General features: G+C 43.3%; 5 protein-coding genes and 1 long non-coding RNA gene across 18 annotated transcripts in view; 3 read left to right on the top strand and 3 right to left on the bottom strand.

Annotated features, from left to right (window-relative positions):
• The first annotated feature begins 24,043 nt into the window (after window positions 1-24,043).
• Window positions 24,044-50,860, top strand: Ptgr2 (prostaglandin reductase 2). 10 transcript variants are annotated; one of them, XM_038336595.2, is made up of 10 exons: window positions 24,044-24,188; window positions 29,551-29,635; window positions 31,975-32,093; window positions 36,257-36,448; window positions 36,889-37,059; window positions 40,394-40,567; window positions 42,624-42,745; window positions 43,547-43,634; window positions 46,196-46,235; window positions 48,789-50,860. In XM_038336595.2, exons 2-10 carry the CDS (start codon window positions 29,599-29,601, stop codon window positions 48,863-48,865), a joined length of 1,020 nt encoding a protein of 339 aa, XP_038192523.1. In that variant the 5' UTR covers window positions 24,044-24,188; window positions 29,551-29,598; the 3' UTR covers window positions 48,866-50,860. The 10 variants fall into 10 exon arrangements, with proteins under 10 accessions (XP_038192523.1, XP_038192522.1, XP_038192516.1 ...); XM_038336594.2 differs by having other exon boundaries at window positions 40,394-40,591; XM_038336588.2 differs by having other exon boundaries at window positions 40,394-40,603.
• A 1,201-nt stretch (window positions 50,861-52,061) lies between these two features.
• On the top strand, window positions 52,062-81,080 carry Znf410 (zinc finger protein 410). Its single transcript, XM_038336587.1, has 12 exons — window positions 52,062-52,213; window positions 57,532-57,715; window positions 58,748-58,883; window positions 61,014-61,232; window positions 62,420-62,611; window positions 66,480-66,630; window positions 67,694-67,875; window positions 69,009-69,098; window positions 72,378-72,503; window positions 73,763-73,903; window positions 75,322-75,449; window positions 80,414-81,080. The coding sequence occupies exons 2-12, from the start codon at window positions 57,683-57,685 to the stop codon at window positions 80,450-80,452; spliced, it is 1,437 nt and encodes a 478-aa protein (XP_038192515.1). The 5' UTR covers window positions 52,062-52,213; window positions 57,532-57,682; the 3' UTR covers window positions 80,453-81,080.
• A 760-nt stretch (window positions 81,081-81,840) lies between these two features.
• Window positions 81,841-96,123, bottom strand: Fam161b (FAM161 centrosomal protein B). Of its 2 annotated transcripts, XM_038338257.1 has the most exons (9): window positions 95,396-96,123; window positions 92,419-92,738; window positions 90,866-91,416; window positions 89,773-90,122; window positions 88,154-88,281; window positions 85,623-85,787; window positions 85,300-85,399; window positions 83,589-83,731; window positions 81,841-83,209 (listed from the first exon to the last, which is right to left on the bottom strand). In XM_038338257.1, the coding sequence occupies exons 1-9, from the start codon at window positions 95,594-95,596 to the stop codon at window positions 83,137-83,139; spliced, it is 2,031 nt and encodes a 676-aa protein (XP_038194185.1). In that variant the 5' UTR covers window positions 95,597-96,123; the 3' UTR covers window positions 81,841-83,136. The 2 variants fall into 2 exon arrangements, with proteins under 2 accessions (XP_038194185.1, XP_038194186.1); XM_038338258.1 differs by lacking the exon at window positions 85,623-85,787.
• Window positions 95,680-109,076, top strand: Coq6 (coenzyme Q6, monooxygenase). Its single transcript, XM_038338262.2, has 12 exons — window positions 95,680-95,925; window positions 99,789-99,923; window positions 101,156-101,214; window positions 101,980-102,103; window positions 105,095-105,225; window positions 105,828-105,935; window positions 106,014-106,076; window positions 106,354-106,461; window positions 107,101-107,303; window positions 107,378-107,493; window positions 107,647-107,813; window positions 108,468-109,076. Exons 1-12 carry the CDS (start codon window positions 95,739-95,741, stop codon window positions 108,495-108,497), a joined length of 1,431 nt encoding a protein of 476 aa, XP_038194190.1. The 5' UTR covers window positions 95,680-95,738; the 3' UTR covers window positions 108,498-109,076.
• Window positions 108,694-138,478, bottom strand: Entpd5 (ectonucleoside triphosphate diphosphohydrolase 5 (inactive)). Of its 2 annotated transcripts, none has more exons than XM_038338263.1 (15): window positions 138,392-138,478; window positions 136,891-136,961; window positions 132,171-132,453; window positions 131,072-131,151; window positions 129,755-129,898; window positions 127,115-127,190; window positions 126,857-126,892; window positions 126,064-126,152; window positions 125,749-125,828; window positions 122,389-122,450; window positions 121,450-121,551; window positions 119,462-119,602; window positions 117,684-117,740; window positions 116,093-116,208; window positions 108,694-113,175 (listed from the first exon to the last, which is right to left on the bottom strand). In XM_038338263.1, exons 3-15 carry the CDS (start codon window positions 132,385-132,387, stop codon window positions 113,089-113,091), a joined length of 1,287 nt encoding a protein of 428 aa, XP_038194191.1. In that variant the 5' UTR covers window positions 132,388-132,453; window positions 136,891-136,961; window positions 138,392-138,478; the 3' UTR covers window positions 108,694-113,088. The 2 variants fall into 2 exon arrangements, with proteins under 2 accessions (XP_038194191.1, XP_038194192.1); XM_038338264.1 differs by lacking the exon at window positions 108,694-113,175 and adding an exon at window positions 116,467-116,576 and having other exon boundaries at window positions 116,091-116,208.
• A 2,425-nt stretch (window positions 138,479-140,903) lies between these two features.
• LOC119820020 overlaps window positions 140,904-141,789 on the bottom strand; it is a 9,202-nt gene continuing 8,316 nt past the window's right edge. For both annotated transcript variants that reach the window (XR_005286324.1, XR_005286323.1), the window contains exon 3: window positions 140,904-141,789. This exon is cut by the window's right edge and continues 70 nt beyond it. This is a non-coding gene — a long non-coding RNA (uncharacterized LOC119820020).

Raw genomic sequence — 141,789 nt, 5'->3', positions numbered from 1 at the left:
ATGAAACAAACTTTTTCTTTTCCAGGTTACTTATGAATATGGTTTTATTGTGTTTTACCACAGCAAAAGAAACCCAAAGATGCTGGGCCGTTGTGGCACACACCTTTAATCCCAGCACTCAGGAGGCAGAGGCAGGTGGATCTCTATGAGTTTGAGATCAGCCTGGTCTACAGAGCAAGTACCAGGACAGCCAATGACACACAAAGAAATCCTGTCTTAAGAAAACAAAACAAAACAAAACCAACAAATAACAACAAAACCCCAAAACAAAAAATCAAACAAGTCTTGTTTTGCAAATAAGCACAAAAGTTCCTCTGAAATTAGTCAAAGAGGCAAGACATGTGAGGCTTATGTAATTATCTTCAGCTACAGAAGAAGCAGGAGTCTGGGGCTTCTGGGAGTTGCTGGAGAGAAATTTGGGGAAGCAACGGGAGGAAATGAACAGTGAGCAAAGGTCACACATCACACCTGCGGAAGGCTCTCCGGTGAAGATGCTGCCTCCCAGTAACCCTCTCTGTTGTGCAGCTACCTTGGCTCGTAGGATGTCCATTTCCTCCAGAAAAGGAAAGCAATCCAGGGAGTTGAACGGGAGGTAATGAGCTTTTCCTAAATTGACTGGTTGTTTCTCAGTTTTCTTGAGCTCGAAATAATCAATATTCCAAAGTAGTCTATTTGTGGGTGGCATATTCTGAATCCCTTCTTGAGCATTTCTTGATTCAGTTATTTTTTCCTTGTAAGCAATTATGGGCACCATTCTGAGGAGGCATTTAAGTCATAATTTGAGTATAATCTTCAACTATTTTTAGATATTTTCTTATTTTCACTATTTTATGTGTATGGGTGTTCTGCCTGCTCGTATGGCTGTGTACCACGTGAGTGTCTTGTGCCCACAGAGGACAAAAGATAGAACTGGGTTACCGAGAACTGGAGTTACAGACTGTTGTGAGCTGCCATGTGGGTGCTAGGAATGAAACCCAGGCCATGTGGAGGAGCAGCCAATACTCTTAACTGCTAAGCCTCTCTTCACTCCCAATCTTCGACTGTTTTTGTACCTATGTATAATCTCTACATCTTTTGTAAAACTATCACTTGTTGTAATAGACACTGAAACAGAATGTGAAATTATTGGTCATGATGTATAATTGTTATTCTGTTCTTCACAAAGTTAAGTATCATCATACATTGTTAAGTCAATTATTAGTTGGTTATTATAAATTCTATATCACATGGTTAGTCAAAAAATAATTTACTAATCAAGTTGATTTTAGTTTTTCAAAAAAAAATTTGTTGTGTGTTGGTGAATACCTTTAAATTCAGCATTCAGGAGGCAGAGGCAGGCAGATCTCTGTGAGTTTGAGGCCAGCCTAGTTTACATTTTGAATTCCAGGCCAGTCAGGCTACATAGGGAGACTCTGTCTCCAAAAACAAACAAAAATGATCTGCCTGGTTTTTTAATGTTGTTTTTTTATTTACGTCTCTATGTGTCTGCTTGCATTTATATGTATCACGTGTGTTCAGGTGGCCCATTGAGGCTAGAGGGTGTTGGATCCCTGGAACTGGGGTTACAGGTGTTTGTGAGCCACCTAGTGTAGGTGCTGGGAACTGAACTCCAGACCCCTGCAAGAAAAGTGTGTGCTCTTTGACCGTTGAGCCATCTCTCCTGCTGCCAAAACTTCTTTTGAAAGATCAATATCTATCTTTGCACTCTCCCACTGCATATTGGGTTTATTTGGGTTTTATTTTAGAATGGGATTTTTGTTTGTTGCCCTGGCTAGTCCTGGACTTCTGGGCTCAGGTGAGCTTCTTGCCTTAGCCCTCCCAGGAGGGGGGACGGTAGGTAGGTAGGTAGGTAGGTAGGTAGGTAGGTGCTGGTGAGTTCCCCAGAGGGACTAACTTTTCATTACCTAAGCACAGTTGAGTAGACACTGAACATCTTGAGTAACTCAGTCTCTGGTTTCCTCCAGTTCTTGGAGATCATACTGGTTCAGAGCTCCAAACCCCTAATCTCGTGGTTGGTAAGGACAACCAGCTCCCCATGGAGAGAGCCCTCATCGTTTTAGCATAAACTCAGGGCTGATTCAAGGGACTAATGAATACGAATGCCTAGTATCCCCGCATTCAGGAAGCCGAGGCAGAAGGCTTTAGGTCAAGGCCAGCCTGAGTTACCTAGCTAAATCTTGTCTTACACATATCCCCAGATAATAATTAGCAACAAGAGTAGCAACAAAGACAGCTCCTTTATTGGGAAAGTACAGAAGTTTGTGTGCTTCCTCCTAGAAATCAGATACAAATTCACAATTCTCCTGCCTCAGAGACCTGATTAGGATTTTACAAGTAAGCACCTTATACTCATCCCAATTTCATTATATATACTTTGTTTTCCTTTTTTTGTTGTGTTTGTTTCTTGGCTTTTGTTTTGGTTTTCTGAAACAGGGTTTCTCTATAGCTCTGGAGCCTGTCATGTAGATCAGGGCTGGCCTCAAATTCACAGAATCCACCAGCCTCTATCTCCCGAGTGCTGGGGGTTAAAGGTGTGTGCCAACACTGCCTGGCTTATTTATGTTTTTTTTGAGACAGGGTTTCTCTGTGTAGCCCTGGCTGTCCTGGAACTCGATCTGTAGACCAGGCTGGCCTCGGATCACAAAGATCCTCCACCTCTGCACCACACATTCGTTCATTTGTAAATGGGTAGCATTCATTTACCGCAGTATAGAGTTAAGTTTTATGATTCTTTTACAGTAGATATAGTAGCAAAAATAACAAAGTATGACCAAAAAGTAGAAAAAATAATAAGTAAACATGGTAAAATATGCTTTTGAAAAGTAAAATATAATAATTTGGAAGAGTTCTGCAAAATATTTCCTGGCAGAGACGGTGGCTGCCTTGGGAGCACACTCCGAAGTACACAGCAGGCATTTTTTCTTTGTTATGGCAATGACCTGAGATTAAGAGTTTAAGGGAAAAGACTGGTTTAGGCTCCTGGACTCCGGGGTTCCCTTCACTACCACTCAACCCTGCTGCTTCCGGCCTGTGGGGAAGCTGAACAGGTGGTTAAGCAGGTTCAGCTCATGATAGACAGAAAGCAGGAAGAGAAAGACAAGAAGCACCCAGGGATAAGACCCTCTTCAAAGCCCCCATGCTCTCAACCCACTACCTCTAACCAGGCCCTTCCTCCTAATCTTTCCCAAATCTAAAATAGTGCACCAGCTGAGCCTGTAGGGACATTTCATATATACCAGGTGCAAGCTGACAGCTTACTTGAATCACAAGCCCTTGACTACTGGTTCTTCCGTGACACCAGGGAAAGGCAGATGCTGGAGTCACATATCTGGAAGTCTTTTCTGGGTACCAAAGGAGCAGTGGAGGAGCCCAAAGCATCACTGACTAGCTAAGGGAGAGAAGAAGCTGTTTTAAACAAGTGTCTGCCGCGCACCACGCCCCCGTGTCTGCATTCGGTGCGCTGGCATCCTGTTACCGAGCTTCGGGTAAGGGGCTGGAGGTTAAAATACATAGACACACACAGACAGAGAGACAACGACACAGGTCATCCTTGAATTCCCCAAGAATGCCCCCTTTATTGTGTTCAGGAGCAGATTATATAGAGATAGCCACGCCCCAGCCAAACCCACCAGAAACCACTCTGCCATCAGGAACTCCTGAAGGTCTCCTGCTCAGAGCAGCTGTAGGCACTCAGATCGGGGATTACAAGAAATTCAGGATCTGGGGTCTCACTGCTCCCAACAAGTGTCTAAGCCTTTTCTCCTGGATTCGCACAATCTGAATCTGGGAATGGAAAAGGGGAATTGTAAGTTATGATGCCCCTGCTTTTTCCCTAAAAAGCAATCACCCCTGTTTTTTTGTGTTTTTGTTTTGTTTTGTTTTTTGTTTTTCGAGACTGGGTTTCTCTGTGGCTTTGGAGCCTGTCCTGGAACTAGCTCTTGTAGACCAGGATGGCCTCGAACTTACAGAGATCCGTCTGCCTCTGCCTCTGCCTCCCGAGTGCTGGGATTAAAGGCGTGCGCCACCACCGCCCGGCTTCAACCCGTTTTAAGATTCTTGTGGAGAGATGGCTCAGGGGTTAAGCATACTGGCTGCCCTTCCAGAGGACCAGAGTTCAATTCTCAGCACCCACACGGCAGCTCACAAATGACTCTAACTCCAGCACCAAGGGATTAAACGCCCTCTTCTGGCTTCTGAAGGAAGGTATCAAGAATATACATGGTGCACAGATATTCATGCACACAAAACACCCATAGCACATAGAATAAAAAATTAAAACATTTTAAAAACAATATTTGTGAAATGACAAGTGAAGGTATTAGTACTATAATAATGTATACTCCAGTTTTTCCATTACTGAAGGAAAAAAAGTCTTTGGGGAGTAAAATCCAACACTCAGTTTAACAGTAGTGCTTCATACCAAATCACGTTGAAATGAAAAACTAACTCAGTGGAGAAAACAGTTAAATACAATGAAACAGGCCATGATAGTGATATGATCGTTCAGTTAAGGAGCTCATGTTGTGAGGGTCACAAATTGTTCCCTGAAATGAAGGTTCTCACCAGTCTGATGCTACTGGATATGATTTCACTCATGTGTAATCCCAACGCTCAGGAAGCAGAAGCAAAAGCACTGTGAGTTTGAAACCAACACCGTCTCAAAAAAGAACATCTAGAAGCTGGCAAGATGTTTTAATATTTCAAATTATTTTATTTTGCTGGATGGTGGTGGCACACACCCTTAATCCCAGCACTCCGGAGGCAGAGGCAGGTGGATCTCTGTGAGTTTGAAGCCCATCTATCTGGTCTACAGAGTGAGTTTCAAGACAGCCAGGGTTACATAAAAAAAAAAAACCTTATCTCAAAATATAAAACAAAAAATTATTTTATTTTATTTTTTATTTTGTGTGTGTAACTGTTTTGCCTGCATGTATGTATGTGCACTACCTGCATGCCTAGTGACCAGGGAAGTCAGAAAAAGGTGTGGGAACACCTGGAGCTGGAATTATAAAGGATGGGGAGATGCTCCATGGGTACTGGGAACCGAACCCCGATCCTCTGTAAGAGCAACAAGTGTTCTTACCTGCCATGACACCCTCCAGCCTCTGGCAAGATGGTTTAGCAGGTAAAGGCATTTGCTGCTAAGCCCAATGGCTCGAGTTTGATCTCTAGAGCCCACTTGGTAGAAGGAGAGAACCAATTACCATAAGGTATTCTCTGACTTCCACCTGTGTGCTATGGTGTGTACTCAGCCTTGTGTGTGCCTGTGTGGATGCGCTGTGGGCACACACACACACACACACACCCCACCCATTGAATAATTGTAAAACAGTTTTTAGGAAGATCTCTAGACACTTCACTAAATTCACAAATATAAGCTGTGCTTTGTTGTTGTTTTGTGACAGGGCCCAGGCTGCCCTGCTGCCCTTGAACTCCAAACAATCCTCCTACTGCAGTGCTCGCCTCCAAGCTGGGGGATGCCCTAAACCATCACACATAGGGACCCACCCTATAATCTTGACTGATTTGGAATTTACTGGGTAGACCAGGAGGGTCTTGAACTCACAGAGTCCCACCTGTCTCTACCTCCCAGAGCACTAAGTTAAAGGCACGCGTTGCCACACCCAGCTATTTTGCATTTCGTAGAAGCTGTCAAAGACTACCCACAACTAGGGCTCTAAAAATGAATGAGATACATTCTCTAGGCTCAAACCAGCGGTGAGAGAATATATGCAAAGAGTTGTTAAAAAGGACAAGAGTAAAATTATATAGGTAAAAGGGGCAAACTATCTGGTACTCTAGCTAATAAAATGGGAATACAGCATTTTGCGTTACTACAGCAACACTGTTCACCGTGCGTCAGGAGCACAACAAATCTCTGTTCTGAGCATGCTCGGATCTCTGTTCTGTATACTCCAGAGGATGCTCTAGAGCAGTGGTCCTCATACCTGCAGGGTTGAAGGGGAGAAGCAGTCAGTGGGAGCTCCTGACCGAGGTTTCTCCACAATGGGTTCTTGGCCCCTCATTCTCTCCACAGACACTTTATACTGTGTGACAAGCAACAGTAGCCTTCATTCACAATGATTTCTCCCTTGGGCTGTCCTCAAGGGCATGGGTCTCGGGCTATTCTTCTGTTCCTCTTTCTCCTTGTCACTGGGCCAGGGGGCCAGCCCATCCCTCAATAACGGGTGGGGATGGGGATACTTTGAGGCAAACATGTTTGGATCCAGAGAGGCTAGGGAGGCTGAAACAACGCGTGACTCTCTACCAATAATAAAGTCTCCAATAACCTCCCGTGGTTAACTATCAAAGTCTAACTCCTCAGGCTCATCTTCCTTGACCTCTCTGCAGCCTTGGGCAATGTTAACTTTGTTCTCTTTTCTACCGTTTTTTTGTTCTTTTGGGGGAATTAGGGTTGGAATTCACCTTGTGAATTAGCCTTGTGCATGTTAAGGCTAACATTCCACCAGTGAACTGTACTTGAAGCTCATGCTGTGTGTGTGTGTCCTCGTGTGTCTGCATGTGTGTGTGTGTGTGTGTGTGTGTGTGTGTGTGTGAGAGAGAGAGAGAGAGAGAGAGAGAGAGAGATGCTATCTGTGTGTGTGTGTGTGTGTGTGTGTGTGTGTGTGTGTGTGTGTGTGCCGGACGCACTCATTTGTACATGCATGTGCGGAGGCCGGAAGTTAACATCATGTGTCTTATTCAATTCTTCTCTTATTTTTTGAGATAGGGTCCTTTATTGAATCTGTGTGCATTAGGCTGGCTGACCAGTGAGACCGCCCCCCCCCCCCCAGGATCCTCCTACCCCTGCCCCTTCCCGTCTCTGTCTACCCCCTAGCAAACCTGGGGGTAGAGCCATGCCTGGATTTCTACATGGGTGACAGAGAGCTGAACTCAGGGCCTCATGCTTGTGCATAACTTTCTGAAAGGACCGGGCAGACACCATAGCAGGCTGCTCTGTCTTCTCTCAGACATCAGGCCTCAGTTTCAATTTCCTGAGGCTGAGCAGGCTGTTTCTGAAAAAGCCACGATCAAAGGGAAATTCCCAACACCCCCAAGAACAAGGAGGAGACCTGAGCCATAATCTGCAGCTCCAGGATAAGGCCTGGTCCCGGGCCTGCCCCAAAATGAAAAACTGTAGCCCTGACCAGTCCCTGACTAGCCCTGGCCAATTAAAATGCAATAATATGATTGTCACTTGCTTAAGCCAATCATATTTAAATGACCTAACTTCCTTAGACACTCCCCTTTGTAAAGTTTTAAAAAAGTATCCACCTCCTTCTGGGGTCATCATCTTGCCTTTGTGTAGGATGGTCGACCTCAGCATTCTGGAATAATACAAAAGACTCTTTGCTTTTGCATAGGATCTGGTCTCTTGGTGGTCTTTGAGGGTCCCAACTCTGGGCATGACTCTTTCCCCATTGAGTTCTCTCTCCTCTCTGCATCAGTCCCTTCCCTGGACCTCCCTCGTGTTCTGCTGCTGAGTTCTTCCCACATCCCTGCTCATTCTCTCCTTGTTTCTTTGAGGACTCTTTTTTTCTAATTTTCTGTATTAGTTATGTTTGCCAGCACTGTTCCAAAATACCCAACAGGGTCAATTGGAGGAAGGAAGGGTTTGTTTTGGCTCATGGTTTGAGGGGGCAGTCTATCACAGCAGGGAAGGCATGTCAGCAGAGCCTGAGGCAGCTGGTCTATAGTCAGGAAGCAATGAGATGAACTGGGGACCGCCAAACAAGGGGGACTGCCACGTGTTTGCTCCTTTGGCCCTTGCAAGGATGCTGCCTGGGATCTTCTGGCCTCAGTTAACTCCCTCATAGACACACCCAGAGGTTTGTGTCCATGGTTATTTTAAATTCCTTCAAGTTGACAATCAAGACTAAACATCGCACTGTCCCCAAAGTTTGGGGTTCTCACCATGTGTGGCCTAATGGGTGTCTTTTCTTGAATGTCTCTTCCTGAGTGATCTCATCTTGTCCCACAGATCCCGACTTGCATGTCTGTCTATCCAGTCCAGCTGTCTGTCTTGAGCTCTATGCCCATGTGTGCTCTCTCCCAGTTGGCTAGCCCACTCCCAGCTGGATATCCTCAAGTGCCATTGCATCTGACTCCTAAATGTCCACATCTGCGCTTTCCTTTCCGTTCCCTCTATTGGTGACTTCATTCAGGTCATTGTTAACTTTTGCTCAGATTTCCTGCTTGCAGAACACAGCATTTAAAACTAATTTTATTTATTTTAGCCAAATACCTTGATATCTTTTTTGTTCTTTCCTGTGAGTGTGTGCATGCGTGCGTGCGTGCGGGTGTGTGTGTGTGTGTGTGTGTGTGTGTGTGTGTGTTTACAGTCTCTCTCTGTGTAGCCTTGGCTATCCTGGAGCTTGCAGACCAGTCTGACCTCAAACTCAGTCTGTGCTACAGAGAAAACCCTATCTCAAAAACCAAACAACCAACCAAGAGCATGACAGGTATAATCAAACTCAGTTTCTTTAAAAAGAAAACACTAAAGCCAGGTGGTGGTGATGCATGCTTTTAATCCCAGCAGAGGCAGGTGGATTTCTGAGTTTGAGGCCAGCCTGGTCTACAAGGTGAATTCCAGGGCAGCCAGGACTGTTAACACAGAGAAATCCTGTCTCGATAGATAGATAGATAGATAGATAGATAGATAGATAGATAGATAGATAGATAGATAGATAGGTAGGTAGGTAGATAGATAGATAAAAACACTAAGTGTTTAATAGTTCTTTCATTGTTCTTAGGATAATCTCCTCCTCTCCCCTGATGACACCCCTTGTTGAATGTTAGACAAGCACTCTGCCAGTGAGCTACACCCCAGTCCTAAGCCTGAAATCTCTTACATAGTTTACAAAGTTCTATGTGACCTGGTTTTTGTAGGCAAGGGGTGTAATAAAGACATGACTGACATGACCACTCTGTTGTTTGGTTAAAGTTTTTATTGTGGCTATGAGAAAGAGAATAGTCAGAGGCATCTGGAGGAGTCCAGAAAAAAGAGAGAAAGAAGAGAGAACATGGACTAGTCAGGGCCAGCGCTACCTGTGAGAGAGGGGAGCAGAGCTGGGGATAGAGGCTAGAGAGAGCAAGCATAGTGAGATTAGCAGGATTGGGGGAAACTTGCTTTACAAAGAACACAGATGGGTATTTGGGAGGGAAGCCTGAGGAGGTGAGAAGCCAGCCTGTTAGGACTGGAGGTTTGAGATGTATAACAAGTACTTGTATGTAGGGATTGGAGGCCAGCATGGACTTCATATGCAGCCGCAGGTACATGTCAATGGAGCCCTACATGCCTACTGCCAGGGGTCAGGGAAATGACTCTTTTTTGAACTGACTTCAGAAGCTCCTGAGGAACTCTGGCTTTTATCTACCTGCCAGAAATCCTCCTAGATTCCCGGTTGAGCCCGTTTCGGGATATTTGGACTACCCGAGAGACCTAACATTTTCACCTTTGCCTCAAGACTCTCTACCCAAATTCCTTGTTTCCGTGTTTTGTATTTGTTGGCTTGTTTTATGTATACACGTGTGTACCGGGGAGTGCTTGAAGGTCAGGGAACAAGCTGCAAGACTCAACTCTCTCCTTCTACCACACGGGCTCCAGGGATCAAACTCAGGTCGTCAGTTTTAGTGACAAGTGCCTGAGACCGAATTCCTTGTTTCAAACTTTATTTCAGTTTCCAGAACACGCTCTGTTTTCTTTTATCTCCAGACTTGCATATGCAATGTTCTCATAGTCTAGGTCAGCTTTTGTTGTTTTTCAGACAGGTTCTCACTGTAGCCTACGATGGCTAGAATTCATTATGAGGACTAGGTTGACCTCAAACTAGCAGCTGTCCTTGATACCCAGCTTTAGCCAACACCCATCTGCAACCCGTTCCTCCGGCTTTCTGTAACTGCTAATCCAATTTGCCCTAATGTCTTTCATATTTAGTCTGACACCATTTCCTCTGAGAGCTCTTTGTGCCCTCATATCCTCTCCTCCATCAGTGCCTGCCTTGGCAGGGTCAGTTCTCTTCTGATGTGTTCCCATAATATCCTGTGCATTGTAGTGAGCCGCTGAGCTATGGTTATGTCATATTCTGAAAGTATTCCTAAAATACTTTAATTGCTAAGACTATCTTGGGTCAACTGGTCTCTGGTCACTTAGACCAGCCATAAATTCCTAGAGCAAACTGGTCACTGGACCAGCCATAAATTCCTAAACAAGGCCAGAGCCAGAGACCTCTACAGGTCCAGACCTAAGCCAGGAACCTCTGCAGGTGCAGGCCCAGGCCAGGGACATCTGCAGAAACAGGTCTGAGGCAGCGACCTCTGTCAGAGCAAGCCTGAGACAGCAAACGCCACAGGAGCAGGTACAAGGGAGTGACCAGTGAGGGAGTAGGCTAGACCATATAGACCATATGTGGGTCCAGGAGCAAGTTTGGGACCTCCAAGGGAGTAGGCCTTAACCAGAGTCCACTGCGGGACCAGGCCCAAGCCAGGGACATCTGTGGGAACAGGCCTGAGCCAGCTACCTCAGCTGGAACAGGCCCTAGGTAGTGACCTCCACAGGAGCAGGCTTGAGCCAGTGACCCCCACTGGAGAACCAGATTTAACCAATACCTAGCCATAAACACAGCCCTACACAAAGTACTAGAAGGAAAACGCCAACCCAAGGAAGTTGGCTACACCAACAAAAACACAGACAATTGATGATCTCATTACAGCAAATCCCGAAGAAGGGAAAAACGCACACAATAACATCATCACAATAAAAACTAAAATAATAGGAGCTAGCGATCACTGGTCATTAATATCCCTTAATATAAATGGATTCAATTCACCTATAAAAAGGCACAGGCTAGCCAGGCAGTGGTGGCGCACGCCTTTAATCCCAGCACTCGGGAGGCAGAGGCAGGCGGATCTCTGTGAGTTCGAGACCAGCCTGGTCTACAAGAGCTAGTTCCAGAACAGGCTCCAAAGCCACAGAGAAACCCTGTCTCGAAAAAACCAAAAAAAAAAAAAAAAAAAAAAAAAGACACAGGCTAACAGATTGGATACAAAAACAGAATTCATCTTTCTGTTGCATACAAGAAACACACCTCAGTCTCAAAGACAGACTTTGCCTCAGTGTAAAGGGTTGGGAAAAAAAACCTTTTCAATCAAATGAACCTAAGAAACAAGCTGGTATAGCTATATATAGCTATACCATATATATATATGGTATAGCTATATATCTAACAAGACAGACTTCAAACTAAAATCAATCAAAAGAGACAAAAAAGGACATTTCATATTAGTCACAGGAAAAATCAATCAAGAGGAAATCTCAATACTGAACATCTATACCCCAAATACAAGGGCACCCTCATATGTAAAAGAAATGCTTCTAAAACTTAAATCACACATTAAAGTAAACACACTAATAGTGGGAGACTTCACCATCGGACAGAGAAATAAGGGAACTAACTATGTTGTGACTCAAATGGACTTAACAGATATCTATAGAATATTCCATCCAAACATAAAAGAATATACCTTCCTCTCAGCACCTCATGGATCCTTCTCTAAAATTGACCACATACTCAATAACAAAGCAAACCTCAACAGATACAAAAAAAACTAGAATAACCCCATGTATCTTATCGGATCACCGTGGCTTAAAATTAGAATTCAAAAGCAACACTAATTCCAGAAAGCCCACAAACACATGGAAACTATACAATGCTCACCTGAAGCATCAATGGATCAAGGAAGAAATGAAAGACTTCCTAAAATTCAATGAAGATGACCACACAACATACCCAAATTTATGAAAACAATGAGAAAAGTTCATTGTTGGGGGGGACACGCTTGTTCTTCCCGGCTACCCAGCTAGCTTACACCCGAAATAATCACACAGAAACTGTATTAATTAAATTACTGCTTGGCCCATTAGCTCTAACTTCTTATTAGCTAACTCTTACATATTAATTTAACCCATCTCCATTAATCTGTATATCACCACGAGGTTGTGGCCTACCAGCAAAGTTTCAGCATAACTATCTCTATGACGGATCAATGGCATCTCTCTCTGACTCTGCCTTCTTCTTCTTCCCAGAATTCTGTTTAGTTTTCTTCGCCTAGCTGTGTTCCCCTACAGCTCTGCTATAGGCCCAAAGCAGTTCCTTTATTAACCAATTTGAAGGCAACATATAGACAGAAGGACCTCCTACACCAGTTCATAGCACTAAACGCCTACATAAAGAAGCTGGAAAAATCCCACACTAGTGAGTTAACAGAACATTTGGAAACTCAAGAACAAAAAGAAGCAAACTCGCCCAGGAAGAAGGCAGGAAATAATCAAAGTGAGAGCTAAAATCAACAAAATAGAAACAAAGAAAACAATACAAAGAATCAACGAGACAAAGAGTTGGTTCTTCCAGAAAATCAACAAAATAGACAAACCATTATCCAAACTAACCAAAGGGCAGAGAGAGAATGTCCAAATTAAGAAAATCAGAAATGAAAAGGGAGACATAACAACAGACACAGATGAAATACAGAGAATCATCAGGTCATATTTTGAAAACCTATACTCCACAAAATTGGAAAACTTAAAAGAAATGGACAACTTTCTGGATAAACATCACTCACCAAAATTAAATCAAGAGCAGATAAGCAAATTAAATACACTTATAACTGCTAAAGAAATAGAGTCATCAAAAGTCTCCAAAAAAAAAAAAAAAAAAAACCCAGGACCAGATGGTTTCAGCTCAGAAGTCTACAAGATTTTCAAAGAACTAATACCAATACTCCTCAAATTGTTCCACACAATAGAAACAGAAGGAACATTGCCAAACTCTTTTTATGAGGCTACAATTACCCTGATACCCAAACCACATAAAAACATTACTAAGAAAGAGAATTACAAACCAGTCTCACCCATGAACATTGATGTAGAAATACTAAATAAAACACTGGCAAATTGATTCCAAGAACATATCAGAAAAATCATTCCCCATGATCAAGTCGGCTTCATCCCAGAGACGCAGGGATAGTTCAAGATACAAAAATCTGTCAATGTAATACATCATATAAACAAACTGAAAAATAAAAACCACACGATCATCTCATTAGATGCTGAAAAAGCCTTTGACAAAATACAACAGCTCTTCATGATAAACATCTTGGAGAGAGCAGGGATACAAGGAACATACCTAAACATAATAAAGGCAACATACAGTAAGTCAACAGCCAACATCAAACTAAATGGAGGAAAAACTCACAGTGATCCCACTGAAATCAGGAATAAGACAAGGCTGTCCACTCTCTCCATATCTATTCAATATAGTTCTTGAGGTCCTAGCTAGAGCAATAAGACACCAAAAGGAGATCAAGGGGACACAAATTGGAAAAGAAGTCAAACTCTCACTATGCGATTATATGATAGTTTATATAAGTGATCCCAAAAATTCTACCAAGGAACTTCTACAACTCATAAACACTTTACATTACACAGTAATGTAGCAGGATGCAAGATTAACTCAAAAAAATCAGTGGCCCTCCTTTACACAAATGATAAATGGGCCAAGAAAGAAATCAGAGAAACATTACCCTTCACAATAGCCACAAATAGCATAAAATATCTCAGAGTAACTCTAACCAAACAAGTGGAAGACCTGTAAAATCGGAACATTAAATCTTCGAAGAAAGAAATTGAAGAGGATGCCAGAAAATGGAAAGATCTCCCATGCTCTTGGGTAGGTAGAATTAACATAGCAAAAATGGCAATCTTACCAAAAGCAATCTACAGATTCAATGCAATACTCAATGCAAAACTCTACTACAGAGATACAGTACTGAAAACAGCCTGGTATTGGCATAAAAACAGACATTGGATCAATGGAACTGAAGAGAAGACCCAGATATTAATTCACACACCTACAAACACCTGATTTTTGACAAAGAAGCAAAAAAATATCAAATGGAAAAAAGAAAACATGTTCAACAATTGGTGCTGGCATAACTGGATATCAACATGTAGAAGAATGAAAATAGATCCATATCTACCATCATGCACAAAACTCAAGTTCAAATGGGATCAAAGACCTCAACATAAAGACAACCTCATAGAAGAGAAAGTGGGAAGTACACTTGAACACACTGGCACAGAAGACCACTTCCTAAATATAATCCCAGTAGCACAGACACTGAGAGAAACAACTAATAAATGGGACCTCCTGAAACTGAGAAGCTTCTGTAAAGAAAAGGACATGGTCAACAAGACAAAACAGCAGCCTACAGAATGTGAAAAAGATCTTTACCCACCCCACATCAGGCAGAGGTCTGATCTCCAAAATATACAAAGAACTCAAGAAATTGGTCATGAAAAGAACAAATAATTCAATTTAAAAATTGGGGTAAAGACCTAAACAGAACTCTCAACAGAGGAATCTAAAATGGCTGAAAGAAACTTGATGAAATGCTATCCTTAACCATCAGAAAAATGCAAATCAAAACAACCCTTAGATTTTATCTTATACTTGTAAGAGTGGCCAAGATCAAAAACACTGATGACAACTTATGCTGGAGAGGTTGTGGGGAAAAGGGAACACTTCTGCATTGCTGGTGGTTATGCAAGCTGGTACAACCCCTTTGGATGTCAGTGTGGTGATTTCTCAGAAAATTAGGAAACAACCTTCCTCAAGACCCAGCAATACCACTTTTGGTTATATATCCAAAGGATGCTCAATCATGTCGCAAGGACATGTGCTCAACTATGTTCATAGCAGCTTTGTTTGTCATAGCCAGAACCTGGAAACAACCTAAATGCCCCTTGACCGAATAATGGATAAGGAAAATATGGTATATTTACACCATGGAGTACTACACAGCAGAAAAAAATAACAACATCTTGAGATTTGCAGACAAATGGATGGATCTAGAAAACATCATATTGAGTGAGGTAACCCAGACCCAGAAAGACAAATATCATATGTGCTCACTCATAAGTGGCTTTTAGACATAAAGCAAAGAAAAACCAGCCTACAATTCACAATCCCAGAGAACCTAGACAACAATGAGGACCCTAAGAGAGACATATGTGGATCTAATCTACATGAGAAGTAAAAAAAGACAAGATCTCCTGAGTAAATTGGGAGCATGGGGACCATGGAAGAGGGTTGAAGGGGAGAGGACAGGAAGGGAGGGGAGCAGAGAAAAATACATAGCTCTACAAAATCAATAAAAAATTCCTAAACAATGTGTCCCTGACCTAAAAGTTCTGAGAGCCATCCGACCACTTACCTGTTGTCTCTCTGCTTCTGTAAACAAGGCTTGCTTACATCAGATGCCCTAAGTAACTTTTCTGTATATGCCTTAATCGCAGTTTTTGCCTTTTAAAAACAAGAACAAGGGGGCTGGAGAGATGGCTCAAAGGTTAAGAGCACTGACTGCTCTTCTAGAGGTCCTGAGTTCAATTCCCAGCAACCACAAGGTGGTTCACAACCATCAGTAATGAGATTTGGTGCCCTCTTCTGGCCTGAAGGCATACATGCAGGCAGAACCCTGTATACATAATTAATAAATAAGTCTTAAAAAAAAAAGAACAAGAGCAAGAGTAGGATGGAGGACAGGTTGGGGGGGTTCGGGAAAGGGGGAAGGAGGGAGAACTGGGGTTGGTATGGTTGTGAGACACCATGTGGGTGTTGGGAACCAAACCTGGGTCCTCTGCAAGAGTAGTCAATATACAAGGCAGTAGCAGTGCCCGTCTTTAATCCCAGCAGAGGCAGAGGCAGGAGGATCTGTCTGAGCTCGAGACCAGCTCTGGTCTACAGAGCTAGTTCCGGAACAGCTAGGGCTGTTACACAGAGAAACCCTGCCTTGAAAACCCAAAAAATAAAAAAATAAAAAGAAAGAAAGAAAAGAGCAGCCAGTGCTCTTAATTATTGAGCCATTTCCCAGCCCCTGTAATTTGCCTTTTCTATTCAACATGCTTTTGATATTTTAGATCTGGTGTCATGTTTATTACTAAACAATGGTGAGTGAGTAGGAGGTGGATTGAGGTGCAGAGAGCTTGCCTGGCATGTGCAAGGCCCTAGGTTCCTCCCTAGGATGACTCAGAATAGTGAATAAGCTCTTTGCTTTGCCTTTCTGTGCTGCTGTAATGGGACATCCTGGCTGATGCTGTCATACTCTCAAGAGCATGAGCAATGCCAAGCAGAAAGGCAAATGTCAGACTTATTGGACCGCGCTCCAAAGTCACATCAGACACTGTGATGATGAGGTACAGTCATGCTGGTGGATCTGAGATCATCGATGCTCACAGAGTTGGGGAAATTGCAGTGAACCTTGCAGCAATGCTAAATAAATATGGACTGATTCAGCTCAGATTTAATGCACAGCTCAAATCCCTGGGAAAACGGCAGGGAAAATAATCCATTCTCATCCATCAGTTTGGCTGCATTGTATTGACAACCTCAGCTGGCATTATGGAGCACAAAGAAAGAAGGGAGACACCAGGGAGGAATCCTGGGATTCATTGTTTAGGAATATAAAACAAATATTCAGATAAAACTCTTCCGTGTAAAGGAATGGAAGAGGGAAGAGGAGGTGGGGGAAGAAAAGATAGGAGGGATAAGCGTTTGGTTGATAATAAGAATAGGGATCAGTTATATGAGTACGGTCCATTATTAATTATTATAAAAGTCCCAGTTGTCTATCCATAGAAACCACACACACATTCAAGCTCAGAGGTGATCAATACTTGACAGCAAATTTAATAATTTAGAAAAAAACTCCTAAGAAAGGTAATTTTATTTAAGTAAATAAAAGGATTATTTCTGACAATCTACAAAAATGAAGTCATCACCTGTCTTGGGAGTTTAAGACTAGTCTAAAAAACATTGAGAGTTCCAGGCCAGCCAAGGTGACAGCGATACACTGTCAAACAAAACAAAACAACAGCAACAACAACAACAACAACAACAACAACAAAACAAACCAACCAAACAAACTAGCAAAACATAGGATCTCATTATGTAATCCAGGCTGCCCTCAAACTCATAGCCTCCTGCCTTAGCCTCCCAAGTGCTTAAGATTATAGCCGAGGCAGAAAAGTGAAAGTTTAGCTCTCTGGGACTGTGCTTGGTTGGATTATATACAACGTACTTGGCAACGTAGCTCCTTTACCTGCACATGCTATTCACACACACACACACACACACACACACACACACACACACACACACACGCAGCAAGTGCATGCCCCCCCCCGAACAATGCACCTAGAATCTCACACCTACCCGCATCAGACTACAATCTTCCTGAACAACAGTCTTTTTGCCCCTAATGACAACTAAAGTTACACTGTTTCTATTCAGATATATTCCCAGCATATCCTGGTACATGGTATATGTCGGGGGAGTGATCTAACCTGATCTGGTTTGGGATACACGTACAGTAAGTGAACTTTTAGGGAAAATATTCTATTCAATATCTTAAGTCTATGAATAAAATATGATGCATCATGGCTAAGGCCATGCACAGTAGAAAAATGATTTTAAGACCTATATAATCTATCAGTCAAAACAGAGAACTGCACTCACTATACCCATTAGCAACTAAACTCCTTTCTCTTGGCGTTTATAAAAGGATGCCCTTGAGTATCTGCTGCCCCTTGTGGTGCTTCCTGATATTAATTATTCTGTTGCTTTAGATAAATTTCCCATTCTACTTGGCAATCTGTGTGGGATTTATTTCAGTTCTTTGAATGAGAGTCCAAGAATCTGGAAACACCCCCTGCCCTGCTCAGCCCTGAGCCACCACATCCAACTTCTCTTTTCAATTTTTAAAAAATTTTATTTTGCAGACATTCTCTTGGGATATACTTTTGTTTGTTTGTTTGTTTGTTTTAAGACATATTCTTATTGTATCACCTTGACTAAACTGGAACTCACTATATAGGCCAGGTTGGCCTCAAGCTCATAGAGATTCATCTTCCTCTACCTCTCAGCAAAAGGTGTGCACCATTAAACCCAGCTTGAGTACACCCCAAAATTTCAATTTTTTGTCTAGATTATTTGAGATCCAAAAATAAATGTATTAATCTTGTGATTATGGCCAACTGAAGAGATCAGCAAGTCCAAGCCCTTAAAAAATCAAAACTATAAAGATGTACAAGTTTCTCCTAAACAGTAATCTGTCCTCTGAAAATGGACCACAAGCATGCATGATCTGAGAAGGCTTTATGCCTGAAGAACTGCTGGGTCCTGCTAAGAATCTGAGAGCGTGGGATGTTCTGGCCTGGGTCTATTCCCATTCTACTTCCCCACAGCTCAGTTTGTAAAGGTTCTGCCAGGGTAGGGCAGGCCATAGCATAGGTAACCTGCTGGGCAGTGGTGGCATATGCCTTTAACCCCAGGACTCGGAAAACAGAGGTAAGTGAATTTCTGAATTCGAGGCCAGCCTGGTCTACACAATGAATTCTGGGCCAGCCAGAGCTACACAAAGAAACCTTGTGTCAAAAACAAAAACAAAAACAATAGGCAGCTCTTCTGCAGTTGAAGGAAGTACAACTTAGAAATAAGGGCAATGTCCATACTCGGTAACTGTCAGCCAAAGTGACTTCTCACAGGCAGGCCAGCAAAAAGGAGGTCAAGGTGCTGGATCTACTGCCCTGAGGCTACAGTGGGAGTGGGTCTGCACGCTGCTGAGGGTGAACGCTTGTAAAGAAAGCCCAAGTCCTGTTGACGCCGTGGCTACACTTATATGATGTTGATCCTAAAAGGTCTTTATTTGAGGTCCAATTTAAGAAATTAAATGGGGGAAATGGAACATCAAACATTATAAAATTCCTTTAAAGTCAGAAGAAAGACTGGCGAAGTAGTTCAGAAACAGAGGACATGCGTGCGCAGGCAATGGCTTGGGTTCAGTCCTCAGCACATAGGTGTGCTCACACAAGACTGAGGCATCCATCTTGCCGTGTTCTCCCTTCCCGCACCACCCTCCCACTTGATGTGGGGAAGCAGCAGGTACATGCATGGTTTTAGTCAGTGGCTGGCTCGCTCGTTAGCCTCACAGTCTTATGGAGAAGGTGCATGTGGAACTGAGAGAGGATGCCCGTCACCAGGAAACTGGACCTTCAGTTAATCTAACAGCTCCTGAATAGAAGTCCAGGGAAGAAAGCCTGGGAGCAGATCTTTTCACGAGACCACAGCCTAGTTGGCAGTTTGACTGCAGAGACCTTTAATGGAGGTATCCAGCTAACAATGCTCCTGGATTCCTGACCCAATTCTGAGTAATAAAAGTTGATTTGTTTTGTTTTTGTTTTTTGAGATAGGGTTTGGTGTGAGAAGTCCTTCTGTATATGTGTTGCTTTTATTGGTCAATGAATAAAGAAGCTGTGTTGGCCTATGATAGGACAGAGTAGAGATAAGCAGGGTGTGTGGGTGGGGGGGAATAAACTGAATGCTGGGAAAAAGAAGGCAGAGTCGAGAGACACCATGGATCTACCAGAGAGGAAAGACGCGAGCTGCCAGCTAGAACCTTGCCAGTAGGCCACAAGCCTCATGGTAAAATATATTTTAAAAAAAGAAAATGAAAGCCGGGCGATGGTGGCGCACGCCTTTAATCCCAGCACTCGGGAGGCAGAGGCAGGCGGATCTCTGTGAGTTCGAGACCAGCCTGGTCTACAAGAGCTAGTTCCAGGACAGGCTCTAAAGCCACAGAGAAACCCTGTCTCGAAAAACCAAAAAAAACAAAAAAAAAAAAGAAAATGAAAATGGGTTTTTTTTGTTTGCTTTTTTGATACAGGGTTTCTCTGTGGCTTTGGAGCCTGTCCTGGCACTAGCGCTTGTAGACCAGACTGGCCTCAAACTCACAGAGATCCACCTGACTCTGCCTCCCAAGTACTGGGATTAAAGGCGTGTGCCACCACCGCCCAGCATATACTCTTTTATAATAATAATTTATGATAATGTATAAAGCAAATCCATGCAGACAAAAAGGAGATTGGTGGTTGCCAGGAGCTGGAAAAGGTACTTGTTAATAGATAGTGATAAAAAATATTATACGATCAGAAAATGTGGATAGTGACACACATTTTGAATATTCTAAAAACTGCTAGATTGTATAATAAGCAAATTTTGGTTTTTGTCTTTTTTGATTTGCTTTGTTTTTCGAGACAGGGTTTCTCTGTGTTGCTTTGGAGCCTGTCCTGGATCTTGTTCCATAGACCAGGCTGGCCTCATAGAGATCACAGAGGTCTGCCTGCCTCTGCCTCCCAAGTGCTGGGAATAAAGGCATATGCTACTATTGCCTGAATGAAAATTTGTGCTGGAGAGATGCTTAGCAGTAAAAAGCACCTGTTACTCTTGTAGAAGACCTGGGTTTGTTTCTCAGCACCCACATGGTGGTTCATAATCATTCATAACTCTATTTTCAGGGAATCCAATACCTTCTTCTGACATCCAAGGGCATCATGTATGCATTTGGTGTACATACATACAAGCAAGCATGACACTCAAACATATAAAATAATGTTAGATTTTGATATGTGAATCGATGTAGGATGCCCTTCTGTATATGTGTTGCTTTTATTGGTTGATGAATAAAGCTGTTTTGGTCAATGGCTTAGCAGAGTAAAGCCAGGCAGGAAATCCGAACAGAGACATAGAGAGAGAGCAAGTGGAGTCAAAGAGATGCCATGTAGTTGGCAAAGGGGACAAATGCTGGAACTTTACCCAGGCACAGCCTCATAATAATAGAAATGGGTTAATTAAAGATGTACGAGCTAGCTAGGAATATGCATAAGGAGTGTTGTAATTAATATATTTTCTGTGTGGTTATTTGGGCCTGGCCAGATGAGAAATGAATGAGCAGTCTCAGCCTACAGTGAATTACATGTTCATTAAAAAAATTTAAATATATTATTTTAGTATTCTCTATTCTTAGGGACAGGGTCTCATTTGACAGCTCTCAATTGTTTCAAACTTGCAGTTGTCCATGCTTAGCTCTCTAGCACACACACACACACACACACGTATTCCCCCCCCCCCTTATTTTTTCTTTTGGTGTGGGCACATATGTGTGTTGGTGGCCCAAGGTTGATGCTAGGAATTGTTCTAAAATGCTTTTTAACCTGACTCATTGAGAGAGGGTCTCTCAACCAAACTTAAAAGTTTTCATAGCCACTTTGCTCCGGGGATCCTCTGTCTTTGCCTGCGGGCCTATTTGGCATTTCTGTGAGTTCTGGGGATCTGAACGCTGGCCCTCCCATTTACATGCAAAGTACTTTAACCACTGAACCATTTCCTACCAGCTAGAAGCATGTGCTTTTTGGACAAGATCTATGAATATTCTAAATCTGACATCTATCAAGCACCTTCTAGACCAGGACTAATCAAAAGGTGCTGGGAGACAGAGAAAAGCAAAGCCAGCAACAACATAGACCTTCACTGTATTAGAGACTGAGAGAGAGAGACAGGTGTGGTTTGTCCCTACATGATTGTGCTATTGCTTTAGAACATATGTTTGGGTTTGCATTTGTGTCATTATGAACAATTACCACTTCCATGAAAATGTATTTATTTAGCATGAAATTATGTCTGATGTATGGAGTGCTATGTATTAAGCAGGTTAGGCACACTTGATTCTTTCTTCCGGGTAATTTGCAATCTGAAGGAGATGACTACACAGGAAGTCAAATGAAGTCATTTTAATTTAGTGGATGAATATATAAACACATCAGATTAAATGTTTATGTTTATTAGCAATGCTTGAGGGACACCGTAGACACCAGTTGTTTTTCAGTAGGTTGAGTGAGAAATGCTGACGCCTCCTTTAGTCTGGAAAACGTTTATCTCTGGAACTGGTTAAATGAAGAGAGAAGCAGCACAAAGATACACAGAGAAGGAAGAAAGGGAATTCCCAACTTTCAGCAAACATAGAAAAAAGAATTAGGTATTTGGTCTCGTTCAGGGACTTACTTGTTCCTCCACTTATTAGTTACTTGGTGCTTAACTGATACCTTCATTTTCCGCATTAATAAAATGGGCATGACAGGAACCCAGTTACATTGAAAATAAAACCAAAGCCAGTGGTGGTGGCCCACACCTTTAATCTCAGCACTCAGAAGGAAGAGGCAGGGGGATCTCTATGTGTTCAAGGCCAGCCTGGTTTATACAATGAGTTCCAGGACAGCCAGGTCTATATAGGGCATCCTGATGCAAAACAAAACAAGCATAAAAATTAAGTCTGGTAAAGAAAAAAGTCATGGTATAATTCAAGTTAAACGTCACACAGATGAAAGCAATCCTTGGTGTTAAGAGACAGGAGGACAGCAAGTGAAAACATACCTGCACTCCTCCATTCACCTTTTGAACTTAGGAGACCCGAATTCACTCGAGGAGAAAAGGGGTCTTCACATCAAGACAGCCCCACCCAAGTTTCTTCTCCTGGAATTTTAGACATAAGCGATAGACTACCTCTGTTCTCTCCCATCAGTTTTATCCTATCGGAGCATCTCCTTTTCCTCGGGTTCGCTCATCTGACCACTAAGAGAGCAGTTCCTGCCGGAAGATGTTTCCACAGTGATATCATCCTCCTAGTCCTTTCCTGAGGTTTTTCAAAGGAGGTGAAAATGTTCGGATGCGCTGCTACCAGGGGTTCTAGTTCGTTTGGTAGCTGCCCAGTTGCTGTAGGCATTCATTTTTCAGCTACTCTTTTTCTGTTTTGTTTTGTTTTTGTTTTTCGAGACAGACTTCTCTGTGTCGCCTTGGCTTTTCTGGAACTCTCTCTGTAGACCAGACTGGCCTCAAGCTCACAGAGATCCACCTGCCTTTATCTCTCGAATGCTGGGATTAAAGGTGTTTGCCACTACTGCCAGGCTTCAGCTACTCTATACCAGAGTTAGTGCTGAGCCATTAGCTCTTGCGGGGATACCATGTTAACAGCGATTCCTACTGCCGCCTCATTCAGAATGATCTGTTAGGGTCTGCAGCTCCTGGAGATCCGAAGTTATCCTAGAAACAAGCCTTGCTCAGGTCAGCCCAGTGGAGGGAAGGAGGGAGAGAGGGAAGGAGGGAGGGAAAGAGGGAGAGAGAGGGGGGGGGGGAGGGAGGGAAGGAAAGAGGGAGGGAGGGAGAAAGGGGGGGGAGAGAGAGAGAGGGAGAGAGAGGGAGAGAGAGAGGGAGGGAGAGAGAGAGGGAGGGAGAGAGAGAGGGAGAGAGAGGGAGAGAGAGAGGGAGGGAGAGAGAGAGGGAGGGAGAGAGAGGAGAGTACGAAAAGACTAAAGGTCTCTGGGCAGCACTGTCCTTAACTGGCTTAAAGGTAGATGATCCAACCACATTCTCTAGGGACTAATCCAGTATTTATCAACCTTGTGACTACTTTGGGGTTCAACAACCCTAAGGGTCACCTAAGACCATCGGAAAACAGATATTTACATCACAATTCATAACAGTAGTAAAATTACAGTTATGAAGTATCAACGAAATAATTTTATGGTTAGGGGTCACCACAACATGAGGAACTGCATGACAGGGTCGCAGCATTAGGAAGGGTGAGAGCCACTGTTCCAGTCCTCTAGGCCTCAGTTTCCCCACCCACATAACAAGGGTCAGGCTTGATGGCACCTGCCTCACTGTAAGTTCCCAACCTAAGTCTCAGCGAGTCCACAAGTAAAATTCCTTCTAGAGGCTGGGGCTGTGAGTGTCAGAGCGCCTGTCTAGGAGGTGCCAGGACGTGGGTTCCCGTCCGGGGGAGCCGAGGACACCCGGGGCTTGACGTGAACTCGCTGGCTGTGCCATCGCAGGTCAAGGTTAAACACTTGCTCTCCGGGTCCAGAGCGGCCGCGGAACACCAACGGGCGTTAATTTATGCATACTCCTGCCTAGACTAGAACACACCAGGTGTCCCTTCCACCTCTCCCCGACCCTGGGGACCCGGGATTCCGTCTAAACGCCAGGCCCCACCCCGGGAGGGAGCGCGGAGCCAGCTTAGCCCTGCGCTTGCGTAGTGTAGTTCTAGGGCAAGGGTCGTCCCGCCAGCGGGCGCCTTGCTGGTCACCAAATCTCGCGAGATCTCAAGCAGACAGTCGCGCAAGGGGCGGGGGGGTCACTGCATCCGCACGCCGGAAGCCGGATGAAACCCGCAGAGGAGGAGAAAGCTCCGATCCGGGGTGACCTGCGGGCGTCCTCACTGAGCTCCCGACGACACCGGCGGTATAGCCTGGGACACTAGACTAGGGAATGCCCGATAAGCAGGTGTTTAAGAGTTGTCAGGGTAGATAGCGTGAAGGTTGGGCATAATTGTCTGAGGGGCCTCAGATTTGAGCATCTATTGAGCACCTACTGTGTGCATAGGGAAATACTTAAATCGTGTCAAAAGCTCTTGGTGCTGAGGTCCTAGGCAGTCGGCTTAAAATTCTGGTCAGTTTCTGTGAAAGTGGTTGGTAGTAGGAGCAACAGAGGAAGGTTGGGTTTCCGAGGGAAGGAAGAACCATGTAAGACTCTCACATGATGGCAGAGCGCGCAGAGGAAAGGCCCGCTGAATGCTCTGGGGCAGAATGGTAGAACAAGATAGGGCTAAACACAAGGCGTCTTTTATAAAAAGGTGTCAGGCCTGGATTCGATTCCGCAGCATCGTGTTAGGAAGCTGATGTTGTAAAATGGTGTGTTAGAATGGGTTCAAGTGTGAGTGCCAAGTTGTGCGACCTTGGGCAAGTCATTCACCTCCCCCCATAACTTCTGAGAAGAGGAGACATTTTTAACTTCATCTTGGTGGTGTTTGAGGAGGAAGTTGAATTTAAGCAAACTAATTAATAATTTATTTATTTTTTCTCTACTGGGAATTGAATCTAGGACACCCCCGCATGCATGTTAAACACATTTTTTTTTTTTTTTTTTTTTTTTTACTACTGGACTGTATCTCCAGTTCGTTTTTCATTTTTAATTTGAGACAGGTTTTCACGAATTTGCTCAGACTGGCCTTGAACTTGCCATCCCAGTTCTGCCCAATAATTGGGATTACGAATGTACACTATACTATATCATGCCTAGGGGAAGCAAAACTCACTCACCCAGTTTTTGGGCACCAGAAAACATTAGGAACTAAACCAAAAGGTCCCACCTGGCTAGAAACATAACATGTTCTCTGCTCAGTGAGCTTTTCCTTACATGGGCACTCAAGAATTTTTTTTTTTAATGACTAAGCAGATCTTTCGGTGGTATTATTTTAGAACAGTAAAACCAGTTACAAACCCACTTAATTTAACAGGCAAATGGGATTGCTGAGGCTTACCCCCACCCACCTCCACTGGCTCTGCATGGCTCTTCCCCCACTGCCCTTCAGATCTTGAATTTGGCCTGTCGTATTCTAGGTGGAAGTTTTGTGAGTAAATCAAGGTTGATTGTTACGCTGTTGAGAGTTTGGCTGTCCTTCACTAATCAGTTGTATTTGGCTGGTGAAGATTTCTGATTTAAAACAGAAGGACCTGCAGTGGCACCTGTCGTGATGATGAGCTGTGTTTAGGCAGGCCTGTCATATCATAGTCATGTCTTTGAATGCTTTGCGTGTGTTCAGGGAGACTTCACCACTGAGTTACATGTGTAGCCAAGCCATAGATTTTTCTTTTTTCTTTTGTATATAGGATCTCTCCTGTAATCTAGGTGGCCTTCAACTTGAGATCCTCAGGCCTCAGCCTCTGGAGTCCTGGTATTATAGGCATATAGTATCCTGCTAGCCATATTATGTTTTTTGAGACAAGGTCTCTTGTAGCCCAGGATGGCCTCGAATTTTGTTATGTAGCGGAGGCTGACTTAGAACTCAGTTCCCTAGCCTCTACTTTCTTGGGATCACAAGTGGTAGGCATCACTGTTGGCTCTATTTATTTTAGGGAAATAAAACAAGGCTGAAAGTAAACAAATACGAAACTTCACTGTCTGATGGTTAACACTGATCGTTGGGATCAGAGCCACTGAGGAGACAAGCTTCAGGGCACACCTGCGAGGATTTAGCTTGAGTTTAGGTTAATTGAGGGAGGTCGACTCACCCTCAGATTGGCACTGTTTCCTCTGGTTGGGTCCTGGATTGAATAAAAAGAACAAAGCTAGTTGGACACCAGCATCCACTGTGTCTGGTTCTTGGGGTGTCTTGTGACCCTGCCTCCATCCTCTGCTGTGGACTGCACCCTTGAACCGTGAGTCAGAACAAACCTGTTCTCCCTGAAGTTGCCTCTGTCAGGGTATTTCCTCACAGCCACAGGAAAAGAGACTGAGACAATTGGAACTGCTCCTTTGACAATTCAGCCATCACAGGACAATTAATAACCACAGAAGGACAGTCTGACCAACTGTATTGGAATAAACTTGCTTTTTAATTTTTATGTGACTTCTATACATGGCAGTTCCAAAGAAAATGTGACTGGCAGGATGTGATGAAATGTACTTGTGGTCGCAGCCAGTTAAGGGGATGAGGCCAGGGAAGCCCTGAACTCCAACTCGGGAATGTGAACACCTAGCAGCCCCATCTCAAAAAGAAAAGTTTCCCACGGACTAAATGACATGGTGACATAAGATAGACAGCACCGCGTAGATTCCTGTCCTATGCTGGGCAGTGGTGGCGCACACCTTTAATCCCGGCACTTGGGAGGCAGAGGCAGGAGGATCTCTGAGTTCGAGGCCAGCCTGGGCTACAAGAGCTAGTTCCAGGACAGGCTCCAAAGTTACAGAGAAACCCTGTCTGGAAAAACAAAACAACAAAAGATTCCTGCCCCCCCCCCCCCAAAGAATCTGGAGCACTCGCCTCCTGCCTGCCAGGATCCCTAGTGGGGAGTAGGTGGAGAAAGAGAAATTGAATCTCATTATCCTCTAAATCTACCTAATCTACCTATCACTCTCAAATTGGAGAAGAAGAAGAAAAGTCACGGTGAGGAACAGTCAGGACTTCACAGACAAAAGTGACGGAACAAAGCGACGGCCTGGACTAGGAAGGAGGAGAGCCCCAAACGCAGGGTGCGAGCCTGGACTAGGAAGGAGAGCCCCAAACGCAGGGTGCGAGCCTGGACTAGGAAGGAGGAGAGCCCCAAACGCAGGGTGCGAGCCTGGACTAGGAAGGGGGAGAGCCCCAAACGCAGGGTGCGAGCCTGGACTAGGAAGGGGGAGAGCCCCAAACGCAGGGTGCGAGCCTGGACTAGGAAGGAGGAGAGCCCCAAACGCAGGGTGCGAGCCTGGACTAGGAAGGAGGAGAGCCCCAAACGCAGGGTGCGAGCCTGGACTAGGAAGGGGGAGAGCCCCAAACGCAGGGTGCGAGCCTGGACTAGGAAGGGGGAGAGCCCCAAACGCAGGGTGCGAGCCTGGACTAGGAAGGGGGAGAGCCCCAAACGCAGGGTGCGAGCCTGGACTAGGAAGGGGGAGAGCCCCAAACGCAGGGTGCGAGCCTGGACTAGGAAGGAAGGAGAGCCCCAAACGCAGTGTGCGAGCCTGGGTCCCGAGGCAGGCCATCCGCTGCCGTGTCTGGGCTGTTCGAGCACTAGATGTTAGGGGGCAGGAGGCTGCCTGTGCTGCTGATTCTGTCACTAATGGCACAGGATTTATGTTGTACAGAAACTTAACTGAAGGGTTTTTGAGTGAAACAGCATAATGGGATTTGCTTTAAGGGAAAGCCGGAAAGTATTTTATTCTTTTTATACTCTGATGAAGAGTATCCCAAAGGAAAGAATGAGTTTGAGATCAACTAGTTATTTCTGCCATCACTAGTGAGATTATCAGTATGTACATTAGAGAGTTTAAAGGAGTAGGATGTGTTTCTGCATTCATCATCCAACCTTACTGAATGTTACCAACACCAGACATTTAGTTTTTTCCCTTTGGGTCCTAGGTTTCAAGCCTAGGACCTCATACATGCCAGGCAAGTGCTCTACCACTAAGCTGTATCTCCAGTCCTAAACATGTCTTTTTTTACATGTATTATATGTATGAGTGTTTGCCTACATGTATGTGCATCAAGTGCATGTCTAGTGCCCAAGGAGGCCAGAAGAGGGTACTGGGTGCTCTGGAACTGGAGTTAGAAATAGTTGTGCGGCATCGTGTGGGTGTTCAGAAGGAAACCCATGTCCTGCGCAAGAGCAGCAAGTGCTCTTCACAGCCGAGCCATCTCTCCAGTCCTCACGCTCTGGCAGAAGGAGAGAACTGACTCTTGCAGATGGTCATTAACCAGCACATACATGTACACCACAGTTTATGTGAACCACCACATACATGTACACCACAGTCTACGTGCCCCACCCCACTAAGAACAAAAATGTAAAACAACAAAATAACCTCAAACCCGTGAGGAAAAGAAAGCTTGTTAGTAATTCAGTCACTGAGAAGGTGCATCTCTGGGGCACCCTGGCACACACACTCAGAACACAAACACGAAAGAACCTTTGAAAAATTGGTTGTATTACAATTGAAGAGGTTTTTTTTGTTGTTGTTGTTGTTTTTGGCTTTTTGAGACAGTTTCTCTGTGTAGCCCTGGCTGTCTTGTCCTACAGAACTCACTCTGTAGACCAGGCTGGTCTCGAATCCAGAGATCCACCTGCCTCTCTGCCTCCCGAGTACTGGGATTAAAGTTGTACACCATCGTGCCCAGCTAAACAGTTGTTTAAAACTTTTAAATTTATTTTGCGTGGGTGTCAGGGCTGTGTGTATGCCACGGCACACGTGGAGATCAAAGGGTAACTTCTGGAAGTCATGTGGGTCCTGGAGATAAACTCAGGTCAATAAACTTGGCATCAGAAGCCTTTACCGGTACATGGAGGCATCTTGCTGGTCCAAGCGGTTAAGTTTTTAGTCTGTTCTGTGATTTTTGGGATCCCATCCTGGTTGTACATGTTGGACAAGTGCTTTACTGCTGAGCTGTTTGTCCGGTCCTGGGCTAGTGTTTTTCATTTATAGCTTGGTTAACTGCCTGATTCTGGAGGAGCGTGAATTGGGGTTGTTGTTGTCTGTTTGTTTTTAATCAAGCCTTAGTAGAATGCTTAATCCTGATGGTGTGAAGACACATGTCTCAGAATTATCCATGACAAAGGATGAACTTGATCCTATTAGCTAAGAATTCTAATTGGACTTAGTTACTATTTTTCTCCATATGTTTACACGAGGAAGCAAACTGACAGGAGAGTATTATATGGTATTTTTAGATTCTGTTCCTTTTAGTTCATGGGTATTGGTGTTTTGCCTTTGTATGTCTGTACACCACATGCATGTAGTGCCTGAGAGAGAAGAGGGTGTCAGATCCCCAGTACTGGAGTTGTGAGCTGCCCTGTGGGTGCTGGAAACTGAAAGCAGCCAATGCTCTTAACCACTGTGCAATCTCTCTAGCTCTTTTTAGATTCTAAATATGACTTTTTCTCTCCATTCAGAAGCACAAATGGAGTTTTAAATTTTTCTTTCCTTGGTTTTCTGAGACAGGGTTTCTCTGTGTAACAGCCCTAGCTATCCTGGAACGTGCTTTATGGACTAGGCTGACTTTGAACTCAAGAGTTTAAAAATTTTTTAATTGAATACTTCATATTTTTCTAATTTTTTTTAATAATTACAGGATTTATTTCCTACAGAAGTCTTGTGAGGCTCCTGCACAGATAGAGCGATGATTATACAGAGAGTAGTATTGAACTCCCGACCTGGTATGTATCGTCTGTGACAAATGAGCAGTCCTGGTCTCTGTGATCATTCCTGGAAATAGAAGAATAAAAATTGACATGATATCTGTGTGATAAACTAAGGTAGTAAAGTAAATTAAGATTAGTAAATTTCAGATCTTTAAGTTTGAGGCTAGAATGAGTTCTAGGATAGCCAGTCCTACACAGAGAAACCCTATCTCAAAAAAATAAATAAATAAATAAAAAAGAAAAGAAAGAAAAAGACTAGTAAATGTGTTAGATAAAACCTTTTAGACAATGTCATATTCAGTTTTCAGATGTTAACTTTTCTCCTTTTTTAAATATTTATTTAACTTTATTTTATATGCATTTGGTATGAAGTTGTCAGATTCCCTGGAACTGGAGTCACAGACAGTGGTCAGCTGCCATGTGGGTGCTGGGAATTGAACCTGGGTCCTCTGGAAGAGGAGTTAGCACTCTCAATCTCTGAGCCATCTCTCCAGCCCCAGATGTTAACTTTTCAAGGCCATCTGAATCATGGAAAGTTATATTGAAAGTGTCTAATTTTGGATTTTTCCTTGTGGTTGGTGTGACTGATTATTTACATTGGCTTTTCTGTTTTACGTGACATACACCATCTTCTGTCAATACTGATATCTCCCTTGGTCATAGAAACTTAGGTGTAGCAGTAATCCAAGTGTGGGCCCACTCTTTTGTGGTTCTGTCTTATTGCCTACTTACCATATTTTCTGCCCTCGGTTTTAGTGTAGTGAATAGTTAGCCTGAGACCTTTACATTGGATCCCACCTTGGAAATCCAATGGTTCTTGAGAAGAAGTTTGCTATTATTAAACATAATTCAAGATGAATACACTTCAGTGATGTTAGCGTCTGCTTAAACATTTTATTTATTTATTTGTTTGTTTTGGTCGGTTAGTTTTTTGAGACAGGGTTTCTCTGTGTAACAGTCCTGGCTGTCTTGGAACTCACTCTGTAGACCAGGCTGGCCTTGAATTCACAGGGATTCTGCCTCTGCCTCCCTGAATGCTGGGATTAAAGGTGTGTGCCACCACTGCCCGACTTTAAGCATTTTTCTTATACCTCAAGTTTTCTAATTACCTTATCTTTAAGACTTTAAAAAGCAAAATAGTAAATGCTCATGTAAGCCTCTGTTTGTGTCTTAAAATGAGGATGGAAAGATTACCTAACTTTTTTTGGCTTTTCTATTACTTTATAAATTTTAACTCCATAATTAAAGGTTGAGTTCAATTTTTTGAGGATTTATTTTTTTTTTTTTTTTTTTTTTTTTTTTTTTTTTTTTTTTTTTTTTTTTGGTTTTTCGAGACAGGGTTTCTCTGCGGCTTTGGAGCCTGTCCTGGAACTAGCTCTTGTAGACCAGGCTGGTCTCGAACTCACAGAGATCCAGGGTTTTGCTCCCATATGTATCTATGCACCCTGTGCATGCAGTGCCCATGGAGGCCAGAAGAGGGCATTGGAAACCCTGGGACTGGAGTTCCAGATGCATGTTAGCAACTGTGTGGGTGTTGGGAATCGGACCCCAGACCTCTGGAAGATCAGCAGATGCTCTTAACCACTGAGCCATCTCTCCAAGTCATCCTGTGTCCCACCCTTAGCTCCCAGCTTCCTGTCCTAACTTCCTCCCATTTTTTTTTTTTTTTTTTTTTTTGGTTTTTCGAGACAGGGTTTCTCTGTGGCTTTGGAGCCTGTCCTGGAACTAGCTCTTGTAGACCAGGCTGGTCTCGAACTCACAGAGATCCGCCTGCCTCTGCCTCCCTAGTGCTGGGATTAAAGGCGTGCGCCACCGCTGCCCGGCCTTCCTCCCATTTTTTAAAGAGAAGGTCTCACTGTGTAGCCCTGGATGGCCTGGAACTCACCAGGCTGGCCTCAGATTCAGAATCCACAGCCTCTGTCTTCTGAGTGCTGAGATTAAAAGTGTGCACCACCACCCAGCTACACAAGAGAATGGGATTTTTCATTTTCAGAGTCTTCCTACTTTGAAACAGAACACATTATATACCTATAATCATTTTTTAAAAACAAAATTAGTTTACAAGAGTATTTCTGAACTTAAATTCAAGAGTGATGGGAACTATTTGAAAATTTATGCTGAGCTACCCTTGTTTGAATTAGAAGGGAGTACTTTAAATCCTAGGGTAACATTTAGAAAATGTTATGAGAAAGTAACTTTTCCTAGGCATGGTGCTGTGCACCTTTAGTCCCAGCATGGGATGCAGAGGCAAGTGGATCTCTCTGAGCTGGAGAACTCAGCCAAGGCTACGTAGTGAGACTATCTAGGGGAGAAAAAGCAATGTTTTAACTTCGTATTTTTGCTTGAAAATATAGGGAAAAATGGAAATCCAGTGGCAGAGAACTTCAGGATGGAAGAAGTCAGTTTAGCAGATAATATCAGTGAAGGACAAGTTCAGGTTAGAACTCTCTACCTCTCTGTGGATCCTTACATGGTAAGAAGCGGGGTGTTGTAACTGATGAAAATAATTCTGGTCTTATGTTTTAGTGTTGTTGCATCAGAATTTTATTGTGCTTATTTGAGAAATGATGTGTTTTTTTCTGGTCTCTTGAAACAGCGTTTCTCAGTGTAGTCTTCTAGTTCTCTTGAACTCAGAGATCCACCTGCTTCTGCCTCCCGTTTGCTGGGAGTAAAGGCGCCACCACCGCCCGTCTTACCACTCATTAACACTATGGACATAAACTTGGCGTGAAGAAGTATCTCATTGTGGGTTATTTCCATTTTTCTTAATGATTAATTTTGAGCATATTTCCATGTGATTATTGGCCACTTCTATGTCTTTGAAGAAATATCTACCTAGAATACACGAACATCTTAAACTTGAATTATTTGGGGCTGAAGAGATGGTTCAGAGCAATTACTGTTCTCGCAGAGGACCCAGGTTCTACATGGTATCTCACAGCTGTCTGTAACTTTAATTATAGGGGGTCCAAGTCCCTCTTCTGACAGGAAAAATATTCATTCACATTAAAAAGTAACAATAAATTTGATTAAAAATACAGAAAAATGTCTCGTTTCATGGAAAATTTAAAAATGATCTGTATTATTGAGTTATAGTCTTTGTTTTCTAAATATAAACCCTGGTACCCCATACTGTTCTGTAAGAAATATCTCCTAGCCAGGACAACCAGGACTGTTACACAAAGAAACGCTGTTCTGAAAAACAAATAAAAAATAATATCTCCTGTTTTATGGATTCTTTACACTCTGTTGCAATGACAATATACTTCTTGTATGTTGTTCATTTTGATAAAGTATAGTTTACTACTTTTTCTTTTTGTCATATACGTTTGATCTCATATTTAAGGCATTGCTTCACCCAACACTATGAAGATTTAACCCTAACTTTTCTTCTAAGAGGTCTATAGTTTTAGCTGTAAAATTATATGTGTGGTCCATTTTGAGTTAATATTTGTATGTGTTATGAGAAAGAGGTCTGTATTATAGTTCTCTGAGGAGACAGAAACTGTGGGAGACAGATGCAGTTATAGAGGCATAGATAGAGGAGAGGGGATTTGTTAGGCAATTAGCTAACACAATTATGGAGACTGAAAAGTCCACTACAAAAGCAGGGAGGCCTTGGCTCAGTCCAAGTCTGAAGGAGACTTGAAAACCAGGGAAACATATAATGAAAGTCTTACTCCGAGGCCAAAGGCCTGGGAGCCTGCTGCACTTGTCCCTTGGAAATGTGAATCCCAGAGACCAAAGGCCAAAGAACAGCTCTGAAGTCTAAGGGCAGAGGAAAGACGTCCACTCCAGAGAAGGAGTGGATTCTTCCATATTCTAGGTGGTTTTGTTTCTTTCACGCAGCCCCTGACTAGATGGTGCCTTGTGGGCAGATATGGTCCACTGAGCCCACCAGTTCATATGTAGGCCTCAGAAAACATCCTTACAGATATCAGATATGCTCAAAGACATCGCTTAAGTTAAGTAAGCATCTCAGTCTAGTAAGACAGACATCTAAAATCAATTCTCTTTCTTCCCCTTCCTTCCTTCCTTCTTCTCTTCTTTTCTTTTTTGTAGTATTGGGAATGAGCCTATGTCTTTGATGTTAGGCAAGTATATTGAACTACAACCCCACTGACACCCCAGATGAATGAATCATCACAGGGTCCAGCTTCAGTTACACAGTTATGTAGCATGGACAATAAAAATACCCAGAGGTAGATATTGGGGTTCATCCTGAAGATCAGAAAATCAACACAGCCAAGCCACTAGAGAGCTCTTAACACTATGAAATCTTCAGACTGAAAGAGAGTTCTTGTCTCATCCTACTTTATACTCCTCTCTACTGCTGGGATTAAAGGTGTGACTACCACTGCCTGGCCTGTATGGCTGACTAGTGTGGCTGCTTTGCACTGATCTTCAGGCAGCCTTTATTTATTAAAACACAAATAATAAACTGGGCAGTGGTGGCGCACACCTTTAGTCCCAGCACTTGGGAGGCAGAGACGGGGATCTCTGAGTTTGAGGCCAGCCTGGTCTACAAGAGCTAGTTCCAGGACAGACTCCAAAGCCACAGAGAAACTCTGTCTCAAAAACACAAAAACAAATAATATCGCACTATACAGTTATGTAGGTGTCATTTGTTGAAAAGACTGCACTTTGCTACTGATACTTTGTTGAAAATCTGCTGTGAGCTGGGGGGGGGGGGGTTCTCACACCTGCACCCCAGCACTGGGAAAGCTGACTGTGAGCTGGGGGGTGTCTCACACCTGCACCCCAGCACTGGGAAAGCTGACCATGAGCTGGGGGATGTCTCACACCTGAACCCCAACACTGGGAAAGCTGACTGTGAGCTGAGGGGGTGTCTCACACCTGCACCCCAGCACTGCGAAAGCTGTGAGCTGAGGGGGTGTCTCACACCTGCACCCCAGCACTGCGAAAGCTGACTGTGAGCTGGGAGGGGTGTCTCACACCTGCACCCCAGCACTGGGAAAGCTGACTGTGAGCTGGGGGGTGTCTCACACCTGAACCCCAGCACTGGGAAAGCTGAGGCAGGAAGGTCACTGCAAGTTTGATGCTAGCCTGAATTACAGTGAGACTAAAAAATAAATAAATCGTAAATCAGTTAACTATTAGAGCATTTACTTCTAGATTCAAACCTTATTCCATTAATATGTGTGTTTATTCAAATGTGCCTTGTTACCTTGATTATTATGACTACAGTGAGTTTGGAAAATAGCAAGCATGAATATTCCAATTCTGTTTTTGTTTGTTTTTGTTGTAGTTGAAAGGTTTGTTTGTTTGGTACTTTTTTGTCAGTTTTGTTTTTGTTTTTGGTTTGGTTTTTCAAGACAGGATTTTACTCTTTAGCTCTGGTTGTCCTGGAACTCACTTTGTAGACCAGGCTAGCCTTGAACTCGCAGATCTCCACCTGCCTCTGCCTCCTGAGTGCTGGGACTAAAGGCGTGTGCTACCACTGCCTGGCTTAAAATGTTTTATTATATTATTTGTGTATGTATGTATGAGTTGGCCAGAAGACAACTTGAAAGAGTCTATTCTCTCCTTTTACCATTTGAGTCCTGGGAACCAATCTTAGGTTGCTAGACTTCGTAGCAAGCACCTTCACCTGCTGAGCCATCCCACCAGCCTTATAAAATAAATGGGTCATCTCCCCTTCCATCTTTGAGTCTGTAAACAATTGTATTAATTATACCCACTGAACCGTCTCTCCAGCCACCCTATGTGCTCTGTTTACGTGTGGGGACCAGAGCACAGCTGTGCAGCTAGTTCTCTCCTCCCACCTTCATGTAGGTTCAGGGATCAAACTCGGAGTGACTGGCTGATAAGCAAGCCTCCAGGATTTGCCCCTAGCTCCCCCCCCCCCAACAAGTGCTGAGGTTGCAAAGACACACTGCTGCATCCAACAATGAATCTTTAAAACTTCCAAAAGGAAAAGATGGGCCCTAGGTGGTTCCCTTAATGAATTCTACTCATTTAAAAAATTTTAAAGGGCTGGAGAGATGGCTCAGAGGTTAAGAGCATTGCCTGCTCTTCCAAAGGCCCTGAGTTCAATTCCCAACAACCACATGGTGGCTCACAACCATCTGTAATGGGGTCTGGTGCCCTCTTCTGGCCTGCAGGCAGACACATAGACAGAATATTGTATACACAATAAATAAATAAATAAATATTTAAAAAAAATTTTTAAAGATGACATTTATGTGTTTGTATTTTTGTGCACACTTGCATGTGCACATACATGACTGCCATGGCTCACAGGTGGAGGACAGAGGACAACTGTGAGTTGGTTCTTTCCTTCTGTCACGTGGGTCCTGGAGACTGAACTCAGGCTGTCAGACCGGCTTGGTGGCAGGTGCCTTTACCTGCTAACTGTCTCAAAGGTCTTACTGATGTGCCTTTTTTATGCCAGTACCACACTGTTTTGATTTCCATACTCTAATTTAGAACAGATCTAAATTTATTTATTTATTTTCAGTTGTGCTTCTTTACTGGTAAGAGCTAGTAGGTATATGGTTTCCCCAATTTTTGCAGATTAAAAAAAAAGAGGGGTATAGCGCAAGAGAGACTTAACCTGCTTTTCTTTCATTGGGTAAATTGAACGTCCCTTAATGAAGGCTTTCTTCTCCCCAGCGCTGTAAGATGAATGAGGACACTGGCACTGATTACTTAGCGCCCTGGCAGCTGTCTCAGGTGGTTGATGGTGGAGGTATTGGAATTGTAGAAGAGAGCAAGCACATACATTTGGCTAAAGGCGATTTTGTGACTTCTTTTTATTGGCCCTGGCAAACCAAAGCCATTCTAGATGGGAATGGCCTTGAAAAGGTGACGTATAATATAAAACTTTCTGAGTTTTCTTCCTTTATTCTCATGTCTACACTCATATACACTCATATTACTTTGTTAGGGAGGGCTAACATTGGATTAGGTCCCCAACTCTCTGACCTCACTTAGTATCACCTTAAAGGTGCAGTATACGTACAGGGATGGGCATAGAGATCTGACAGAGGAAGCTGGGTGTGGACACTAGTCAGTTTTTAGCTCTGACTTCTTGGCTTAAAACTGTGATTTCAGTATTGCTTAAAATGGACTTTTTTTTGGGGGGGGGGGGTTTCGAGACAGGGTTTCTCTGTAGCTTTGAAGCCTGTCCTGTAGACCAGGCTGGCCTTGAACTCACAGAGATCCACCTGCCTCTGCCTCCCAAGTGCTGGGATTAAAGGTGTGTGTCACCATCGTCTGGCTAAAATGTACATCTTTTATTTTAGGTAGACCCACAACTTGTGGATGGACATCTTTCATATTTTCTTGGAGCTATAGGTATGCCTGGTCTGACTTCCTTGATTGGGGTACAGGAGAAAGGTCACATATCTGCTGGATCCAATCAGACAATGGTTGTCAGTGGAGCAGCAGGTGCCTGTGGATCTTTGGCTGGGCAGGTAAAGTCTCCAAAAATTACTTGACTTTTCTAAGATAGAAGGCATAAGCAGATCACAGAATCCATGTGTATAATATATAAAACTGAGGGCTGGTGGAGGGAGGGGAGAGACAGGGAGGGGAGCAGAGAAAAATGTAGAGCTCAATAAAAATCAATAAAAAAAAAACTGAGGGCTGATGACATACATCAATTGGTAGAGTGCTTGTCTACCATGCTTGTAGCTCTGGGTTTGATCCCTAGCACTACATAAAACAGGTATGGTGACACCTGTAATCTCAGCACTTACAAAGCAGAGGAAGAAGATCAGAAGTTCAAGGCTATCCTCTGTTACTTAGTGAGTTCAAGCCCAGCCTGGACTACATAAAAGTTTGTCACAAAAAGTAACTAATTTTAGAGTTAGCCATTTGTAAGTTCCTGTGATACGGCAAATAACCGCATACCTAAGCACATGCAACCAACACTGATTAAACTTAATTAAAGACAAAGTGGGAGGGGCCTGTTATGGTGAAGGAAGAATTCAGAGGAACGAGAAAGGTGAGAGAGGGAATGTGGCCGACTGTAACCAAACTATAGGATACACATATATGAACTTGTCAAGGATAAAAATGATCTTAACTAAAAAGATTTGTTATTTTTTGATGTGTTTGTGCGAGCACATGCATGTATGTTCGAGTGTCAGATCCCTTGGGACTAGAGTTACAAGTGGTTGTGAGCCTCCTGATATTGCTGTTTCAAACCAAACCCAGGTCTTCTATAAGAGTAGTAAGTGCTTTTAGCCACTGAGCCATCTCTCCAGACTTCTTTAAAATTTTGATTATGTCATTATTTTGTACATTGTTGGCAGAAATGGTATTATTACCTGTTTAGATTCTGTTAATAACAATATGAAAAAAGGGGGCTGGAGAGATAGCTCAGTGGTTAAGAGCATTGCCTGCTCTTCCAAAGGTCCTGAGTTCAATTCCTGGCAACCACATGGTGGCTCATGACCATCTGTAAAGAGGTCTGGTGCCCTCTTCTGGCCTTCAGACATACATGCAGACAGAATATTGTATACATAATAAATAAATAAATATTAAGAAAGTATGAAAAAAACAGGTTTTTGTGTCTCTTTCTCTTAACTAAAATAGATGTGGCAAATGTTAGAGTAGTTCTGTCATCTACATAGGGATGGAAATCATACAAATCTGTAATTCCTTGAAATAAAAGACAAGCAGGGAGTACAGAGATGGCCCAGTGACTAAGAGTACTCACTGTACTTGCAGAAAACCCAGGTCAGTTCTAAGCACCAGAGTGGCTTAGAACTCTCTAACTGCAGGTCAGTGCTGCCTTCTGGCTTACTGGGCACCAGGCATGCACATAATACACATACATACATGCAGCCATGTGAAGATATATACATCTTCACAAAATATGATGACGAGGGGTGTTGGGTTGTAGCTCAGTGCTTTGAGCCCTTGCTAAGCATGCATGAAGCACTATGTTCAGTTGCCTGCACCAAACAACAATATAAAATCAAACTCTTATTTTAGAGAAATTAATAAGAATTCTACATCCTCAAGAAGGTTATTTATTAATGTATATTTCAAAATGGAGTCACTTGTCTCCCTGGCTGACCTCAAACTTACTATGTAGCTTAGACCAGCTTTGAATTCCTATTCTTCCTACCTCCACCTTCCAAGTGCTGATATTGCAGAAAGCTATTGAATTGTAGGTATGTAATAAATGTTTTGAGAGAACTGTACAAAGTTCAATATTTTATAAATAGTAGCAATATTAGTTAGTTATCTCTTTGCTGTAATAAAATGCCTGCCCAGGATGGAGGATTTTCACAGTTCCTGGCTCCGGGTCATGTTGCATCAGCACTCAAGACACAGAAAGCAGCGAATGCTGCACACACCTTGCTCTCTCCTGTGTATTCAGTGAGGTGCCCTACATCCAGTGGGTCTTCCCTTTCAGTTAACCTAATCTGGATAAGTCTTCATAGACGTTCCTAGAGGTCTGCTTTCATGGTGGTGATTCTAGATATTGTCAAGATGACAGTCGATATCAGCCATCACAGTAGCTGTGGTGGTTTAAATGAGAAATGCCCCCTTAGTCTCCATTATTTGAACACTTGTCATCCAGATAGATGGTGGTGCTGTCTGGGGAGGGTACAGCCTTGCTGGAGGAAGTATGTCTGTCACTAGGGGTGGGCTTTGAGAGTTCAAGGCGTCATCCTACTTCTGTTTGCTCTTTCTTCTTCCTGCTTGTGGCTGAAGATGTGATGTTTCCTGCTTCTGCCACCATGCCCGCTGCTTGCTGCATTGCTTCCCTTGGGAAATGTAAACCCAAATAATCTCTCTCTCTTTAGTTGCTTTTGGTTATGGTGTTTTATCTTAGCAATAGAAAGTAACTGATACAGTAGCTTTTATAGTATGGGAAACAATGTATTTTAGCTATTGTTTGTGTTCTCCACAGCCCTGAAAATTATTGAATTTTAAGAGTGATAGCTTGGGTCTGATTACTTATTTTAAAAATTACATTATTCTGACCTGACAGTGTCACTGAAAAAAAAATTACATTAAAGTTGTAAGTTTTAAATTACATTTTGTTTGGTTTTGGTCTTTTTTTTTAAGGATTACATTATCTGTTCTCAGTCTCTTTGGTTTTAATTTTTTTCTCTTTTCATTTTTTTTCGAAACATAATCTCTTTATGTAGCCTAGGCTGTTATGGAACTTGCTATATAGAACAGGCTGGCCTTGAACTCATAGAGACACTTGCCTCTGTTTCTCGAGTACTGGGATCTAAGGCGTGTGCCACCACATTTTAAATGTTTTAGTCTAAAGCACTGTAATCAAACCTAAATTGTGATGAGTGCTGTCTTAGGGTGAATCTGGATGTGATGGAACATGAGGATCAAAAGTCACTCGGGGAGGAAAGGGTCTATTCTTATACTTCCAGGGAACAGTTCATCACTGGGGGAAGTCATGGCAGGAACTCAAACAGCAGGAACCCAGAGACTGGAGCTGAGGCAGGGACCGCAGAGGACTACTAGACTGCCTTTTTAATCAACTCCAGATCCACCAGCCCAGGGGTAGCACCACCCACAATGGACTGGGCCCTCCAATTTCAAACACTAAAGAAATGCCACTACAGGCTGACCTACAGTCAGATTTTATGGAGGCATTTTCTCAGTTGAAGTTCCCACCTCTCAGATGATGCTAGCTTTTGTCAAGTTGACATGAAAATTAGCTGGGGCAAATATTCTCTAGTACTTGAAATATATTGTGTTCTTCGACATTTTTATGTTTGTGTGAATATAAAGCCATTTAATTTTCAAACACTTCCTCCCTAGATTGGCCACCTGCTTGGCTGTTCCAGAGTGGTGGGAATTTGTGGAACACATGAGAAATGCCTCTTTTTGACTTCAGAACTGGGGTTTGATGCTGCAATTAACTATAAAAAAGGGAATGTGGCGGCACAGCTCCGAGAGTCGTGCCCAGCTGGAGTGGATGTCTACTTTGACAACGTTGGTGGTGACATTAGTGATACGGTGATAAGTCAGGTGGTTTGCTGGTTTCTTTCCGTTACAAATCTGATACTGTATTTTATTCATTGTGATATTTTTGCTTGATACTGAGGGAAGCTATAAAAGTGTAGTGTTCATTTTGACAACTCCATGATTATTGTGTTTAAGTTATACAGAAGATCTTGATACTTGCTTTCATTTGATTGCACATTTGTGTTCTGAATTTCAGTTCCTGCCTTGTGATATATTTTCACCTTCAGTTTACTTTTGTGTGATGGAGGAGGGTCATCTGTCTATGTGTTACTTTCATTGGTTAATAAAGAAATTGCCTTGGCCCTTTGATAGGACAGAAAATTAGGTAGGCGGAGTAAACAGAACAGAATGCTGGGAAGAAGGCAATGAGGCAGTCACCATGCCTCTCCTCTCTGAGACAGACGCAGGTTAAGATCTTTCCCTGTAAGCCACCATCTCGTGGTGCTACACAGATTATTAGAAATGGGTTAGTCAAGATGTGAGAGTTAGCTAATAAGAGCCTACAGATAACGGGCCAGGCAGTGTTTAAATAAATACAGTTTCCGTGTAATTATTCTGGGGTGTAAAGCTAGCTGTGCAGAGCCAGGCGGCGGGAAGCAGCCTGCGGCTCCCACTACATTTGTGAAAAATTAAGAGTTACACTGGAATACTGAGATTCTGTCTAGTCTCTCACCAACCACCAGTCACCTAACAGCCATAACCCCTGAGTTGGGTAGGGAGATGGTTTTCATAGATTATCGATATTATATATTTTTATTGACAATGTGGTAAAACATCAACAGTTGATAATAAAAATAAATAGATCTTGACTATATGTAAAATTACTTGCAGTTGAGATTATATTATTTAAATCTAAAAAAATACATGATCGGGTTGGAGAGATGGTTCAGTGGTTAAGAACTGGCCCCTCTGGCCTCAGCAGAGACCTGCACTTATGCGGATGTGTCAGTTGTGAGGTGTCCACCAGAGAAGACTACTTGGGCATGGGTTTAAGCCAATAGAAAGTCTTTATTAGCCGGCCAGTGTTTGGGTCCCAGTGTAGCCCCGAGCCTTTCTCAGGGTGAGCTTTTAAGCACAAAAACCATATGCTGGGTTGACATACTTCAGGTAACAAGAACAGTTAATTAGAAGCAGAACTACAAAAGCCAAAAAGCAAGGTTAATACATTTAGACTTTTCCAGAACTATGGACTTTTTGGATTGGACTTTTGTTTTGGCAGGCGGGGCTGTCTACGTGCTGAGTTTAACAGCCTGAATGTTACTTCCATCATGGAGTCAGCTAAGGTCTGGGGACCTGTTACAATACCTATACGTATTTACAGACCCACACGTATACATATAAAAAATACACTTCAAAAAAATAGACATACGAGCCAGGCGGTGGTGACGCACACCAAGCACTCGATAGACAGAGGCAGATGAATCTCTGTGAGTTCGAGGCCAGCCTGATCTACAAGAGCTAGTTTTTCCAAGATAGTCTCCAAAGCTGCAGAAAAACCCTGTCTCGAAAACCAAAATCAACCAACCAAACAAATAAATAAAATGAACATAGTACAAAAGAGCAGCAAGGTCACTGGCAACTAATGTAATTCTTTTGGTGATCACCAAACTTTTATTCTACATTCCTTCAGAGTGGACTTAATAAAATGTGTAGGGGCTAGAGAGATGGCTCAGCACTTAGAGTACTTACAGCTCTGTGGATAACTGAGTTTGGAACCTGGCACCTACATCAGGCAGCTGAAAACCATCTGTAACTCCAGATCCAGGGAGATTGAAGGCCCTCTCCTGGCCTCCACAGGCACCTGCATGCATGTGGTGAATATAAAATTTATGGAGGCATGTGCATGCGCATATGCACATACACAAATAAATAAAAAGCACTTCTACATAGGTAAATCTTCAAAATAAATGAATCTAATTGAAAAAAGTTTAAGTGTGGTGGTTAAATAGCTTTCATTGATGTATCCTAAATCCATCAATAGGAAGGTGGCTGAGGGTGTAACTGTCAGTGTTTCTCTGTGCAGATGAATCAGAACAGCCACATCATCCTGTGTGGTCAAATTTCTCAGTACAATAAGGATGTGCCTTACCCTCCTCCACTGTCCCCTGCTACAGAAGCAATCCAGAAGGAAAGAAACATCACAAGGTGTGTGCACGACCTTTCCCTTACTACTCTGTCACAGGGGCTGGGGCTGTGGAGCTGAATTTCATATGTGGGAAATGTATTCATTTATAGTTTTTTTCCTTATTAAATATAATTGAAAAGTTTTTTATTTTTTTGTTTTTGTTTTTTGTTTTTGTTTTTTGTTTTTGATTTTCGAGACAGGGTTTCACAGCCCTAGCTGTCCTGGAACTCACTCTGTAGAGCAGGCTGACCTCAAAGTCACAGAGATCCGCCTGCCTCTGCCTCCCAAGTGCTGGGATTAAAGGCGTGCACCATCACCGCCTGACTGAAAAGTATGTATTTAAAGAGGTTCAATAATTAAATTTTGGTTAACTGTTTCTCAGAAAATAGATACTTGGCTTTGATTGGATGACATCATGTGAGGCTAGGAAAGAATGTTATCTATAAATGAAAAATCACAATGCTGTTGCCAGGGTTATAGATGATAAACAGATATAAACAAAGTTTGGTGTACTTATTTATCCCTTCACTACACCTGAAGCTGTATCTGACCAGACTCAGCATGGTTATAGGCTAATTTAAAGGCAAACAGGGATTACCAATTTGAAAGATTTGATTGTGTTCATTTGTTTTTGTTTTCAAAACAGGTTTCTCTGTTTAATAGCTCTGACTATTCTAGAACATTCTTTATAGACCAGACTGGCCTTGAACTCACAGAGATGTGCTTGCCTCTGCCTCCCACTAAAGGCCTGCACCACCACTGCCCTTGGGTTCTCACTCTTGAAATATTCTCTAATCGTTATTCTTTCATTCTGTTTACAGAGAGAGATTTACCGTGCTAAACTATAAAGATAAGTTTCAGCCTGGACTTCTCCAGCTGAGTCAGTGGTTTAAAGAAGGAAAGCTAAAGGTAAACCCTCTTTTGTTTTTTGAAACCAGGTCTCCTGTGGCCCAGGCTGGGTTTGAACTTGACAATTACCTTGAACCCTTAACCCCCTATCTCTTTGCTTTATTGGTGCTAGAATTCTAGGCATGCTCTACCATGCCCAATTTATGTGGTGCTAGGCTTGAACCCAAAACTAACCAAGTACTCTACCAACTGAGTCACATCCCCAGTCCAAATTTCTATTAACTATAAAAGTATATTTCTTTTATTCATTTGGCATACTTTTTTTAAAATTTACTATAGCGAACATTGGTTTCATTACAAAAGATTCCTACAAAAGATTGGCTAAAGGATTGGCTCAGTGGTTAAGAGCACATTGCTCTTGCAGAGAACCCAAGTTTGTTTTCCAACTTGTATGTCACGCTGCTCACAATTGACTGCAACTGCAGCTCCAGGGCTCTGTGACCCTCTCTGAACGGCCTAAGTAACTGTGCTCACACGCACATACTCCACAGAGACACACACGTAGACACATAGTTTAAAAGTTAATCTCTGAATAAAATTTCCTCCCAGATGACCACAATCATCTGATTGAGAAACACTGTTATTAGCTCTATGCAATATTTTGTTAAGCTCAAGACTGTAGAGGCCGCTGTGATTAAGAACTCTTGCTACTTTTGCAGAGGACCCGATTTGGTTCTCAGCACTCACATGGCTGCTACAAGTTGTCCATAACTCCAGTTCCAGGGGATCCAGTAACCTCTTCTGGCCTCCTAGGGCACCAAGCACACCGTGGTGCATACATGTACATACATATATGCATACAGGCAAAACACAGATAAAAATAAAGCTAAACAATTACTAAGCTTTATTCTCCATAGATTAGTTACAAAGTTAATAGGTATGTCTCCTGAGATCTAAATTTGTAATGTTCATTAATTTAACAAGTATTTGTGGAACTGTACTTAGGAATTCTGATTTCTTTTTTTCATGCTATTTCTGGATGTTCTGTCTACAGAAATGTTTGTATATCACTTGCCTGCCCTGGTTCTCACAGAGGTCTGAAGAGAGTGTCAGATACCCTGGAACTGGAGTTACAAGTGGTTGTGAGCTGCCATCAGGGTGCTGGGAATTGAACTGGGTCCTCTGGAAGAATAGCCAGTGCTTTTAACCACTGATCGCATCCATCCTCCAGCCCTAGAAATTGTGCTTTTTTCCTTTTTTTCCCCAATAATTTATTTTTTATTTCATGTGCATTTGTGTTTTGCCTACATGTATGTCTGTGTGAAGGTGTCAGATCCCTTAAAAGTGAAGTTACAGTTTTATGAGCTTTATAAGTTACATGAGCTGCCATGTGGGTGCTGGGAATTGAATCTGGGTCCTCTGAAAGAGCAGCCAGTGCTCTTAACTGATGAGCCATCTCTCTAGTCCCAAAAATTGTGCTCTCTTAAAAGTCACATAAGCACATACCAGAATGCTCTGTGGATATTTTTTTTAATGAGAATTGGTTAAATTTTATGTAACTAGAATGAGTTAATACCACATTTTAGAAAGTACAGAAAGCAGTTGTAAACTCAGTAGTACAATTACGTTACTTCAGCTTTATATAATCTATTTCCTTATAATTTTTATAGATTTAAGTAAATATCCTTTTAATATTCTTTCCTTTATGGTTATTCTGATTTTAGTTGTTAGGCAAAATTAGAAGTTTTTTGTTTTGTTTTGTTTTCAAGACAGTTCTCTGTGTAGCTTAGCTGTCCTGGAACTCACTCTGTAGACCAGGCTGGTCTTGAGAGATCCACCTGTTTCTGCCACCTGCCTAAGAACCAGGATTAAGAGCATGTGCCACCACCGCCTGAAATTAGAAATTATTTATCTGGTATCCAGAAAAGATATTCTTGAAACCTGAAAATGAAGGCAAACTTGTATATGTGTACACTTAGATAATTTTTTCCTAGAGGGTGTATGTGGACTGAGGGTGTAACTTGGTAGAGTGTTTGCTTAGCCTGCACGAAGCCTAGTCCACCCCAGGAGGGGGAAAAAACAAAACAAAACTGCGTGTAGTGGCAAGGCCTGTCATCCCAGTACTTGGAAGGTGGGGGCAGGAGAGGTTCATAAATTCAAAATCACTTCCAGCTAAGTTGCCTGGCTAGTTCGTTTAAGATCAGATGGGGATGAAAGTTGGGGGTGGGGGCAGCAGTGAGATGGCTCGGGGAATATGGACAGTTGCTGCCTAGTGGATGAACTGAGTTTGGTCCGCAGAACCCATGTGGTAGAAAAGTAGAAAGAACTGAGCTGGGCATGGTAGCTTATGCCTTTAAACCAGTCAGTAGGCGAGCCTCGTCTACAGAATGAGTACCAGTTGTCCTCTGAGTTCCACATGCATGCTACGACATGTGCATTCACCCACAAAACAAATAAATGTATAAAAAAATTTTAAAGCAATCAGAGAACAGGAATATAGGATTAGGATTTTACTGAAAAATGGTGGCTACCCATTTTTCTACCATATGCAAAATCCTAAATTGCATTGTTTCCTTTTATGGAAACCATTAACTCTAAATCTAACTATTTTTGATTTACAGATCAAAGAGACCGTGATAAATGGATTGGGAAACATGGGAGGTAAGACGAGTGGAAATCTCTTCTACATGTGTGCTCAATGCATGTATTGATTTTCTTCTACATGTGTGCTCAATGCATGTATTGATTTTCTTTTAGTGCTACTTTCAGGTATCTTTTCTTTTTATGTTCTAGAGAATGAACCTATGGCCTCTTTCATGCTAAACACACTTTACCACTGTGCTAAACCCTAGCTCCCCACCCCTTTTCTTCTTCGTGGAGACACTGCAGAGCTGTGTTAACTGAAAGACTGTGCTTTTGTTTATGCGGTGATGGAACCTTGTGCATGCTAGCCTTGTGCATAGAGCTAAGGCTGAGCTATGTCTTCTTTCCTTGGCTTTGTTTTGTTTCTCTTTTTTTACAGAAAGAATGGGGATGGAGCAGAGCTTTTCTGAGTCTGGGTCTTGTGTAGCCCTGGTTGGCTTTGAATTTGATAGGTGGCTGAGGCTGACCTTAAATTCTTGACCTCCCAAGTGTTAGAATTACAAGAATTTGCCACCACACCCATCGTATTTATTGCTGAGGCTGAGGATGTAGGCTAGTTGGTAGAGAGTTTATCCACCATAAATGATATATAAATCATGCCTATTAGCAACTGCTGTAACCCCAGAACTCAGATGGTAGAGGCAATACAATCAACTTAAGGTCATTCTCAGCTAATGAAACTGTTTCAAATATAAATAAAAATAAAAATAAATAAAATAAACTGGGTGGTGGTGGTGTACGCCTTTAATCCAAGCACTCAGGAGGCAGAGGCAAGTGGATCTCTGTGAGTTTGAGACCAGCCTGGTCTACAGAGTGAGTTCCAGGACAGCCAAAGCTACACAGAGAGAAACCCTGTCTTGAAAAACAAAGAAACAAACAAATAAATAAAAGTTAACTCTTCCCTGAGAAACTGTCCTATATATGTAGGTTTCCTTACATATTGCAATCAAATACCCTTAGGGTTCACTTTAGTGATATTTAGTATGTATATAAGTTACTTTTTCATTACCTGAAACAAAATCTTAGGAATTATTTTGCTCCTGATTTTAGAGGGTTCAGTTCATGATCACTTGGCGCCATACACTTGGGTAGGGCATATCATCCTGGTAGTGGGGGTACATGAAGGTGACAGAAGACAGGAAGGGCCTAACTCTGCTGACTACTTTCTCCAGCTAAGCTCCACTTCATGAAGTTTCCAGAACCTCCTAAAAACGTACCACTAGCTGAGGACCATGCACTTCATGGATACACTATCAGAGTTCCTTCTGTATGTAATAGTTAAAAAATCATGGAGAGAGCAGGGCAGTGGTGGCACATGCCTTTAATCCCAGTACTTGGGAGGCAGAGGCAGGTGGGTCTCTGTGAGTTCGAGGCCAGCCTGATCTACAAGAGCTAGTGCCAGGACAGGTGCCAGAGCTACACAGAGAAACCCTGTCTTGAGAAACAAAAAACACACCAAAACAAAACAAAAAAAAAACACACAAAAATTATGAAGAGATGACTCGTTGGTTAAAAGCACTTGTTGCTCTTTCAGAGGATCCGGGTTCAGATCCTGACACCTACATGGCAGTTCATAACCAGTTCTAGGTGATCCAGAGCCCTCTTTGGGTCTCTATTGGCACCACACACATGTTGTACAGTTACATAATACGTGCAGGCAAAACACTCATACAAATAAAATAAGTCTTTTGTGTGTGTGTCTTGCCTGCATGCATGTTTGTACACCACATGCATGCCTGGTGTTCATGGAATTCATAAGAGTGTTGGATCCCCTACAGCTGGTGCTGGAATAGGGATGGTTGTGAGCCACCACATGAGTGCTGGGAACTGAGCCTGTTTCCTCTGCAAGAGCAACAAGCACCTCAGCCACTAAGCCGTCTCCCCAGCCCCAGATTTTTATACACACACACACACACACACACACACACACACACACACACACACACACACACGAGACAGTGTATCTATGTGTTTTGTTCTGGAACTCACCCTGCAGACCAGGCTACCCCCAAACTCACAGAGATCCGCCTGCCTCTGCCTCCTGAGTGCTGGGATTAAAGGCATGCACCACCACCACCTGACCCAGTGATTTTTCTTTTTAGATTTATTTTTTTGTCAAGGCAGTGGTGGCACATACCTTTAATCTCAGCATTCAGGAGGCAGAGGCAGTGGATCTCTGTGAGGTCAAGGCCATCCTGATCTACAGAGAGAAACCCTGTCTCAAAACAACAACAACAAAAAACCAAATAAACAAAAGGCAGAAAAATCACTTAAGAAATTATTCAAGGGCTGGAGAGATGGCTTAGAGGTTAAGAGCACTAACTGCTCTTCCAGAGGTCCTGAGTTCAATTCCCAGCAACCACATGGTGGCTCACAGCCATCTGTAGAGTGAGATCTGGTGCCCTCTTCTGGCCAGCAAGCATACAGACAGACAGAACACTGTATACATAATAAATAAATTAAATCTTTAAAAAAAAAGAAAGAAATTATTGAAACTAATTTTATGTGTTAGACCGCTAACAAACATAGAGCAAAATTTCTCTTTTCAGACGACCTATTCTTTTCTTTCAGTTGCGTTCCAGTCCATGATGACCGGAGGCAACATAGGGAAGCAGATCGTCTGCATTTCAGAAGATTTTTCTCTGTAGTCTGCGTATCTTCATCAAGGAAGCCCTACATTTCCTATTGTGCACAAAGATTCTTAAAATACATTTAAAAAATAATCTTACAGTACAGATAGTTCTTGATTTAAGTGTAATTGTAATATTTTTAGTTACATAACCTCATTTTCAATATCATATATTAACTATATATCTAACATGTGATTGTTAGCCATAATACAATGTGGGTTGTGACCCCCTTTGGAGTTACTATCAGATATCCTGCATATCGGATATTTACATTACAATTCATAACAGTAGCAAAATTAGTTATGAAATTGCAATGAAATAATTTTATGGTTGTGGTCCCCACAACGTGAGGAACTGTGTTAAAGGTCGCAGCATCAGGAAGGGTGAGAAGCACTGCCACAATAGATTTGGTATCATCTGTTTTTCTCTATTTTATTTTCGAGACAGGCTTTCAAATACGAAGTCCACACTGGCCTTGTACTTGTGATTCTTGTGGCCTGTCTCCTGAGTGCTGGGATCACAGGCATGGACCACTATACCTGACTTATTTTCCTTGTAATAATAACTAGTAATAATAATTATTTTGGAGATGGGTCTGTTAGTGTAGCTCAGGCTGGACTGATTCCTCAGGTTCCCCACTGCCAATTATCTCTGGGGTTCCAGGCATGTGTTACTCACTATACTCAGCTAATTTTGTTTGTTAAAACTCATGTTACATATATTTGTATCAAATATTTAAAAACTCCTGGATAGTTAATACAACTGTTAATGGATCATATGTAGACATATCTTTAAGTTATTTTTAAAACTGAATACTCTAATTCTGTGGTCAGAAGCAGTTAACATCTGTTGAACTGGGGAAATTTTTAACATTATTCTTAAAGTGAGAGTATTAGGATTGAGCTGGGATTTCCATATTTCACATGGAAGAGAGACTTTAAAAGTCTCTATATACCTATGTGTCTTGTCTGTCTGTACACCACATGCATGCCCGATTCCTGCAGAGGCAGAATAGGGCACTGGATCCCTTGGCACTGGAGAGTTTTGAGCCACCATGTAGGTGCTGGGTTTTTGAATGCAGGTCCTCTGGTAGAGCAGCTGCTGAGCTATCTCTCCAGACTGCCCAAAGAGAGACTTTTAATGGTATAAGCACGTAGTGGCAGCATTGGGAGTATCAGACTGAGGAACAGTCTTAGGGGTTGAAGAGAAGTTTTGGGTTGGGAGTGTTATGAAAAGATAAATAACGTCAGTTGAGTTGATGAGAAGCTCAATAGACCAGATTTATACCCAGAAGGCTTGTGTTCTCCCAAATTACTGACTATGTAGCAAGCCTAACAAAAGCTTGTGTTTACTTTAGGAATATTTTTTTGAGACAGTCTGTTAAGTAGCTTGCTATGTAATTCAGGCTGCCCTGGAATTTACAGATCTCTAGCTGCCTGTCTGCCTCTGGAGTGCTAGTGTTAAAGGCCTGTACTTTGGGAAACTTTGGAGGGCAAGTAGATATACTTGGAATTTTATTGATTAAAGTGGGTTGGGGGAGCAATCAGGGCAGAACGTTGTTTAGTATTCTAGGAGCCTTAATTCCCAATAGCAACCCCCACTCCCAACTCGCCCCAAGTAAAAAAAAGCTTCAGAAAATGATGGTGGTGGTGGTGGTGGCATATGCCTTTAAGCCCAGCACTCAACAGGTAGAGGCAGGCGGATCTCTGTGAGTTCAAGGCCAGCCTGGTCTACAAGAGCTAGTTCCAGGACAGGCTCCAAAAGCTACAGAGAAACCCTGTCTCAAAAACAACAACAACAACAAAAAAAAAGCTTCAGAAAATGATAGGACAAAGTAAACTAACCAATGGTTGTAGACATGAATATTCCACATATATTGATGTTTTATTAATTGTAACTCAACCTTTAGAAAAGTAAAATTGGAGATGTTTTCTAAGTGTGATTTAATATACTTTTTTTACACAGCCAATGTATTTTATAGGTGACACTTGCAATAAATATATTCAAACTGTATTAGTATCACTCAATCCAGTTTTGCATCGGTCTAACCTTGTTTTACATACTTGCTCTGGACAAGTTTTTCTTTCTGGAGGGTTCTTCATTTCTTCATATGTTGGTAACTCCCAAATCTACTTTGTTTTTTGTTTTGTTTGGGTTGGGTTTTTTGGGACAGGGTTTCTCTGTGTAATATCCCTTAGCTGTCCTGGAACTAGCTCTTGTAGACCAAGCTGGCCTCGAACTCACAGAGATCTGCCTGCCTCTGCTGGGAATACAGGTGTGTGCCACCACCACTCGGTTTGTTTAATTTACTTAAACTTTAGGATTTTAGCTCCTAGTAAAGATTTTCTTGCCATCCCAAGGTTTCTTTTCAGATGCTATGTAGCCCAGTTGTCCTTATCACAGAAATCCTCAAATGGGTTTATAGCCATGCTTCCCAGTGCCCAGCATGGACTGTGTACCAAGGAATTATTTCCACCTGGATGGCCTGGAATACTTTGTTTTGTACCCAATCTACTAATCCCTAGCTTGTTTAGGCTCCTACTTTATCTCTAAACATGAAAATAAACGCCTTAAGAGAACATTAATTCTCATGGGCACTGCCTTTAATCCCCCACTCTTCGTACCACATCATGGTTTTTTTCTTGTTATTTTGGTTTTGACAGGGTCTCACTGTATTGTCCTAGGTGGCCCGGAACTCCCAGTGCTGGGAGCGCTGGGATTGATTACAGGACTGTGCTACCAAGCCAGGTCTTTACATTTCACGTAGTCAAACTCAAAAGTTCCATCAAGTACTATTATTCACCATGGAACTTAGGTATTTTAGCCCTCAGTCAGGACAGCCAAGATTATTAGCTGTATACGTGCCTAAATTCATACCCAGTCCAATGGACAATGCAGGTCTTGATTGTGCAGATCCCTCCTTGGGTCTCTTCATGGAGAGTTTTGGTGTTTCTCGTTAACTGTCAACTCCGCAGCTGCGGGGAAAGCTGCACACCCACCAACGGCGGCACACAGCCACCTAGCGGGAAGGCGGTGACGTCACGGCTAGAAGGCACTGACCTGGTTTCAGACTTCGGGACCCGAGAGTCCTGGAGGGCAGGGGGCGGGGTGCTGCGGTTCCACCGGCCGGAGCCCAGTGTGGCTCTGAGGGGACGGGGAGGTCGGCCCAAGCAGCTGCCCGGGGGTCAGCACCTCGACCCGAGTAACACCCGCGGGGAGGAGAAGAAAGCCAGTGGGTGTGCTAGTGGGGGGGTGGCCAAACTTCCTGTCCCGCTCGGGAGCTGCTTCCGGCGGGAGCCGGAAGACGCCGTGTGTGGACGGAATTCGGGACTGACTGCCGGACGGCCAGCTGCCCTGGACTGGAAGGTGAGCCCCGGGCTGGGACTGGCCTCAGCGCTTAGCTAGGTGGTCCCGGAGAGAAAGGAACCCACGGCCCGGTTTGGGGGTCTGCAACCGAGTTCGCCCCTAAGGATACAAGAAAGCCCCCCCTCCTCACTTTATCACACCCCCCCTCCCCCCCCCGGCGTCTGGCGGACTGAGAGCGACCGGTCCGACACCCCGCGGCTTCGGCCCTACGCCTCCCAGGATCTGAGGCGCGCTGTCTTGGCTCCTTGGCTTGTTTTTGCGGACGGGTGCTTGGAAGTCAGTTGCACCCAGAAACCCGGAGTCAGCGAGTCCCCTGGGCGGAGGCGCCGGACTGCACCCGCAGCCGGGCCTGTCCGCGGACCTTCGGGCCTTCCATGCACCGAGGCCTTTGTGCTGGAGGGAAGGCTGGCCAGCGGTGCCCGGCCGGCCTTTCACCCAGAGCGACCGCTTCCTTTTCCGGCGTCCACTCACTCCCTGGGTCTGGAAGGGGGACGCCTGAGGACCAGGGCTGGACCTCTGGCGTCTCCTCTACCTTCCGCTTCAGGCCCGTGTGTGGGCAGCGAGTGCTGGTTGCCTAGCTGTGTTTTGCTCATTGAATTTCGTCCTCTGAAGTTTCTCAGAAGAAGATCCAATTAGTTTATTAAACTTTATCCCCCTTGCGCATGAGGCTCTGAAATGTACTTAGGCACCATTTGGGAGTTAAATATTGAGATGGGATTCAGAGTTCATACTTTTACGTTGGCACAGGGGCCAGTGTAAAATATGCAAAGAGAAGGAAAAATATTTTGAAGACGGACAATTCTTGGTGTTTGGCCCCGAGAAATTACACTTTGTGTTATCGTAGTGTATAGCAGAATACAGGGCAACCGAGCATCAGAAGATGTAGGTTTTTATTTAAGTCTTGACCTCGTAGGTGTCAAATTTGGGGAAAATTTTGCAATTTCTAGTTTTTTGGGGGGAGTGTATTAGTGAAGAGGTTTGACCATTATTTTGCGACAGTAAACTTAGAGTATGAGGGGTGACAAACATTCTTGTATGGGGGGGGGGGAAATGAGTGTTTGGGTAAAAGATAGATTGCAAAGAGTATTTTTATTTTATTTTTGGATTTTCGAGACAGGGTTTCTCTTTGTAACCCTGACTCTCCTGGAACTTGCTCTGTAGACCAGCTGAGCCTCAAATGCACAGATCGCCTGCCTCTGCTTTCCGAGTTCTGGGATTAAAGACGTGTGCCACCTCTGCCCTGAGGAAAGGGAAGCTTTTAAAGGCAAGGTGACCAGTTAGAAGCCTGTATTAATAGCGTAGTCTCCCCCCCCCCCAGCCCCCGTGTATTTGAAAGATACCGAGAAATCTAAACAGTATCACAGTAGGAGTAAATGACTTGGGGAATTCATTAATGGCTGGGATTAAATATGAAAAATGAGAGAGACTGCTAGATAGAATTTGCAGCCGAGTGGGAAGAAGATTGGGCAATAAATAAAAGGGTTAGTTCAAGAAGAACAGGTTTGGTAGGGAGGTGATAATCTGGGTTTGGATGTGGTTTGGTTTGAAATGCTGATGGATATATATGTGGAATTACTCAGCAAGTAACTGATAGTTTGGAAGTCAGAAGAAAAGTCCAGAGTAGAGGGGCAGGGAATTGGGTGTCATTCGTCATGTTACTGATCCTCTGAATGTTTAGCCATTGCTTCTTATGTGCTCATAGGGAAATTTGTATGAGGTCTTTCAAACTCCTAGTAATGAGTACTTTAGAAGTGGGTAGTGACTTCAGGGTTTCTTTTGGGAAAATGTAAAATTAGCCAAGCATGGTGGTACACACCTTTAATCTCAGTACTGGGAGATCTAAGCAGGTGGGACCAGAAGTTGAAGGCCAGCTTCAGAAATAGAGAGTTCTAGAACAACCAGGGCTGTGCAAGAGCTTGTCTGAACCTTCCCCCCCAAAAAAACCACCCACACCCACAAACAAAACTGGTTGTGTATGTGGTTGCACAACTGTGGGTATACTAAAGACAGTTGAATTGTACTCTTCAAAGTGGGTGAGAGTGGGATCTGCGAAGTTCAGAGCAGCCATTAGGAGCGCTGTTGCTCCGTGGAGGGCCTGGATCTAGTTAGTTCCCAGTACCCCGCATGGTGATTCACAACTGAGCACCCAGCACCCTCTGCCTCCACGGGTACTACATATGTGTGGTGTGCAGACAACATGTAGGCAAAACACCCATGCACAGTAAATAAAAACCAAAAATCTTACGAAAGGGGTAACATTTATGTTGACTGTCTGAAAGTTTGTAACAAGGGCTCACTGTGTGCAGCCTTTTCAGGCCCAGAACTCACTGTGTAGACCAGGCTGGCCTCAGATTCCTAGAGATATGCTGAATTAAAGTGTGTGCCACTGTGTCCAACCCCAAACTTGCTTTTTGGAAAGATTTGCATTGCAAGAAAAAGTTTCCATTGCAGCTTTTGAAGTGGTTTACTAGGTAATGGACTTGGAACTAGCAGCAGGCCTAGCTTACATGTTTGCCCTTGTACTGCTGGCCAGTTAGGTGCTTAGCAAGGTCTGTGTTAATGCAGTCCACATAGAACACTTGCTCTTGAGCGGATTGTTTTCTTTTCATTCTGAGATATGATCTTGCTGTGTAGCCGAAAACTCCCTGGTCTCTTACTTTAGATTCCCCATTGCTGAGATTACAGATGCCTGCCTCCACCCCCCCTCCTTGACCCCCACTCTTGCAAAGATTCCTGGGGTTCAGCCTTTTCTAAGTGCATTCTACTTTATTTGTTCATTAAGTGCCTATACAAGCCAGAAATTTTGGCCCTGGAATTGTATGGCTATATTCAGTTACAATATGCATATTGCAGTTGTTCCAGAAAATAGCCTTACTTGTTTTCAAAGACTATTAAAACGAGAACACTAAGATAAAAAGACACAGTGGGTGACCCCTAAGGGTGTGTGATAGCTTAGTGATTCTGCAAGTCAAGAATCTCAAAGTTGGATGCACTTTAGTAATAATCTGGACAAACATCTGGTAATTTCTTGGCTTGTTATGTGAGCTGAAATTGGGGAAGAGGAATTGCTAAGCCCTTGAAATTTAAGATCTGACTTAGATGTAATCACTTCCTATTTGTGCCAACTATTCATGTCAGCTTGCTTATAACTTGATCAGCCTTGGTTTCCTCTCATGAAGATGAGTGGATAAACCATATTAAGCTGTTGCAGTGCTTGAGGAAAACATGTATGTAGAAAGAAAAGTTGGGCATTTATGATACTTTGCTTTATGCGATCAGTAAAAGGAATATTTCACATATATCTTGTAAATGGACTGTAGGCCGCTGTTAACAACAAACAAAGCTTTAATTCCAGTATTCCTTCTAAGAATTAGATGTATTTATGTGTGTACACATATGTGGGGGTCGGAGGACAACATGTAAGACTTAGTTCTATCACATGGGTCCTGGGGGTTGAATTGAAGTTGTCAGAATGGTGGCCACCTTCACAAATGAGCCATCTTACAGGCCCTAATTCCAGGACTTCCTTCTTCTAGTTTTTCGAGACAGGGTTTCTCTGTGTAGTCCTGAACTTGCTCTGTAGACCAGGCTGGCCTCGAACTCAGAGATCTGTCTGCCTCTGCCTCCTGAGTACTAGGATTGAAGGCGTGCGTCACCACCGCCTGGCTTCCAGTATTTCTTAATGTCTGTCTGAGTCTAACTTTCCAGTCTACCCTGTGCTAATGGAAAGCTCCCATCCTAGGTACTTTTTTTTTAGCTGTCTTTATGGATAGCAGTACTCCCCCTTTTATCAGCAATTACACCAAACTAAGTGAATTCATGTGCCAGAGCACTGGGGTGGAGGGGACTTAAGCACTGAGAGAGCTTTCAGCTTGGGGTCTAGCAAGGTCTGCAGTGGTGACCAGGGAAGGAGGGGATCTGAGAGGGAGGGAGGGTGAAAACGGATGTGCTTCTGCCTCTGGGAAGTATGGAACTGCCCAGGCCACCCTGTTTGGCTGTGCTGGAGAGTACACTCAGGGCACCATCTCACACGTTGGCTTGTTACTTGTTTTTACTTTTCTGAGAAAGAGTATCATTGTAGCCCAACTGGTGAATTTCCTATGGAGTCCAGGTGTGCACCACCATGCCCCAGTAGCCTTGTGTTTTAAATCAGCATAATTGCCTTGGAGAGCCAAGAAAAGTAAAGCCCGTGGACCTGTTACACAGCGTAACTACTGCTGCGTCTGTGTGATTTTCTTTTACTTTTTTTATGCATGGTGTAATTAGTGTTGAAATGAAAAAGAGATTTGTAATCCATTTTCTTTGTTGTATGGGCTTCACAATCTGTGTGTGTGTGGTGTTGTGACTCAAGTCCAGGTATTTGCATGATAGGCAAATGTTCTACCACTGAACTACATTCCCAACCAAAATTGTATTTTAAAGTACCAGTACCATATTTAACTAACCATACCCTGTATTGTGTAAATGTGTTCAGGTGTTCTGAAAGGTAATCATGTGTTGCTTCCTGGTTTTTGCTTTTTATTTTTGACAAACATCTTTTGAAATACAGTTTTTCCATATTGAAGACCTTTTATTAGCAAGGTGTGGTGATAGCTGTTACCCGAGCACTCAGGAGGAAGAGGTAGGAGAATTTGTTGACAGTTGGAGTCCAACCTGGTTCATATGTGAATTTTAGATCAGTCATGGCTATATACCAAGATTCTGTCTTTAAAAAAAGAAAAAGAAAAACTTTCACTAGAAGGAGAAACTGTGGGAACCGAAGATATGGCTCAGTGTTTAAGAACACTTGCCATGCTGCCTGGGGGCGCACGCCTTTAATTCCAGCATTCGGGAGACAGAGGCAGGTGAATCTCTATTGAGTTTGAAGCTAGCCTGGTCTACAGAGCGAGTTCCAGGACAGCTAGGGCTACACAGAGAAACCCTGTCTCAACAAACAAAACAAACAAAACAAACAAAAAAGAACACTTGCCATTCTTGCAGAGACCCAGAGTTTGATTCCTAGCATCCACATAGGGCTGCTTACAACCACTTGGAGCTCCATGGAGCTCTGGGAGACTCTGATACCTCCTGTTGGACTCTGTGGACACTTGGAAACACAACAAGATACATGTGCCTGAAATAAAAATAAGAATTTAAAAAGTAGAAAGTTTATCAAAACATGTTTTTATAGGTTTGATACTTATTGGACTTGTTCTGTTTTAAACAAATGTTATAGGCTGAATTCTTTGATTTTTAGATATAATAAAGGCATATGTTTATTAGTTACATGTTCCTGCTGCTCTTAATGCTGTGTTCTTCTCTTTTTTACCCTCTTTTAGGTTAAATTGGTTACCAACCTAGCTCAGCATCTTACAGAAAAAAACATAATGTTTCTTAAAGGGCTATGAGTATAACAGGAAGGTGTCATTGACTCTGAATTAGATTTGAACCTGTGCCCTGAACAGCCACAGGATTTCAGAAGCTGAATCAATGTTATCAGATGAGTTAGAATCCAAACCAGAGGTGAGCCCACTTAGCTGTTTTCTTTGGTGGGTTTTCAGAGTTTATGCTTAGTCCATCACTCAGGAAACTTCTCTAGTGGCTTAATAGTAAACATTTTTGGTTTTGTGAGCCAAATGATTACTACAACTCTTAGTTTACAATTATTTATTTATTTATTAATTATGTATACAATATTCTGTCTGTGTGTATGCCTGCAGGCCAGAAGAGGGCACCAGTCCCATTACAGATGGTTGTGAGCCACCATGTGGTTGCTGGGAATTGAACTCAGGACCTTTAGAAGAGCAGACATTGCTCTTAACCTCTGAGCTTTCTCTACAGCCCTCTTTTGTGGATTTTTTACATTTGCTACTTAAGTATTTAACAAAATACTAAGGTGCTTGCTTATATAATAAAATATATCCCTAAAATTAATTTATATTATATAGTTGTGGTGTGTATATATATATATATGTGTGTGTGTGTATTTATTTACATAAATTGTTAATCTTACATATAAATGAAAATATTTTCTTTCTGAACATTATTGGGAGAGTTAAGCATTTTATAATTTCATTCATTTTCCCATCTTAATTTTAGTAAATCTGTGTTCCATAATAGGAAAGTCACCAAATTTGAAATAATTACTTAATTTCGAAGACTAGAGCTTCTGACTGGTTATGTCACTTAGACAAGTCAGTGTCTTCAGATTGATTCCTCATTTGTAGAATACAAGTTCACCTAGGAATTTATACAAGGATTAAATATACCACTACCCAAGAAAAAGCTTTGTAAGATGTAATCAATACAGTACAGTTGATTTAAAAATTACAAAAGCTCATTTTAAAATACACTCTCATAATTTGATAACTTCATTACATCTACCAACTATTCTGTAGAACACACCTGATGTGTATTTAGTCTAGTTTTTCTGTGTATATGACTGAGACCAGGAACAAGACTGAATAATATCATCATTTGTTTGGTAAATTTGAAAGTTGAAATTCATTCCTAGCATCCTGTTTCTCAGCCTTGCTTCTTTTCTCCCCTCCTCAGCTCCTGGTTCAGTTTGTTCAGAATACCTCCATCCCCCTGGGACAAGGGCTAGTAGAATCAGAAGCTAAAGACATTACTTGCTTATCCCTCCTTCCAGTGACCGAGGCCTCAGAATGCAGTCGGCTAATGTTACCAGGTAAAGTATATTCACTACAGGTAGGACTAAGAAGTCTTAAGAGTTTAGCCTACTCTGTGGCAGGAGTAGAATGGATAATTTGATTTTTGAAAGTAAAATTTAAGAGTCATGGGGAAAAGCAGCCATGGAAGTCATACATGCCTGAGTAATTTGGACAAAGGATAAGGATGTGTGGGAGACAGAAAGGCCAGTGCAGCACCTGGGATCAGGCAAAAGGCCTGAAAGGAGAGCAGAATGCCAGCTTAGAGTTAGATGCTTATCAGTGTGTTAAAGGCCCCTGGGAGGCCAAGGAGACTAAAAGGAGGCCTTAAGTAATATTGGCAGAGAAAGGGTGATAAACCAGGCTGCAGGGATAGAGGTAAATCAGATGTTAAATGCATGTACCATGACGCATGTGTGGAGGTCAGAAGACAGCTTGTGGGAGTTGGTTCTCTTCTCCCACCTTACTGACCCAAGGGATTGAACTCAGGTCATCAGGCTTTGTGACAAGGCTTTACCCACACCTGTTCTCAGCCACACTGTTGGCCCTCATGTTTTCTCTTATGATATATGGTGGCTACAGAAAGGTATAAAGCCACATTAGTACAGCTTGAGGAATAAATATAAGGAACTATCCATATACGGACCTCCCCAAACAAGAAGAACATCATCCAAGCTCTCCGTAGGCTCGCTCTCCTTGATATGGAAACTTCCCTTCTTTAATGCACCACAAGTACTGTTTGTACTTTTATGATTACTTCTTTTTTTTTTTTTTTTTTTTGGGGGGGGTTTTTGAGACAGGGTTTCTCTGCAGCTTTGGAGCCTGTCCTGGAACTAGCTCTTGTAGACCAGGCTGGTCTCGAACTCACAGAGATCCTCCTGCCTCTGCCTCCCGAGTGCTGGGATTAAAGGCGTGCGCCACCACTGCCCGGCTGTGATTACTTCTTTTGTTTTCCAAAATTACCCACTCTTGTATACATTTCTAAACAGAATATTAATTTTATCTTGTTTGTGACCTTACATGAATGGATGACACCTCTTTACCAGATGTTTTGTAGCCTTGTTTTGCTCTGTCACAGTGAGTCACTCTTACTATAGCTTGGTTTGGTATCAGAGTATCCTACAATATTTACAGACCACAACTTTTTTGTTAATGTCTCTGTTGATGACTGTTTTCTAATATTGTGCTATGATGAACAGTGCTATTATGAACTTTATGTTTTTCAAATATTTTTGGTGTGTTTGGTAAAATACACATGGCATCGGATTGCCATTTCAAATTATCATTCAGTGTCTGATTGTGTGGTGTTAGGAAAATTCACATTATTGTACTACTTCATTAGACCAGTAGCTAATGAAAACAGTAGTCTGTCCATTTTTATTATGATCTTATTTGCCATCTGTTTAAAAGAGAAAAAAAGTGTTACCTGCTTTTTTTAAGGACGAATGAAAGCCTCTGGAAATAGTGTCTACTTCATCACATAGTGTAATTCCTGATTGTATAGAGCCATTACACCCATCTCCTCTCTTCTTTAAATGGTAGTTTTCATTTAAAATGCTTTGTTTTTAAGAATTTAAAAATGGGTTGTATTCAGCCTGGTCTACAAGACAGGCTCCAAAGCTACAGAGAAACTCTGTCTTGAAAAAAAAAGGGGGGGGGGTGTTTTATTTATTTTTGAGGCAGAGTCTCATGTGATCCATCCCTTAAAATAAACTTCATTTTTGGATTTTTGAGATTGGGTTGCTATTTAGCCCTGGCTGTCATAGAACTCTCTTTGTAGACCAGGCTGGCCTCGAACTCACAGTGATCTGTCTGCCTCTGTCTTCCAAGTGCTGAGATTAAAGATGTGCACTACTATGTCTAGCTTAAACTTCTTTAGAGCAAGTCTTTTAAATTATTTAAACAGTGTAAACCCCAAACTGTAATGAAACATACTGATTGTTGTACAGAATTTCAGTGCTTTCCCAGGGTGTTTTTCCTCCTGTGATTTTTCTAAGGCACTTTTTGTATTTGCAAATATGAGAATTCTGTATACTCTAATAAGGGTAGTAGAAACTAATTGAAGTTTAGTGTCTTAGGTGCTATTTATAGCACAGGCGAGCTCCCTGGAGGTGAATGCTACATGAAGCTGTGGTGTTTTCTTTCATTAGATGATACTCCACATCATACTAACTCCTCCAAGGAGGTCCCATCTTCAGCTGTTTTGAGGAGCCTTCAGGTGAACGTGGGCCCAGACGGAGAAGAGACAAGGGCTCAGACTGTACAGAAGTCCCCAGAATTTCTGTCCACTCCAGAGTCACCTAACTTGTTGCAAGATTTACAGCCAAGTGATAGCACTTCTTTTATTCTTCTTAACCTAACAAGAGCAGGTATGTTTAATCTTTTCTGAGCTCTACTCAGTTTTTAGGGGAAAAAGCTAGACGTGAGCCAGTATTTAATATTCATGAGATGCAAAGAATCTTTATTATTTGATTAGAAAGTTGGTGTGCCACTACATCCTGCAATAGAAACATTTACTTATTTGGAAAATTAATGTGGCACCCTTAACCTATCAAGATAGTGAGAGCAAGAACAGGCTTGGGGGAGGATGCTTAGTTCCAAATGAGTTGGTTGGTGTTTTGATATTGGAGGCACATTGAGGAGGGAGATAAAAATAGGAATCCAGAGTTCTGGAGAGGTTTGGGATAAGTAGGCATCTGGGCTGCTCATCACATTCAGAAAATGTGAAATGTGGATCATGATTCTTTGATTCTAGAGATGTTTAAAGCATATATAGAAAAAAGATAAGTCTAGGGCCCTGGGAAAGGAAACATTTAAGAGGACAACAGAATAACAAGGTGAACTGGGAGAAAATGGTGGATGGGAAACCAAAGGAGGAAAATATTTTAGAAAGAAAGGATACTAAATGATTCCAAATACTATAGGTTAGACTAGTGAGATTAAATTTCTATCTGGTGCCCTTTGCAAAAATAATAATTCCTGGAAGATAGGTGTGAGGGGAGAATGGAGTGTGACTGAGTGGAAATGCAAGTTAGAAGAGGAGTTGTTTTGAAGGTTAGCATACACGTGTCGCTGAAGCAGGGCAACATAGTAAGACCATGCCTCAAACAAAACCAATAATACAGTTGTTGGGCAGTGGTGGCTCACACCTGCAATCCTAGCACTTGGGAGGCAGGGATGGGCAGACCTCTGTGAGTTCAAGGCCAGCCTAGCCCATATAGTGATAGCCAAGGGCTCTTAACTGCTGAGCTTTCTTTCCTGCCCTAATGAGGGAGAATTTAACTGAAGCATACAAGAGAGAAGACTGAGCATGGATTGGAAAATTTCAAATGGCCTAGTTGCAGGAAAGAACATTATGTCTCTGAAACAAGAGGAGGCAGAGTTAACAAAAGTGTGTGGGCTGAATGGAAAAATGATATCTTTATTATTTATAAGAACAGAAACTTGAAGTGAAAAGGAAGGATCTAGAATGATTTGATTCAGGACACAAAGTCCCTGTGCCAGGGCTACTAAAAGGATGTTGGCTAACTTCCCTGTATTATTGTCTTTCTTCCAGGTCTGGGCTCTTCAACTGAGCACTTCGTGTTTGTACAGGATGAGACAGAGGATTCGGGGAATGACTTCCTCTCTGGTGAGAGCACAGACAGCAGTATCCCGTGGTTCCTGCGGGTCCAGGAGTTGGCCCATGACAGTCTGATTGCTGCTACTCGTGCACAGCTGGCAAAGAATGCAAAAACCAGCAGCAATGGTGAGACTCCTGTGGCATTTCCTTTCTGCTTTTCCAAACAGAGGTTTGGGTGGTGCTAGATTTGGAGTTGTGTATAATCAAATTATTTTATTGGTAAGAATGGAAGCTTAAAAATAAGTTGTCCTATTTTATAAAATAACTTGGCTTTGTCTGCCAAACCAGCTAAACTTATGTTCTGAATTTCCAACTTTGAAGGAATGTACCGAGTATTTTTTAGAGAACAGCTAGGGGCCTGGGAATGGTGGCACAGAACTTTAGTCCCAGCATTCATGAGGCTGAAGCAGAAGGATTTTCAAGGCCCACATAGGCATAAACTTTTTATATGTAGAGCTCAAAGAAGTTAAAATAGTTTTATCAGTTAGTAAAAATACAACTATAAAGTTAATGTTGAGTTACTGTTTTGCTAAAACTATATTGCTGGTTCATGGCAGTTTTGTTGATTAGCTCATTGCTTTGTGCTAGTTATATTATCTCTAAAAAATGTTTTTATGTGTGTACACATATATGCATATGGAGGTAAAGTACGTTCCCACGACTAGGATTACACCACACATGAGTTTTACGTTTTCTAAGGGTTCTGGCCCCCTTACATGTGTGACATGCATGCACTTATGCTTGTGTGACAAGCACTTCTCCCACTGAGCTGTTTTCTCAGTCTGTGGTATTTCTTTTCAGCTTGCATGCCTGTTGAGCTTCATGTGTACTGCTGGTCATTTTGGAGTACTGTCCCCAAATCATCAGTATCACCTGGCAGCTTAGCAGTGTAACTGTCTTGGGGTTGAGACATGGCTTAGCAGTTAAGAGTGATTTCTCCTCTTCCAAAGGAACTGTGCTTGGTTCCTAGCATCCATATCAGGTGGATCATAATCTGTAACTCCAGTTTCAGAGGATCCCGCACACTCCATGGGCACTGTACATACATGCAGACATACATGTTACCCTTAAGAATCATGGATGGGTACATTCAGAACTTCCCATTACCAATCAAGCCTTCATTTACATAACGTACCATTAATTTTAAGTCTCTTTTGATAGTTCTCTTCCTGTGTATTCTTTCTGTATATTCATTAGCTTGTGGTAATTAAGTTATTACCACATGTGTCAGTATTATCAAGAACCAAACCGAGATTAAACACAGAATTGTCAGTACACAGCTGTTTGGAGCTTTGCTGATAATCAGGAATATATTTATGAGTATTTTAATTTCTGATCATATAAAAAAAAGCTAAATAATATCTCAGAGAACTTGGGGATTCCACAGATAATTTCAGAGTATTACATTTTTAAAAACAATAGCTCTTGCACAGAAAATTCTATTTTTTGTTCATCTTCAAATAATTACTTGTGACTACCATAGTGCATTATAGTGTTCTTTATTTATTCTAATCATTTGAGGGGTTTTCCTGAGATGGTTTTTCTAACCCTTAGATTCTGAAACCTTCACCATTCTACTCATGTTTAGAAAATAGTGCCACGTTTGCCGATGAGAAGCAGTGCAGGCCTGGGGTCTAGATGTGACGACATCATTTACTGATTCTTTTGCCTTGCATGGTTTTAATTTTCTCATGTTTAGAGCATAAAGGTCAATATCTTAACCTGTTTGAGCCATTGCAGAGACTTAATAATTAGGTATAAGCTTTCAATCTAAAGTATTCTATGAATGTTTTTCTTATTCAAAAATCAAAAAAGTGATGGGGTGAGTGTGGCACATATCTTTAATTACAACACTTGGGAAGCAAGGGCAGGCAGATCCCTGTGAGTTCAAGGACAGCCTAGTCTATCTAGTGAGTTCCAGGATCGCCATAGCTACATAGTGAGACCCCTATCTCAAAAATAAACAATAAATACATAAATAAATAAATAGTTACCTTACAGCCCTAACAAGTGTCTTATAGTTTTTTTTTTTTTTTTTTTTTTGGCTTTTCGAGACAGGGTTTCTCTGTAGCTTTGGAGCCTGCCTCTGCCTCCCGAGTGCTGGGATTAAAGGCGTGCGCCACCGCCGGCTTGTCTTATAGTTCTGAATACAAAGTAAACACCCATCAGACAAAAATACAGTTCTACCCCTTTTAGGATTAGAGGACAACTTTGTGGGGGTTGGGGCTCTCCTACCTTGTGGGTTCTAGAAATAAAATGAATTTTTTGTTTTTGTTTTTCGAGACAAGGTTTCTCTGTAGCTTTTAGAGCCTGTCCTGGAACTAGCTCTTATAGACCAGGCTGGCCTCGAACTCAAAGAGATCCACCTGCCTCTGTCTCCCGAGTGCTAGGATTAAAGGCATGCGCCACCACCGCCCGGCTTAAAACAAAGATCTTTAAGTTTGGCAGCAAGAGCCGTTACCCACTGAGTCATCTTGCTGGCCCTTGTTTTCTTAATGTTATGTAGAAATTTGAACGTACAAAGCTCTAGTTGTTTTCTGGTGCCAATCTCTAGGTTAGGACAGGGTTTTAATAAACTTTTCATTAGAAACTGATTAGCTGACTCTCTGAGAATAATGGGAAATTTTATGTTATATATACTTTTGTCCTGGTTTAACTTTATTAAATACATTTTAACAAATGGAGAGCGGTATTATGAAGGAAAATGTTAATGTTAGCCAGCAGGAAGCATCTGAAATTATGTCCTGATATATGTCCCAGAACACTTAGTTTTATTACTTTTAACTTGGTAAAATGTAGCAAGGAGAGTATAGCAATAGAAAGAAAGATTGCTTGGTGGGACAGAAACTGCTTTGGATCAGTAGGGACTGTGATGTAATACAGCGCATGGCATCCTGCTGTTTGCTTTTCAGAGGGAAATTTGGAAATGCAAATCCCATTTCTAAACTGTATGTAATACAGAGAAACTCAGTGTACTCAGGGCAGAATAAGTGACTACGAGTGTTTTATCTGCTGTTGTGGAACAACACTTTGAAGGAGGGACGTGCACACACTGAATGACCCTGACTGTGTGACTCTAGTGGGGCCACTGTTTACTCTTCCCTCCGTCTCTGCCTGTGGAACAGCATTGCCCATACAGTGTCATACAAGTTTGGTTAAAAATTTTTAAAACTCATCTGTGGTTTTACATTTTTAAACATTGGATAACTAAAGATGCCTAAGATAGGAAATTGGAACGTTGTTCTTACCCTTCAAATGGTAGGAAATGCATAAGTTGAATCAAAAGATGGAAATCTTAGGAGTGGCATCTGTGACAAAAATCTGCTATAAACTCAGCAGAACAACAGTTTTGTCTTAAAATACAGCATTTTAATTATTTGTTTGTTTTTTGAGTCAGGGATTCTCTGTGTAGCACTGGCTGTCCAGAAATTCACTATGTAGACCAGGCTAGCCTCGAACTCTCAGAAATTCTCCTGCCTCTGCCTCCTGATGGGATCAAAAGCATGCACCACCATGGCTGGCTAAAATACATGATTTTATTATTAGAACTTGAGGTTACCTCTGTAGCTTCCACTCTGGGTGTTTCTTCTCTACCAACTATGTTTTACAAAATGGTAGGGGAGGGGATTGTTTGGTGGAGTAGGGTTCTTTTTGGGAGTACTCTATCAAGGATGACCTTGAATCCCGATCCTACTAAAAGCTGAGGTTACAGGTTGTACTGTCTTGCCTGGCTCCTACAGAATAGTTTTAAATTTGCTTTCTGAAGCCATATTTGATATTTTTACATTTGTCAGAAACTTGGTCTTGTTGAATAAGACATGATAACTGCGGGTAATTCTCTGGATGGGAATACAGAGTACTCTTGTACATAAATATATATAGGAAGCACAGGCAGATATCTGTTTAATGATCACTTGGGATGAAATGTAGGAGTTTTATTGTTTGAATCTAAGTAGGATTTTCCCCTGAATTATAAATATGTTGCTTGTTACAGGAGAAAATGTCCACCTTGGTTCTGGCGACGGGCAGCCCAAAGATTCTGGGCCTCTTCCTCCAGTGGAAAAGAAGCTCAGGTGCACAGTTGAAGGCTGTGACCGAACGTTTGTGTGGCCGGCTCATTTCAAATACCACCTTAAAACTCATCGGTGAGCCAATCATAGAGGAACTGGTCCCTGAACAGACAAACTCCAGGAAAGCAGGGACTCCAGTTAGCCTGGCTGAGATTGTCTTTCTTAGTCAGGTGTGGTGATAGATATACTCCTGTAATCTCGGCCTTTAGAAGGCTGACAAGTTTGAGACAAGTATGGGCTATAGAAAAAACCAAGATCTCTGGTTCTTATTTGTTTTTAGATGGAATTTTATGCTGCCCAAGTTGCTGCAAATTCTTTGAGCTTAAATGATATTTCTACTTCAGCTTCCCAAGTGTTGGGTTTACAGCCATGCCAAGAAGCCTCCTGTTTGGTTTTTGTTTTTGTTGTTCTGGAATCTAAACCAGAGCTTTTTAATTTGCTAAAAATATACTACCGTCCCCTGAGCTGTAGTCCCAGCTCCAAACCCCCTTTTTAAAATCAAGTTCTTACTGTTTTCTCAGGTTGGCTTTGAACTCAAGATCTCCTTCCTTACCCTACCACATGCTGAGATAAGTGTGTATCACCATACCTGGTTGAGGGGTCTTGTATGTTAATAGAAAGAATTGTGTTGTCTGATTTACTTATTTTATTTGAGGCATGTGACCTGGGCAGGCCTCAAACAAAAAGGATGGCTTTCCCAGGTGGTGGCGGTGTACCCCTTTAATCCCAGCACTCGGGAGGGAGAGACAGGTGGATCTCTTTAAGTTTGAGGCCAGTCTGGTCTATAGAGTGAGTTCCAGGACATTCAAGGCTGTTACATGGAGGAACCCTGTTTCAAAACAAATTAACAAACAAAAGAAAAAAAGAAAAAGGATGCCTTTGAATTCCTGATTCTCCTGCCTCCACCTCTCATTACCTGATTCTTGATAAATATTTCAGTAAGACATTTGGCATCTACATATCTTAAAGAGCAAAAATTCCAAGTCTCAGGGCCAGAGAGATGCCTCAGATATTAAGAGTTATTTTAATATACCCAAGTTTGGGGTCTCTTGTGTGCCTTGAGGGTCGGTAGAAATGTTGGCTTGTCTCCACCAGCACAGAGTGTTTTCAAATCTTGTTGCTCATGATGTCTCTACAGAAACGAGCGCCCCTTCATCTGCCCTGCAGAAGGCTGCGGGAAAAGCTTCTATGTGCTGCAGAGGCTGAAGGTGCACATGAGGACACACAACGGGGAGAAACCCTTCATGTGCCATGAGTCTGGGTGTGGTAAGCAGTTCACCACGGCTGGGAACTTGAAGAACCACCGCCGCATCCACACAGGTTTGCAGCTCTGCATCTCTTTGTTGGTCTCCGTGGCTGTGCTCTTGCTGCTGCTTCTACTTAGGAAAGCAATATGGGAGTAGAAATGGAGGTACAGTGTTGAAGAAAGATTCCCTTCATTTCAGTGTCTCGTGCGTTCTTTCATTCATTGTCAGTACAGTGTGTCCAACCTCATCTGTGTGTGAGGAATGGACAGTGTTGATTCTATCTCCATAAGCCTGACCTGTAGGAAGAAGGGTAAGGCTGTCCTAGATAGCAGTGACACCAGGAGATAATGAACAAGTCAGCTTGTTTTCCGGTCTCTCTGAACGTTGTATGGTTGCATTTATTGAGCCATACAAATGTTACAGAGCATTAAATATGAGCTAAGATACAACCCCTGAACTTGGGGTGTGCTTGCTTGCTTTCTTGTTAGAGCTTGCAATGTGAGAAATAGAATAAATGTCAGAATGGATGGAGCAAAGTAAAGATTCCTTGCTTTTTAGTCTGAGATACTACAGTTGCCTTTGGGGCCTTTGTCAGAAATGTGTTTTGCAAAACTTAATCACTGAACTCAGTACCTCATCCCCGCTTTTGTGCCACTCTTTGTCCCTGCACAAGTGTCAGGAAGGTATGCTTTAAAGGCATTTACAAAGTACAGTCCAAGATCAAACAACAATTGTTCTAGATAAGATTCCCACCAAATGGCATAACCTTTCAGTATGTTAGGGAATGAAATTCTCTTTTTAGTGTTCTTGGAATAGTAAATGCTCCTTATCCCAAGGAAGAAATTTGAATAAAAAATTGGAAGACTAGCCGGGCGGTGGTGGCGCACGCCTTTAATCCCAGCACTCGGGAGGCAGAGGCAGGCGGATCTCTGTGAGTTCGAGGCCAGCCTGGTCTACAAGAGCTAGGTCCAGGACAGGCTCTAAAAAAAAAAAAAAAAAAGCTGCAGAGAAACCCTGTCTCGAAAAACCAAAAAAAAAAAAAAAAAAAAAATTGGAAGACTGTCTGGTGGTCTGTATTCCAGAACATTGAGAGACAACATTTGCTGGGTGCCCTGTTGACGTTACATAGCCTAAGTTAAAGAAAGCAGAACACAATGATGGGCAGTTCTCAGAAGGCTGAGCCTGTGTCTCACTGTCTGCCTATAGGAGAGAAGCCTTTCCTGTGTGAAGCCCAGGGATGTGGCCGTTCCTTTGCAGAGTATTCCAGCCTCCGGAAGCACCTGGTAGTTCACTCAGGTACTAGAGCCTGTGCTGTTCATAGACTGCAAACACAGTAAGAGACAAGGGTGGGAAGGCGGTGTGCAGTGTTCTAAGGTGATAAAGCTCAAGACTGAGAGATTAAGGCCCTTAATAATTATATTTGAAAGATTTTCTCCTCAGTTAGCTCTCCTGTTCTCTTCAGATTTACATTTGCATTAGGCAGACCCTTTTCTGAGATCTGTGTTGGATCTTTTATGTGTCATATTGATACTGAGTATAGACATCTTCATTCCTCTGGGGGGGATTCCCAAATCCCGGGCACAGTGGGAAGGCTGATGTTAGTGGCAGCGAGACCTGTGGTGTTCATGTTTTCTGAGGAGGCATGGCCGCCCTGCTCGTTCTTCATTCTAATACACTGCCCAGTAGGACTTCTGGGGAGCTAGCAATGGAGAAGAAAAAACCTACGGACCTGTTTTTTTGCTTTGTATTATTAAATTCCCTGTGATTCTGTCAGCTTGCTCATTCTATGCAGATGACCTAATCTCCCCTGATAAAAATGAGATTCAGACTTTCTGAAAATATTCTATAGCAGCCAGACTTTGTAAACTTAATGGAAAAATCTGAAGTGGTATTTGTCTCCCTTCCCTCCTTTCCCATCTTCCCAACCAGAAATCAGCACTGAGGAAGAGGAGGCAAGAAGACATGATTTTGGTGACTACAGCAAAGCACTTCAGTGAGCGTTAGGGAGGTGGAGATGTATAGTCAGCCAGGGATGAGACTGTCAGAGTTGAGATCCCAGTGCTGGAGATGTTTTGTCTTTTTGTTTTGTTGAGACAAGTCTTATGTAGCACACACAGGATGATCTCAAACCTCTGATCATCTTGCCTCCACCTCCCGGTGTTGGGACTGTAAGTGTGGGCTTTCTGCATACTAGGCAAATGTTTCACCAGCTGAGCTGTCTGCAGCTCCTGGGCCATTTATATGACAAGTTCCAAGTCAAAGTGGCAGACTGAGAGCTTGTGGGCCAGATGTGGACTTCACATGTGTATTGCTAGTGCTGTGTTGTACTGCTTGTGTAAACTATGTCAGATGTGGAGCCAGATATATACAAGAATATAAAGATGGTTTTTTTTATACCTTTTAAATTTAAAAATAACTTCTTGCTTTTATCTTATATTCAGTCCATGTTCTGTCCAGTTGTCTCCAAAATTACTTCAATTGATTTATCTTTAAATTTTTATTTTATTTATTTATTGATTGATTGATTGATTGATTGATTGAGGCAGGGTTTCTCTGTAGCTTTGGAACCTGTCCTGGAACTAGCTCTTCGTAGACCAGGCTGGCCTCAAACTCACAGAGATCTGCCTGCCTCTGCCTCCAGAGTGCTGGGATTAAAGGTGTGCACCACCACCGCCCGGCTTATCTTTAAAATTTTCTAATTTATTTCATGTTGGGCTAGAGAGATAGCTCAGTGGTTAAGAGCATTGCCTGCTCTTCCAAAGGTCCTAAGTTCAATACAACCATCTGTAATGAGGTCTGGTGCCCTCTTCTGGCCTGCAGGCATATACACAGACAGAATATTATATACATAAATAGATTAGATAGATAGATAGATAGATAGATAGATAGATAGATAGATAGATGATAGATAGATAGATATTTTAAAAATTATTTCATGTTGGAAATTGAACCCAAAGCCTCTTGCATAATGGGCAGGCATTTAGCTATTGAGTTATAGTCTCAACCCAGAAGTTGGTTCCTTTAAGTAAAGATCCCCTAGGGTCTAATATTGCTTACTCTTGGCTAGTAAATCTTTTTTGAACCTAATTTTTTTTATACTGTTGTTTGTTTGGTAGATTTATCACAGAACTGAGTTACTGGGGTCCTATAGAAGTACCATCTTCTGAATTTGTCAGCCTCTTTTATGTCTTTTCCCCCAATGTGGAGATGGAGCCTAGAGCTGGGCAGGAGCTCTGCCACTGAGTTGTCTCCTAGCACTTGCTTTTGGTTTACAGCTTGTTTTCCTGTAGTTTAAAAATAGAAGTAGGTTCTAAAAGCTTTAAAACTTCAAAATTCGGGGCATGAATACATTGTATATGATACTGTGTGCTTCATTTATGTCAGATTAAGATCCACACAGTCTGGTTGACAGAATTGATGAGTGGCTTCAGGTTGTACCAATCGGGTTCATAGGGTCCTCTCTCACCCCTTGCCCTGGGTTTTTGCCCCTGCTAGTTAACTGTAGTTTTCCTTAGTTCTTTCCTTTCACATTAGCTGAAATCCTTTTCGTTGGAACTCTTCTCCATGAAGTAGAGCAGTTTGATCGTTTACACAAGTAAATGGCAAGTTAAATAAAATGCTTTTCATTATGAGCTTGCTCTTGGTTTTTTCTTTGCTCAAGTAGGCCTGGACTGGAATAAGCCACATATACCAGGCTGGCCTTGAATTTGAAGTATCCTCCTGCCTCAGCTTCCCAAGTTCTGAGATTATTGACTTGCTTTCCTATGCCTGGTCTTCATTGTGAGCTTTCAGAATAAGGAATTGGTGCTTTGGTCACTTCTGATTTTTTTTTTTTTTTTTTTAAGTTTAGTTTTGTTTTTTCCTTTTGAGACAGAATCTCCAGAATCTCACTATATAGACCTGGCTGGTCTGGAACTCACCAAACTCTCCTACTCAAGTTCTAGGATTAAAGGCATGTACCGTCACACCAGCTGTTTGGTTTTCTAAAAATAAGACTTTGGGGCCGGGCAGTTGTGGTGCTTGCTTTTCTTTGATCCCAGCACTCAGCACTCGGGAGGCAGAGGCAGGTGGATCTCTGTGATTTCGAGGCCAGCCTGGTCTACAAGAGCTAGTTCCAAAGCTACAGATAAACCTTGTCTCGAAAAACAAAACAAAACAAAACAAAAAAAAAGCCAAAGAAAAAAACAATAAGGCTTTGTAAACTGCAAATGTTGAAGATCTTGAGTCTTGACAGGAAATAGAATGTGGAATATTATGAACCCAGGGTTGTAATGAGCCCTCAAGGTAGATATAAATTCTGATGGTTGATGGAAGACTATTGGAAAGGAGATAAATACTTTCTGCAAGTGTCAGGATACCACACTGAGGAGGCCTTTTTGGTAGGCCAGGGGGACTTTAGTCCAAAGAGAAGTGCTGGAGCCAATGCATGTGCTAGCCCTCCTGGGACAAACTCCCTCCCTTTCCTGTGAAAGATTGTATGCAAAGAGCAGCCTTCAGTCTTCTGTCTACTGCATTGCCGTCAGCACTCCATACTGTCTTCTGGGCTGTCCTATCTTAACATAGTACTTTTTGCAGGAGAGAAACCTCATCAATGCCAAGTCTGTGGGAAGACCTTTTCTCAGAGTGGGAGCAGAAATGTCCACATGAGAAAGCATCACTTGCAGCTAGGAACAACTGGGAGTCAAGAACAGGAACAAACTGGTGAGGAGAAGGGTCTTGGTGGAGAACTGTTTGGCAGCCAGGCCATTGGCCTGCTTGGCTAATTGGAAATCTAGCTAGGTTTAGGGTAGAGAGATTTAGTTTCATTTGATGGACTTATAGTTTGTAACAGCCGTACAGTATAATCATCTGTAAGCTTTCAAAACATATATTTTCTTGTTCCTCCCTTAACAATAAAGGTACTTGAAAAATGAGACGAGTTGTAAATCCCAGAACACATACTATTAAAAGTTCCACTGATGGCTTTGCATGCAGCTCAGTAGTAGAATGCTTGCTTAACATGTGTAAGACCCTGAGTTTAACACCACAAAAAGGTGTGTGTGAACATATGAACATATGTATGTGTGTGTGTGAGCGTGCACGCACACACACACACACAAATAACAAATCTCCAATGGTTCATAGCTGTAGATCCACTTGGAAGGCTGAGGTGGGAGGACAATCTGGGCAAGATAGTGGGATCCCTGTTTTAGGAAAACAACAAAAAAGCCAGGCATGGTAGCATGCGCCTATAATCCAGGCACATGAAAGGTAGAGGTGGGAGATCAGCAGTTCAAAGCCAACCTCAACAAGTTTGAGGCCAGCCTGGACTACTTGAGACCCTGTTTTCAGAAAACAAAAAAATAGTACGTAAATGTCTCCTAACGAGGTTGGGGTCAGCCAGATGATCTGTGATTCACAGTTTTTAAAGAGCACAGACATAAAAGATTTCTGTATAACTAAAGATTTAACATTTTTTTTTTATTTAATAGTTTGGCAGCCTTTACCCTACTTTAAAATAAATAGAACTCCTTTTTCTTTTCCATGTCTTTCTTTAAAAAATTCCAAACACTCACACTTGGGAGGCAGAGGCAGGTGGATCTCTGTAAGTTCGAGGCCAGCCTGGTCTACAAGAGCTAGTTCCAGGACAGGTTCTAAAACTACAGAGAAACCCTGTCTCGAAAAACAAAAACAAAAACAAACAAAAATTCCAAGTGCTCCTTTCAAAGGATGTCCTTATTTCACTCTCTATTACACGCTGATCTTTAGATGGTGGTCACGTGAACAGATAATTATCCCTAGGGACTGGCTTCCTCAGTATGTTTATTCTTGTTATCTGAAAGTGAGTGAAATGGGAGAAGCATCCAAGACAAAAGCTTACAGTTCTGAAAGAGGTAGCCAGCTTCCTTGTGGAGAGAGATGAGGACCAGGCACAGCCTTGACTGCTGTAGTATGTCTCTCACATCCTGTTCTCTGTACAGCCGAGCCACTAATGGGCAGTAGTTTGCTTGAAGAAGCTTCAGTACCCAGTAAAAACCTGGTGTCTATGAATTCCCAGTCCAGCCTTGGTGGAGAGTCCTTGAGTCTACCAAATACCAATTCTATTCTTGGAGTTGATGATGGTAAGACTTCTAGTTCTTTATGTGGGGAAACAAGTTGTAGCTTGGGGCTAAGGAGTAGAGTATCTCCAAAATAGAGGAGATTATTATTGTTAATATTATTTCTTGTATGATGGTGTGATTGAATAGTATTTGAATTTATTCTCTGGGGTGGATAGATGAACCTTTTCTCTTTTAATGATTAAATATGATGTTAACAGAAGAATGAAGAAAAAAATTTAAAAAATTATCTGTAATCCTTAGCATTCTAGCCCAACTGTGTCTGTCTTTCCTGTTGCAGTTATGGAAGAGCTTAACTTTTAAAACATTTAAACAGAGATAACCAGGGTTTACAGAGGAGATACAAAGCAATTTCTCTATACCTCCAAAAGCCGTATCTTCTGGAGAAAAGAAAGGGCTCTCTAGGAAACAGTTGCTCCTCTGGTATAGAAATTTCACCCAGCTTACACAGGCCAGGCCCTCTTCTCTGAAAAACTTACCAGGTGAGGTCAGCATGCATTTATTCAGTGCCTACTATGTGCCTGGCACCATGGGAAAGACAAAAGTAGGAGGTAGGGACCGTAAGCTGTAGTTGATGTTGAAACAGCATATATGTATCATTGAGAAATAGATGAAATTACATCAGCAAACATTTATTATACAGTACAGTCTGGAAGGAAGAGCAGACCAGGCTACAAAACCTCCAGAAGAAGAAAGAAAAAAAAAAAAAAAAACAAACCAACAACAACAAAAAAAAACCTTGTAGTTTGCTTGAGGGCTAAGTGGTTTATCTGTAATACTATTTCCAAAATTTTCATGGTGATCCCGATGAATGTCTACTAAGTATGTGACCCTGTGTTTTAGTCACTTCTTCCTTCACAGTCTGAGGTTTTTGTAACTTCTGTGTGGAGCTTGCAAGGCCCCAAATGTGCTCCCCTGGTCCACCCGGTCCCTGAGCAGCACTAGTGCAGACCACATCAGAAGACAGAAGTGGCATGGAGAGCGTTGCTGGGCTTGAAGAGTAAATTCAAGGGAGGAAGGGACAGAGTGTGAATTCTGAAGCCAGGATTAGCTCATGTTCTTATTGTGGACATACTGCTCAGAACATCAGTATTGACGGCCGCAAGGGCTGGTTCTCGTGCTCTGGTCTGCCTGCCTGTGCAGCGTTTGCCCTATTTCATATAGTTTTAATCCAGGCAACAGTCTAAAAAACATATTATTCTAAATTGTTACATTGAAAAATTGTCATTCTTATATCCAAGTTTCTTTAATTTCCCACCCTCCTTTTGTAACTTTCTAAATCCACTAACAATGAAAAAGTGAAAACTTGGGGTTGAATTTTCTAGGGAACAGAGTTAGCATTTGTAATGGTTGGCTTGATGAAGCAGTGGGTGTGCATGTGGATCACTATTCGTTGATGACAGTTTCCTCTTGTTTTACAGAGGTGCTTACTGAAGGATCCTCACGTCCCCTGTCCTCAGTGACTGATGTGACACATCACTTGGTGGCCATGCAGTCGGGAAGGCAGTCCTATGAAGTCTCTGTCTTAACTGCAGTAAATCCACAGGAGGTAAAGCCATCTCTCTCCTGCCCTTACTTTGTTTCTGTGGTGACTTAAATGGACAGTGATTGAGAATCTAGTTTAGTGGATCTAAAATTTGCTAACTTCCATTTCTTGTAACTTTGGCTTATTTTCCTTTAAGCATTAGTCCAGTGTTACTGCAGTCTGTTGTTTTGTGACTTGGGAGATTGAGCTGACACTCTTGAGGTCTAAGCACTCTTATAAATATTTTTTTAAGTTTATTTTTAACTATTTGTACTCTGTGTCACATATGTACATGATTGCAAGTATCCATGGAGGTCAATAAAGAGGATATCAGGGTGGTGGTGACGCATACTTTAATTCCAGCATTCAGGAGGCAGAGGCAGGCAGATCTCTGGAAGTTCGAGGCCAACCTGTTCTACAAAGCAAGTCCCAAAACAAAACACCACAGTGTCTAGGGAGATGGCTCAGTTGATAAAGTACCTGTGCTGCGAGCATGAGGACTTGAATTCAGATCCCTAGTACCCGTGTTACAGCCAGATGTGGGCGGTATAGATCTGTAATGCTGTGCTAGGGAGTAGCCAGTCTAGGAAGTTAATTTTTGTGTCCAGGTTCAATGAGAGACCATGTCTCAAGAAATGGGGCGGGCTGGAGAGATGGCTCAGTGGTTAAGAGCACAGGCTGCTCTTCCAGAGGTCCTGAGTTCAATTCCCAGCAACCACATGGTGGCTCACAACCATCTATGAGGTCTGGTGCCCTCTTCTGGTGCGCGGGTATACAAGGAGGCAGAATGTTGTATACATAATAAATAAACATTTTAAAAAAAAGCTTTAAAAAAAAAAAAAAAGAAAGAAATGGGGAGAAGGGCCAGCAAGATAACTGAATCTGTAAAGATGCTTGCCACCAAGCTTAATGATCTGAATTGGATTCTTGAAACCCATATAATGGAGAGAGCTGATTCCTATGACATATTTGTGTGGCTTTACAAGGCCGTGCATACGAAATAGTGTAGAAAAGGTGTTTTAAAAGTTGAAAACAGCCGGGCGGTGGTGGCACACGCCTTTAATCCCAGCACTCGGGAGGCAGAGGCAGGCGGATCTCTGAATTCGAGGCCAGCCTGGTCTACAAGAGCTAGCTCCAGGACAGGCTCTAGAAACTACAGGGAAACCCTGTCTCGGAAAAAAAAAACCAAAAAAAAAAAAAAGTTGAAAACATTAGCAAAGGTGTGGGTGAGCCAGCCTTTATGTTGTGAGCATGAGAGAGCTGTCCCCATTATTCATCTGTCATGTGACAGCATAGGCAGGAGAGGGATGCCCTACCACCCCACTCACATCAATGCCTGAGACAGGTGGGAGAGCTGCCCCAAGGGCATAAGAGTAGGAGGGCTGTCCAAACCTGCAACTACCCAGGCCCACCCCAACATCCATCCCATCTGTGATCTGCTAGAGCACCATTGGCAATACTGGGTAGTTGCGTCAGGCACTTGTCAGTCCCAATATTTACTGGGACAAGGTGGCTAACTAACTAGAACTGGCAAGCTCTGGGTTTACTGAGAGTCCCTGACTTGATAAATAAAATGGAGAGTGATCAAGGAAGATACCCGACATCAACGTTAGGTCTCCACACTCATATGTTCCTGCATATATGCAAACACATGTATACATACCATCTTAAAAATGCGATAGGTGGTAATAGACACTAAAAATGGGGAAATTAAGCTGGTATGAAAAGAAGAGAGGGTTGGGTTTCATAGAAGAGGAGTAAGGTCAATTGGGGTTAGAGTATGATCAAAACATATTTCTTACATGATAATAATCCATGCAAATATTTTTTGTTTTTGGTAAAAGGTTTCTGTGTAACAGCTCTGCCTGTCCTGGAACTCGATTTGTAGTCCAAAGCTGGCCTTGAACTCACAGAGCTCCGCCTGCCTCTGCCTCCATAGTGCTGGGATTACAGGCGTGCACCACTACCATAAAACAGTTCTTTATACCAGGCATGTTGACATGTGTCTATAATCCCACCACTGAGAAACCAGAAGAATTATGTGTTAGAAGGCAATCTAGACTACTAAGTAAGTTCCAGGATATCCTCCTGGGCTACAGAGTGAGCCCTTCTCTCAAAAGGGGAGGCAGGCAAAATTGGGCCAGTGTGGGAGAACACACCTTTAATACAAGCATTTGGGAGGCAGAGACAGGCAGGTCTCTATGAGTTTGAGGCCTGCCTGATCTACATGATGAATGCTAGGCCCAACCAAGACTACATGATGAGACCCTGCCACAAACAACTACAACAAAACACCTACACAAAAAGAAAAGGCCAAAAATGTTTATCTGAAACTTTCCCTGTTCAAAAAAAAGGTGTTGTTTTTCCCGCTATGGTCATGAGTCTGGGAGCTAACAGGACAAACCATCTGAGCTAAAAGGATCTTGTTCAGTTGCTTGTTTGCTGAGACCTATCATCCCAGTCAAGGAGATTTAGGTTGATTCTGAGCTCTTCCAACTGTATCATCTTGGCTGACCCAGAAAACAGAATGAAAACAATCAGGCCTTGACTTTGTGTCTTGAGACTGTGACTATCACGCGTTCGTGGCATATGGATAGGCTTTCTGCAGAGATCGTCAGTGTTTTGTTTTACAGCCTCTCCTTTTCCCGCTTTCCTTTCAGTATAGCCTTTATGCCCTAGTAAGCCATTAGAGTATCCAAATGACTCTAAATATTCTACATATATTAACTTTTGGGTTACCTAGAATGACAGGTTTCTGGGCATTCATGTCAGCATACTCTGTCAGGACTTGATGTGTGTTGTTGTGACTTGTTATTTTGTGTTGAACATTCTACTGTTGGTATCACAGGTTCTAAGTTACCTTTTGTAGGTTGCTGTTTTGGAACCATTCATCTCTGTCTCACGCCACTGCCCCCTGTATTTTTGCCTCTCTTCATTTTTCTTCTTTGAAATTTATTTTATAGAAATAGCTTTAGGAGGGTCTATTGAGAGAGGTGTGGGTATAAAAATCCATGTACTGTTCACCCAACCTGAACAATTATTTTTATTCTATGTGTTTGTTTTGACTACATTGTATGTATGTGTATCCCATGCATGCCTGGTTCCCTGAGGGCCAAAGAAGGCATCAGATCCTTTTGAACTGGAGTTACAGGTGGTTGTGAGCCACTGAGTAGTCGCTATGAACCAAGTTCACGTTTTCTGCAAGAGCAGCAAATGCTCCAGTCCCTCTGTACTTTATACTGCTTTTGTTATCTCTTACTGTTTGTGCCAGAATATTCTGAAGCATTATAGATGTATCTGTAATTTTTTAAAGTATACCTCTTCTGTCTTTCCATACCAAACAAGTTTAGTAATAATTTGTTATCCTTTAATATTTGGCTTCTGTTTTTTGTCTCCTCAAAACTGTCTTTGGTTGTGTAACTTGAAAGAAGAGTCCATGTTTGCATTTGGTTAACACATTACTTTGTTTCTCCACTGCTGTGATTTAAACACCGTGACCAAAAGCAAGTTAGGAAGAAAAGGTTTATTATAGCTTATGGATTGGAGTCCATCATGGAGGAAAGACAGGGCAGGAACCTAGAATCAGGCACTGAAGCAGAGACCAGGGAGGAATATTGCTTCCTGGAATGCTCTGCCTGTTTTCTGTTGGGACTGGGGAGGTAGCTCATTTTTGTCAAGTTCTTGCCATACAAGCAAGAGTACCTGAGTTGGCTCCCAATAACCCTTGGAAAAAACAGTCTGGCATGGTGACACATGCCTATAATCCCAATATTAGGGAGTTAAAAAAAATTCTAGGTTTGTCAGCATGTGCCTTGTAATCCTACCCTGGGAAGATAGAGATGGACAATATGTGAATGCATCATCAAAACTCAGGAGCTTCAGGTAGCAAGAGCCCTTGTCTCAAAAAAACAAGGTAGATGGCATATAAACCTCCTTCATGCACATATGTACATACATGCACAGGTGGAAACTGGTTTCATCAGAGTGAACAGCACAGAGTGGAATATCAGTGAAGGAGTCCTTCAGGCCTGTCTCCCTTCACCACAAAAAGGTTTTAAGACTACTGAAACCCTGAATCTCTAATGGGCAGGTTCCTGCTTCAGGACTTGTAACAGAAACTGCTCTCTTCCCTGCTTGTCAGTATTTTGGATTGACTCTGACTTTACAACAGTTTTGGTTTTACCATTATGGATTTCCCTGTGGTGATTGTTCCATCACTCACTGGTGGGTATGAACACAATCACTGAACTTGTAGATTCAGGTTATTTTATTGCCACACTTAATGTGGCAGCCAGACATGGTGGCGCACGCCTTTAATCCTAGCACTCAGGGGGCAGGGGTAGGTAGATCTCTGAGTTTGAGATTGTTCTGGTCTATATAGCAAGTTCCAGGACAGCCAGGGCTACACAGAGAAACCCTGTCTCACAAAATAACAAAAGCAAGCTTTTGGGATCTGGAAAGATGTCTCAGTGGTTAAGAGCACCGGCCACTCTTCCAAAGAACCCAGGTTCAATTCCCAGTACCACATTACAGCTCACAACTGTAACTCCAGGGGAGTTCAGCACCCTCATAGAAACATATATGCAGGCAAGATACCAATACATAGGAAATAAAAATAAATCATTTTTAAAAACAATTAAGAACAGGGGCTGAAGAGATGGCTCAGAGGTTAAGAGCACTGGCTGCTCTTCCTAAGGTCCTGAATTCAATTCCCAGCAACCGTATGGTGGCTCACAACCATCTGTAATGAGATCTGGTGCCTCTCTGGCATGGAGGTGTACAGGCAGTAGGAACATTGTATACACAATAAATAAATCTTTTAAAAAAATTAAAAACAGATTATAAGTAAGTTCTGCCCATCATCCTTTACTACTGGATTTATCAGTCCATTCCCCAGATTCCACTCTTAACCCTTTCATTTAGTCTAAAGTGTTTTTGCTTCTGTAATTTATCTGTAACCTACTCTATATTTGTTTTCAATTTTATAGTTACTAAATCAAGGAGATTTAACTGAAAGACAGACATGAGTGTGCTGACCTCTGGAGAAGCAGCTCTATCTGACCCTAGAGTGCATGATGGGAACAGATCCAGAAAACTCACATTCTGCCAGAATTATAATGAACCTGTGAAGGCCAAAGATCTCGCCTTGCTTCTGTTCATCGTCCCTGGCTGAAAAGAGGGATTCCTCCTGAGGGCTTCTCTTCAACCTCCATCTGATCCCGACAGAGTGAGGCTGTGACTATGGGCTGGATACTGTAGCTGCCTCTCTTCCTACTGCAGTGTAATGATATGCTGGATGAATATTTGCATTGTGACTGCGGGTTTTCCTTCCCAGAGTTTTCATCCTAGACCCAGCTGTCTTCATATGGTTAAATGATGGCCTGCTTCCAACTATAGAACTTCACCAGGACATTGAGTTTTCAAGATGCCTTGTTGCTTTGAAGAAGGAAGTGATGCCAGTTATATTGTGACATTCTTCCTTTAGCAACCTGCATAAAAGACTCTCAGCCATTGGGCTGTAAAACATAAATTACTTGAATCTCCCCTTGGCCCAGGCTGAGGTACCTGTACACCTCTACTTGGTCATTTTGTTTTGTTTATGGGACTTAAAGTAGCATGTTATGAGGGTTTTTTTTTTTTTTTAAGTTAAAAACCACATGATCTAGAGTTTCAGTTTTCCTTTTAAATAAACAGAACAACCAGTCTGCTCTGGCTCTTGTTTTTGCCCAGTGGTTCTGAACCATCCTAATGCTGCAATCCTTAATACAGTTCCTCATGTTGTGGACCCCAACCCTAAAATTATCTCTGTTGCTACTGTGATGAATTGTAATGTAAATATCTGATGGGATCACGACCCATAGGTTGAGAACTGCTGTTTTAGACAGATGTGTTTTTAGAGAAGAGGTCAAGAAAATAATCTAGTCTTCCTCTTTAAGATAGGGCACTGAAAAGAAAAGAGAAAGGGGGCGAGGGATAGGAGTCATCCCTTTAAGGCAGTCAGATCCCTTATGAGTTTGAGACCAGCCAGCCTTGTTACGTAAGTTCCAGGCAGCCAAGTCGAGGCACTGTTAAGAGTACTTGCTGCTCTTCCAGTGGATACCCGTTCATTTCCTAGCACCCACAATCAGCTCACAACACCCTCTGAATCCAGCTCTAAGGGATCTGATGCCCTCTGCTGGCTTCTGTGGGGACCTGCACTCATGCATATACCCCCTCACAACACACACACACACACACACCATAATTTTAAAAAGGAAAAACATTACTACCATAAGATAGGGTGCTAGCTTTTAGGGTACTATATAGGTAAAACTGAATTGTGCAGCCTTAGGAAACCAGACACCAGACAAGGTGGTGGTGGTGCACGCTTTTAATCCCAGCACTGGGCAGGCAGAGACAGTGGATCTGAGTTTGAGGCTAGCCTGGTCTATGCAGAGAAACCTATCTTGAAAAAGAAAACCTGACACCACTGTTTAGAACTGGCAAACCTAAGCTGCTGGTGGTGGTGGTACACCCCTTTAATGTTAGCACACAGGAGGCAGAGGCAGCTGGATCTCTTGAGTTCAAGACCAGCCTGGAACATAGAGAGTTCCAGGACAATGAGCGCTATCTCAACTTAAAAAACAAGCAAACAGAACTGGCAAACCTAAATTGCTATTGTCAGAGTATCAAACTCATCAAAAACATGATGTCTCAGTCTTGGAAAATGGCAGTAATAAATGGTAATTTTTCCAGAAATGGTTAAACATGAGAAACTGGCTTCTGTTAGCCTGTTATCTCCCTGCAGCACAGCTGACTGAGAAACTGGCTTCTGTTAGCCTGTTATCTGCCTGCAGCACAGCTAACTGACAAGAACATCCCCAAGATCACTTATTAGTACAAATCACAGTGTTCACAAGTTTTATGTAAAATGAATTTTATGCTGTTAACAAACATTCAAATAGTGCTGTGTTCTCAAGAATAGCGGAACAGAACCACTGTTCTTTCTGAGTTTGTTATTGGCATGCATAATTAACCTTTAGTGTGAGACTAAGTTCATAGCAATTACTTGTTTTTCCAAAGTTACCAGTCTTTCTTTGCTTTCTATAGCAGTGATGGTCAATCCAGGTCTTTTTTGCCCTCTAGCAGCCATTTGGCAATATCTGGAAATATTTTTGTTGTCAACAACCCAAAGGGGTGCTATAGGGCATAACAGTAGGTAGAGGAAAGGGGTGCGAAAGAAATCCTACAAATAACTGACCTGTTCCTGTGTATCAGATGCTAGTGATAGGGCCTGTGCGTCAGGTTGCAGATGGAGACTGAGACCTATGTTTTATTACACGCAGTGTTCCTAAAGGTTTCTGGCTGCTGATGAGAATGTGCATGGTCTGGCGGCCCTGGATCTCTAGTTCCTTATTGCTACCCGTTTTTCTACCTGCATTCCTCTTGTACCTACTCCAAAACAAGGGCTTCTACCTTGTTTTCTGTGCCCACTCCTTAGTGTCAAGTGCAAAGCAAGATCCTTGGACCCTCCACTCTCGACTCTACTTTGATTTCTTCAAGCCATTTCTGTTGTTATTTTCTCCCATTCCCTAACAGTAGCCATGGCTCTAAACTCAAGCTCCTCACCTAGTTGGCTGCTTGATGATCAGATGTGGTAATGATGAACGAACTGCTTCAACAAGCAGTTTGGTTAGCTGTTCAAGCCATTGCTCTTCAGTTCCTCCATGGGTCAGCAGGCTGGTTCAGGGTCATCTAAATCCTGCCATGAATCTTGGATGTTGAGTTTTATAGTATCATGGATGCTGGGAGAACAATATTGTAAATTGAAAGGATGTATAAGGCTTAAGAATGGTCTCAGCATTTTCATTATTTGGTAGAAATAGAATTTTAAAGATAAAAACAGGAATTACTTGGGATTAAAATAAAACTGGAAATAACACTAATATTCTGCTTTTCCCTTATGACGTATTAGTTATGAAAGAGTTGATACCAGGGAGTTAGCTATAAGGAGAAGTCTGCTAGCCAAGCAGTTTGATCATCTCACAAGTAGAGATGTGTGGACAAGCTGTTATGGAAGTATAGGACTGTAAACTCAAAATGAGTACCGTCTCTAAATTTTCCCCTAGTGGCGTCATTGGGGATGACAAGTTAGAGCCACAGATGATACCAGGGTCTCAGTACCTAGGAGAATCCTTGGCTTTGGCTTTCTTCTTGCCTTGCACAGCCTGTGTGCCTTGACTCTTGGTTCTCACAAACTCTTCCTCCAGGCCAGCCTGCCTCAGGGTGTCCCGATACCGCTCTTCTGCTTCTTTCCTGGCGAGGGCCTGTGGAGTGGAAGTTGGCTGACTGTAGAAGTCTTGTGAATTCTGAGTTACCTGGGTAATCAGTCTTTATAATATTGCCCCTTCCACCACCCCCACCTTTAGTGCTAGACAAAAGTTGGCACAAGCCGGGCGGTGGTGGCGCACGCTTTAAATCCCAGCACTTGGGAGGCAGAGGCAGGCGGATCTCTGTGAGTTTGAGGCCAGCCTGGTCTACAAGAGCTAGTTCCAGGACAAGCTCTAAAACTACAGTGAAACCCTGTCTCGAAAAACCAAAAAAAAAAAAAAAAAGTTGGCACAAAAATCACGTCGAGGCTTATGTTATAGCCATAGTTGGTAAAAAGGAGCTCCACAGGGATCTTGTTCAAATGCAGGTTTCCATTTAGTAAGTCTCAGATGAGGTCTACAATTCTGTATTCTAACACTTCTGGGAGGTGTCAGCTGTTAATTAATTTGAGAGCCACACCTTTGAAAAGCACCCAAACCATCATCATCAGGAAGACTAACATATTAAAAATCCTTAGCAGAATGAGAATGGTATGTATATAGCTAGAAGAAGCCTAACTTGTTTTACCTATTCCAGAACAAAACCACAGGCTACTTTGTATTTTGTTCTAGTATGTTGAAAGATCTGTTGTGAAAAGAAGAATGAGCTTACTTGACAAAAATGGACCTAAGAAGGTCAGCCTAAGTAAATTTTAGGGGGTTGGGGGGTATCTGCAGCAGGAGGAGATCCACCACTACCTAGGAATGGCACACACTCGTATGATGAAACTCTCACCCACACTGAACCAGAGTCAGCACCTAACTGCCTGGGGAGAGCTTCCTTAGGGAGATCTCTGGAAAGAGATTTCTGGGGTGCTTAAAAGCAAGCACCCTTGCCCTTAAGGACCTACGTTTGGAGTAAAATGGTATTAATAAAACAAATAGCCTTTGTCATTAACTAACTAACTGCCTAACATAAGCAATGTAAAAGCTGGGCATAGTGGTGCATTTCTTTAATCCCAGCACAGGGGAGATTAAGGCAGAAGATGGCGCATTCAAGTCCAGCCTGCACTCCATGAGTTATAGGTCAGCTTGTGAAAGAAACCCTGTCTCAAATATCTTTATATTTTAAAAAGTGAAAAGAAATACTTGTTTTGGCTCATAGTTTCGGAAGTCTGAGTCCATGGTCCCTTGGCCCTGTCACTTTAACGTCTGGCAAGGCTGAACATTACTGAGGTAAAAGCATATGGCAGGGGCTGTGCATATCATGATGGCCAAAAATCAAAGAGAATGTGTGCTCATGCCTCTCATCACCTGGGCCCCAGCTATGAGATCGTGCTGCCCGTAGTCAGAGTGATTCTTCCTTCCTTAGTTCTTTCTGGAAACATCCTCAAAGACACACCCAGAAGTGTACTGCTTTAACTTCCTAGGTCATTCAGTACAATCAAATTGAAAAGATTAACCATGAAGGAGTTCAATTTAGAATATCTGAGTCTTAGGAAACTCTGATATTCACACAATAAAATCTTCTCACAGTTTCTAAGAAACCTTGATTCAAGGCAGAGAAGAGTTGAGACTCGGTTTACCTTGCTAACTTGTTCGAAGAGATAGGGCCTTGTTTGTATTCTTCTCTTCATTTCTTCCAATTCTTTCTTATATTCCTTTGTTCTTTTACGGTCATTGTTCCTGGAATTAACAAAGTTTCTAGAAGCAACCAATCTTTTTTAATCAGAAAACCCTTCATTCATATTAAGCAGAGTCATTCCCACGTACACTGAATTCCTACTGCCTGCCCAAATCCTTGACTGACTTTGATAACTCAGTCTACCCTGACACCATCTTGCTATTTCAAAGCCCGCGATGTGCTGGAACTTAACCCAGGTGCTCCTCTGAGCACGGGGACACTGACCGGTTCTCTTTCAGCTTCGCTTTGAACACCTCTTCCAGGCTTTTATGGGGATCCATGGCTTTAGCCCGCAGGGTCACTGATTTAGACATGGCTTGACAGTTCTTTTTGTGCATCTCCAGCCACTGAATGCTCTCATCTGATTTGTCCTTTTTTTCAAGTGACATTCTAAAGGAGTAAGCAAGAGTGAGAGATAACCTGGTACATTTATAAGCAATCTCAGTGGCTTCTCTGGAAAGTCAAAGTCAGTTAAGTGGCTTTTTTTGTTTTGTTTTTGTTTGTTTGTTTGTTTGGGGTAAGATTTTTTTGTTTGTTTGAAGGGGTGTGTGCAGGTGCCCCCAGGGTCCAGAGAGGCATCAAGTCTGCTGGAGTGACAGGTGGTTGTCAGCTGCCCAGTGTGGGTGCTAGGACCCATATTCAAGTCCTCCACAGTACATGCTCTTAACCACTGAGCCATCTTCAGCCCCTAGCTGGTGTTTCTACGAATAAGATATTTTCTATAAATTTGCCACAGGTACACTTCCAGAAACAATGATTCTGGGGATGGGCATGGTGATAAAAAAATCCTAACACTTGAGAGCAGGACTGGATGCTCAGGATGTCCCTGCCCTACACGAGACCCCATCTCAACAAACACACATCTGTTCTGGAGTGGAAAACAGTGGTAGATGATGCCTTTCCAGCCCTTTGGGCCCTGTGATTTCCCACCAAGAGGTACCCCTTTCTTTCCTTTTTTTTCCTTCCTTCCTTCCTTCCTTCCTTCCTTCCTTCCTTCCTTCCTTCCTTCTTTCTTTCTTTCTTTCTTTCTTTTTCCAGAACACACAGTTAAAATGGCCTTACACAGCTGAAATTCAGCAGGTCTTCTAGTCTTTTGTTCCCTATCTGGAGCAGTACTATAGCTACTGTTTACCAAGCCAGGCAGGCGCCAAAGACCATTACATTTCATGTAATTCTCACAAGGTCTTGATGAGGTAGACACGGGAGGCCCCTTCTGACATGGGACTGAGAGGCAGAAAGTCTCTTGTTCACAGCTACTCAGAATACAAAGGGAAACCAAAACCAGAACCAGGATGGTGGATTCCCAAGTTTGCCCTTTACCCCTGTGCAGGCAGTGACTTAGGCTCCCAGTTCTCTGAGAGGTCAAATCTCCATTTCCATAAAGGTCTGGAAACAGGCCTCCAATGTAGGTAATGTGGGTTCAACTTGGAGCACTCAGTTTATGTAATTACTCTATAGAGTTCTGAGATGGGTTTCCCCAAAAGACAAAATAGTCAAGACTCTGCACGTAGAAATACAAACGGCAGGAAGAAAGGCACAAAAGCTTAGACTGCTAAAGTGCCTACCCCGCCACTGGGCAGCATATATGGTCGCTTCCTAGGCCTTGGGTACACTTGGCTTAGGGTTAGTAGCCATGAAATCTTAGGAATGAGGGAGTATCACTGCATCCTAAATATATTCTTGCAAGGTGTGACAGGGACATAGGGTCCTGCTATGCCCTGGGAGCCTCTCGGGAGGAACTGGGGTGTCAGCCCGGGCTCAGCTAGATCATGGCTCCCTGGCTCACTTCAGAACCCTGGCATAGGACTCCCTTCTGAGTAAATGAGAACAGCAGCACAGAGGCAGGTCAGCGTAACTGCTAGAAAGTCCACAGACTTGGTCTTCTTTTTTTTCTTTTGGAAAGAAAAGGTCTTTGAGCACACTGCAAGGGACAGCAGGCTGGACAAAAACAATACTACAATACTACTAACAGTCTCATAGGCAGGCTTTACATATTCTCTTTCTCTGGAAACTTCTGTCTCTCTAGCCTTTGTCTGACTCGTTCCTCCTCATTCCTTAGAGGGGGCAGTTTTCATAGTATGCATGTGGAGGTCAGGGAGAGCTTGCAAGAGTCAATTCTCACATTCTACCACAGGGGTCCTGGGATTGAACTGAGGTCGGCAGGCTTGCCAGCAAGAGCATTTATCTACTCTGTCAGCTAGCTGGCCTCACCTTATGTGGAGACAGCAGCTGCTCACTGAATATGGAACTCCCATTTTGGCTAGAATGGATGTCCAACAAGCTGGAGGATTTGCCTCTCTCCATCCACTACTGACCCAAAAGAGCAAGCGCTGTAGGCACAGCTGAAGGCACAGACTGTAGGGTGCTGAGGATCTGAACTCGGGTCCTCAGGTTTGCACGGCCAATGCTTTACCAGCTGAATCATCTCCCAGTCCCTTCCTCCTTATTCTTATCCTTCATGTCTTACCCTAGACACCCCTGTGTCGTCACAGTCCTCTATAATTGCACTGCTCATAAGACATGATTTCACATTTCAGGCTTCATATTACACTCCAAGTTCCCCAGGGTATCTCTGGCTTAACGTTGTGTCTTGCACAGACTAAGACCTCAAAAGGCTTTGTTGGACGGGAGCACATATTCCCGCCCCATTAGAGAATCCCTCCAGCCCCTGAGGTGTCTCTGATAGTGGCAGAAGCAGCCCAGCAGCAGGACCAGCTCTAGCTCTGCCATGGGTCTGCTGTGACCGCCTTACTCACCTGACTGCAGACTCCCTCTTCCTGGTAGCATCTGTTATGTGCACAGGGAGGGTGTTGGCAGAAAAGGAAGCAAGACCACTCAGAGAATGACTCGTTGGCAAGGGGGTAGTGGCTGGCTGAGGGGACTTCTACAAGAAAGAAGAGCTGGCATTGGTGACAACATGAAATTAGTTTCTTTTTTTTCAATAAATCATTTTTTCTTTTTTTAAGCTTTATTTATTCATTATATATACAGTGTTTTGTCTGCGTGTATGCCTGCAGGCCTGAAGAGGGCACGAGATCTCTGTACGGATGGTTGTGAACCACCATGTGGTTGCTGGGAATTGAACCTAGGACCTCTAAAAGAGCAGCCAGTGCTCTTACCCACTGAGCTATCTTTCTAGCCCATGCAAGTAGTTTCTATCCTAAATAGGATTTAGTTTCAGTGAAGGACTAGAAATGAGAATCTTTATTTCCCCCACTCCTGGGGATAAGGAGAACAAGATCTTAGGCCCACGCTTGATTACCAATCCTAATGTTTTTGTTTGTTTGTTTCTTTGCTTGTTTGTTATGTTTTTTTCTGAGACAGGGTTTCTCTGTAGCTTTGGAGCCTGTCCTAAAACTAGCTCTTGTAGACCAGGCTGGCTTTGAACTCACAGAGATTTGCCTGCTTCTGCCTCCCGATTGCTGAGATTAAAGGCGTGTGCCACTACCACCTGGTCCCAATCCTAATGTTTTTGTTTATTTATTTCCAAGATAGGGTTCCTCTGTAGCTTTGGAGCCTGTCCTGGAACTAGTTCTTGTAAACCAGGCTGGCCTCGAACTCACAGAGATCTTCCTGCCTCTGCCTCCCGAGTGCTGGGACTAAAGGTGTGCACCACCACTGCCTGGCCTAATGTTTTTTATAATTGTGTGATTAGCTTTGTCCATCGAATCCACTCTAGAATCACTGGGAAGAGAATCTCACTACGGAGCTGTCTGGGTCAGGTGGTCTGGGGGGGGCGTGTCCATGGGGTTGTCTTAATTATGTTAATTAGGGTGGGGAGACCCATCAGCAGTGTGCATGGATAAAGAGCGAGCACAAGTGTATGTCCACTCGCTCTTTGCTCTCGACTATAAATAAGAGCTGCTTCAAGTCCTGCCACTGTGACTCCCCAGCTGTACCAGACTGCAACCTGGGACTACGAGCTAGAATGAGCTGCTCTGGTCAATGTATTCTATCACAGCAACAGGGCACAAAGCCAAGACAGACTGGGCTCTCAGACTTGCTTGGACTTACATCTGCAAAAATCCCTCTAGGGAGGTGGGAAAGGTATGTTCTTGTTTTCAGTTTACAGAATGTGGATCTGCTGGGGTCTGAAGAGGAGACAGCTCAGACCTTTAGAGCACTAACTGCTCTTCTGAAGGTCCTGAGTTCAATTCCCAGCACCCACATGATGGCTCTCATCCATTTATAATGAGATCTGTTGCCCTCTGTATACATAATAAATAAATCTTAAAAAACAAATGTGGATCTAAGTGCAACTGAGAAGGTGGTCAAAACAGAAAAAGAAAAATGTCAAGGCAACTGCCTTCCTTTGAGACCTGGGCCTACTCTATTGCACATCAGGCCTCAGACCCTGGCCCTCCCTGCCACCTGCCTGGGTTCTCTTCCTTCTGCCTTCAGCAGTAGTGGCATCACAGGGCCGTGGAGTGTGGCACAGGCTGGCCGTCCGTAGCAGGAAGGGCTTGTTTCGCGTTGTTTCCCGGGTCTCCCTTCTCTTGGCAGCTCTTCTCTGGAAAGCCTTGTAAAGGCCCTCATAGTCAGGGACCACAGGGTTTACCCGAGGCTGGAATCCGAATTCTGTCTGTAGAAAGCTCAGCTTTTCCTTCTGGGTGCGGGCAGCTGTGCGGGGAGCCTGGCTACTGGATGTGCTGATGGGGGACGAAGCCATCTTGAGCATGTCCATGGCTCGCATCTGGATCCGAATTTTCCTGAGGAGCTCTGCTTCTGTGGGAGGGCAGGGAAGGAAGAGGAGGGGGAACAAGTCTGGAGGACACTCTCCCCTTTTTGGAGACAGACTCTCACTGTACAGAACAGACTGGTCTCCAATTTATCTAAACCCCGCTGCCTTGACCTCCTGAGAAGGTGGGATCACAGGTACAGGCAACCATGGGCCAAACTTACCCTCATTTAAACACTAAAGTCTGTGGTAAATAATAGGGGAATGTTAACAACCATCCCCCCAATGGTTACTTCCTCTCCAGGGTGAGGGAAGAAGAGGTGGCCCTCCCACAGGCAGTAGGCTGGAAGTGGCACTGGCTGATGGAGGTCCTTTATGTCGTGACCTTTGCCTCCATACCTATGCTTTTCCAGAGGCTTCCATGTGTACTTACAGAGACAGGTCAAGGAGGGGTTTGCTGTAGGACCACCCATAGACCAGTGTGTCTCAACCAGTGGGTCGCAACCCCATCAGATAGTCTTTATATCAGATTTTTATATTACGATTCATGACAGTAGCAAAATGACAGTTATGAAGTAACAATGAAATACTTTTCTGACTGGGGTCAGCACAGCGCGCGGAACTGTAGTAAAGGGTTGCAGCATTAGGAAGGGGGACAGCCACTGCGGAGAGACCCAATCCTCTCTGCTGGCCTACACCGACTACATGGGGTAATCTCCACGGGTAATCTCCACACCAGTGGAGCCCTTGCACCTTTATGTAAATCTCTGTAGCGCCTCTGTATCCTTACCCTGGAGTTTGTCCCCAAGGGCTGGTTCCAGAATGGCCTTGGGGATCCTTCTAGTGGCCTTCTTTGGGGGGACCTTGGCCTGAGCCACTGCAGCCGAGTCTGTCTGTGGAGCAGCTTCCTTTTTCTGCTCTTTCCTTTCATGGAAGCTGAAGGGCTTCAAGGAGGAGAGGAGCAGCTCCTTCCTCTTCTGGATCCCCACACGCCTCCGTGCCTCACTGCGCTCCACGATCTCCTGGTAGAGTGGGAGGTAGACATGGGCCGGCACAGGCTGGGCCCGGAACTGCCGAAAGCACTCAGACTCCTCTTGCCCCTGTTTCTGGGCCTGCAGCCTCTCCTGCTCAAAAGAGGCAGGTGAGGCCAGCCATCGGGCCTTCTTCTGGGCCTCCCGTAGCGTCATGCGGAAGGGCTGAGGGACAGTGATGGAGGATGCCCAGGAGCAGACACTTCTGTGCTGGGAGGGAGGCCCAGAGTCTGAGGCTGGCAGGTTCTGCGTCTTGGCAAAGTCACAGGGAAGGCTGGTCATGGAGCTGCAGCGCCTCATGGAGCCACACCTGAGGAGAAAGCTGTGCTGTGCAACCCTGTAGTCGGGAGGCTAGCTCTCTGAGTGTGTGTTCCCCCTCACCCCACCCCTCCCCTCACCATCCTCCCTGCCCAGCAGATCATAACCAAGAGGCATCTTAGCCTTGGCCCCAAAGCCCCAAAGGCTTCCCTTCTTGACACAGGCAATCTCAGAGGCCCAATGGAAACTATCCCCTAAGGATTCATGCAGGAATTGCCACTTTGCATTCTGATAACTGCATAAGATAAACAGTGCAGTGGGGTAGCACAGGGCTGCAGAATCAAGGGATCCAATTCAAATCTTGAGATGTTTGGATTTCCCATGTAGAGTGGCAAACATAATATCCACTCATGAGCTTATTGGAAAGAGAGTACACATTAAATGAGATAAAGGCTAGCGTGGTAGTGCAAGCCTGTAATCCAAGCCCTTAAGAGGTGTAACTGGAAAGCTCAGGAGTTTAAGGTCAGCCTGCAGTATATGAGACTCTGTCTCAAAAAGAGAGGAAAAAACATAAAAGATAGAGCATATACGCATTGGCAGACTTGGCCACAGGCAATGAACCTTGTCACCCTTGGAAGAAAGGCTGTCTGGGAAAGGAAACCGTGGGTCATTCCTGTGCTTCAACTAAGTAAGTGCTGCCCAGAGGTATTTAGGATCGATGACTCAAAACACGCACGCTGGAGAGATGGTTCAGCAGTTAAGAGCGTTTGCTCAGAGCTGTCTGTACCTTCAGTTCTGGGGAACCCAGCGTTCTTCTGTTCTCCACAGTCACTAGGCCAATACATGGTACCCAGTACATGCAGGCAAAACAACCAGAGGCAGAAAATAGCATTTTTCAAAAGAATCACAGCATGGCTGGATCCCAGAGCTAACTCTGGGCTGGGTCTAGGATGAATGACAACTTCCAGAGCTCTGACAGCGGGAAGGCAAGGTCCTGAGCTACAGCATGGCTGGCCTGGAGTGCCGGAGCATCAGTCAGAGTGCAGTGTCTTACCTAAGAGATGGAGGGTCCCGGACCTGTGGCTCCCCCCTGCTCTTGTCTTGGAAGAAGGTCTCTAAGTCTTCCTCATCCTCAGAGCTGTCCGGATCACTGTCTGGGTCAGACCGACACAGAGATTTTAGCAGACTCCACCTGCCTTTCTGCTGTCCAGTCTGTAAGGTCCTAGAAAAGCTCCCAGTGGAGTCAGAAGCAGAATCTGTTTCCTCCTCTGGACTGAGGAACTCGTGGAGTTTTCCAGCTCTGGGCAAAACCAGCCCTTCTCCAGACAGCTCATCTTCTGGCTCAGTGTCTGAAGAGGATTTGGGGGGAAATATCTAAAACAAAAGAGAAATCAATAGTGAGTTAAACTGTAATTTCAGAGAGACTCAAAAGTGACCTTACTTTGAATAAGGCCCAGTATATTAGGGACTAAGAAGGGGCAAAGAAAAGTTAAAATGTATTCTTCCTTCAAAAGACATTTCCCAATACAATGTATTATATGCCTGTCTATGGGCAGGGACCATGGCAGAAGAGCCAGTGCCAGTTCCCTCTGCCGTCCAGCAGGAAGAGCACCTTGAGTACCTAGAGGGAAGCACACATTCTGTTCTCAGTGCTCCAGGATGCCTGCCGTGACCTTGGCTGCCCTCTGTTCCCAGGCTGATTTGGGATTAACCTAATTGTTCCCCATCCTCCTTTCCTCATTTCCCCATCAACAGCCTTACCTTCCTCACATCCTAACAACTTCCACACCGTCACCAGGAAAGGACGATTAACATCCTTTAATCGAATGATGTGTCTAGGTGAAGAGCAACATGAAAGTAGAACACCCAACCAGCTTTTAAATATGTCAAGGCCTAGGAGTGAAACTCAGCGGCTGAGCCCTTGCCTAGCACTGTGAAGCACCAGCACCAAAACCACGTTCATCTATGTGTGTATAAGAACGTATGGGCTGGGTGCCTACTATGTCATGAAGCTTGTATTCTCGTGAGAACAGGACAACACTAATGTGCGCTGGGAAAGCTTTTCTGTCCATACGCGTCCGAGGTCACCAGGGATGTACCAATAATCAGGATTAAATTCATCAACTCATGAAATAGCCTCCAGGAAAACTATAGCAAATGTGCGGGGACAGAGTTGTAGCACGGTGTGCTCGCACTGTTTTGAGAAGAGGGTCAGGGGAAGAGGGGCCAACTCTGGATGGGTGCTGTGAAGGATCATGAACGGTCTAGTAAGGATAACAGAGCAGGACAAGGGGCAACAACTGCTAAGTAAGCATGATCACTTCCTGGGCTGGACCTGTTAGTCTGAGTGACACAGAGGTCTTTCACTTATGCTGGGGCTGTGGATAGATAAAGCCATTCGCAGACAGTACTTTAAGTAGAAGGGCATGAATACACTAACCTGGAGAGCATCTAGCTTACCAACACAGAGCACTCAGAGGCTAGCCATCGCTCACTCTCCTCATTGTGTGACTCACTAGGAACTGCCCAACACAGAGGATCCTACGGCTATTCAGAGAAAGACTGAAAATCTGGGGCTGGGCTTTAGCTCCACAGCAGAACACTTAACTATGCACAGGGCTAGTCCCCTAGGCTCAGTCCCCAGAACCACACCAGTAGAAAATAAAAGTTTAAAGTCTTGTTCCTGCTGAATGCATGCTGCTTTGCTGCCATTATAAAGTTGAGAGCAGAACTGGACCACCACTGAGGTCAGGAATGTCTGATTCTCAGTTTTAGGCTGATTTTTATTTCCTCAAGTGAAACTTGAGGTGACAGGAAGAAGTTGGTGTGGCTGGAGGACTGGCCCTTAGGCTGGCAGGAACTAGGCCGGGAGGGGAATATAGATGCTTAGTTGTGATTGGAGCCGTCCATTTGGTTAAAGATCTGTGTGTGCTCTGTTGCTGAAGAGCATTTGATCTAGGGCTCAATTCTCTCCCCCCTTTCCTTCTCTCCCTCTCTCCATCATTCTGACAGGGTCAAAGGTGACCTTGAACTCTTGACCCTGCTGCTTTAGTCTCTTGAATTGTTGGGATTACAGGTCTGAGCTACAACGCTGGCTCTTTCTTTTTAAAAATGTTACTGAAACACAATGCCCACGGTATACAACTCAACTCTTTAAAGCACTGGCTCTAATATAGGCAGAATTGCTTAACTCTCACAGTGTAATTCAGAACATTTTCTTCCTTCCCCTAAAGCAATAAAGCATTGGTTCAACCTCGCTAATGCTGTGACCCCTTAATACGGTTCCCCATGTTGGCTAACCCCCAACGATAGTTATTTTTATTGTTTCTTCACAGCTGTAATTTTGCTACTGTTATGAATCCTGATGTAAATATCTGATATCCCCAAAGGGGCCAGGACTCACAGGTTGAGAACAATGGTCCTAAAGACACAATATAGCCTTTAGTAGCTATTTTTTAATTTCCCTCGCACATCGTTTCTCACTCTGTCAGCCCTAAGCAACCACCAGCCTACCTTCGGTCTTTATGATTTGGCGGAAATTGTTTAATCTGTTTTGTTCTCTAGAAAATGAGGTTGAGAGTAGACACACATACAGCTGAATGAACTGTAGTATATTTGCAAAGCTGCGCATTCATCGCTACAGTACATTTCCTTACTCTTAAAACAACAACAAAGCCTTGGCAGCCTTTGGAAGTCTCTCCCTGTTTCTCCCCTCCTCCTCAGTCGCACGCAACGACTTGCCCCTTAGGTTTGCCTTTTCTGGATAATTATATGAAGCTGGAGATCACTTTAATATTTTCAAGGTTAATTCGTGTTTGTTATTGCTACGCTCCCCGATGCCAGAGCCCGGTACATGAACCAAGTGGTTCAAGTCCCCCAAGACAGAGTCCCTCAACATCTAAGCACAGGTAATTGTAATTCCACGCCCTTCGGTGACACGCCCCTGACTCTGTCTCCACGGCAACACCAAACAGTTTCCCCTCTTGGGGATTCCTTTCTGAGGCATCGTGCTTCCTCCTTTCTCCGCTCACCTCACGGCTCCACTCGGTGCATTCGGGGGCCCCGGCAGATCTCCCCACAGTCATCTTCCTAACCAGAAGCAGAAGCGGCAGCGACAGCGACAGTACCAGCAGTGCGGCCCGCGAGGCACTGGTAGCCACGCCCCTTTGTAGCGCTAGCCTCGGATTGGCTTCCAGTGTCCAGTCTGTTCCGCCCCAGGAGTCAGGAGACATTTTCTGATTGGCTTAGTCTCTCCGCCCATTTTACTTCCGGTTCTGAAGAAAGTACTGAAGCGGCACAGGGTTGTAAGACTCTGCCCCGGAAGTGCTACCCGGGCGGGCGCTTGGAGAGTCCAGGGCGCAGGCGCGAGTCATTATGGCGGCCCGCACTGGCTCGATGACCGGTTTGCTGTGTGGCCGCTGGTGGAGTAGCGCGCCGCTTGCGGCCGGACGACGCCCTCTAGCTGCCTGTCGGCGATGGGCCGGCTCCTCGGCAGACACCGTGTACGATGTGGTGGTGTCAGGAGGAGGCCTGGTGGGCGCTGCCATGGCTTGCGCCTTGGGTAGGTGCACCCCGGCGGTGGCTGGCGGGGAACGGGGCTGCGGAGGGACATGCTCACAGCTCGACCTGGTGGTTTGCTCGCTTCCCTCCGTGGCGGGGAACTGGGTTGCGGAGGGACATGCTCACAGCCTGACCTGGTGGTTTGCTCGCTTCCTTCCCAGGGGAGCCCTTGAACCCACAGGAATGAACACGTTGCTTCAGTCTTATGGGATCAAAAGTGGGCGGGCCTTATAAGTCAGCCCGACCCTTGGGAACTGCCCAGAATTTATGAGCCTTGTTGTATTGGATAATAGACCAAACTGGACTCCGCCTGCTTCTTTCTCCCGCGTGCTGGGATTAAAGGCGCCCGGCCCTAAAGCTGCTTAAAGTACAGTTCACATAGTTGTAAGTCCTCCTACTTAAAGCATACAGTTCAGTCTGTTTTTTTTAATACATTCGCAGAGCTATAAAATCAATACAGTAGCCCGGCGGTGGTGACGCACGCCTTTAATCCCAGCACTTGGGAGGCAGGCAGGTGGATCTCTCTGAGTTCGAGGCCAACCTGGTCTATAAGGACAGGCTCCAAACCTACAGAGAAACCCTGTCTCGAAAAAAAACCAAAAAAAGAAAATCCATACAGTAAGTTTTAGTACACTTTCCTTACTCTTAGAAACAAAACAAAAAAATCTTGGAGCTCATTAGAAGTTACTCCATTTCTTCTTATCCTCTCAGCCCTAAAGAGCTAGTCTCCAGCCTCCTGTCTGTAGATTTGCCTTTTCTGCAGTTATATGTAGGTGGAGATATGCTTAGTGTTTTCAGGGTTGACCCATGTTGTCACATGTATCAGCTCTTCGAGGACAGAGGCAATCCTCAGATGTGTGTATGTGCCACATTCAGTTAGCTCATTTATCAGCTAATCAATGTTTGATCAGTTTTCACTGTGGCCTGTAACACGTAGGACTATCAAGAACATTTTGTGTGCACGCTTTGGTGTGGACAGTTGAGTCTGTTTAGGGCCATGTGGTAACTCATGCTCTGAAGAACTGCCAAACTGTTGGAGAGATTACTCTGTTTTACATTGTCATATGAGTGTTCCAGGTTCTCCCAACCCTGACGGCACTATCTACTGTCTTTGTCCTCTTCGTGGGTAGGAAGTGGTTTGTGTTCTTATTTCCCTAGTGACCAGTGTTAACTAAATTTACCGGTGTGAGCATTGTGTGCCTTCATTCCTGGTCTCTTTGAAACTTTGGTGTTCCGATTTTGGTGGCTTGCTCCTGTGTTAGATTTTTGTGAGTTTTTTGTTTGGTTTGCTGTCGTTTTCTAGTTCTTTCCCCAGTGTTGCAGGGAGGGAGGCAGCACTGCTTTCTTCCTATTAACATCCACACACAATTCTTTATCAGAATTGCTTCCTTTTCTGCCTCTCTCACAGAATGCTACATTTTAAAACTCAGGAGTGGCTGTTAAATATCAGGGTGGTAAAAAGCATGGTGGTAAACTCCTGTGTTCCCAGCACTTGGAAGCTAGAGGCTGGAAGGCAGGAGGGTCAGAAGTTCAAAGTCATCCTTGGGTTTCATAGTGAGTTTGATTCAGGTCAGCATCAGGTGTATAAAACCGTCTGTTCAAAAAAAAAAAAAAAAACCCAAACAAAAATATATATGACATTTTCATTTGGCTTTTGTTTGTTTATTCTCTTGAAATGAGGTTCTATTCTTTAGCCCTGGCTGGCCTGGAACTTGAAGTGGCACTCCCCCATACACATCTACCTCCCTAAACCTGAGGTTCCAAACACACTCCTGATTCATGTAGGCTTTTACTAATTTTTCCTTTAAGTCCACTCTGTCTTCCTTTATTTGTCTTCAGACGTGCAACTAACTTATGTTACAGGCTTGTAGTTCCCTCTCACATCTGAGTTTGGGAACAGTTACCTGCATAATTCCCTAGTACACTTAAATCCAATTTTGTACTGTACCATTCTTTTTGTTTAATTGAGCCTCCTACTCCTGGGCTCTAAAGTCCTCCTGCCTGAGTCCCTGAGTGGCCAGGAATACAGGTGTCTACCACTACACCAGGCCTTTTGACATTATTTCTAAGTGTTTTCTTTTTTGTTGTTGTTTAAAAAAGGTCACATTAGTTAGGAAATAAAATACATCACCTAGCTGTATTTGATAATGTGCTTAGAAATCTAATTCTTTTTTTTGTTTGTTTGTTTGGTTTTTGGAGACAGGGTTTCTCTGTGTAGCCCTGGCTGTCCTGGCACTCACTCTGTAGATCAGGCTGGCCTCGAACTCAAATTTGCCTGCCTCTGCCTCCTGAGTGCTGGAATCAAAAAGCATGAATCACCCACACCCAGCCACATTATTTCTTTATAACTTTATTGTCAGTAGCAAGTTACCTTCTAGTTCTTAGCTTTGTCAAAGACTGGGGAAAGACTGGGGAGAATGGGCTGCAGGCCTTCTCCTAATGAGAGTGTTTCTAAGTTCCATTTTTCACTACAGATGCTTAGGATCAGGTTTGTGGTGTATTTTTTAAATAAATAATTTTTTAATAAATAATTTTTTAAAAGATTGATTTGTTATGTATTCATTGTATCCCTGCATGCCAGAAGAGGGCACCAGTTCTCATTACAGATGGCTGTGAGCCACTGTGTGGTTGCCTGGAACTGACCTCAGCACCTCTAGAAGAGCAGCCAGTGCTCTGAACCTCTGAGGCATCTCTCTAGTCCCTAAATAATAAATTCTTTATTCTATCTTTGAACTGCAGTGGATTTGTTTCCTTAAAATACTCCATTGTTCTCTGTTTCTACTCTGATTCCCCCCTTGTCTTTCTCCTCTGTGTGTTCATGTTCAACTACAGTCTAGAGAAAACCCCAGGCCTCGCTCACGTGGAGCTGTGCTATACTATTGAGCTGTCAGTTTTAGTGAGTTCACTCCAATGGTAAGAAATATATAAATATATATATTTAACTATTCCTTCCTAGGGAATTCTATTTGCGGGTAATAGATTTTTCCCTATTTGCGTCTTTGTGTGTGGCGTGCAGTGAGCTCTGTCTGGAGACGTGCAGTTGTGGGAAGGGTGGTTGTCTCAGCTGAAGTGGTGCAGTTATATCATTGCTTAGGAGAGTGGTTTTCCCTGCTAGGAAATTGCAGTACTGAAGATTGAACGAGGACCTCAAACTTGATAGGTGGACATGCCACCACTGTCTGTGTTCCCAGCCTAGAAACTTCACATCCAAGGTTAAGAGACTAGTTCATCTCTTTTGTTTTTGTTGGTGTTTTGTGTTTTGTTTGTTTTTGAGACATTCTCATTCTGTAGCCTCGGCTGACTGGAAAATCATGATAACCTGAAGCATAAGTCTAATTAATCTTATCAGTAAAAAACCAAGAGTGAGATATTGGGGTAAAAAACCTGATCAGAGAAGCAGAGAGAGCACCACAGTCCCTTCCTACCTCTTCTGTTTCTCCAACCAAAAAGGGTCCTGTTTCCTTCCACCTTATCACTTTCTCACTCCAAGCAAGGTTTACTTGTCAGAAAACAGTGAAAATCCCACACAACAGCAGCCGTCCCACCTTAGCCTCTCGGTGCTGGGATTACAGGTGTGAGCTACCATAGCTGGTTTATATTTGTTTCTGATTGAAAACTTAAAGCATAAAAAGTACACTTATTAATGGTGTGCCTTGTAATGTTTGATACACACATACATAATTTTAAGTCTGCTTAAACATGTCCTTAAGCATTTATTATTTCTTTATGATGAAAACTGAAAATTCTGCTATCTTTAGAAGTGTGCAGCAATTGTTATTAGTTGTAGTTGCCCTACTGTGTAATTGAATCCTTGTAATTAAATTCCTAAAATGAATTAAAATGTTAATTCTTTTTCTTTTTTAGGACATGACATTCATTTTCGTGACAAGAAAATCCTGTTGCTCGAGGCGGGTCCAAAGAAAGTACTGGAGAAACTGTCAGATACTTACAGCAACAGAGTCAGCTCCATCTCCCCTGGCTCTGCAACCCTGCTCAGTAGTGAGTAGATGAGCCAGTCTCCTGGTCCTGCCTCCTCTCCTCTCCGCTTTCCCACAGGGCACAGAGCAGGCCCATAGGTCAGTCACCAGAGCAGGGGGGAGGAAGCACGCAGTGAGGAGTGAGCAGGTAGGTTTGACAGTGGTTGTAACTGAAGATGAGGGCTGCTGAAGTGGACAGTGTTGAGTCCTGGTCTGGAGAGGATATCTCGAGACATGTGGATCCATCATGTTACCTCATTTATGATGTTAGACATTATTTAGTCCCTTACATTCACTCTATTCCAAGTCAGGCCTCAGGCGGGCTGGGGAGTCTTCATTTTAATGGTCTTTTCTGGGGATGTAGATGAATTGTCTGTTTGTGCTATGTGGTACTCCTTCAGGCCATCCTACCTGAAACCGGTCTATCTAGAATTAAACTCTTCAGTCACTTTAGCTTGACAGCTTGCTTGTGCTTTCTTTCTTTCTTCTTTCTTGAAACTTGCTTTGGAGACCAGGCTGGCCTTGAACTCAAGAAATCTGTCTGGCCTTGCCTCCTGAGTGCTGGGACCAGAGGCTGGCTTCTTTTCTTTTTTCAAAGATAGAATCTGGCCTTGAACTTAATCTTGAATGCTGGCCCTTGTGCTTCCAACTCCCAACTGCTGGGATGATATGAGGCATAACCACTACACGTATGGAGTTACCTCCTTAGTTCCTATAGATCCTTCTTTTCTTTTCCTTTCTTTCTTTATAGTTTCTTGGGACAGGGTTTCTCTGTGTAACTGCCCTGGCTGTCCTGACATTATATTATGTGCATGTTCATGTTGTCTGTCTCTTCAGCTAAAATATCAGCTACACATGGGAATTTGTTTGGTCTACTCTGGATCTGTAATTATAATTGACCCTTGTTAGATGCTCAGGAAATATTGCTTCAAAGCACAAATGTACTTGGTGCCATGAAGAGATGAAGAAAACAGCCGTTAGAATGTTTATAGCTAATAACAGCCAGTAAGGACAGAAGGGGATGCTGCTTTCTTTCCTGTTTTAGTCTCACTGCTTTACTGTGCTCTGGCCTTTTGGCTTCTTGGTGCTGTGTGATCTGGAGCAGAGAGCAGAAGGCCTGACCCTGACAGCTTGAAGAGCTGTTCCCTTCTGCTTCTGGAAAACACCGAAAATAACCTCCTGCTTAGCAGTTGGAGAGACACAAGGGAGCCCAGGAGCAGAGGTCCATGTGAGGTCACTGTGTGTTTTTTTTAGGTTTTGGTGCATGGGACCACATCTGCAATATGCGGTGCAAAGCCTTCCGGCGGATGCAGGTACCTCCTTTCCCTTAATTTTGTCAGGATGTCTTGGTCTGTCTTATGTTACCTTGTTAGAATCTGCTTTCTCTGGACATTTTATGAATCTTTTTTTTTTTTAGACAGGGTTTCTCTATAGCTATGGAGCCAGTCCTGAACTTTCTCTGTAGACCAGACTGACCTCGAATTCACAGAGATCTGCCTGCCTCTGCCTCCTGAGGGCTGAGATTCAAGGCGTGCACCACCACTGCCTGGCATGAATCAAAATTTAAATTCAGTGTGGGAAGGCATTCTTGCGAATCAGTTTTTTGTTTTTTTTGTTTTTTCTTCGAGACAGTGTTTCTCTGTAGCTTTGGAGCCTATCCTAGAACTCTCTCTCTGTAGACCAGGCTGGCCTTGAACTCAGAGAGATCCGCCACGTGCCTCTGCCTCCTGAGTACTGGGATTAAAGGCATGTGCCGTCACTGCCCCACTAATAATCTACTTTCTTTTTAATTAATTAGCTTGGTCTTTTTGTGGTAATGGCTCAGGCAGCACAGGCTTGCCTTGAACTTGTTGTGTAGCTGAGTCTTGCCTATCAGTCGTCACCTGTGACAAGTGCCCAAGCGTTGGGCTCACAGGTGTGCCCATCATTCCTGATTCTGAGGCTTCTCACCTTGTATCCTGCCAAAGAGGCCGACAGATTGGGATGTGCTACCTCTTTCTGGAAAGCCACAACCGGCTTGGGGTTGGAATTGTGTTTCATTTTCTTCAGGGTTAATGCCATTTTCTTTGTGTTTGCAGGTGTGGGACTCCTGCTCAGAAGCCTTGATCATGTTCGATAGGGATAACTTAGATGACATGGGCTACATAGTGGAAAATGACGTCATCATGTGTGCTCTCACCAAGCAGCTGGAGGCTGTGGCAGGTGAGCTGCCATCTCCATTCCTCTCTGGGAAATGATTGCCTCTGTACTTGTACACCCCTATGAAAGGCCCTTTTACAGATACTGAATAGCCCCTGATGACCAGACGTGGTGCCAGCACTGGGAAGACAGAGGCAGGCCCGTCTGGCATTTGAAGCCAGCCAGGACTGAATAGTGAATTCCAGGCCAACCAGGGATACATAGTGAGGTCTTTTCAAAAAAAAAAAAAAAAAAAAAAAAAAAAAAAAAAAAAAAAAAAAGGGTGAAATTCTTTTAGGATTTACCTTTCTTCTTACCAGCTTTATTTGAATAAACTTGAATACCATAAAATTCTCCCATTTTACCTGTGTGACTCGGTGACTTTCAGTGTATCTATAGAGTTGTGCATCTGTTGCCACAGGGTCCTTTTGAACGTCTCCATCACTCAGAAGGAAACCTCACACCTTATTGTCTGTCATTCCTCATTCTTACTGAACCTTTGCTGTTATCTTTCTAGAGCTGACTGTTCTCTGCAGCTCAGAAGTGAGCCACACTGTGGATTGGGGCTAGAGTCAGTCACATTGCAGCACAAACTAGTGATACTCTTCTTTTTATCGCTAATAATGTTTTATTGTATGGATATATCAAATTGTATTTATTTATTCATCAGTTAATAGAATTTGTGTTGTTTCCACTTTGGGCAGTTGGTGAATAGTGTCGTAACTGTTTTGTGTGATGGCTGGTTAGATGTTTTATGTGTTCTCCAGGACGCAGGATTGAATGCAGGGTCTTAAAAGCTAGGCAATCTCTCTACTCTCAGCTATTTTCCCAGCTCTCTGTTTTGGACAGGGTCTCAGCAGGTTGCTCAGGCTGGCCTTAAACTTACTCTGTAGTCTGGGCAAGTTCTAAGTTGTAACTGCTTGTCTCAGCCTCACAAGTAGCTTGCATAAGCAGGCGCAGCAACGTGTGTTTTCCCCACTTGGAAGTGGAGTTGCACAGTCACATCATAATTCTGTATTTAACATTCTCAGGCATCGCCAGACCATTTCTACAGGATGCATCGTTTCACCGTCCCCTGCTTTAAGTGGCTCACTGTCTCCACATCCTTCTCAGTGCTTGCTTTTAGCTTACAGCTCTCCTAGTGTGGCCCATTATACTTTTGCCCATTGAATCTGTTTACTTAGTGAACAATAATGTTAATAACGTCCTGTGATTATTTGTATGTTTGCTTTAGAGAAATGTCTGTTGAAAATCTTTTGTACATTTAAAAATGGGCCATTTGGGGGCTGGAGAGATGGCTCAGAGGTTAAGAGCATTGCCTGCTCTTCCAAAGGTCCTGAGTTCAATTCCCAGCAACCACATGGTGGCTCACAACCATCTGTAAAGGGGTCTGGTGCCCTCTTCTGGCCTGCAGGCATACACACAAAGACAGAATATTGTATACAAAATAAATAAATAAATGTTTTTTTAAAAATGGGCCATTTTTTTGTTTTTTTAGATAGAAGAATTCTATGCATGTTCTGGATATAAACTACTTAGGAGATATATGAATTCCTCTATAATATTTTGGGATTCAAGTGAGAGAAAAACTGGAAGCAATTTATATGAGTTTTGCTTTTTTTTCTTTGAGTCTTTTAAGACAGGATCTCATGTAGCTCAGACTGACTTTAAACTCACTATGTAGTTCCAGCTAGTTTTTAACTCCTGGTCTTCCTGCCGCTACTTCCCAAATACAAGAATTAGAGGCATGTGCCGCCATGCCCAGCTTGTTAATTTTTTTTTAAGATGGGATATTATTCATTCATTTATGTAATGGGCCACCATCTAGCTTTTAAAAATAATTTAGGGTTGGGCAGCGGTGGTAGTGTACACCTTTAATTTTTTTATTTATTTATTATGTATATAATATTCTGTCTGTGTGTATGTCTGCGGGCCAGAAGAGGGCACCAGACCTCATTACAGATGGTTGTGAGCCACCTTGTGGTTGCCGGGAATTGAACTCAGGACCTTTGGAAGAAAGAGCAGGCAATGCTCTTAACCACCGAGCCATCTCTCCAGCCCCCATAGTGTACACCTTTAATTCCAGCATTTAAGAAGCAGAGGCAGGTGTATGTCTGTGAGTTCGAGGCCAGCCTGGTCTACAGAGTGAGTTCCAGGACAGCCAGGGCTACACAAAGAAACCCTGTCTTGAGAAACAACAAAACAAAATTTTGGTCTGGTGGTATATTCAATGGTAGATCAGTTGTCTAGTGTGTAAGGCCTTAGGCTCCATCACCAGAATCACTTTGTGTGTGTGTGTGTGTGTGTGTGTGTCTGTCTGTCTGTCTGTCTGTCTGTCTGTCTGTCTGTGTGCCTGTGTCCATATCTTGGGACTGAACCTAGGATTTACATCATGCTAGGCACATGCTTTTCCACTGACCTACCTACATCATTGTCATCTGTTACCATTGTCCCCTGCGATTGTGCACCAGAGTTTATTTCTTCATCTAACTATAATTTAGCACCCAAGAAGAAAATCTTTTGAGGTATAACACATATTTCAGCCTGTGGTGTGTGTGTCGTGTCATCATGCCCCCTCCCTTCAGACACAGTAAAATTAGGAAGAGAGCCTTACGCTAGAATTGTCTCTCTCTCCTCTCTCTCTTTCTCATTTGTGTTGGGGATGGGGATGTTGAGTCAGGATTTCACTGTGTAGTTCTGGCTAGCCCAGAATTCCCTCTGTAGACCAGGTTAGCCTCAACTCAAAAAGATGTGCCTGCATCTGCTAGAATTATAGGCATGCCCAGCTAGTACTTGCTCTTGTTATTGTTCTGACATTGAGTGGTCTCTGGCTTCTGCTCTTTACCAGCAGTTCCAGGGCCACAGTGTTAATGATTTACTTACTTTTAGATCTTGCTTGCCAGTAAATGACAGGACAAGGCTATCCAGGGGCCTTGCTTTTAGGCACTTAGAGTTTGTGCTCAGTCTTTACCCACCTTTCTGATGTTATGCTTCTTTCTCTTTTGCCTTCTGCAGACCGTGTGAGGGTTCTTTACAGGAGCAAAGCTGTTGACTATGCCTGGCCTGCCCCGTTTTCCATGACAGACTCCAGCCCTTGGGTCCATATTACCCTAGGTGATGGCAGCACCCTCCAGACCAAACTGTTGGTAGTTGAAGATTCTTGCTTTGTCAGGGGTCTTGCATGTCCATACCTTACATTCTAGAGTCTGTATTGTCAGATGGACACCATGGGGTGACTTTAAGTTATTCTTTATAGAACGACTACCCCCTACTCAAGGCAGTCTGAGCTAGATGGTTGCTTTATGTGAAGCAACCTCATGGGCCACCTTAGAATAGGATAACCAGGCCTCCCAGGAGTGTTGGAAACTTGGGCCATGTTCTTTTTTCTGTCCCTGAAGTCCCAGTGCCATTCTTCTCCTTGAGGCTCTCATTTTCTTGTTTCTCTTTCTGCTCACCAACTTTTTCTTTTTTAAGCTGCAGTGCCCACTCTGTGCCTGTCTTTTCTAGTTCACATATCAAAAGACTCTGGTTGAATAAGGCTGTTGCTGGCGCCTCTCGGTTCAGATAGCCACTTTGGTCCCATTAGCTCAGGCTGAGGTCCATTTTGTAGGGCTGTCCTTGTAGGGCTGTGAGTGAGGCAAGCCTGATGGTTTCCCATTCCAGCTGGACCAGGCAGGAGGGCAAAGACACTGGAGCAGTTTGATTCTGAAGTGGTTGTAAGACTTAGTAGGCCCTTGTGTCCACGCAGATCGGTGCTGATGGGCACAACTCAGGAGTAAGACGAGCTGCTGGGATCCAGAATGTTAGCTGGACCTATGACCAGTCTGCTGTGGTGGCCACTCTGCATTTATCAGAGGTAAGCTCTGGAGCTGCCATCTGGGGACCTTGTCCTTAGCACTCAGTACCCCTTCTAAGAACTTCCTTTCCATTCTAGGCCACAGAAAACAATGTAGCCTGGCAAAGATTTCTCCCCTCAGGGCCTATTGCTCTGCTCCCGGTAAGAGATCCTCCGGCCAGTTAGCTCAAAGGTAGCCAGCCTCAGTCTTTGGAACTTCACCTTCCTTCAGCCCGGTTTAAAGGGACTATGTCCCATGCGTGCATGGCTTCCTTTTCTTGGTTTCCTTTATGATTGAAAACACCCAAGTTCAGAAGAGGCAGGTTTCTGTTGTTGTTTTGAGGACTATACCCCAGGCAGGCTTGACACTCATCCTGCTGTGTGCTGTGCTCACAGGCATGAGCCACCACACCAGGCTGATGCTCTTCTTTTGATACAGCTCTCAGATACCTTGAGTTCCTTGGTTTGGTCCACATCCCATGATCATGCAGCAGAGCTGGTCAGCATGGATGAGGAAGAGTTTGTGGATGCCATCAACTCTGCCTTTGTGAGTATCTGCCTTTGTGGGGAGACGGGGAAAAGGAGTAATCGTGCAGGTTTCCCTTAGCCAGTGCAGTCCTTGGTTTAGATTCTGTGAGGGCAGACAGGAAATGCAAAACAATGGAAGCTGTGGCTGCTGCGCTGGTGAAGGCCTGCACTGTGTATTCCTGTGCAGCACTGCGCCTTTCGGGTAGAGCCTTCTATGTATCAGGCTCCAGGATGCAACAGTCAAGTGAGAGAGAAAGACAAGTGCAGTAACAGATGCATGCATGCAGAGCAGAGCGTGTGGACAGAGAGGAGGCTTTAAAGGTGTTCCCGGGAGATAGAGGTGGGAGGGCATGCTACACTTTACCTAAGCTTAGAGACATAAGGTGAGCTTCACTGTGGCTAATTTGTGGCTATTGCTGGGGCCTAGTGAAAGGTAAAGTTCAATTCTAGTCAGGGGCCAACCCAGAAATAAACCCGTGGGGAATACTGGGAAATGGAGTTTTGCATGTGCTTTAAGGGGCTTATCACTCAGGAACACGACCCGTTTAGGCGTGTTAAGCAGCATTACCTTTAGCATTGGTTATAAAGAGGGGTTGAGGCCTTAGCTGTTTACTAGTCACTAACCAGATTTCACCATTTGGGGGCTGATGGCATGCAGTGGAGTGACGCTAACCACACAGACTTCGTCGACTCGGCCAGCACCATGTTGCGCTATGTCGTCACCCTTCTGAAGCCAACTAGGGTCTCAGCTCGTCAGTTGCCCCCAAGTATAGCCAAGGTGGATGCTAAAAGCAGAGCCCTCTTTCCTCTGGGACTGGGACATGCTGCTGAGTACGTCCGGCCTCGGGTGGCACTCATTGGGTAAGACCATAATGGAGCAGGCCACTCCTTTCTCTGTTGCTGGAGGCCACATCTGAATGCTGCTTTATTCTTAGTGATGCAGCCCACAGAGTCCATCCACTTGCAGGACAAGGTGTCAACATGGGCTTTGGGGATATTTCCAGCTTGGTTCGTCATCTCAGTACAGCGGCCTTCAACGGGAAGGACTTAGGTAAGGATTCAGGTACCCTGACATCATGTAAAGGTCAGGGTTGCCAAATTCCCCTAGGCAGCAAGATATGGTAGTGTCTACTGGGAGGAGGAGGGAGAGATCTTTTACTGCTGGAGTAGGGGTTTGACCTTTCTTCCTGTTTTTTAACTCCAGGTTCCATGAGCCACCTCACAGGCTATGAAACAGACAGGCAGCGTCACAATACTGCTCTTCTGGCGGCTACTGACTTGTTGAAAAGGCTCTATTCAACCAGTGCTACTCCACTGGTGCTGCTCAGGACATGGGGCTTGCAGGCAACTAACGCAGTGTCTCCTCTCAAAGTAAGTGGTCCCTACCGCTCTCCAAGATTTTTCTTTACTGAGAAAGGACTGCAGACATTCTAAATTTGAGTTCATTTTCTTGCTTATAACATTTTTTATTGTAGTTATTTTTGATATAGAAACTTTATATGTAGTCCTGGCTAGCCTGAAACTGGCTAGGTATACCAGACTATATATTTATCATAGTGACCCATCTGCTTCTGCCTGCTCTGTGCTGGGATTAAAGGCGTGTGCTGCCATGCCCAGCCACCATACCTGGTCTACCTTCCCAGCTGGTTATGAGTAAGAGTACCTGCAGTTTGTGGTGCCCACATCTAAGCAGTAACTTGAACTATGTAGGAAGGACTTAAAAATACAGGACTGAGGGCTGGAGAGATGAATCAGCAGCGAAAAACACTTGCTATTTTTCCAGAGGGACCTTGGTTTAATCCCCAGCACTCACATGGTGGCTCACGACCATTTGTAACTCCAGTCCTAGGGGAGCCCTGCCAACCCTGTTCTTAGAGCTGAAAGAAAGCAGGGACTCCTAGAAGGAGTGTCGTATGGAACCTCTGCCATGTCTCTCCCTCTGTCACCTTGGTTATTTCATGATGAAGTCACCTGTCCTCACCTGCACTGACCAAGTATCATTTACCCCCTTTCCTCTTTCTCCAGGAACAGATAATGGCCTTTGCCAGCAAGTAACTGCTCCTCTCCTGGAGATGATGTTGATGACAGAGACCATCTAGCCCTGTGGCCATCAGAGTGCGTTTCCAAGTTGGTTTCATAAATTTACATTAGAACTTGTGTCTGTTTTCCTCTCCTGCTTAATGGGCCTGTTTAGGCCCCCCCCCCCAAAAAAAATGAGTGCTATTTAAGGAAAAAACCCAAAGGAAAACTATTTGATTGAAAGGAGCTTTTTATTACTAAACAAACAAATTACTGAGCTGGTATCTCCCTCATTTCACTTGGTAAGAATACTTTCTAAACAGAATACTTTAATACAGGTCATAAATTTATACAATTATCTTGACAAAGAATCAGAAATACTTGATACATTTTTGTTAGATTGTTTTAAAATTAACACTGGCATGCCAATTAAATACACATTGCTTTGACAAAGTACACTGGACTTTAAGGGAGAAGTGAAGATAAGAAACAGCCAGGTCTTATTAATGCTTGAGACTTTCTTATACATTTCACTTTTGTTCATACTCCTCTCTGTGATGTCATGTTCTGTTGATTCTGTTATTAAAAACAATAAATAACCTTACTGCACACATAGCTGCAGAGGCCTCAGGGACAACCTGTCCATGTGTGAAACAGGTGACTAATGGAGTGGTTTCTGACTGGGGATTTGACGTACTGACCGCACAGCACCAGGGAGGCCTCCAGAAGAGAACTACCTGTGTTAGATAAGAACACTGGACAGAATGTCTTACCCAGAAGTCTGTTTTGAAAAGATGAAATAAGAAAGTCTCCTTTCAATCAAGCTAAACTGTTGGGATAACTTTTGGAGGGATAAGATAGCTACTGCAACAGGACAGCTTTTTAAACAATGTAGAAAACTTAGTACAAAGTAAGGATGTCAGTAAATCCAGAAAATGTCCCCAGAATAAAAGATGGCAGCTGTTGGGAAAAACCGATGGCCAAAGACTATCAGGACAAGGTCACCTTTTCCAAAAAGGTAGCCTAGATAAGAATACAGACTAATATACAGAAAAATAAAAAGGTTAAAGAGATGAGAACTTTAAGGCACACTTTGATGTTCTTCATATAAGAGTGATAATGCACACAGCATCCACCACGCACCAGACCACGTCCCAGGTATTTAAATTATATTTACATTTTCACAGAGATGGAACTTGCCAGCAACATCAGAACACATAGGACCCACGTAGTAAAAAAGGCCCATGCTGCCTGGCAATGGTGGCACATGCCTTTAATTCCAGTACCTAGACAGAGGCAGGCTGATCTCTGAGTTCAAGGCCAGCCTGGTCTTCAGGGGAGATCCAGGATAGCCAGGGCTAACAGAGAAACTCTTGTTTCAAACAAAAAAATGCCCATGTCTTTCTTTTTCCTAAGAAAATGTAAGACTCTAAATTGTATTTAAAAGAACAAACAGGTAAATCTACAGGCTATCTGGTCAAGATGGATGTATGCAGATAAATTTCTGAGGTGAGAGGCCATCTATTTAAGAGTTCTGGCAGTTTCCAAGGTAACTGAAGGTGTCTACGGGACAATACCCAGCCAGGGTTCCTGTTCTGAGGCTTCAGGCGCCACCTGTGGTAGAAAGACCAGGAACTCACTTGTCAGCTGGAGCTGTTCACTTCGTTTATTTAGTGCTGGGCTTGAATCTAGGACTGGACATGCTAAATATGCTTTGCCACTTAAGTCTTTTTAAATCTATGTATGCAATGCTCTGCCTGCATATATGCCTGCATTCCAGAAGAGGGCACCAGATCTCATTATAGATGGCTGTGAGCCACCATGTGGTTGCTGGGAATTGAACTCAGGACCTCTGTGGAAGAACAGCCAGTGCTCTTATAACCTCTGAGCCATCTCCAGCTCCACTGAAATCTTCTAACCCCTCTCCCTTTTAAAACTTCTTGAGTGTCTTATTGAGTTGCCCAGTGGCCTCAAACTGGCTACATAGAAAGCCTATGACCTCCTGCCTCAGCTCCAAGGTAGCTAGGATTACAGGCCTGTGCTGTAAAGCCTGCTGTAGAGTTTACTCTTGGGGAAGCAGATTGGCCTCTCTCAACTGTGACAGCATTTAGTGGACTATGACCGGTCTAATACTTTTAAGTCTTAAAGTATGCTGCGTCTATTTAAAACAGTCATAAAAATGTAGTTATCTTCAAAGAGTCTGAAAGGTTTTGGACTAGGAGAAAGCAGAGGATGACCGAAGGGAAGGAGGTAGCTCTCAGCTAAAGAAGCTGTAAACAGTGACATCCGAGATGGAAAGGCAAACACTTAACAGAAGCTGGATGGAGAAACCTGCGAGAGACGCTGATTACGCATTCCATAGGAAACTGGATTTTACCTTCAGGCTATTTCATTATGTATGAGCATTATGGGGTTTATTGTTGTTTTGAGACAGGGTTTCTCTGTGTAGTCCTGGCTGTCCCAAAACTTGTTCTGGAGACCAGGCTGGCCTCAAACTAAGAGATTTGCCTGCCTCTGCCTCCCAAGTGTTGAGATTAAAGGCGTGCACCACCACTGCCTGGTGAGCATAGTTTTGAAGAAGGCAATAAGTGAAAGTGAACTTAGTAATGGAAGTTTGATCCAGGCTCAGCGTGCCTTCCTATAGCCTCGCTACCCGGGAGTCCAAGGTGAAAGGATCACTTGTGCCCAAGAAGCTCATGGCTGACTTAAGCAACAATGAAATCTAGTCTCAAGACACATACTCTTAGTATCAAAGTCTGAAGAAATTCCACATTTAATCAAAACAAACCACTAAAATTGGGAGGAATATACAAATTTGCCTACTATTTATACACAGCAGATGGCAATACTTATTGACTCAATGTAATGGCTTCAAAAAGACGGTTCCCTGGGGACTGCCATGGAGCCAGGCATACTCACATCCTTTATGAAGAGTGGAAGGAAGAGGGGTGACCAAAAATTTCAAATTAGGGGAGCTGAAAACTGGAAAGCGAAGAGGAGGGGGAAATGCTATGACAGAGCTCCTGAGCAGCACACAATGTTTCAAATCCAGAACAGAGTAGGAGGCAAGCCAATGACAGTCACACAAGAAATGACATGACTTTTTTTTCCCCTTCAAGACAGGGTTTCTCTGTGTAGCCCTGGCTGTCTTAGAACTTGCTCTATAGACCAGGCTGGCCTCGAACTCAGAGATTCGCCTGCTTTTGCCTCGTAAGTGCTAGAATTAAAGGTGTGTGCCACCACTGCCTGGAAAAAAATTTTAAGATAATAACTTTATAATGTAGTAGAGCACCCATGCCTAGCATGCATGATAATCTGTGTTCAACCTCAAAACAGAGTGGCCTGGGAGAAAAAACATGGTTCTCTAGAAATGTTAGTCCTTGTTCTGATGTGGGCCGAAAGAATCAATCCAATGAAATGTTGGGTATCATTGGTAAGGGGATATGAAATCCTGAGGGAGACAATAAATTCAGAAAATAGTGGCTAAAATTAGCAAGGACCCAGGCAAGAAAGCACTACTATAAAGCATGGTGGTAGCACATTGTGCCTAACATGCAAGAAGTCCTGGGTTCAATCTCCAGCACTTTCCACACCCCAACCCCCAAAAGGACAAACTGAAAGTGTTGGTTATCTTTAGACTCAAACAGCACACACACTAACTTCTAACCACAGACCAAAACTAGGGTGCAGTTGTATTTCACAGAGACAGAAAGATGCTAAGTTTAGGGCCATGAGAATAAGGTGGTAACTGAGCAGCGGTCATGGTCTGCGAGAGCTACTCTCTCAACGGGGGCTCCTCACAGCTCTAGTCGGCACAGGTGAGAGGTGCACGCTCATCTTGTGAGATTTAACATGACATGAGCATGACGGCTCACACCTGTAACCCAAGACTCAGGAGGCTGAGGCAGGAGAATTGACAATTCAAGGCAACCTGGGTTTCACAGTACCAGGCTAGCCAGAGCAACGTAACATGACCTCTGTCTAAAAATAAAACACCCAGGGCCACTCTAAGCTCTAAATTGTGCCATAGGGTCACACAAATTCTAATATAGTGTCTTTTTTCCCTTCTCTTTGAATTACAAATGGAAATGCAAGGCCAGATAGTTCTCACATTGTGTTTTAGGGGAGGGAATGTATAAGAGTAGGAGGAAGAAAAAATATCAGTATTGGTAGGTTATGGGACTTCAGTAAGTCAGCTTAATTTAGCTTATAAGCAAAAGACTGAAACATTCAAAGGAATGAGGCACTCCAAGGATTGAAATGAGATTTTTCTTTGGTTCCCAGGGACTTGTCTCTGAACTCTCAATCTAACATGGAGTTCCAAGCCTATTCTTTTTTCTTCACAGGACTCTGACATACAAAAAAATCTCAAAAGATTTATACTCTTGTGCAAGCTGTGCACCTGCCAAGTGGTTAGGGAGCTGTTCACAGTATATGTGCAAAATTAATTAAGCCCAAATCACGAGGCTCAAGGGCAAGACTCTTCTATAAAACCCCTTCCCTCCCTATAAAGCCAGTTAATGGGTTTCAGTCCAGGCTTTCCCCAGAATTGTTCAGAAAATGCCTGAGTCCTTTCCTTGTAAAACAAAGTTTTTGAGAAATGCAGGCTTCAGAGGACACGGTAGCCTCAACTGGAGATGCCCAGAGACTGCAGCAGGTGAAAAGTGGCCCCCAGGGCCCAGCCCGTCTCTATGTTGTTCACTTTCTTTGTGAGCTGTTGAAGAAGAAGAAAAAGTCTTCACATTTTCATCCAGTTTTCAACATTAGCAAGGATGGCCTTTGAACAGCTAATACCTATAAAGAGCACTCCTGTGGCCCAGCCCTAATTGCCCTACACCCACCATGCGCATGCCTGAGAACTCAGGCCCAGGAAGCTGTACTATCCAGAAATTTTTACAGAGATTGTGTCAGAAAAGGCTCTGGATGCTCCTTAATCTGACAAGGCAGTCAGAATGTAATGTTCATGGATGTGGGAGGACGGGAACTGGCAATGCTGGGAATGTACTTAGGACAGAGAAGCACATTCTCAGCTTTTGGAGCCTGTGTAAGCAACTGTGCCTTAAGCATTGATAACAACCAGCTGAGGCACTCGACACCAGCCTGTTTCGATAGCTCAATGCCTTTATTGCTTTGGACAAAACTTTAGATCTGGTCCCTCAATTACAGAACGGGGCAATTTTCTGTACAAAAGTTTATCAAATTGTTTTCGTAAAACTCCTTCCTCAGTGATTTCAACACATGCAGACTTGCTTCATCAGTAATAAACTATTTGTTGTACAATAGATCCTTTTTTAAAAAAAAAAAAGATTTTTTCGGGGACTGGAGAAATGGCTCAGTGGTTAAGGAGAGTATTGGCTGCTCTTCCAGAGGACCCAGGTTCAATTCCCAGCACCCACATGGCAACTTGAATTGTCTGGAACTCCAGTTCCAGGGAATCTGACACCCTCTTCTGCATCCATGGGCACCAGATATGAGAGGTGTGTGCACAGACCACACAGGCAAGACACTCATACACATAAAATAATAATAATATAATTATAAAAAAGATTTTTCAGTTTTATTATTTTTTAAAATTATGTGTGGGTATGTCTGCCTGTGGGTATGTGCCCATGAGTGCAGGTACCTGTGTAGGCCAGGGGGGTTGGATCTCTTGGAGCTGGAGTTACAGGTAGTGTGAGCCACCTTACTAGTTTCTAGGAAGTAGTTCTTTGGAAGACTAGTTTGAATGTAACTGGCCCTCGTAAGCTCATAGAGAGTGGCACTATGAGGAGGTGTGGCTTTGTTGGAGGAAGTGTATCACTGTGGAGGTGGACTCTGAGGTCTCATACATGCTCAAGCCATATCGAGTGTCTCAGACCACTTCCTGTTGCCTGTGGTCAAGATATCGGAACTCTCAGCTCCTGTCTGCCTCCATGCTGCTTTGCCTCCCTCCATGATGATAATGGACTAAACCTCTGAACTGTAAGCAAGCCAACCAAGTAAATGTTTTTGGTTATGAGTTGCAGCGGTCATGTCTCCTCTCAGCAACAGAAACCCTAATTAAGGCAAGCAGCAGTGTTTAACTTCTGAGACAAACAGCAAATTAACTTCTCTCCAACCCTCTAAAACATAAACTTTAAGGGCTGGAGAATGGCTCAGTGGTGAAGAGTACTGGCTGCTCTTCCAGAGGACCTGAGTTCAATTCCCAGCACCCATATGGTGGCTCACAACCATCTATAATGAGATATGCTGCCCTCTTCTGGCATGAAAGCACACATGCAGACAGAATACTATATATATAATAAATAAATCTTTAAAAAAAACTTAAAAAAATTGTAGCTGGGCAGTGGTTGCACACACCTTTAATCCCAGCACTTGTGAAGGAGGGGCAGGTGAATTTTTGTATGTTCAAGGCTAGCCTGGTCTACAAAGCTAGGTCTAGATCAGCTAGGGCTACACATAGAAACCCTCTGCCAAAAAAAAAAAAAAAAACTAAATAAATAAATAAATAGAATAAAACTGTAGCCAGGCGGTGACGGCACACACCTTTAATCCCAGCACTCAGGAGGCAAAGGCAGGCGGATCTATATGAGTTTGAGGCCAGCCTGGTCTACAGAGCAAGTTCCAGAACAGGCTCCAAAGCTACACAGAGAAACCCTGTCTTGAAAAACAAAAATTAAACAAACAAACAAACAAACAAAAGTTGTATATTTTATATGTACCAGTGTTTCAGCTACAAGTATGCATGTGTACCATGTGTGCACCTAGTTCCCACAGAGATCAGAAGGCAGCATCAGAGCCCCTGGAACTGTAGTCACAGGTGGTTGTGAGCCACCACGTGGGTCCTGGAACCAAACCTGGGTCCTCTGCAAGAGCAGCAAGTGCTCTTAACCACTAAGCCATCTCTCCAACCCCTCTAAAATTTATCTTATGAATTTCATATCATTCATCTTCTTACTTTCTATACCACTATTGATTGCAAATTATATTTACAAAGTTGGTTAAAATGTTATCCTTGTCCTCAAGCTGCATACAGCTATTAAAAGAGATTTGACTCAGTATCCAGCAGATGTAGAATATACAAGATACACTACATATGCTTGAGACATTGAAGTCAGCCATATGTGTTAACATCGTGCAAGATGAGGCAAGGGGTAAGACAGTGTTACTGGCCAGGTTCATCTGCCTCAGCCTCTGAATACAAGTGTGTGTGATGACCCCAGCTGCTTTTTATCTTGTGCTCTCTTGATCAAACTTCAGCATAAGTTCTAACAACCATAAATCACTGGCAGGTGAGGGCACACAAAGTCAAGATGAGGAACTGGGATTCAGGAAGCACAGCCCTTCCAACAGGCTTGTACTGTATTCTGGATATTTATTTCCCCATCTCTCTCTAATGCTTCTTCTCACTGAGTTCTAAATTGGCTTCATAAACAATGTGACTTGAATAGATTCAAGTCTTTCTGTCTTGTGTCCACAGGACACCATGCCTCAGAGACTATAACTGCATCCAAGTGTTTCATGTGTTTGTGGTTTCTAGCAGGGTGCCCTGGCTTCAGCCCAAACAAGAACACCTGCCGCTCTGACCACTAGACAAGTTCTTTCCCAAAGCAACAAGACAGACAACTGTAAGATCCAGTGCTCTTTCTTACCTTCAAGAGGGTATCATCTGCAAAGCCAAAGCCATCTTTTAATAAAGCTGTGATGTAACTGAGATCCATGCATAGGAAAGGACTGCCTGAGGTGAAGCTCTCCAAGTTATCACACACTGAAAGCGGGACAGAAAACAGCATTCAAGTTTGCAACAGAGATGTAGGGTCTTCTCGAGCTGTAGGTAGGGGTTGAGTAAGCAAAACTGTCTCCATTTAGTTGGTACCTGGGCTTCCTGTAGACTAGCCTGTCTACGGTATACTGTCTACTGTATACATCTGTGTACTGGTTACTTCTACAAGACTACAGATTCTTTAGAACCTGCACATTTCCAGTATGAAATCATCTATTCTCTGGGTGTGGTGACAGTACATGCCTTTAATCCCAGCACTCAGGAGGCAGAGGCAGATCTCGTGAGTTCAAGCCAAGCCGAGTCTACAGAATGAGTTCCAGGACAGCCACGGTTGTTACACAGAGAAATCCTGTCTTGGGGAAAAAAAACAAAAACAAAAAACAAACAAACAAAAGAAAACAAAACCAAAAAAACTTACATGCATCTTAGCTTATTTACCAGTTATGGGTGTGGGGTAAGCGGGGGTAAGACTCTGCTGGAAATCACACCAAAGGCCTTGCACATACAAAGCAAGTTCTCAACACCTGAACTATACTTTCAGCAACCTGCTTTTCAAATTTCTATGACATACTGTAGTCACTTAATACCAAGTCCTCAACTGAGGCCCAGCGGACAGGAAACTATACTGTAACTCTCTCCTGTGGCCACTGGAAAAGATCATTTGTATTTTAGATTTGTCCTCTCAGGATGTCCCATGTGTTCTGGTGCTCAGTTCTTTATTACTGCTGATAAACCTATTCTAACTTAGAGAGAGAGAAAGTATGCCAGGCTGAGTGTATAGCTAACTCAGGTGTTGTTAGAACGAAGAGAGAGCGAGTGAGCGGGCCAGGCTGTGTGTATAGCTAGCTTGGGTGTTAGAATGATGGCCTAGCCCTCATGAGCCTGGGTTCCATCCGTGTTATCACATAAGTCAGTCACAGCGACTCATGCCTATAATCCTAGCACTTGAGAAGTGGATCAAAGTTCAGGGTGCAGTGGTGGCGCACGCCTTTAATCCCAGCACTTGGGAGGTGGATCTCTGTGAGTTTGAAGACAGCCTGGTCTACAGAGCGAGTTCTAGGACAGGCTCCAAAGCTACAGAGAGAAACCCTGTCTTAAAAAACCAAACAAACAAACAAACAAAAAAAAAAAAAAAAAAAACCAAACCAAATGAAACCAAAACAGAATTCAAGGTATCCTCAGTTACACTGCAAATGTGAGGTCATCCTGAGCTATGTAAGATTTTGTCTCAGAAAAACAAAACAAAACAAAACACAAACATAATAGTAATGCAATAATAATAATAGGAAAAAAATGTAGAAAGTTTGTTTTTCAATTTCCCTGAAGTGTCTTGGATCCCCATATTCTTTTGACAGCACCTAAAGCATCTTCCAGCAGACTGGAAGGCTCAGAAGTCCCAGGAGGCCCGGCACTGGCAGTCGCACTTCACAGCCCAACTTCAAGAATCTCCTGACACTTACCTTCCCTGGCTTTCCTTTCAAAATCTTCAACTTTTAAAACACCGCCCTTTTCATAATCTAAAATGAAGCAGAATAGCTAGTGTCAAAACGTCAAAAAAACAAGGACATTTATCCCAGTGATATACAGTAATAAAAACTAGAAACATACACTTCCCAACATAAAAGACTGATACATAAACATGATTATGTGTACAATACAAATCCACATTGTCTATTTTGTTTATTTATGATTAATGCATGTTTCCCATTTTGTATTATATATTTAACCACAATAAAAATCTAGGTTCATTTAAAAGTTTAGTTGGGGTGGAGGGGCTGGCAAGAGGGCTCAGTGGTTAAGAGAACTTACTGCTCTTGCAGAGGACCCAGGTTCAGTTCCAGAACTCACATCAGGTGGCTCATAAGCACCTGAAACTCTAGCCCACGGGATTCAACGCCCTCTGGCCTCTGTAGACACCTACGCACATGGTACTTAGAAAGTCATGCAGGCACGTATACATGAATTAGAAACTATGGTAAGCAGGGCAGCAAATCATCTCTCTTGAGTAATGACAGATCATGTGTGCACTCACACCTAAAAAAGCACAACTTCTGTGAAAAGGAAAAAACCCTAAAAGAACAGGAAATTGGGGTGATGGCTATAATATCTTGCATGTGGGGAGGTTTCACAGGTCCATACATGGCAAGGTTTGGCAAACTATGAAAGCAATATGTGCATTTACTGTATTTCAATTTGTTATGATTTGGATAGGAAATGTCTCCTATAGGCTCATGTGTTGAAGGCTTGGTCTCCAGACAGTAGAGTCCCCAATCACTGAGAGGTGACTGGGGGATGTCCTTCATTGATTAAGGTATAGATGTACTCATAACTTGGTAATACAATTGGGAGGTAATGGGAACTTTTGGAGGTGGGGCTTAGGTGGGGCACATGGGTCAAGAGGAAGGTGTAGCTGAGCGCTCTAGTTAGGCCCCGCCCTCTGCTTCTCCCTCCTTCCAGGTGGCCATGAGGTAAGCAACTTTGCTCCTTTAAGTCCTTCCACCATTATTTTCTGCCTTACTGTGGCAGAAACAAGGAAGTTGATCATGGACTGAAACTTCTGAAAGCATGATCCAAAAGAAACCCTCTAACGTCTCTCTCGTTTAGTATTTAGTCACAATTACAAAATAGCTAACATACAGTTTTGTAATAAAGATATAAACAAGCTGGTCCTGGAAGCACAGCTACTCAAGAGGCTGAGGCAGGGAATCACAATTACAAGGCCTACACAGGATACATAATCTGTCTCAAAGCCATCTTGGGCAACTTAGATCTGTCTCAAAATGAAAAGTTCAAAAGGAGGACTTGAGATATAATTTAGTGGTAGAACACTTGCCTAGCGTGTGCAGAGTTTCTAGATTCAAACCCATTACTGAAAAGATATGCAAAAAGACTCCAGATACAAAGTCAGGCATTGCGGCACATCTGTGTAGCCCTGTTACTCAGAAGGCTGGGAAAGAGGGATGGCTACTAATTCCAGGCCAGCCTGGGCTGCATAGTTCAATCTCAGCCTGGGCTACATAGTAAAACCCTGCCTCAAACAGACAGACTTTATGAACATTAGGTCATTTTCTACGTCCCAAAGACTGCAAGTGTATTTACCTTTCCATTCTAGTGGCTAGTATAACACTACTGGAAAAGTTGGTAAATCTCTCCAATCAACACAGCCATTAATACCCTTGACTTTCCCCAGCATAGTCCCATTCTCTACCTTCATGGCCTGAACCAGGCATGTACTCACCAATTAAGTGTGTGTCGGCAGCTCGATCATAATAGTAGGAGAAAGCATAAAAGGAGCTTCCCCGAATCTCTTCTGGCTGGTGAAGTTTTCCTCGCACTACCCTCAGCACTTCTGCATAGCAGGGCTCAAAGCCCATCTCCCCTGTCAGGGCGAAAGTTTATCACTTGAGAAAAATGATGTGGGGAGTCACCTTCTGTGGAAAGTTGATGGATCAATGAGAGAAGAACAAGAACTCAAGGCGGCTGCACCTTAGCCTGTGAGCAGCAGCAGTGGAAGCAGCACAGCTATGGCTGAGGTTCAGGCTTAAGAGCTTCACAGCAAGGCAGCCGGGCGGTGGTGGCGCACGCCTTTAATCCCAGCACTCGGGAGGCAGAGGCAGGCGGATCTCTGTGAGTTCGAGACCAGCCTGGTCTACAAGAGCTAGCTCCAGGTCAGGCTCTAAAGCCGCATAGAAACCCTGTCTCGAAAAACCAAAAAAAAAAAAAAAAAAAAAAAAAAAAAGAGCTTCACAGCAAGGACGAGGAGGAGCTCTGGAAACAGCTGGACAATCTGAGGCAATCTGAGGGTGGAGTGAAGGTATTGTAGGGTCCATGTTATTCAAGATATGAGTTGTCCACAAAGGCACTGACTAGACCTTCTTAATTATTAGATTCAGGGAGAAATGGGCACTCCAGGAAGACGAGAGCAGGGACTGCTGGTTCTTTAAGTCTGAAAAACTGAAGACAAGAAGCAGCAGCAGAAACAGCTGCACCTGCTGAACAAGCTAACCCAGGAATTTCCTCCACAACAAAATAATAGCTGGGGGCTAAAGACATGACTTAATGAAGAACACTGACTGGTCGTTTAAAATTTTATTATTTTATGTGTTTGCCTGCATGTATATCTGTGCATCACATATTATCTGGTGCCTTCAGAGTCCAGAAGAGGCATTAGATACTCTGGAACTGGGGTTTCAGACAGTTGTGAGTCATCATGCGGGGGCTGGGAATTGAACCCAGGTCCCTGAAAGAGCAGCAAGTGTTCTTGATCACTGAGCCATTTCTCCAGCCCCATTCCCTGCTCGTATAGAGGACCCGGGTTCAGATCAGAGCAGCCATATGAAGGCTCACAACTAACTGTCTGCACCTCCAGTCCCAGGGGACCTGACTTCCTCTTCTGACCTCCATGGGTACTAGGCACACACATAGTGCTCATACAAACATGCAGGCAAAACACATAAAATACATACATACACATAAAAAAAATAAATCTTTTATTTATTTATTTTGGTTTTTTGAGATAGGGTTTTCCTGTGTAACAGTCCTAGCTGTCCTGGAACTAGCTCTTGTAGACCACGCTGACCTCAAACTCACAGGGATTCATCTGCCTCTGCCTCCTGAGTGCTGGGATTAAAGGCGTGCGCCACCACTGCCCGGCCAAAAAAATAAATCTTAAAAATGACAAAAACATAAAATTAACTGAAGAATCAAAAAAAACGGTGGCTGAGTTTTAGAAGTCTTAAAAAAGATGTGTGACCTTCCTCAACCTCACTGCTCATGTCCACGGCAGCTCCTCCCCTTAACCTGCGATCACCAGAAACAGCCACAGCCACCGTGGTACTTATTGCCTGTCATTATGTTTCACGGTCTTTGTGAGCAATTATTCAGAAAGCTTGTGTCACAATTTCCCCTTCACTTTAAAGTCTGTGCCTTTATTTATAGTATCCAAAATGAATGAGTCTTATCTCAACTGAGTTTTACTATAACTGAAGTTGTTAAACATACACTGGATCTGAAAGAGGAACTCACACTGCTGCACCAGACAGGTGACAACAGGTTTCTAGCCCCTCCACGGGGCAGAACAGGATACAGAGTAGCTGCTGCCTTGCTTGCTGGCCTCTGAACATACCAACAGTGAGTGCTTCCAATATGGTAAGTCTCTGGGCTCTGGCACAGGACCCTATAGGACTCTATGAAGGGAGTCTGCACCAGTGAAGAACCACCTCTCACCTTCTTGGTTGCCACCATACTGATATTTCACACCCCCAAAGATCCACTCCGCTTCCAACCATCTTGGTAAACAGGCACTTCGAAATGTGTGTCCGTCAGTTCCTGGAAGAACCACAACACAAGAAAGCAAGCGTGTGAGAGAGGGAGTGCAGAAGAAGCACACAAGGCTGCACGGAATCATCGAGGGATCTGGGCCTCATAATCTTATGCAATTGGTTCCTTGGCTGCATCCTGTGACTTGGGTTCTTCACAGGCTCTGTGGTAGTGGTGAACTCTCTAAATCAGTGGCAAATTTTCATGCATATGCACATCTGGCAGGATTTATAACTTTTATCACATCCCAAAGAAATAAAAAAAATAGTAATGTAAGTTTCCTTCTTTAATAGAGGAACATTCCTCCACTGGTAGCTGAGCTATTAAATTAAATAGAATTGAAGATACTTGGCAAACTGAAATGGTACGTGTTCCTCATCCCAGTACTAGCTTACTGTGAGCAGGGCACTGGAGTGGATCAGATGCGAAATCATGTTTAAGGTGAAGACTAGGGCACAGAAAGGTCAACGATTTGTGCTCAATCACAAAGCTGGGACAGCAGCCAGTTCTGCCTGTGCCCAGCTGTGAAGACAGAAAGGAACTGTTCAGTCATTCCACTTGGCAAACACAAAAGACCTTGTTTCCTGACAAAGGCTTGTACAAGTTCCTACTACACAGTCGAGCTGCAGGCTTGCAGACACAGGCTTACCCTATATGAGCAGCCCTCACTCTCAAGGTGACGGGCACATCACAGCACCAGCCGCTTCTGTGTCTATTATGCAACACATGCTTCTCAAGCCGACACAACCCTTCGCTCCACAGAATGAACGCCAAGGAAGGGAAGAGGCGAGCTGCAATTGGCATCACTCCCACTGTCTCAAGCCACAAACTGGTACTCAGACAAACCTTTTGTTTCCAGGGCTCCCAGCGTTGCCAGTCTTGCAGCTTTCAATCCAAACCCCAGGTAACTGTAAAATAGAGGATTTACCGATTTCAGGCTGTCCTGGATTTTTAAAAAATATTTATTTATTTATTATGTATACAATATTGTGTATATTCTGTCTGTGTGTATGCCTATAGGCCAGAAGAGAACACCAGATCTCACTACAGATCATTGTGAGCCACCATGTGGTTGCTGGGAATTGAACTCAGAACCTCTGGAAGAGCAGGCAATATTCTTAACCACTGAGCCATCTCTCCAGCCCTGTCCTGGATGTTTTCAGCCCTCTGCTGCCTGTAGCATACCTGTCAAAGAAGATGGACCTCACCACTCGGGGCTGGGCACCCTGCATACGTGCGCTGGCAGCTGCTGAGCTTCTGATTCGTGAGTCAAAAAAACTGACTTTTGGAGCGCATACCACAGTCTTCTCTCACCATAACTTGTCCAATCTCCTAACTTACAAAGGCTTACAAACCCTACCCCCTTCTCGAGTTCTTTCCCTACAGGTGGCGCTGGTGGAAGATGCCAGTCTCACGTTTCAATGCTGCCCGCCTCTTAATATTTCAAACCTTCTACCTCGGCCTAAGGTTGATGACTCCCCATCCCACTCCTGCATTGAAATCCTAGAGGATCTACTACCTCACCCCTCACATATACAGGAGGGCAAACTGTCCCAGGCCACTTACACCTGGTACACAGATGGCAGCTCCTTTTTATGTGATGGGACTCATAAAGCGGGTTATGCTATAGTATCAGATACAGAGATAATTGAGGCAAAGGCACTCCCTGCTCATACTACCAACCAGCAGGCTGAACTAATAGCTCTCACCCGTGCCTTTCAGCTAGCGGAAGGACAAATTTTAAATGTTTACACAGACTCTAAGTATGCATTTCATATCCTCTTATCCCACGCAGCTATCTGGAAGGAGCGTGGGCTTCTTACGACAAAAGGTGGATCCATAACTAATTCTGATCATATCATGGACTTATTAAAAGCCTCTCATCTCCCTAAAGCTATAGGAATTATTCACTGCCGGTTTCATCAGTCCGACAGTTCTACTGTTTCCAAGGGAAACAATCGGGCTGACAGGGCAGCTAAGACAGCAGCACTCCAGAGCCCGGATCTACCTCAGTCTCCCCAGGGAGTCCTTACAGTACAGCCCACACTCCCACAGACACCCAACACCCAGCAGATCCTGTCCTACCTACACAGGCTCTTTCACCCTAATAACAAGGCCCTGCTCCACTTTGTTAAGGCTCATCTCCAACCTACTCCTGAGGATATAAGATTTCTAAAGGCCATGACTACCTCCTGTCAGATCTGTCAAAAGTCAGATCCTAAGACTAAATACCGTAGCTTCCCTTTTCCTACCCATCAGGCTAGGGGCTCTCTTCCAGGAACTGACTGGCAGCTGGACTTTACTCATATGCCTACAGTCAAAAGAGTTAAATATCTTCTGGTTTTGGTGGATACAATGTCCGGGTGGGTTGAAGCCTTCCCCACTACTAACAAGAGAGCCCAGACAGTCTCCGATATTCTTCTCCGAGAAATCATCCCCCGGTTTGGGATTCCAACCTCTCTCCAATCAGACAACGGCCCTGAATTCACCTCCCAGATTTCTCAAAACCTGTCCAAGGCTCTCGACATTCCTTGGCATTTTCATATCCCGTACCATTCTCAGTCTTCAGGTAAGGTAGAGCGTGCCAATAGCTCTCTAAAGGACACCCTTCTTAAGTTGTCACAGGAACTGCATCTCGACTGGGTAAAGCTCTTACCTTTGGCCCTTCTTAGACTCAGGGCCCTACCAAAGAGCCCGCTGTTTATTTCACCCTTTGAACTCATGTATGGACGGCCGGTTCTAACCCCTGGCCTTCCACCTAAAACCTCCCCCCTACCTGATCACCTGCTCACGCCATTACTAACCCACTTACGCTCGCTACTGTGGGATTTCACTGATCACTCATTACCTCGACCATGTGCTAATCCGTGTCCACCACCAATTAAGATTGGAGAACAGGTACTATTTTCTCCCCCAGGTCAACGTCCCTCACTCCTTTCCCCTACATGGCAGGGTCCCCTCAGAGTAATTCTTCTAACTCCCACAGCTGCCAAGCTCGAAGGACTTCCTCACTGGATTCACCTGTCACACCTTAAACCATTCACTCCTCCAACTCAAAAAGATTCCTCATTCACAGTAACTCAGACAGGACCTTGCTCTCTCAAGTTCCAAAGGACACCAACTTCAGTACAAGAAAAATAACGGTTCCATCTACACTTAACTCCTTATTACACTAACACACCCTCTTTTCCTTTTCCTATGTATGACCTCTAAATTCTAAATAACTACTTAGTTGTCGTTACAGGAATCATCATCGCTCACGGAGACAAGGGATTCAGATGATAAATATGGTCAAAAAACCTTATTTCTCTTTTAAGGCATTTTCTTTAAGTTCTAGGAAGCCAGCTTGACACACCTGAACGGATTGGACACGAACAAAATAAGTATTCAAACGGAATAAGTATCATTTAATTTTTTATCACTCTTGGCCTCAAAAAACCCCTAAAGCCCCCCACTACCTCGAATCCTTAAGCCTCCACCTCATATCCCCCCCCCCCTAATCTTTCCTTTCCTAATGCGATTCTTGTTTTCCAGCACCTAACGACAACCCAGTTCCTCAAGACACCAACGGATGTGGTTTCAATCAGCCATCCCCGGGACACGGACCACCAGGACATCCCAGGACGTCAGTAAACAGGACATCATTACCAGGACACACTGGAACCATCCCAGGACGTCAGCAAATGGGACCAGGACACCAGGACATCGAACACCCCTCCCAAAAAAATCCCTCGACGCCCACAAAGTCAGCAGGAAGCAGCTATGAGACCGGGCTACGCCCCCATTCCCTACCCACTAAGACTCCCCCCCAAATTTTTAATAAACCAAAAAGGGTGGAGATGTGATTCTCATGGGATGAGGACCACACCTCCCAGAAGGATCAGTTTCACCCCGCCGGACTGGAAGACTACATTTCCCAGAAACACCACAACGGACAACCACGCCTACGCAGGTTCTTATATATACCAGTGTTAAATCCATCCCCTTCCCTTAATAAACAATCCTCCCACGCACGTGGTCGCGTCCTGGGTCTCCCTTCCTCCGGCTCCGCGATACACCCCACGCCAAAGAGAAGAACATCAGTATGACTTAGGTTTCAGCAGACAGGGCTTAGGAGACTGGCAGAGACTCTCAGAGGCTGATAAGATATAGTAACAAAAGTTATGAAAAATAACACAATGCGAACGATTATTCTTCCCTCCTCACCTATGTGTATAGAGCTTAAAAGTGCTGTTAAACATCTCAAAGGAAGTGAGGTAGTCCCTAGGCGTTTGTTCCAGGGTTTTCTGCAAATCAGAAAAAGCAAAAAGACTTTAGCATCTGCAATTATATTAAGATTTTAGTACCACTATCCACAACCTTCTCCCCCAAAATCAGAGATGGGGAAGATTCACTTTCTTCAGTCATCGACTGCGTAGCCTATTCACGGTAAAGCTGACGTCTCCAAACAGGGTGCCGCTTTCCTAGCACCGTGATACTGTCTAAGTGTGTTGCCAACAGGGCCTTAATAACGTGACTCACCGCAAACTGGGGTAGAAACGTGATTTGAGTGGAGGCACCCCCCAGGTCAAGGGTCCCCATAGTCTCCTGGCCATGGCCATGCAGTTGACCTGTTAATGAGAGCAAGGTATGAGTACCCAGGCCATCCAGATACTCTGTCTGGAGCTTCTCCTCTGCTTTTGGCACCAAAGGTATTTGTCACGATTGATTGCTCTCTGAGCCAGAGGCTGCTGTAAACTCAGAGGGCCGCTGGCTGAAGCTGAGGCCTTAAAAGCAGATTATAAAATTAGTTTATCTCCCTAACTTCTTCTTTTTTAAAAAAAGATTTTTTTCAATTTAATTATGTGTGTTGTGGTTATATACACGAGTGTGGCTGTCCAGAAGTTAGAGGCCTGGAGCTGAAATTACAGGTACCCAAGGGTTTTTGGAAAGAACAGTAAGTGCTTTTAACTCCTGAGCCATTTCTCCAACCCAGCCCCTTCTTTTAAAGAAAGTACAGCTGGGTAGGTGGTGGTGCATCTCCCAGCACTAGGGAGGCAGAGGCAGGCAGATCTGTGTGAGTTCGAGGCTAGCCAGGTCTACAAGAGCTAGTTCCAGGACAGGCTCCAAAGCTACAGAGAAACCCTGTCTCAAAAAACCAAACAATAACAAATAAAAAACAAACCAAAAACCCCAAAAAAACAAAACCCCAAAACAAAGAAAGAACAGTATAGGAAGAAAGAAGTAGACTTTACCCTCCTGGTAAAAATAAATAAACAAAAACTGTAAAAGCCAGTTAAAACTAAAAGATAAATTTCAAGATGTTGTTAATTACCTGTTAGAAAGTTCACAGTAACCCAAGCTAATATGCCTAAAAGGAGAGAAAAACAAAAGATTACATTCTAGAGCATTTTCCTCTCTGTTCTATTTCTCTCTAATTTTCATGTCTAGAGCATTGTCTCCTTGCCCTAGCCCTCCCTATTTACTTAGCTCCCCTTTCTTTCACGCTGGATCCTTATTCCCAGTCCCTTACTGGATCTTCCATTGACTCCACCCGCTTTCCCCACAGTATGAATTTCAGCATCTGTCCCACCTTCATCAGACCCATCCATGATGCTAACGCTGTCATCTGGGACCAGGAAAGGTGACTTCTTGAAGATCTCCTCTACCTAGGGAAAAGTGCAAAAAAAACCTATGTTCCGTGAAGCAGTAATCATCAACAGTGATCCCATTGGCTGAGTTCTCTGTCTTAGAAAACAGCTCTCTCTCGTTCTTTCCCAAGATAAAACGACAGCAGCACTTACTCCTTTTCCCTGGGAAGCCAGAGGAGGAACTAGGCAAGGATGTAATTTTCTTGAAAAAATATAAGCATATGACATGGATTTCTTAAGAAACCACCTAGCTGGGCAGTGGTTACAAAGCTACAGAGAAACCCTGACTCCAAAAACAAAAACAAACAAAAAAGAAACCCATCTAAATTTATTATCAATTGGACCGAGGGAAGAACATTTATTTAACCCTTACATCTGAATCAAGAGCCTGTAATTTTTGTTAGCACCCTGACTAACTCCACCTGGTCAAGCGGTGAACACTGACAAGCCTAGAAGGAGCTGAGGCACTCTACCTCTTCTGGGGTTTGGTGCACAGCTAGGGCCTACAGAGACTTAGGGAGTCCTCACACCTAGCCTCATGGAGTCTTATTGAAGAGGTGTGAATGAAGGCCTTACACAAATGTTCCTGATTCTTCATAAGTATAGGCCACCAATACATGCATTATGGCCTTAAGATGTTTTTAAAGTACATTTATGGATTTTTGTGTATGAGTGTGCACATATGTGTGCATTCATGTGGGCCTGTGCACGCACAGCACATGTCTGGAGGTTAAGAGCACCTGTTGCTCTTGCAGAGACCAGGTCCCATTTCCTCACTCACACAGGGGTTCACAGCCATCTATGACTTCACTTTCGAGGGATCTAACCCCTCTTCTCACCTCCACAGGAACCAGGCATGCGTTTGGTACAAGAAATGCATGCAAGCAAAATACTTATAAAATAAAAAGTAAATCTAAACAAAAAGCTTTTTGGGCTGGAAAGATGGCTCAGAGGTTAAGAGAACTGACTGCTGTTCCGGAGGTCCTGAGTTCAATTCCCAGCAACCACATGATGGCTCACAACCAACTATAATGAGATCTGGTGCCTAGAACACTATATATAAATTTTTAAAAAAATAACAAAAAATTTAAAAAAGAAAAAAACTTTTCAATAAAAATTGGGATTTGAATTCCCACAGACATGCTTGGACAAGAACTTAAACCCTATGGACTGAGAGTCAAGAAAACCTGCTCCCAGTAAAACCTTGTTAACTACTTGCCTTAAACTAGGACAAGAACACGATTCAGGTGGAGGCACTTTAGAGGGCAGAATCCCACTCTGCTGTGATTATTTTTTTTTGTTTGTTTGTTTTTTGAGACAGGGTTTCTCTGCAGCTTTTTTAGAGCCTGGCCTGGAACTAGCTCTTGTAGACCAGGCTGGCCTCGAACTCACAGAAATCCACCTGCCTCTGCCTCCTGAGTGCTGGGATTAAAGGCGTGCGCCACCACCGCCCGGCGGTTGCTGTGATTATTTTTAATTATAATGAGATGCTGCCTATATAAATGTTCTTTACAGCATGAAATCTAATATTTACTATATGTTGTAATATCTTTATTATATAAATACATACAATAGAATATAAAGTTTAATAAAACTGTATTTAAATTTTAATTTGAAGAATAATATTTTAAAAATATTCCCAACATTTTATGCTGTTAGAAAAGAAACAGTGTTACAAAGCCAGAGACTATAAACTATATAATGTTTCATTTTATGAAACATAAGAAGAAACAAAACTTATCTACAGTGAGAGAATGCAAATCTGTGGTTGCCTGGTTTCAAGAGTAGTACAAGACCTCTATATTTGTCAAAACACCTTTATCTGAGTACTTTAAATGTACATTTATATTTTAATTTGTGTGTGCATATTTGCAGGTGTGTGTACACATTTGTGTGCACAGATGTATGCAGGGCAGAGGTCAACTTTGAGCTTTCTTTCTCAAGGTCTGTCACCTTCATTTCTGAGACAGGATTTCTCACTGGAACCTGGGTGGTTAGGTTATGCTGGTTGGCCAACAAGTCCCAGGGATCCCCTGTCTTCATTTCCACAGCACTGAGATTTCAGATGTGTGCCACCATGCCTGGTATTTTTATGGATGTGCTGGGGATCCAATGTTCAGACCCTGATAAGTAGACAGATTTCATTACATGTAATTTTTCTTCAGTAGAGTTTATTTAAAACCACTTCTATATTATACCTTTGGAAAATTCAAATAAATGATATCTTGGAGGGCAGGTGTGCTGGCTTAGTGGGTAAGGGCACTTGTCACCAAGCCTGATTATCTGAGATGCTGCACTGTGGCACATGTTGAGTTCACACACACACAAACACATTCAAAATAAACAAATAAATAAATGCAATAAAAATATTATGGAAGGAGTACTTTGAACTTTTTAAGGAAAACCTCTTTAAGTTGAAGGGTGGTAATTTAAAATGTAAATGACCAGCTGACTGTCCCAGTAACCACAATAACTGAGCAATGACAGGATACTAAAAGCAGCAGTCACTCCCAAGTACTTCTTAGAAGGAAAAAAAAAGAAACAGAACCCAGCATTAGCCAAGATTCAGATTCAAAAATCACCTCCAAGAGCAGAGCTTGGGCTTTCTGTTCTGGCAGTAAACGAAGTCCAGCTGTTGCTTTCAGAACCACTGGGGTCCTTTTCCAGTGACTTTTGGGGATTGAGTCTTTGGCCAAATCTAAGAGTTCTTGAACAGTCTCAGCACCCTTTAAAAGAGAATGGCATTAGTATTGGTGGTTAAAAGCATTAGCTTTCTTATAAGAAACCAGGTTTGATTTCCAGCACCCACATGGCAGCTAACGACTGTCTGTAACTCCAGTCCTGGAAGTGTCTGTCCACCACAGGCAATGGTGAAGATAGGAAAAATACCCATACACAAAATAAAATGGAAAAAAAAACCAAAAAACCTTCTGTTTTATTAAGTGAAAACATGCTCTGATAACAAGCTACCCTTTGAGACAAAACTTCTTTAATCCTCCTGCTTCAGTCTCCCACATGCTGGCTGAGACGACAGGTATGAGCCAGCACACTCCTCCTCTTAGCAAACATAATGCAAGCCTCCTTTCTAAATGCCAAATCCTCTTCAGCTAATGAAGCTGCTTTCAATAGTTCAGACCCTAGCACATTTGCCAATTACCTGCTGAACTAGAAAACACATCTCAGTTCACACTGTTTTATTTATTTGTTTAAGACAAGGTCTCTCTGTGGCCCAGGCTGTCAAAACAAAACATACATTTCACTATATAGCCTAAATTGGCCTCAAACTCTTGGTAATCTTCCTGCCTCAGACTACCAAATGCTGGGGATTACAGGTATGATCCACCACACCTGGCCAGGTTGGCAGCTAGCTAGCAAGCCCCATCAATCCTCCTGTCTCTGATCCCCATAGTGCTGTGGTGACAGGCAGTCAAGCAACGACATGTCAACTTTTTCCATGGGCACTGGGGTCTGAGCTTAGCTCCTCACACGTGCACAGCAGTGCTCCTAACCATCGAGGCCCCTGTCCCACTCCCCAGGTCTATTTCTAGCCTTCCTTCTACTTCGTGTGAGTCTGGGGTATACAGTTCAGAACCTCACTAAGAAGGAAAAATGGTCTCACATGCCCTCACTATTGTTACTGAACAGCACAGATTTATAACATGAGATTAATGACAGGGGTGTTGTAGAGTTATCAAGAGACTGAAATAGTATGGGCACAATTTTAAGGCTTTCTAATGCCACTGAGTGTGTTCAAGGTCAGCTGTGTCAGCTTAGTGAGATGCTGACCTAAATATGAAGTAAAACGTTTCTTGGACAGAGCTCAACCACAGAGCACTCACTCTGGGCTTTCTCGTTAGCAGATACAACATGGAAACAGACCCATCAATCATAACACTCACCTGCTTGGGCTGATCTGCAAAAGCAGAAAGTCCTGGCTTCACAGACTCAAAGATCTCACCTTCCAGAAAGGGAAGCTGTCCTATTTTGTCCATGAAACAGAGAGGGGGTAGGGGTTACCAGATGTTAGACTTCAAATGCTAATCTCTAGACACTGCTGTATGATTTAGCAAATTAAAAGTCTCCAGCTGAGCTGTGAGGAATGCTTTGCAGAATTGTTAGGAAGGAGACCATGGGGTATTATGCAACCCTGACGGTCCCTCTGCTTGCTCTCTGGTGGGACTCCAGCTCTTATTCCTTCCCCCAACTCTCTCTTTCTTTTTCAAACTGTTAATAGACTTTAGAGACTACATAGTTTCACTATGTAGCCCAGGCTGGCCTTGAAGTCCTTATACAACCTCAGCTGGCCTTGAATTGTGTGTGGTCCTCACGCTTGAGTTCCTGGGCTCTTTAGATAACCCAAGGAAAGAAAACTGATATTTCAGAGAAAGTTAGTCTTCAAGGTCCCTTCAGTTCCCTTTCCAAGGATGGCAGTGAAAACTTACTGGGGCACTTTTCCCCAGAATCACTGCCAACATTCTCAATATTCTGGACCTCTGGGGTATTAACCTTTAGAGAAGATGGACAAGTTACAGCTATACTTGGATAAAACTAACTATCATCTCTCTCTCTCTCTCTCTCTCTCTCTCTCTCTCTCTCTCTCTCTCTCTCTCTCTCTCTTCCTCTCTCTCTCTATCCATCCATCCATCCATCCATCCATCTATGAGACGATGCCTGTTGTGTGGCCGAGGACGACCCTATTCTCCTGCTTTCACCTCCATGCACTAGCATGCACAGTTAATGTGCTGTTGTGGATCAAACTCAGGACTTCATGAAAGTCAGGCAAATGTCTCCCCCAGCTGAGCTATGTCCCTAGTCTATCCCACAAGTCTCTCTTGATTCCACACTAAACTAAACTATGTGTTCAATAATATCTCTGAAGATTGATATCCAACAGCTGGAAGGTTCTCTAATCCACACCACACCTAGCACATCTGTTTCTGGAAGAAGATGCTAAGGCATAGACCCATGCAGACTGCAAAGGGCCCCAGTTGCACTTACCTGCTGTTTTCTGCACAAAAGTGTAAACATGAATCCGAGTCCCAGTGCTGCCTGCATCAAACATAATTCCATAAAAGGTGCTGGCACTGACATTAACGGGGCACATGGACGACAAGAAGACACCCTCGAACCAAGTCTGCTGTTCTCTGTAGAAGACAGTGCTGCCAACACAGGCTATCATCAGCATGAAAAAGATAGCGTCCCAAGAAGTGGCCATATTCTTCCCAAGATGTGGACCTGAGGCTTTGTTGCTGAAGCAGGGCTCTTCACACTCCTGTAGGGGCTTAGGGAACAAAGATACACAGGTTAGTCAATAGGCTTTTATAGTTAACCTATTTTACTAAAGAAATAAATAACTCATTATGGAAATCCTACAGATCTCCAAGGTGTTCCTTCTCTATTTCTCACAACCAGTACAACAAGCTAAACCAGGGCAACACAGGCTCTTAGGCCTTTCTACCAAGGAGTATCTGGTTCCAAGAGGAAACTGGGATTTAAAATATACTTTCCCACACTTTGTCTTGAATTGTAGGGTGGTTTTCACATACTCAAAGGCTGGCTTCTATGGGTCGACTTAACTTTCTTTCCATTTTGACAAATTTGCCTTTATATCATACACTAACATGCCTTCCTCCTCTTGGAGAAGACTGGTACTTAAGAAGCTCTTTGGGGGCTGGAGAGATGGCTCAGAGGTTAAGAGCACTGCACTGCCTGCTCGTCCAAAGGTCCTGAGGTCAATTCCTAGCAACCACATGGTGGCTCACAGCCATCTATAATGAGATCTGGTGCTCTCTTCTGGGATGCACGCATACATGATATATAAATAAGTCTTTAAAAGAGAAGTTTCTTTCAACTGGGCCTGATGATATAGACCTGTAATCCCAGCTATTCATGAGGCTAAGGTTTGAAGAATCACAGGTTTGAGACCTACCTGGGCTGCAAAGTAAGTTTAAGGTTAGCCTGTTCAAGTTAAGAAAGCTATTTCAAAACGGAACATTTTAAAGGGGGATGTAGGTCAATTAGAATGCTTGACTAGCACGTATAAATCCCCGAGTTTGATACTCAGCACCACATGAACCAAGCATGTAAGTACAAGTTTGTCATCTCAGCGCTCAGGAAAGTAAAGGCAAAGGGTCAGAATTTCAAATCATCCTTGACTACTATGGTAGTTTAAATAGGCATGGCCCCCACAGACTCATGTGTTTGAATGCTTGTCTGTAGGGAGTGGCACTATTCAGAGGTGTGGTCTTGTTGGAATAGGTGTAATCTTTTTGGAGGAAATGTGGACTTGGGCTTTGAGGTTTCCTATGCTCGAGTACACCCTGTGACAGTTTACTTCCGGCTGACTTAGGATCAAGATGTAGGACTCTCATCTTCTCCAGCACCATGTCTGCCTGCATGCTGCCATGTCCCACCAGGATGATAATGGACTAAACCTCTGAAACTGTAAGCATCCTCAATTAAATGTTGTCTTTTATAAGAGTTGCTGTGGTCATGGGGTTTCTTCACAGCAACAAACCCTAGCTAAGTCACCTATACTCTAGTTTGAGGCCAGCCTGGGATATATGAGACCCTGTCTCAAAACAAGGCAACAGCAGTGGTGTGGGATTGCTGGGGATATAACTGAGTAGAGTGTTTTCCTACTAAGAGGTCCTATACTTAATGTTAGTACTGAAGAAAAAAATGCTGAACTTCTAAATTAAAGTTGTAAAGACGGTATAAACTCAGGACTGAAGGGTGGCTGGGTTGACGAAGAACTTGCACAGCATGCATGAAGTACTAGGTTAGGGTTAAACCAGGTGTCAGTGCGTTCCTGTAATCTTAGCAAATTCAGGAGCTGGAAGTAGGAAGGTTAGGAGTTCAAGGTCATCCTCAGGTAAGTAGTGCCTTTGAAACCAGCAGTTCGGTCAAAATTGAAGTCAGGGAGGCTGAGGCAGGCATATTGCTGTGAGTTCGAGGCTAGCCTGGCCTAAACAGTGAGCTCCAGGCCAGCCAGTGGTACATGGTGAGAAGTTGTCTCAGAAAAAAAAAAGAGTAATTCAAGGTCATCCTTAGCTACATACACATTGGATTTAAGTCTCACCAACAAGGAAGTTATAAAACACCTCTCCTTGTGTTTATGGACTTCCAAAAGTAGGCCACCAAACTATACCTGTGGTCAATATTGGCAGCGGCTTTCATGCATAACATTTTAAGGAAATAAATCAACTTAAGTACAAACTCCTAACAAGACCACCACACTTTACATTTCAGATCATGTGACTGTATTGAGAACTTAGAATGAATGGGTAAATTTCTCAGGCATCGATCTCTTTTGCCTGTACACAAGGCCTGTGTATCATGTTTTTGCTCCGTGGCCAGGGAGGCCTGAATGGGAGTCAAATATCCTGGAACTGGAGTTACATAACAGTTGTTCCCAGCCATGTGGGTACTGAACATTGAACCTGGGTCCTCTGCAAGAGTAGCTTGTGCTCCTAACTGCTGAGCAGCCTGTGAACGGACAAATTATGGCAGAGACATTCTATGTCTTGCTGGAAGTCAGAAGGCAAGTCAGTGGTGAAATCCTGACCAGAAATCAGATGTTTTATCTATTTTTCATTGTCTCTGATTTCAAACACCCCCTTATGGCAAATGTCTATGTGTTCATGTGTTGTGCCAGGGTCTACATAGCCCTAGCTGTCCTGGAACTCACTATGTAGACCAGGCTGTCCAAAAACCTAGAGAGACTCACATGCCTCTGCCTCCCAAATACTGAGATCAAAGGTGTGCACCACCACACCTGGCCCTAGCGACTGTATTTTTAGTTCTTTTTTTAAAATTTATTTTATTATGTATACAACACTCTGCCTCCATGTATGCTTGCATGCCAGAAGAAGGCACCAGATCTCATTACAGATGGTTGTGAGCCACCATGTGGGAACTGAACTCAGGACCTCTGGAAGAGCAGCCAGTGCTCTTAACTGCACTGAGCCATCTCTCCAGCCCCCACAACTGTATTTTTAAATGTGCCTTCAGAAGAGACAAAACCAGCAATGTGTTAGCTAATTATTTGTTTTGAATTTGTCCAAATGATGCTGGAAACCTAGCATAAATGCAAGGAACACAACAGAGAGAACACAACTGTCAAGTCTGAGTCCTGGGTTTCAGTCCAGTGCTTGTATCTCCTGGGGAGCTACACAATCCTGAAGAGTCCCTTAGCCTCTGAGGCTTCACTGCCTCCTCTGTCAAAGGGGGGTGAGAACAAGGGTTCTGTTTCTTCTATATGGTTTTTTGTTTTTAAATTACATGATACTATTTAAAGATTGATTATTTAATATGTTCTAATCTTTTCCGAGGACTGATGTTGTGGAAAATGGGAGGAAACAATGGATTTGTTATTATTGTTATATTATCATCAGTTACTATTATTACTGACATTCTCAAAATGTACAAGAGGCTTTTTTCATCATAATGCATCAAAGCCATTAAAAGAAGTGTGAATATTCTTGAAATCTGTGATGAAACCTTCAGAAGCAGGGCTAGAGAGGTGGCTCAGAAGTTAAGAGTATGTACTGCTCTTACAGAGGCCCTGAGTTGGGTTCCCAGCACCCACACAGGGTCATTCGCAACTTGATACTCTCATGCAAGCACTCATCCAACACACACAATTAGAATAAAATAAATCTCATAAAAAAACCTCAGTAGCAGCCTTCAGTGGAACCACGGAATCAATTCTACGTGGTTGTTTTAAACATTTATTCTTTCCTAGATGAACATGACATGAAAACCAAACCAATCAGGGTGCTCTTCTTGGTGATTCCCAGCTGACCTACACTGTGAGGAGAGCTAGAGGTCCTCGTGCTGGGGTTTCTCAGCCTCAGCACGGACTCCTGGTCACAGGCTGCCCCATGTATAGGAGGTTGTTTAGTGGCATCTCTGGCCTGTACGCACTAGATGTCTGTAGAAGGCTTCACCGTACTCCCCCACCCCCAGTATATCGGCTGTGACAACCAGAGTGACTCTGGACATCTCCAGCCATCTCCTGGCTGTTTGCTCCTGCTTTCCTGGTAGCAGTAAAAAAAATGCCACAGCTATCCTCTAACAGTGAAGTCTTGCTTAGCCGGCTATTATGTATTTACTCCAAACAGCTCCGTTTCTGAACTTCTGGGTTAAGTCAATACTACTGGTTAATTCACAAGATCTGAAACCAAAACCTATTTCCCAGGCTTTTTATCCCTAATAGAACACTTGGTACATACGGAGTATACAGATTGGGGTCCTCGATTATTCTCCTTTGTTAGCCATCTGGGGTTTGTTCAAACTTGAGGATGAAAAGTATTTAAAGGAGCTGTGGTTACAGAACGCACTGCAATGGCAGGGTAAAAAGCTACTTGAGCGCCAAGGCTCAACTTCTATCCTATGGCTAAGAATGAAAGCTATTATTTAGGGGGAAAAAACAGTGAGAATTGCTAATCTTTCACAATCCAAACAAAGGAAACTCCATCCCAGGAAAGCAATCACAGAAAGGGCAGATGCCTGGCAGACCTGAAGTGAGTAGTACTCACTTTTCTTTCTTCTTCTTTTTTTTTTTTTTTTTTTTTTTTTTTGGTTTTTCGAGCCTGTCCTGGAACTAGCTCTTGTAGACCAGAATGGTCTCGAACTCACAGAGATCTGCCTGCCTCTGCCTCCCAAGTGCTGGGATTAAAGGTGTGCTACCACCACCCGGCCGACTTGTACTCACTTCTTAAAGCACTGCCTTTGCTGGCTCTTCTTTTACAGCAAGTGGGCAGCTCATGAAGGTCAACTAAATAGCTGAAAGTAGAAATACTATTTTAGATATTCTTGTGTTTTGAGACAAGTTGTTTTTTTTTTTTAAAAATGTAGTCTTGGCTGGGCTTGAACTCATAGAGATCAGCCTGCTTCTGCCTCTCAGTGCTACAATTAGCAGAATGCATCACCATGCCCAGCTGCTTTAGACTTTGTTCATTGGCTTTCTCAATCTGTCACTAAACTCCTTCTGGGGTCACTCAGATTTTCTGCATTACTGTAGTTTCCATAAACCTCTCCAGCAAACATTCATTGAGCAGACATCTGTTTTCTTCCAGAAGAGATTAAAAAAGGGGACACACACACACACACACACGCTAAGTATCTGTTTTCATGGAGCTAGAAACTGCAGAGTCATACTTGTGTAAGGAGAAGGTCAAGCAAAGGGTTTACAAGAAAGCAAGACCACATGAGATTCCCTTTGCCCTCAGCACCTGGCTTCTACACCTTTAACACTGGTTATCTTGACATGGTATTAGAAGGGCTTTTGCTGCGGAGTTGACAGAGGCACTGCATTTCACAAGACCTGCTTGTACGGCTTGCTCACTTTTTCAGTCTTTACTCACATGCCATTGTCTCATGAACAACGCAGCTGGCTGCATGCTCATTCTCTACTTTTCTTCACAGTGACTTTCTCCTCCCAACTCCCAGTCTACTCTATTTCCATGTTCCTCCTTTTTCCACTTCTATCCTCCATGTTCCTCCACCTATGGGGATTTTTGAGTTTTGCTTCTGATGGGTTTATGGCTAGAACAGTGATAATGCGCTGTAGGTGCTGGATAATCACCCTGAGGGGATCAAAGCAGATCTAATAGCTCAGACATAGGTCCGGACCATTTAGCACAGCATAGGAGCTTGACTTGTTTCCAAAGAATTAATCTCCCCACACCGGAGAACTTGATCCCAAACTGCCAAGGACAGACTATTTTTCCAAATGTGTAGATTACACAGATTTCATTTTGTCCAAATGAGTTGTTTTGTATGCTACTCAAAATAATGTAGACAGTTGTTTCCTTTTTAAAGACTGGGAAGAATACAGTATTTTAAATCCAGTCTTTTCAGAATTGCTTTCTCCAGTAATCTCTTGATCATTCTCTTCTCCCCAATACAGCCCCGTCAACTGCTCTGTGTCTTTGGTTCAGGTAATGTGTGCTCATCTCCTGTTACTGTCTTTTCAAAAGTAGCTTTTGGTTTGTTTGTTTCTGATCTCTCCCTGTGTGGCTCAGGCTGGCCTCTAACTCAGATCCTGCTTCCTTCACCTCCTGAGCTTATCACTGTTTCTTTATAACCAGAGTAAACACTAGCCCTCCTGCCAGCCTCCCCAGAGCTTCAGTTTGCTTCTTCCTCATCTTCCATGCCCTCTAGACTATGGAAGACCACTATGCAAGAGGCTCCCAGCCCCATGAGGTACTCACCAGATCCTGTCTGCCTGTCTGCTAGGAGTGCTTGGTTCACTGTGGATTGCCTTTGCTCTTTGCTCCTTGTCCAGCCCTTCTGAAACAAGCCTTGCTTCACACATGAGTCACCCTGTGCTAGTTTGCAACTGTGTAGATTTTTGCCAACTCATTCTCTTTTATCTTTTATCATTTATCTTTCATTCTTCCCCTCTCCACCTTTTGTGTGCATTTACTTCTATAATTGCTAAATGCCAACCAACAGAATTATTGTTCCTAGGGCAGAGTTTCTTTTTTTGGGCAGTGGGGTGGATGGTGTTTTGAGACAGAGTTTCTCTGTGTAGCCCAGTGGTCCTGGAAGTCACTTTGTAGACCAGGCTGGTCTCAAACTCAGAGATCTACTCTGTCTCTGCCTCTTGAATGCTGGGATTAAAGGTGTGTATTACTACTGCCCAAAAGGGCAGTAGTTTCTTAAGAACTGAATTCTAGCTGGGCAGTAGTGGCACACACCTTTAATCCCAGCAGGGAGGCAGAAGCAGGCGGTTCTCTCTGAGTTCAAGGCCAGCCTGGTCTACAAGAGCTAGTTCCAGGACAGCTAGGGCTGTTAAACAAAGAAACCCTGTCTTGAAACACAAAAACAAAACAAAGTGAATTCTAGTGGGGCTTAGTAGCACAGGGCTGTAATCACAGAGTGTGAGAGGTTGAGATAAAAGGATTGCAAGTCTGAAATCACCTGGGGATAAAAGAGTTCAAGGCCAGCGAGGCAGCAGTAATCATTTAATCCCAGCACTCGGGAGGCAGGCAGATCTCTGTGAGTTTGAGGCCAGCCTGGTCTATAAGAACTAGTTCCAGAACAGGCTCCAAAAGCAACACAGAGAAACCCTGTCTCGAAAAACCAAAAAGAGTTCAAGGCCACCATGAGCTAAGTAATGAGATCTTGTCTCAAAAAATAAAACAAATAAAAATAAAATAATTTTTTTTTTTTTTACTTATATGTATGTGCCAGCCTTGCTGGGTCTGTTCTGTGTTTGTGAGTACCCAGAAAGGCCAGAAGGTGGCGTTGTGTGCCCTAAAACTGGAGTTCCAGATAGTCATGCGCTACCAAGTGTGTTCTGGGATCCAAACCTGTGTTCTCTACAAGAGCAACAAGTGCTCTTAACCTTTGAGTTAAGCCATCTCTCCAGCCCTTGAGTTGTTCGTACATTAGATAAACGATGGACAAGTTAATGATAATTTCCGTTCCTGGGGTGGTCTCTAGAAAGCTGGGCAGTGGTTTTCCAATTAAGTGTCTAACATATCAGCGTCAGGCTAGAGTCTAGACCCATAAAGGACATCGGTTTTAGTGGGGAGACTTACTAAAAAAAAAAACAATATCATCAGATGGGTAAACTAATGGCTACAATGTGTTGGGATAAGCACTCTGGGAGAAATGTGTGCAGGGCGCTAACTGCTTAGGAGGGGAGAAGAGGGGTAGGTGATGAATGGAAGGCTTAAAAAAATAAGAGGCTAAGGTAGATCTGAGCCAGAAGAAGGCACTAACTTGAAGAGAATTTCTGAGAATCTCAAGTATGCCTAGAAAATACAGGTGTTCCAGAATAGAGGCCAAATGTGAGGAAGGATAGTTCTGGAGGCCCTAACTCAGAGTTTTAAAGCACTAGGCTTATTTATCTTGTATGGTTCCATGGTAACACCCTGAGGTAATTATTTAGGTCTTTCTAATCCCTCCCTAAGCAAACAGTAATATAGATCAGCTTGGATAAAATGGCAGCATTTAGCAACAATTGAAAATTTCAAAAGGATAAGAGATGAGAGAAGTCCATCTGAAGTCCTGAAAACAGTGACATGTAAACCAGCCTACTGCCAATGCATCTGTGCCCACAGCAAAGCTGTCTTTAACAAGGTTAAACATTAAGCATAGGGCAAGTTTAAAATGTAACTCGGATAACAGTTTTGAACAGTGAACTTAACTACAGGACTAGAAATGGCCAAAGCCACACCAAGCAAAGGGAGGTAGGTCTCAAAGGTGAGTGTGGGAGAGTTCAGCAGTGAGCATGACTCATCTAGGACCTTGATATCTGAAGACGATGGGCATACACAACACCTTTTAGGTTTTCAAAGTCAAATGTAGGGCCTTAGACACCCACGAATGCACCCGAAATGCACTATGAAAACATGCAGTGGAGAAAGGGAGTACCCGATCAGGCCATCCTGGTCTACCTAACGAGTCCCAGATTTAGATGGTGAGAGCCTGTCTCAAAAAAAAAAAAAAGTGAGAGCCGGGCGGTGGTGGCGCACGCCTTTAATCCCAGCACTCGGGAGGCAGAGGCAGGCGGATCTCTGTGAGTTCGAGACCAGCCTGGTCTACAAGAGCTAGTTCCAGGACAGGCTCTAAAGCTGCAGAGAAACCCTGTCTCGAAAAACAAACAAACAAACAAAAAAAAAAGGTGATAGGAGAAAATTAGTAAAAATTTAATACTGTTTTTAAAAAACCCTTAAATCTATTTGTTAATAGTCTCATCATATAAGTAAAAGAATCAAATTTTAAAAATTACACTTCACACAATAGTCTGCTCATTTCTATAAGCATAATCTAATTTAAAATTTCAAATAAAAATGAGATACATTTCTGAAAGAGAAAGAGGAAAATAAGTAAGCCATTATTTCTACCAGTAAGTAATTGAACAACCTACTAAAACTAATACTCTGAGTAAAAACACAAACATTAAAGGAACTTACTTTACACTACATACGTTAAAATGTTTCTAACCACAGAGCAGTAGATTGATAAGGTATTAAAGATGTATTGGTAGAAAGTGGTACTACTGACCACCAGCACAGCTTGGAAAATCACAGAAAGACCTAGCCACATATTATTTGAAACGCTAATAAAACTAATAAAGGCTTAATGAAAAATCAATTTTTATCAAAGTCCACTAAAACTGTGTGCATGGAAACAGAGCATGCTCAAATAGTAAAACTCTCATAGTGAGGTGATTCAGCTCACACATGGGTGGGGGGGAAGGGAGGGAAGGCTCTTTGCCTCAAAGTCTTGGCCAAAATCTCACCATGCTAGTCAGGGTGGATTCCCATCAGGAGGGTAATGAGTCATAAATTCTTTAAGGTCCTACAGTCTTCAAATACCATAACTCCCATTAAAGGATTAGAATTGACGCACTGGTAGTGACAAAAGATATAAAACTCTTTCTTATATGCAGATTCCTTCCTTCTGTAGTTTGTTTCCGTCAGAATGGCGTTAGATTTTCAGACCACTCGTGTCTATAAGGGTCATTATAAGGGTCATTCTGGACAATGAAACCATGCAGGTGCTATTTTAAAGTGAGTCTGGCAGTGTAAGCCTTCATTCTCCATTGCTTTAAGCTTGAGTGAGTGGGCTACAATAATTACCTTCCAAAGGGGAC

This window comes from Arvicola amphibius, chromosome 7, assembly GCF_903992535.2.
Source record: "Arvicola amphibius chromosome 7, mArvAmp1.2, whole genome shotgun sequence".
NCBI lineage: Eukaryota > Metazoa > Chordata > Mammalia > Rodentia > Cricetidae > Arvicola > Arvicola amphibius.
This window is presented reverse-complemented; position numbering and strand designations above follow the sequence as displayed.

Excerpts from the sequence above, each read along its gene's own strand:
- Ptgr2 (XM_038336588.2), top strand. The coding sequence starts at position 29,599 with ATGATTATACAGAGAGTAGTATTGAACTCCCGACCTG. Across the intron at positions 40,604-42,623 it reads GTGATACGGTGATAAGTCAG|ATGAATCAGAACAGCCACAT; the intron begins GTGGTTTGCTGG and ends TTCTCTGTGCAG. Across the intron at positions 43,635-46,195 it reads TTAAAGAAGGAAAGCTAAAG|ATCAAAGAGACCGTGATAAA; the intron begins GTAAACCCTCTT and ends TTTGATTTACAG.
- Znf410 (XM_038336587.1), top strand. The coding sequence starts at position 57,683 with ATGTTATCAGATGAGTTAGAATCCAAACCAGAG. Across the intron at positions 72,504-73,762 it reads TCAAGAACAGGAACAAACTG|CCGAGCCACTAATGGGCAGT; the intron begins GTGAGGAGAAGG and ends TTCTCTGTACAG. Across the intron at positions 73,904-75,321 it reads TATTCTTGGAGTTGATGATG|AGGTGCTTACTGAAGGATCC; the intron begins GTAAGACTTCTA and ends CTTGTTTTACAG.
- Fam161b (XM_038338257.1), bottom strand. The coding sequence starts at position 95,596 with ATGTCTCCTGACTCCTGGGGCGGAACAGACTGGACACTGGAAGCCAAT. Across the intron at positions 88,282-89,772 it reads GCAGAAGGAAGAGAACCCAG|AAGTCCCCTCAGCCAGCCAC; the intron begins GCAGGTGGCAGG and ends TCTTTCTTGTAG. Across the intron at positions 85,400-85,622 it reads GCGAAGCTGAAAGAGAACCG|GAACAATGACCGTAAAAGAA; the intron begins GTCAGTGTCCCC and ends TGTTAATTCCAG.
- Coq6 (XM_038338262.2), top strand. The coding sequence starts at position 95,739 with ATGGCGGCCCGCACTGGCTCGATGACCGGTTTGCTGTGTGGCCGCTGG. Across the intron at positions 101,215-101,979 it reads AAGCCTTCCGGCGGATGCAG|GTGTGGGACTCCTGCTCAGA; the intron begins GTACCTCCTTTC and ends TTGTGTTTGCAG. Across the intron at positions 107,304-107,377 it reads CCTCGGGTGGCACTCATTGG|TGATGCAGCCCACAGAGTCC; the intron begins GTAAGACCATAA and ends CTTTATTCTTAG.
- Entpd5 (XM_038338263.1), bottom strand. The coding sequence starts at position 132,387 with ATGGCCACTTCTTGGGACGCTATCTTTTTCATGCTGATGATAGCCTGT. Across the intron at positions 117,741-119,461 it reads TGCCGACACACACTTAATTG|ATTATGAAAAGGGCGGTGTT; the intron begins GTGAGTACATGC and ends GCTTCATTTTAG. Across the intron at positions 116,209-117,683 it reads TGAAAGGAAAGCCAGGGAAG|TGTGTGATAACTTGGAGAGC; the intron begins GTAAGTGTCAGG and ends TCCCGCTTTCAG.